Consider the following 122,789-nt stretch of genomic DNA (forward strand, 5'->3'; position numbering starts at 1 on the left):
TTAATGTTACGACTGCTATTGCAGGTTGAGAAAACGAAATCACCGGATTTCAAATTTCCTCTCCCACCTCTTTCATTTCTTTTTTACAGTCTGGTCCAACAGAGGGGGGACGAGATGAATGTTTGTAGTGGTGGAGACTGGGTAAACACAAACACTGAGTCTCATAAGTCAAGAGAAATTGAAAAGCTGCCAATATACCACATATTTCCTCCAGAGGAAAAACTGTTATATGTAATAACCAATTTTCTGTTCACATGCTTCACATGTTGCAGCGTATACTGCAGCACCTGGAAACGGGGAAATGAAACTGAGACTGAAAGGGGGCACAATGAGTCAGTGGGGCATGTGATTCATTTTTTAGTGGACTGTTTCTAAGTCTTCTACACAAAATGGAAATTGCATGGGAACAGGACTGCATTATATATTCAAATATTTCACCATCTTCATGTTTGCAGAGAAATGTTAGTTAAAATGTATCCCAACACTGATGCTATATCTGTTATGGATGTCACTAATCTTCTGCAACGTTAAACCATCATGTTCTGGTCAGGCATTTCCAAGCAATATTGGCTGTGGAGTTACGTTTCTCTTATAAACCTCAGCTCTGTAGCTACAATTGTTTCGTCGACAGCATAAAAAACACCATTTTAAAAACAGATTTTTTGATATTGTTATTAGTATTTTTCAGCTGAAGTGCGTGGTTATGAAAAAGAGGAAGTGAAAATATAATGTTTTGTATTTGAAACTTCCCTTTTGTTCCTTTGATGAAAGTTTTTTTACACTACAATACGTTTTTGTGCAAAACGGCCTTATCTAGCCAAGCATTGCCCAAATTCCAAAACATAAAACGGATACATTTCACACATCGGCAATTTTGGATTATGTGTTTAACTTCTTCGTATTTGTCTGATATTATAGTTTGCTCTTGGTTTGTAAAATGTGCCGCTCTGCTGACAGTAGACTTGTCCATGTTTGCGATTGGTCAGATGCTGCAAATCCTGCCCCTTTCATGTGAACGCGCTCGTAGCCAGATGGAGAAACCCTGGGTTGATTTACTGAGTTAATAACCACCGTCGTAAAGGCTGCTTAGCGGGATCTCGTTTGTTAGGGTTAGTTAAGCCAGATAATGAGAAGATACTCTGGGTATGTTGAACTCGCTTCGTAGTGCAGGCCTCAGATCCCCTCACTGTAAGATGATCAAATAGCATCAAAACACCTCATATCTAATGCTTTTAGACACTGAGTGCTGCTTTGTATCGAGAAAACTATCTTTGTTCAAGTACATCAGAATGTGTTCTACCACGGGAACTAAACAGCTGCATTGTTTCTCTATAATACAACCACTTCTCACCATGAGAACTATTAATCACAAGTTGAAAAGTTGACTTTGCTTCATTTCAATGTGAACATGGAGCGGCCGCAACTGAAAGTGCATGAAATGAGCACCGCAGGGAATTGTTAATCCTCATCTGATGTGCAAACTATTAAAAAAAACAGCAAGGTCATCAGCATCCAAAAACAAAAAACACCATCAAGAGTCTTTCAAGCGAATCTGTGACACACCTGGACTGTTCATCTGTCAGTTCTGGACAACTGCCCAAATTACTAATTTAATTTTGGCTCAGGCTCAAGCCTTTAATTGACCTTTCACTTTCAAATGTTATCTGCACCATTATCTGCCGGGGTCACACTGTTTTTGGAGTTTGTTTGTGTCCACTACTTATGTGAGAAAATGTCTTGATACTTTGGTTTCCTCTGAGAGAAACTGTGTTGGATACCCACCAGGGAAAAAGATCAAGATAAATAAAATTGCTGCACACATCCGGTGTTTTACTGTAGATGGATCAACTGCTGAACTCTGCTACTGTATCTTTTACCAGCTGTCTCCGTGTCCCCAGTGTGCATGTGTGTTTTAAATATCTATTCCATAGACTCACATTCCTGGCATCGCTCCGCCTGGGAAAATACCCCACTATTCCTTTGTGTTGAGTTCGACCATGTTTCCATACAGTCTCCTGGCGTCTGTGCATGTGGTCGTCTTTGAGTTTATGTGTGGGAGTGTGTGTGTGTGTGTGTGTGTGTGTGTGTGGTCAGTGGTTAAGGTCAGCTTGTGAGCCAAGCCTCTCAACTAATGGAATAGTTTGACATTTTGGGAAGTGCACTTCATCTTTGTTGCAGCGAGTTTGATGAGATGATCGATACCACTCTCATGTCTGTCTGTTAGATATAAAGCTACAGCCAACAGCCAGTTAGCTTAGCTTAGTGTAAAGAACATAAACAGTCGGAGTCGATCCGAAAATATCGATACTACCGATACCTACGTCTCATTTTGAGGATCGATTCTGGCGTCAATTAGGATTGATACAAAAAAAGGGATCAGTTTCTCTCTTCTACACACATTTGCATTTCATCAAAAAGTAGAACTGTCTGTGAAAACAATATTCGGTTGTACCGTCTGCTTCTCACTGCTGTTGAGATGTTGTGTGCATTCAAATGACACAAGCGTCACGCACGTGCAGAAACTGACACTTGAAGAAAGAGGAGCATGTTTTGGAGCTACTTCACAGCTGTGAATGATGGTTGAGGGTATAGTTTGTGCTTTTGTTTTGTTATTTGCACTAAAAAAAGTTTTTAAAACATTCATTGTTCTCAACAAATAAATGTTTATTAAAAAAGAACAGTTTCTCATGTTTGCACATTCAATTAACAATAATAAAAAAAATCATATTTTTGTTATTTGCGTTAAAGATGTCCTGTGTTTTAACATGCATGTAATAAGTAATTAATAGTTGAAAGCAACATGAAAGTACATAAGCCGTTTTTAACTTATAAAAGGTATTGGTATCAATGTCAGCGATTCTGGCCCTGTATTACTTGGTATCGGATCGGAACCAAATTATGTGGTATCGCCCACCCCTAATAAACAGCGGTTATATGGGATGTTATATCACTGTAAAACCAAAACTTGATGTTTTTACATTTCGTTTTTAAAATTTGTATGGATTTAACAAACATTTTTTTTCTCTTTGTACAGTCAGGCTAGCTATTTCCCCTGTTTCCAGCCTTTAAACTAAGCTAAGCTCAGCTAAACTAATCACCTGCTGGCTAAAGCTTCATATTTAATGTTCAGATATGAGAGTGGCATCAATCTTCTCATCTAATATAACTCTCGGCAAGAGAGTGAATGAGCATTTTTCCCACAAAAACTATTCCTCTAAAGAGAACAGTATATATATATCAAAGCATATTAAAGTCCATAATTTTATAACTCTATAACTCTTCTTATATGCAATCCCAGTAAACAACAGGCAACACCGCAAGTGCCATTGAAAGCAGCATATAAAATCAGTAACTCTCTAATTCTTCTCACAGAGTTTAAGACTTCACCCCAAATGTATTTCCTGCAGACAAGAGTGATCAAAACCATGTGTTTTTTTGTTCCTTCTCCAGCCGACATTGCTATCATCATTTTGACCTGAGTAAAGATAAAAAGTGATTAAATTGCTCTCATCTTTTCCTACCTGGAATGACCTCGAAGAGAAATTTCCCCGCTTCATCGCCGCTGGTTGGATGCTCTGAAACTTTGTTTCCAGGTAAGAAAATGGCTCCCTGTGGAGAACAAAGAGCAGACTGATCAGATGCAATAATATCCCAAACAGAGTATTTGGGTTAAAACATTTAGGACTAAATGCTGACTCAATGACTGTCTTAGTAAATCTGTGAAGTTAGTAAATAGTAAGGAATATTCAATAAGATTAGTCACTTTTTTTCTTACACATTCACATCACAGTCATGTTAAAATTGCCCCTAGATTAATACCACACAGTCCACATTTGATTCATATAACTGCACATTTGCCATTCTCTTTGCACAACCTTTCCGTCTGTTCTCACAGACCAACACAGGAAAACATATGTTTGAAGCACTGACATGATTATCAGAGGATTTTTTGCATTGTCATGTGTACTATGAGCATCTCTGCCGCCTGACAAGGTGGTGCATATGTCCCCAGGGACGGGTCTGGATGATGGAGCTGAGCTGTTATAAAATGTGTCAAAGCAGCAGCATTATAGTGGATCAACATCTCTCTGCCTCGGCTCTGTCCACAATGATACATCATCTGTGTGACAGTGAAGGCCAGAGATTGTCTGCTTTAAATAGCAGGAGCATCAGCTTTTTCTACAGTCGACCTCTCAGTGACCTTACTGTCGAGACTTCCTGTCTGTTAGAAAGGCTGTGGGGCAGATCTGTGTGTCTAGTCTTCTGTGTCTAGGCAGCGCTGATCAAATATGAATCAATATTATGTTACGTTAATCCCTATTTCTCTCCTCAAATGTTTTCAGAAACATCTTGTCGTGCACTGTTTAGCTGTAAAATGGCAGCCAATGTTGAGATCACTTGAGGAAATACCAAGCACCGCCCACCAGCCGGAGCACAGCCAATAGGAACGCTCACTTTCTGAAATGACCTGTGATTGGTCAAAGTCTCCCGTTTTGCCCAATGATGCCAAATAAATGTTGCCTTCTTAAGCTTTAAAGGGAAGATTTGCCACATTTTATGTGGATGTCCAATCAGAGGTTATAGTAAATTTAGTCATTTGAAGTAATAAATTCCTCAGTGCATGCAATAACGACTGAGAAATCAAAGTTCCTTCTGCTTGCATGTGAGCTTCTGACACCCGGAGGATCCCCGCTGGCCACATTGTCTTGCACTGCTGATGCAGCCACAACCTCTCTCCTCTTTATTTTCTTAAGCCGTATACTCTGGCTCGAATAAATACGGCTGAATATCCAAAGAAGTTCTGTTTTTGAGCGGCGTCTAGAGCACGGAGACTAGAAATCCAAGCTGAAACAGCCTGTAGTTCTCGCATCCAACTACGTCACTGTCACGTCAAATGACGGCGCTGGATGCAGGAAGAACAACAGATTTTTTTTCAGCTTTCTCTGTCAATATAGCAGCACCGAGGAATTCATCGCTTCAATCGACTACATTGACCATCAACTCTGATTGGACATCCACATAAAAGGTGGCAGATTCAACCTTTAAGTACTTTTTCTTCACTCCATTTGAGAAGCAAATTCTCACTCCTCTACATGTTTTTTGACAGCTACAATAGTTAAATAGTCATGAGATACTTTGCTGATTAACATTTTACCCACAAAACATATGACCACCTTATGAAATATGATACATCATTATTGATTAAATTACCCAGCAAGATATAAAGTAGTTCAAATTAGCTCCACATCAACCAGCTGCAGCATTAACATGCTGATTACATGTTAATAAACTGGTACTTTTTACTTTTACTTTTGATCATTTTGCTGATAATACTGCATTTTTATGTAAGTGAAATTATGAATGCCAGACTTTTAATTGTGACGGAGTAAAAGTGTTTTTTTTTTTATTGTGGTATTGCTGCTTTTAACCGGCATAATTGATTAATTAATCATTAAAACGATTAATAGAAATATTAATTCATTTTTAAATGCATTTATTCAAGCAAAAATGCTAAAAACTCTCTGATTCCAACTGCTCAAATGTGAGTATTTGGTTGTTTTCGCAAACTGAAGATTTTTGGGTTTTAGGCTGTTGGTTGGACAAACCAAGCAATTTGAATGTGTCATTTGTTTAATGTTTTCTAACATTTTATGTGCTAAACAATCTATCAATTAGTTGAAATAAAATGATTGTCTGATTGGTCGATAATGAAACTAATCATTAGTTGCAACCCTGTTGAAGTGATGGATCTGAGAGTTAGTGAAAGACAACATATTTTAAACTGGATACGCATCACACGCAGCAATTTGGTAACATTACCAAGTAAATTACCAAATTTAATCCTACGAGAATTACAAAGTAGTTCACTTAGTCTTCCCCTAATAACGGTGACTAAAAAAAGGACACATCCACATCCAGCTGCAGGTTGACCCTTTATGCATTCAAACTGTGACTTTTCACTTGATTAACATCTCAGACATCAGTGCCACAACGCAGCATCTGACAGTCATTAGAGTGCCCTCTATCTGGGGTTCATGTTAACACAGACAAGATGTGCAACGGTGACAGCATCAGTATTAAGGACCCACACACATTAACAGGATCTAAGGGGAGTCAGTTTCCTTCCTGCGGAGAGGGAGAACTCTTTAATGAGCCATAACTGTGACAACCAGGAAGTAGAAACCCTACCTGAGGCCCTTAGATGAAGTGCTTTAAAGGGGGTTATAAAGACGGGACAGACACGCTCCGAATTGGAGGAATGAGGCAGAGAAAGCTCGTTTGATGTGGTTGTCAGACAGCTCGGCTTCGGTATCTCGGGATTAAAAGTGTACACAGATCTTTTTTATCATGTACTGATTCCAGGGAAACAGGAGATGACTTAAATGAATTGTGCGTGGGTGGGAGAGACTTCAAAAATATGGACTGTATGTTTTCTTAAAAAAGAAGAAAGTGTAGTCCCTTCATATTGCAAAAACCACAACACCACTGATATTCCTCCCCTCTGTTTCTAAGCCACAGCCACACTTTCCATACTGACATCCTCCCTGGTGGCCTGTTGTTTGCTGCAGACAAACCCAACCACAGACAGAATAATATTTACCAAGCAAAGAGAACGGTAGCCCGGCCCAACCCCTATTCTCGGGTGTTCTCTGCATTTTTATATTGTCTTTAACAAGGATGAGGTCATTTTTTTTGGAAACGGAGTAATGACACGAACCCACTTATCTTTTGTTCTCCACCAAAAAAGCTCTACACAAACACCCACATATGGGACAGAAGAGGCTCAGAGGAATCTGTGCGAGGGAAAGCGACAGCAGGAGGCTCAGGTTTGTAAGCAGCAGCGCAGCCTGTCAGGGGGGCTGTTTCTGAGGCCGTGTCCAACTCTATGCTCCAAATGAAATCACATTTGGAGTGCTTTCTCAGACTGCAAGCAAATACCAGAATACTGAGTGTGACTCTGTTCAATTAGTTTAGTCTGACCAGCCTGCACACACTGCAGCAATAAATAACAAATGCAACGCCCTTTTTGGTCATAAACCAGACATTTTACGTCCAGTTTGTTTGGAGTATATTGACAGTTACAGGGTGAATGCAATAGTGTGCCTCATTGTTCCCAGCAGCCTTGGATGCTTCATTAATTACCCCTTAGGTCAGATTGGCTTTGTCAATAAAATGGTAGGAAGACACAGTGACATGACATATGCAACCATGTCTCCTACAAAATTACTTTCCCATATACCACTGTTTAGTAAAAAAACATCATGATTAAAATAAGTGAACGTTGACTTTTAGGTTCACACGGGACATGAACAGGAAAATCCCCATCCACCACCCTGACCTCCTCCCTACGGCGCGGTCTGTCATTAGAAACGTATTTGAGATACGTCGAAACCAAACGTAATCCGTGACAAAATATGTTTTCCTTGAAACGTAATTCATAATGCAGTTTGGTTATACATGAATGTAACTTTTAGGAGACAGGGCTGACATGTGATAGGCTATCCGCAGTTAATGTCTGCATCTTTAATGAGTTAATACCATTAACATTGTGTCTTCTGCATGATAAAGAAGATCGGGCTTAAAGTCTCGCGGGAATTAGCAGCTGGTTTGGTCGGCTGACCAGTCGCCCCAAAGAGCTAATCCAGTCAGATACCTTAGCTAATCTATCGGACAACTTCCTGTGTTTACCTTCAGTTGCAGCCAAAGACTTAAGAAGTGGAGGTAGTCACCGTGACGTCACCCATTGGTTTGTGGACTGCCGTTTTGAGCCTAGAGTTCGGCATTTTGGCCAATGGCATCTTAGTTTTTGGCGTCGCCATTTGATTTTTTGCAACCAGAAGTGACACGAGAGGTTGGTAATAAGATTAAAATAAGATACATTTTTCAATGACCAAAATGTTACAATTAACTTTGATGAACTGACAACACAACGGACATCTCCCAGACCGGACAACGTCGTGGTAGCGACCTGTCAATCACAAGGTAGCCCCGCCCTAAAGCATCCCCTGCTTTATGGTCTATTTGACTCTAAATGGGACCATAATTTACTAAATGAACATCATGCTGTATTGAAGAAGACTTGAAACTAGCGATTGTGACCATAAACTCATGTTTACAATGTTTACTGAGGTAATAAATCAAGTGAGAAGTAGGCTCATTATCTCATAGACTTCTATACAATCAGACTACTTTTTACAACCAGAGGAGTCGCCCCCTGCTGGCTATTAGAAAGAATGCAAGTTTAAGGCACTTTTCAGACCCGGAGGTTACCCAAAATTGAAGTTTTGCTCATCCAGCATATATGTAGCAACATCAGTCATTATTATCATTTATTTGGAGTCATGTTTCTGGCCACCTGATGAATGTCCAATATTCACTCTCCTTTAGGCTCTGTTTTTTTGGTCTCCACCAACTCCTGAAGGAAATATCTCGCTTTAGCTGCTAAATGCTACTGTTCATCAGCTAGTTGCTAACTTTGTCTGAACCTTTTGTGCAGAGCAAGTAGTGTACAACGGGTTTTTGAGCTTTAACTCTGAAAACAACAGCCTGCTACACTAGAAAATGACACCACGAGAGCAGTGAGAGTGAACCAAAACAGTAAAATTGTAGCTCAGAAATGCATGAGCTGCAGAATGAGTGATGAAGTTCATCATTATCAGCCATATAGGTAGTCATGTGATCCATTGTTAATATAAAAATATTGATTATAGCCGCTTTGAGAATAAAAATGATTACACCACTGTAATTTTTCATGGAGACGTGAAACAAATGAATCAATATGAAGTTTAAGTTAAAGATAACAATGGTTTGTTAAATAATGATCTGGTTTGATGAATGACTGTATAGGGAACAGGATACATGGCACGATAATGAAATACGGAGCGATATATTGCGGAGCAGAAATTGATTTCAGATTGCAAACAGATAAACGCTCACACTGAAGTCAATTAAGCAGAAGTTATTGGTGTAACAGGTCGTTTAAGTGCTCATTAAACCTTGGCCGGCTGATCAGCGGCCCTTTTATCCAATAATTACTGTTCTCCAGCGTCAGTGACCTCTCAGACACAGGAAGTCAAACTCAGTAGGAGACCTATATTTTTGGCCTGTGTGGACTAGTAAATGTGTAAGTGCATCGGTCTGTCTACATGTTTTATTCTTTTCACTACCTGAATCTCCACCTTTACTCTGTAGGACCTGTCTATTCAAGTGGCAAAGAGTTACTAACGGTTGTTCTGCTCTGACCGCTCGACTGAGTCCATCAATCCAATAAATGTCATCATTATTTCACAGTTATAAAACAGGGGGCTGTGATCTTCAGCTCTGACTGGTTGAGCCTCGTTCAAAAGCCACAGTAAAATATTCAGTAAACCTGCAGCTGCGACTGCACAACATTCACTAAAATATTAATATGCAAGTCAAACGCAATAGGGTGCGAAAAGTAGACGACTTCTCCATTAATTTTTATTTACTTTGTGGATTAACTGTGGGTGAATGATGTGAGAAGTTAGACACGATAAACCAGGAGAAGATGATGATACAGATAAGACTGAAATTAACAAAAGGGGGAATTAAAAAATTGGGAAAATCACAAAACAAGGCTCTAATCATTAAGCAGAGTACGTGAAATGTTTGATAAAAACAGTGAGTGGAAGATATGGCTTTTAAAGCAGTAAGAAAAGAAGAATGGACAGGTAACGGGCATATTACAACTTCGAGTTGAGTCGACTTTATGACGATCACACAATCTCCGTCACTAAAAACAAACACGACACTGGACCTTCTAGCAAATGACTGTGTGTAATGTGCAACAAAATCTAGGACAGAGAGCTATAGAGGCAGACAACAAGGACAACAATGGTCTGCTTCTTTGACTCACACAGCAAATCCATCAAAAACTACAAGATCCCTAAGACAAAAAACAGCAAAAAGCCTACGGTGATTTATGTGCAAGCAGCTGGAAAACCCACGGTATCCTGTCACTTTCTTGCAGGAATACCTGTCACTGCTGCTGCTGCTGCCTGCCTGATGCAGAGACCTTTTATCTTCATCCAGCTCCCATATACAGTATAAAGTTACTTAAAATATCCTCTGCCTAAACTCGTACTGCTATCTGAGCTTTTTCAAATCATGAAATGTAAGGAAAGATACGATAAAGAGAATAAAAATGCCAAAGCAATTACTCTGAAATCTTATAAAAAATAAAGTGATAGACATTTAAGTGTACAGAGTCCTCTGTAAAAAATATAAAACCTTAAGAGAAGAAGAATGTAATAACTTGTAGTTTTCACTACCTTTCTCTGCCCCAATTCATAAAAAACATTAGATGATTTTTGACCTTGTGAGACACTCACGCTCCTATTTTGACATGCTTCAAACTAAAATATTACTACACTGTATGGACAAGTATCAAAAATGTACACTCTAATAATGCACTGACTCTCTCACTAACAAAGGTTCCTCCTCTGCAGTGCAAGAATGTCTCTCAATGTCAATTTAACCTTATTAAATATATACGTGATGTCTTTATTTAACCTTGTTAAATGTATACTATATATAAGTAATGTCTTTATTTAACCTTATTAAAGTCAGAGTGCCCCCTTGACTTTGTGTTTTATCTTCTTCTAAGGCCGATAATAAACAAAACATGTTCAGATACGAAGCGCTGTGTCATTGTAGGGGCATACTGTATCATACTGCATACTGATGGTGATTAGTCTTATGTTGTGCGATAATCTGTGACCAACGTAAGAGGTTTTTGTTTAATCAAAAATACTGTGACATTTAAAGCTTCAGTAGGCAACATGTTTTGCCATCATTAGGCAAAAATTCCATAATAACTTTTCAGCATATTGTAATTCAAGTGTTCAGACAGAAAGCTAGACTTCTGCACCTCCTCATGGCTCAGTTTTCAGGCTTTAAAAAACAACTAAATCGTTATATGATGCTGTAGGGAGAACAAAGAGCAGAAAAATTGCTGGTGAGAAAGCCAAAAATATGAGCCTAAACACAATGAGTCGGGTCGCCTTTCTCATACAAGTTGTCATGTGATCCAGTGTTAAAATAAAAATATTGATTATTAGGGGTGGGGGAAAAAATTGATACAGCATAGTATATCAATAGTCAACCTCAACGTCAACGTCAAGCTTGAACTTTTTATTTTAACAATCTGACGGCCGCTATTCTGTCTTTCAGAGGTTGTAGCGGGCTCAGTCTTAAAGCTAGAGTGAAGGAACCATATGGTATTATATAAAAGTAGAAAACCTAATGAATCCATTGGTACCCACCATGTCATGTTAGCTTGTCGGGAAGGAGGCTAAATAACGCTCCCAAATGTACGCTAAATTTGGGCGAGGAAAAACTGGCATGGCCGTTTTCAAAGGGGTCCCTTGACCTCTGACCACAAGATACTGTATGTGAATGAAAACTCTGAGATGAGCAGAGTAAAAACTGTGTCTTATTAGATAAAACAGATGTTGACAAACTGCATAATTTGCAGTTGAAAAAGGGTAATAAACCGCGATATATCTTATCACAAAATGTTTCAAATCTCAATAAGATCGTATTGTTACTTAAGTATCGTGATAATTTCATATCGTGGGGCCTCTGGTGATTCCCATCCATATTGATTATAGCCACTTGAGTTCAATTTCACAAAACATTAACCGACACTTGGGTTTAACACACGTAGCCATTGGAAAGTGAAGTACTTTAAGTCAGACATGGTCTGCCCGGGGATACCAATTGTTATGTGTGAAGAATTCTGATGCGATTACATAAACAGCTCCTGCACCAGCTGCATACTCACTTCTTGCGAGGAAATGTGCTCCCCCACTTGCACAAATGCCCCTTACACCTGCACATACCTCAAATTTATAGTAGCAGTACCCTGTTACCACCTAAGGTATTGAGGGCAGAGAAAGTGCTCAGAAAACTGTACCTGCAGGAACTTGTTGTGAGTCCAGTGAGAGACTTTTCCATCCATCAATACAAAGCTCATTAGACATGCAGTCACCATACAGGGAATAGTCTCTGTATTTAGTGTGCGCACTAGGAATACTGACAGCCAGAACTGTCTTGATTAATTATATTCTTGCTCTAATGTATTAATCCTGCTGAAGAAAGTGCCTGTGCCCAACTATTATAGTCAAACTAAAGTAATAATGTCAGGAATAAGAGAAGATGCAGTATTTGGCTTTTAGTTTGTCACTCGTGCTGACTTTTGTGACCCAGTCATGCGCATAACTTAATGTAACACTTGTATGTAAAGCCTGTGTTTGGATCTGTAACCAGAAGATGATGTCAGGCGTGCGTTTAATGACGTACACGAGACGGTGTTTGGATGATGTCCACATTATTGTCCACATTCCTCTGACATTCAAGTCAGATTACGCCTGGATGTGATGTGAATCAATGCAATCTTCACACCTCGTAAGTACACATACAAGTATACATGGTACCGTAAAAGTCACAAGTGTAACCGTCGTCTGGGTTCGTCAGTGTCAAAAGTGACTACAGAGCTGCTGCAGCAGCGAAGGTCAGACAAATGGTGCAGTGTTAAAGTTTCGTCAAAACAGCAGCGAGAAGACACGGTCATGCAGTATGAATAATTACAGAACCACAGTGGCATTTTATTTACTCCCGCTAAATGCCAAGGTCAAACGGTTTCCAGCTCAAGCAGGGAAAACAAAGGATTTTCAGTGCATTATTGCACTGTTGCATTATTGATTTAAATGCAATTTCTCATTAAAGTACTTTCCTTCAGATCATTTTGTCTGAGTTCAGACGCGGCCCCCTCGTGCTATGAATGTTAATCCGCTAACTTGTAAGACTTGTTGTGGCTCGAATCCTAATGACCTAATCACATTTTAATGTGTCTTTCATTTCCTCATACATTACAATATCATAAAATTGCTTTAATGTATTCATTCACAATTCTCTCATTCATTCATAATGTTACCTCGCTAACTTCACTGGAATACAGATTCAATGCTAAGTGGTTTAAATTACAATAATCATACCATTTCACCCACTAAATGAATACTGTCTTTGTTTATGGGCTCATCCAGATGAAATCTGAGTGCATGAGTGTGTATGTGTGTGAGAGAGAGAGAGAGAATGTGAGTTAGTACATGCATGCTTGTGCGTGCATACATCTCCGTGGGCGAGTTAGGGCAGGCAGATGGCATGTTGACGCTAAGCCCACACGTGCCGTACCCTACGCATGCTTTTTGGTGACCCTTCACCTCCAGCTGACTCCCATTCTTCACATGCCACGCGTTCTTCAGAGAGGTTTGGCCCGACTGTATGGGACACAACATGGTCCCCTGTATTGACAATAATAATACCCTCTTTCTAATAATGTTATCTACAAACATCAGAATTCCTCTGAGCAGAGAAATCTCATGTTATTTCTGGATAAAGTTGTGAAGTGGTAGTATTGCTTCCTTTATTTTCTGAGGACCAGTGCAGTACAGTATGTTTACTATTGCACATACGATCACACAAAAGGTGGACACAACAACATAATGAACACCAGCAACCCAATATAACCTGTTGTTCTGCTCCCTATTGGCAGGAATTTGGAAGTGCTTCTAAAACAACACAAACGACCATTAGAAAAACAGTTCATATGAGCATTTTCTGGTTAGGTTAAAGCGGCTAAAATCAATATTTTTATAATAACAAAGGATCAAACAGCTAACAACGTTAGTAGTGACAAACCCACAGTTATCACCTGGCTCTCTTAGATACCGTTACTGTCTTGGTTCACTCCTAACCACTCTCATAGCATCGTTTTCGGAGGCAGTAGACAGCCGTTTTCAACAATAAAAGCAATAAAAACCCACTCTATGCTACTTGCCCGACACCAAATGGCAGACAGACAGTTAGCAACTAGCTAGTGAACATAGTCGAGTATTTATCTGCTAAAAAGACGGATATTTCCCTCATGAGTTGGTGGAGACCAAAAACAGAACTAAACCTAGACTTGACTTAAATTCACCAGGTGGCCAGAAACACGGCTCCAGACGAATGCTAATGTTACACTTTATCTGCTGGACGTGTTAATAAACAACTGTATGCTAACATTTTTGCAGAATCAACTTAAAGCTGTCCTTGTATGTCAGTGTTGTGTTTACAACTTGTTTCTTCTGCCCCCAAGTGGCTAAAAACAAATCCGTTATTGCAGGTTTAATGACTTGAAACCACTTGGTTAGGGTTAAGGAAAGATTGTATACGGGGTTAAAAGGAACCAATTTTAAGTGTGGCAAGACCAAAAGAGGTCGCTTGTCAAAAATGTGGCATTGGTGTTTAAATATGCAACGTATTAACTTACAATGGTTCGTATGATAGCTTACGAAAAGTTAATCTTCATGTTTCGTGTTTTCCTATGAATGTCCAGCAACACGTGTCAATTTCCACTCGTTACATGCATACAGTCTTTTCAAAATAAATGTCTTCACAGGAAACAACTTAGTTAAGTTTAGGCAACAAAACTATTTAGTTAGTAGTTTAGAAAAAGATCGTACTTTGGGTTAAAATAACCCTGGAAGTTATGTGTTTTTTGACCCCCCCCCATCCACCCCAACCTCCTCCCTACGCAGCATCTGTCGCTCTTTATATTTCCTGGTTCACGATTACGTGGATTACATATGAATTGATTTTGTGGGATATATACAAATTACAGTGCATTACTTTTCGTAGGTATAACTACAAACTGTGTTTGTGAGAACAGCCTGAAATATGTGACTGTTCATGTATAATCAGTCCAAGCTTCGTTGGCGTCTGTTTCCATAGGCAACAGAGAGAGGCAGATGTTCCTGCTCCCACTGAGGAAGCAGCAATTAGGCTAATGTGACAAGTAACAAATGGAGACTTCACAGAACGTGAGAGAATTAATTAATGGCTGAACTAAATGTGGCTTCACACGCCTGCATTTTGTGGCTCAGGACAGGGAGATTTAACTCCACTGCACACACTCCCAAGTTAAGAGCTGTATCTTGGTCCACTGATCTTGAACGTCAGTGTTAGGAACAACTTCAGCTCTCTCTCCTATTTGCCCTACATGTGTTCTTCCTTTCGGGACGTCGGAAACTCCAGACTTATTAGTATTGTAGTTATCTTGTATTCTGTTAGGTACTGTGTCTTGTTAGGGTGCTGTTTTTGTGCTATATCCATGCTGCTCTGCTTTGGAGGTCACAAAGATTTAAGGACTTTGAACACACTGCTCTGTGCCTGACCTAGTTTTATAGAAATTTCCCATTCTCTGCAAAAAGTAGCAGTTCTAGGTACCTGACATTTGTCTCAGAAGTAGGAAAGAATAGACAAAACATCAGAGAGTAGCTGAAGTTGTAGGAACATTAATGAATAATATTTCTGGGTGAGTAAATATAGATGGCATGACTATTTCAAAAGGGAAACAAATTATTTCCTGTCATTGTCTGTAAATTATTATGACAAACTGCTCCACAGCTTTTTGCATCATTCCCTCAGGATATTCACAGCACACCAAGAACTAAAGCTAAAACTGTTGGTGCTCCTGTTTTAAGAAGCAGAGCTACCCAGAAATAGCAGTGAAGAGTATCTCCTCTCCCTGTATCTGGCCGGTGGCCCACCTTCAGGTCTGGAGCTTTAACCTTCAGAGACTCCTGCTGCTGGTGTGGCTTGGGTTTGGCTGAGCTGAGCGTGCTGGGATATCAGCCAGACAACGATGTGTGGGTAGAGGAGCAGAATGAAGATTTCAATTGTGCTCAAGTTTCCTCTGGAAAAAGAGGATATTGTTTTGGGTGGAATATACCGTATATTAGGAATGGTTGGAGTCCTGAGTTTATTTTTTTGTGCAGACAAAGAACAGAGCTTCTGGTGTGAAACAGCTGGCTTCTACAACTGCAAAAGAGTAACACTCCATGGGAAATAACTGAGTAGTTACTAGTAAATGAGTAAGGGACTAATCAGGACATAATAAAAAGCTAACTATCTGATTTTGAATAACTCTGAATCAGTGGGCAAACTCCGTTTCATAAAAGTGAATCCAATGCGGAAGTGCCTTAAACTTGCATTCTTTCTAATAGCCAGCAGGGGGCGACTCCTCTGGTTGCAAAAAGAAGTCTGATTGTATAGAAGTCTATGAGAAAATGAGCCTATACTTCTCACTTGATTTATTACCTCAGTAAACATTGTAAACATGAGTTTATGGTCTCAATCACTAGTTTCAAGTCTTCTTCAATACAGCATGATGTTCATTTTAATAAATTATGGTGCCATTTAGAGTCAAATACACCATTGCAGGGGATGCTTTAGGGGCGGGGTTACCTTGTGATTGACAGGTCGCTACCACAGCGTTGTCCGGTCTGGGGGTTGTCTGTGTTTTCGTCTTACAACTTTAACCCTTTCACTGTGTGTTTTCAGTTCATGAAAGTTAAATATAAGCTTTTGGGTGCTTAGAAATTGTAATTACTAATTGTTGTACTTAGCTCCACCCTCTCGTCTCACTTCTGGTTGCAAAAAACACGATTGCGACGGCCAAAATGCCGAACTTGAGGCTTCAAAACGGCAGTCCACAAACCAATGGGTGACATCACGGTGACTACGTCCACTTGTTATATTTACAGTCTATGTGTCTGAATCAGAGATTATGTAACTTGTGAGCAGACTCCTAGACATCTGTGAATCTGCGTACTGACCAATCTCATAATCAGCTGTCAGCCCTTATTTTAGCATAAAGACTTGAATTTGGGGAAACAGCTTGCCTGGCTCCATTCTAAGGTAAAAAAAAAAAGAAAAGAAAAGAAGGGAAGCCTAATATTTCTCCTCCTTGTATTCCTTTAATATCACTTGTAATTTGTATTCAGTAGTCCCTGGCTACCTGACACTCAATACCAGCAAACTGATCCCTGTACAGCCCTAAAACAGAAGTAACATAAATCAATGACAGATCCTAATTTCTCTGTATCCCAGTTGTCAGTTCAGCTTCACCACAGACAGTTTGTTACAAACATGCAAAGCCTTATTGAACTAACATTGTAAGATTAATCATTTATCCTTTCTCTTCCACATGTCAGTGTTTTTTTCTTTGTAATGAGAATGAAAAGTCTGTCCGTCTGCCTCTTTGTTCAGTCTAAACATGCTCAGTGAGAGAGGCTGCCTGGTTACAGTAACGTTAGAGACGGCCTTATTGTCTGCATCACTCATTGTCTCCTCTTCTTCTTTGTGTGTTGGCTTCAGGGACAACAAGCTCAAACAGTCAAAACAACTGATTTGAATCAGTCGGATCTTGTTATCTCATTTGGCTGTGAGATGCATCTGCTCTGTGGACCCCATGTGTGTTAATTTCAAGTGATGGGCAAATCAGTTTTTCAACTTTCTCACATAGATTTAAAAAAAAAAAATAAAATCTACACAATATAACATAATTACAGGAACTGAAGCTTTAAATAGAGACAGGTGGTCCTTTGGTTTGCAAAAGTACAGCAGAGTCATTTTTCATTCATAGAAGTAAGTCAGGAAAGTGGGACGTTAGCCAACCACTTGAAGATTAACCGGAATGCATTCTGGGCTTTGGCAAGTGGTTTGAATAAGATACAGTATATAAAACCTTCAAGCTCTGTATTATTTATCTTTAAATAAAAAAAAAAAAAAATTGCACAATAGTTTTTATTTCATTCATATATTTTAGTTTTTAGCCATTTTTCTCATAATAATCACCTTTTGCTAAAATAACTGTATTTCTCTATGTATTTTTTTCTCATGAAATCCAGGATATAGAGATCTGTAATAGGAGGGAGGGACTCTGACTGGATATACAGAGGATTATTCAACCCAGTCGCCAGGAAACATTTTTGGCATTGTACATTTCTGCAAACAAGTGAGTATAACAAGCTGAGAAAGTCCTCTAAGGGCGGGTGGGAGTATGTGGTATACGGATCAACCAAACACTGGACTTTCACCCAGGAGACCATTGTTCATGTCCAGTGGTGAAACCAAAAGTCAAAGTTGACTTTACGCTTGTAACGTAACGTCACGTAAGAAAGTCCGTTAAGGGCGGTTGTTATTTATTGCCGCTGGTTACATTGTTACGGTTGTTACGTTACGTTATTATTTTAACACAACCATGATGTTTTTTTCTAACCTTAACCAAGTAGTTGTGTTGCCTAAACCAAAGCAATAGGCCCCTTCCACAGCAGCCGTTTTGACATGTCATAGCAGGGTAAACACAGATGTAATTGAAAACATTAATCATGGTCTTATTTTATTTTAGTGTGTCACAGCCATTCCAGTGAGCCTGATCCATCACCTCAATGGATCAGGTTCATAATTAATGTTATCAATTACACCTGTGTTTACCATGCAATGTGAAAGGGGTCAATCGCTTCAGAACGGTAACCACGTGGCATTGTGCGTTTCTACCAGCGTGATACGAGGCTGATATGAAACATATTTTTGGTTCAGAAACATCGACATTTAACGTATTCTGTGGTTTGCAGAAACATAAAATTTAGGTTTACTTTACCAGCTAAAAAAGCTAAAATATGTCGGAGTCCAAACTATCTGTCATGAGGCTGAATTGTGATTGATAGCTCATACAGATTATTTTATAGCGTGCAGAGAATGATAAGCGCTGTGACAAGAGCTGTGTGTCCGGATGTGACCTCTTGTGCCTCTTGTGTCTCTGTGTGCCAATGAGCAGGCATGCTTAACTTGTTCCAAATCAATTAACCTGATTAGGAACAGGTGCAGCAGCTGACACAACGAGTGGGAACCAAATAATTCCCAAATATTTCTACCAGCAACGTGCAGCTCCCTGATCTCAGCTGTTCATGGTCAATGTCTGCAAGTTCATCGTCTTTTTACTGAGCTAAGAAGTGAGTCGACTGCTGGAATCACATCCAACTCGCCAGCTTGATCAGCTCAGAAGAGATTAAATTGATTTGTTGATGTAGCTGACAACAGTACATAGTTGTATAGCAGCCAAAACTCAATGATTGGTTTTGGTGTAATTCCATTTACTTAGTTCTGGTATTTGATAATGCACAATGGATTAATGTGAACATTTATAGTACTAATACAAGTTCCTGCATGATTAAAGGGACTTGGCGTCTAATCATTTCTGTCACTAAGAGACACAGCAGTCCATGAAATTTGTGTGATGCCATTATTTCAAAATCAGCCTTACCAGGGCCTTGGTCTCCTCCTCGTCTTTGTAATAGTGGAGCTGGTCCCCTCGCAGAACAAACCAGCGACTGTGCCAAGTCTTGACAAAACCTCCTTGCTTCCTGAGCCACCCGCACCTGATGACAGTCGGCCGTCCCTGCCTCTGGATCTCTGTGCTGGCCTGACCTCCACTGCGCTGGGGACTGCTGTGGGACACACACTGCTCGTCCATTGCAGCAACTCTTATCTGCAAAACAGTTTGAATCTTTTTTAGATTTGCAGAGTTCCAAGTAGGAAAAAAGGTACAAAATAAATACATTCTGCAACATATTACAAACAGATGCTGCAGAAATCATGAATGCAATCTCTTTTCAAACTCGGTACGGGTATTTACAACAGAAAATATGACACAAACTACTCATTCAGTTCATTTAATGAAAAACATTTTCTTCCATTAGAGTAGGTGGATCATACCGACTTTTCAAATGTCATTTTCAGTTCTGACAAAATGCCTCACCTGTCTTTCTCGAAACCTCAGCAAATAACATCTAAACTATCTGCGTGGCTGGATACTACTTGAGGTATAATGTGATTTGGAGGAATGTTAAAGGGTTGTTTAGTGTTGTGTGAGTGCAAGGAGACACGAGCAGAAGGGGATGTGTGGGAGGAGGAATTCATAAACCAGATAACAAGACCACAGGCCAAACCTCTAATCTCTTATTAGATCTCTTATCTTGTGTCGGCCACCTACACATGTTGGCCCGCCAGTCTCTCGTCTCTGTGTAACGTTTTGACTCTCAGTCTCTTTGAAACCTCTATCTTTTTAACTGTTTTTAAGTTTTAATATGACCTAATCCTTTATTATTCAAGTGAATAAATCTGATCTGGAGTCTGTACCACAGGCACAGCTTGTGTTGGTTCAGGGGGCTCACTGAAACCCCAAGTGGCCGTGGCCAATAGACACAGAACTAATGATTTATTGTAAATTTTAATAATATTGAACTTATTGTGTCTTCTTATTGACAGAATAACAAATCAACAATAAGAAGATAGATTTGTGGTCTTTTTATTTACTTATAATAACATCGGACACTCTGAATCTGTTAATTAAATCATTTCTGTTACGTCATGTAAACAAACCACGTACCTATCAGCTTAGCTCCAGATCTGATCAGAGATGTAGTCACTTAAAAGATGGATGATATTTGCTAGCTTCCTACGTTTGTACTTTTTTTAAACAGAAAACACATGTTTTATAATGTGATATTTACTGGAAATGACAAACAATAGAGCAAACAGCAAATAGGAAGCTTTCAGGCGATCTCCAGCCAGCTGCCTCCTTATTTAGGTTTTTGTAGTGCAACGAGGAGGTATCGTATAGATAACTCCTCATTTCAACTTTACCAATCAGCCATCTCCTGGTCCATTGTGGCACTTTCAAAGTGAGCGACAGGAATAATTGTAAACAGATCCTGTGACTCCTGTGACATGTTGACGTGTCATACGAAGAATTTCTTCCCACCTGAAACACATGAATACGATTCCCAGACGCAGAATTTTTTTTTTTTTTTAGCCGCACTTTGCTGCTACCTGGTGTGAATTCGGCGTTAATGTATGAGAGGTTGACCTTGACCCTCTGAAGAAAGGGTGGCTCTTCTGCTTCCCCTAAGTTACTTTATGTTTACATACTCATATACAGTCAAATGTGACAAATGTCCTCTGCTGGACCTAAAACGTTCACACACGTCAATACATATAGCCTATATAAAAAAACAACACCACACATGCAATAAATCACTCTACACATATTGTTTCCATGAGTATAATAATAATTTAAACTTGTGACATACTGTATGCTACGACTGCTAAAGACTGCTGCTGTCAGCTTTAAGCATTGCCGTGTTGTCAGTGGCTCTGGCTGGGCTTGCCTTGGTGGAAGTCCAAACAGCCCACAGGTCCAGATGTGGCCCAGATGCAGCCCAGCAGTGGAGCAAGTGCAGCAGGGCTGCTGTTGTGATTTCAAAACTTTCTCTGGTCCCATGCATGCAGTAAGCATGTCCAGTATGCATTTGCATGCACAAACACGCTCACTACTCTGCTCTATGAGAAAATACCAGTTTTCCACTTGTTTTACATCGTGGGGGCCACAACCTACTTATTATGTTTTGTCCATCTCTACTTCATCTTTGCTCCACTTTCATGATGGATCTATGTGGGGGGAAAAAAAGTGGGCAGTGCTCTCGTTTCAACAGCGGTGAAAGCTATCATCTGAGCTATGGAAAATTCTTCACTTTGTGGGAACAGCTAATATTGGAGGGAATAATCTCTGTATCCCTGCTGCTTCCTGCACACTTGATTCTCTTAGCTTAAACAATCTGTAAGGGCGCACACACAACAGCATAAATCACAGTCTATGGTTGATACACCCATCTGTTGATGGAGTCACCTGCTGGTTTGCCAGTCTGGTGCCACAGCCCCTTTATACAATTTCATGCCTCTTGCACAGGGCCTAGTTAACAGCACTGCTGGGACTGGCCTGTGCTGCTACGAAGTGAAATGGTAAATAACTCAGGGGTTTCTTAATGTGAATGACTGGAAACACTATTTAATATTTACATTACACTGTGGTCTAGTCCGGTGGTAATAAATTGCCACATAAATCTAAATCTATAAATCAACAGACAAATGGAAAAAGATGAAAAGTTAGTGGTTATTTGGCCCACGCAGGAACAGCATGATGAATTGTGACCTTTAGAAAATTATTTTTTATGTTCCCACTAAAAGCCAGTTTGTGGGTTCAAGCAGACATACAGACAACAGAATCATGAGGAAATGATGTGTTAACAGCAGCCATAAAGTAATGAATCCTATATTTTATGAACAATAGGAATGAACTGTGGTGTAATAAGCAACTGCTTTCAATCAGGCTTTGGAAGATGACAAACAGGAGGAGACGTATGGTACTTTTTTAGTTTCAATATTGGTCTTTTAACCACACAAGTGGTGTGAGTCGGTCGGTCCATCACTTTGGTCCAAGCTGAAATGGCTTGATACACATATTCATGTTCCCCAGAGGATGAACCCTAATATCTAGAGATTCCTTAACTTGTCCTCTAGCGCCACCATAAGGTTACAGCATAACAATTATAACAGTTTTCAGCCTGAAGTCTGGTGATCAAATGAAACAGCCTGAAAGGCAATATCATTTATCAAACCACTTTGCAAATGCATACCAGTAATATGGATTCCAAAGCTTGTTTTTTTAGATTCAGCAGCCAAAATCGTTAAAAAATGTGGTGAAATACAGAATTGACAGTCATGGATTCTCAGCAACCGCTACCTGAAAAGCTGTTGATCTGATCAAACTACACGGAAGCACCAAAACCGCAAAGTTATATCTAGTGAAGCCCGTCTTGCAAAACAGTGTTGGCCACGGTCGGAGGATGCGGGGGAGACCAGGGCCGGAGTCTCTGCTGTACTCTGCTCCTCTGCCTGCTTGCCTTCACTCAGCTCGCTGCACCTCACGTGCATGCGCGCACACTACACACTGCAGAAGACTTCGTAGCTCTGAGAATATCTAGTGAATGTACAGTGGACGTTTGTGCAGAAATAAATGCTGCAGCTCCTCCAGACCAACAGAGGTTTCCCGTGTCTTATGAAGTGACGGTGCTCCGCAGCGAGAAACGTTATCGTCTCCGACCAAAACTCCGGTGGCTCACCCGTTCCTTCCGACCGCGGTCGGGAGGCTGAAGCAGGAAAAGCCAACACTAGGATCAGCAGTGATTCATGGAGAGACCTTCGTCTGGTCAGCTAACATTACTGCAAAGCAGGTGAAATATAGAGTGATAGTGTGGTTTTAGCTGACGTGTGTCGCCTCACTGTTTTGAGCGATGCTCGTTCATGTCGATTTAGAGCGAGCACAAGCCCGACGCTGACTTTCGTTGACTTAAAGGCCACAGGTGTCGCTGTTAACGAGCATTTCTGATTCTTACAAACAGTCCCTTTAATGGTAAAATTCTTGAGTGGAAAATGATCTTAACATTAATGAATAACTTCAAATGTATATATTACATCACTTAATATAATACCATTTGTAATAACATAACAATTTCCGTTACTACCAACTGACGTGTCAGATTCAACACAATGCTGCTCACCTGTTCTTCAGGTAGGAGTAAGGCTGGTTCACTGGTAGTAGGGGGATGGGGATACATGACTGCATTTGTACTTGGGCCTGGCACCAGACAGGGACAGGGACCACTCATTTAGTATGAATGGCTTACTAAAAGTTTGCCTGCATTGATTAAATGTCGGCTAAAAGATGGGCAAAATGTTAACACTCACAATCTTTCTGGCATAAGGCTAACTAGCTAATGTTTGCAAGCTAATTTCCACCACTCACAGACTACAGTACACACACCTTTTTTGTGAAAAATTGGGTCGCCCTTTCTTTTCTTTCTTTTTGTTTTTGGAAACCAGGTTTTTCTTTCAGAAGCTGAGACACTTGAATAGTTTTCCACTGACACTCCTCACTCTGCTAAACTACCTTCACACCTGGTTAGGGCGTTGGACCGAACCATTTCATGTAAATAGAGGGGGGTGGGCAATACAGTGGCTCTCTGGATGTCTACGTTTTTGCCAAAAACTAGAGAAGAAAAAGAAACGTTTAGTTCTATTACTACACTGTAAAATAAATATTCTATTACTGATGATAGGTTAATAATTTTCTGTTGAAAACAGATTCCCTAATGTCACCAATCCACCCTTCCCTCATGAGCCAGCTAGTAAAGAAAAAAGGCTGCATTTGTTTTAAGTTTTTTGGGTTTTTTTGTTTCAAAACTTCCTTTATTTAAAACAGAGAGATACACAACAATTGTTGAACAAAAACATAAATAAAAAACAAAAACAACTACAAGCCAGGGAGTCCAAACTCCATTCATTTTAAGTCCTTTCAAAGTTCAAATAAAATGTGTTTCCTTTAAAATATTGAAAGACTGCAGTTTTTTTGTTCTTAATATTTTCGAGTAACGAAATTGCTTGAGTTCTACAATAAAACGATGAAAGCAGGGTTTGGAGTCAGACCATTTTGATTTGTGGATACATTTGTTTAGGTTAATACAGGCTACCTAATTTGTGTGACGCAACAACCCAACAAGGGCTAAAGGCAAGGTAGTTGATCTGGTTTTCAAACCTGGATTTTATATGTAGCCATTCTTTTTGCAGACACAAAACCTCCAGGTGATGCCAGATGTGGTTGTAAGCACATTTATGTCTCTGCAAGAACACATCACTACCTGACTGTTTTGTCCATTCAGCACATTGTGTGTCCCTGTTAAACACCTGTGTGTGCAGGTGTGTGTACTGTATCTTTGTGTGTGGCAAGAGTGTGAGCTGTCCCTTGAGCCTCAGTCTCCAAAAATAAGCAGTGGAACCAGATATATAATATTTCCCCAACAAGTAACAACGAGGTTGAAAAAGGAACACATAAAATAAAGAAATACTTTACAAGGCAAATGAAAGATTTCTAGTGCAATCTATTTGAAAACAGATTCCTAAAAATCCTAAAAATGTGTACACGTATGTTACAGTTCAAATTAAGCAAGAGTTGCATTCAAATTGCTGGAGGATAACTAATTTTGGAATGAAACTCTTTATAAAAAAAGTAGGGCTGTCAAAGTTAACGTGGTAATAATGAGTTAACGCAAATTTGTTTTAACGCCACTAACTTCTTTAACGCATTAACGCAACTGACAGTTTTAGAGCTAGAGTGAAGTTACTGGCATCATATGAAACTAAGGAATCCATCTAAATAATGTTCCAAAGTTACACTAAATTTTGTCGAGAAAAAACTGGCATGGCGTTTTCAAAGGGGTCCCTTGACCTCTGACCTCAAGGATCTATGGGTATCCACGAGTCTCCTCTTTACAGATTTGAGTTTGTCATGTTATGATTTGAGCATATTTTGTATGCTAGATGCAGTACCTGTGAGAGTTTCTGGACAATATTTATCATTTTTTTCTATTGTTAATTGATTTCCAATAATAACTACATTTGCATAAAGCAAGCATATTTGCCCATATTTGTAGTGTAAAGTGCTTTGAGTGGTTGGAAGGTGCAAGTCCATTTCCATTTACCACTCTCATGTTGATAAGAGCATTAAATACTTGTCAAATCTCCCTTTAAGGTACAGTACATTTTGAACAGATGAAAAATGTGCGATGAATTTGCGATTCATCGTGATTAACTACGGAGAATCATGCGATTAATCGCGATTACATATATAAAAAGTACACATAGTTAGAAATTGACATGAAGCCCAACTTTCTTCTTTAAGTTTGGTGATGACATCAAGTCTGATCTCTTGAATAACGGCAGTATGATGGAGCATTTCATTTCCAAAGCAGCAATTAACACTCTCTGTTACCATCTGCTCGTGCCTAGTAACACTTGATTCTGTGTCTTGAGTTCAAAAGTATCCCAGAATTTTCTCACAGCTTGTCTGAGAAACTTTGACCGTGCTAAGAAGTCAGTGGGAAGAGACACCCTGACCTTCACTATAAAAAAAAACAACAGTTCAGTAAACACACAGCCACACACACACACACACTTACACATACCGCAAACACTCGAAAGGAAAAACACAGAGATAGTCAGGAATCAGCCCCCTAAGGTTTTGTGGCATGCATGCACTGTAATTTCTTAGCAGGATGCAATATATTTGTGGCTCTGTGGCAGACGAATAAAATGAATAAATTTCACAAGTAAAAGAAAAAAATGGATTCTGCAAGTGGCAGGCTTTAGTATTCTCTGTCTGTCTGTGTCCATCAGTAAAATGGATGCAGAGCCATGCAGGCCATCTCAGGATCAGTGTGTCTGTTAGTGCAATCATAAAATACAACTACTGGACGTGTCTTTAATGATGAAAGCTGTTTTTAGAGCAGCCAGGAAGGGACTGAATTGTACAATAAATCATTTTAAATTGCTTTCTGGGACTCATCTGTTTGACATAAACTGATACTTGTGATGATGATGATTCAAAAAATTGACATGATAAACCGGTTAGGATAATTCAGCATGCAGTGATAACAACCTTTACACATCAGTGAAGTATTTTTCCTCATGTGAAAATGATGTCAGAAGCACCATATGTTGGCTACATCATGAATTCTACCCATACACAGAGGAAATAAGGATATCTAGAAGTTTGACGGGATTGTAAAATCTCTGAAATGTGACACTGCAGAGCTTCTTGTCCGTACAGGACTCGTCTCACGCCGTCACGAGGTTGCTCGTTTTCGGTGCTTGCACAGAGTGTTTGTTCCCCATATGGGAAAGTACTGAAGCTAACAGAAAGCCTGAACTGCTGTTTGACACGTCTTTGTTTGAATTGAGCTGCTTTGGAGGAGGAGGATATTAAGTCTGGCTCATCCTTTGGGAAATTAAAGTTGTGCCAGGGAGGATTTTTTTGGGAGGGGGTAAAAATACAACACAGTTACCTAAATCATACATTTTGGGCTGCAAAGAGAAGAGCATTCAATTCCCATAATTGGGACTTTGCAGACTGTTGCCCAAACTGCGAAACGTTTTGGTGATGGGTAGGGACAGTGGCAGGAAATCTTGTGGGACCACAGGAAGTGGCCGGTCACAACAGCCACAGCGGAGCACTCTGTTGAGAGAAAAGTGCAACAAACTTGGATCTGCTGCTATAAATCAGTGGTTCTCAACTAGGGGACCCTCCCAGGGGTCCTTGATGGTGTTCCAGAGGGTCCCCTGGTAAATGGGTAATGGTTTATTTTCACTATTTAATTCACTAAGTGAGCCCAATGTGAGTAAGATTCATAAAAGTGACTCTGATCATAGGTTTCACTTCCTCCACGGTTATTTCCTCCTTAGAATTCTGATCTTAATCATATTTAACAGCCAAAATCTTCTGAGACGGAGGTCCCTGAAGGTCCCCGAAAAGGGTTGAGAACCACTGCTATCTATCTATCTATCTATCTATCTATCTATCTATCTATCTATCTCATTAAGAGTCATGAGTTGGCTGAAAACGCTGTCTCTGACTGACGCACTCGAGCGTCATCACCAGCTTTTTTCTTGTGTTGTAATGTAGAGCTTAGTCCTAGTCTTATATGAATTATATTGTAAGGGTTAGATCTATTTCATTCTAACATAACCTGGCTGCTTAGCTTACATTGTTCGCACCATATGTTTTAATTTTTAACATTACAAGAGACAAAAAATTTTAAGATGAGGACTAACCAACGTGTTTGGTAAACATACTGTTATCTCGGGTTTGGCTGGGGTTGCTAACCTAAACTCTGATAGCATACTTTCACATAGGATGTGCTCTAGTCATGCAATGCATGCAATGCAATCTATTTGGCTTTGGAAAGTAACACTCAGTTACTACTGTAGCTAGTAAGATGGATTGCAGTTTATTTTAAGGGCAGAAAAACACAGTTTAACCCATATCTTATATGTTTCTCTTGATTGGGTTTTTTGGAAAGACTATAAAGTTTTGCTCTACAGCCCCATGCACATGTCTTAAACATGTGGAGAAATCCCAGATTTACAGTTGCTAAGTTATGATTAGACAATAGCGGTTCAGCAACCATTGCCGAGGACTTCAATAAATACATTTTTTTCAAACACGTCATTACTACTCATAGTAGTAATGTGTGTTCATATTAAAGGTTATCAATGATCACAGTGATGCAAATAATGTCCTCCCTGAAGACTTAATGATCCACTGATGAATAGCAGACATTTATTTGTGTCCTTTAACATGTGGCAGACACAGTGCCATCACCATCTGTCTGTCTTCACTCTCCAGTTTTTTGCCTTTTCAGCAGCTGTTCTACTCCACGTTGGCCCCAGTGCTTGCCAGCAAAGCCTGTGCCAATTTTCCTTGGATGATATAAAGGTCAATGGTGCATTAAGCAGAAAAGTCACAATGAAGAGGGTCAAAACAGTGCTACCATTTAGTCTTATCAACTCGGATAAAAAATGTATTTGTCTGTCTGTCAACATAAACTATTTCTCTTTCTGTGTATGAAAAATGAACTTTATCACATGATGTCTCTCTCTTCCAGTACACCGCATCAAAGTAGCCAGTAAGATGTGATATGCCAGATGTACGATAATCATCGTATTAGTACAATAACTTTGCCCTCTGTACGATGTACTATCAACGATGCCAAAAGTGCCATAATGTACGTTAATTTGACCATTTCGTGACGTTTTAGTCTGCGCTGTCTCAGATAGCAAAATATGGATCCTACGTCTGTGTTCACGCATCGCTTCTCACGTGACCTCTTTCCAGACAATCGCTCTTTAGTGTAGGTTATGATGTTGATGAACGTGGCTGGCGAGCACGGCTGTAACTCTCTCTCCCTCCTGTCTTGTAATTTCATTTTTTAATAGTAGGCTATAAAAATTGTCAAACTGATGGACCAACATGTTCTCATCCCACCTTGTCACATACTGATGCTTTGTCAGACCCCTCGGTCGTCACTTTTCAGTTTCTGGTAAACGTAAATGTGCTTAATGGTGTGAATTAAACAAAAATACTTGCTTAGGTTTAGGCAATAAAACCACTGAAGTTAGGTTTAGGAAAAAAAACATTGTTGGGTTTAAAATAACTGCGTTTTTACAGTGAAAATGTGACTTGATGTTGTGAACATGGGACACAAACGAACAGCTGATTGTAAAGTAAAAGTGAAATGTAACACCCAAGTCACGAACAGCGGTCTCACCACTGCACCGTGCAGCCCCATTTAAATATATGTTTTGTAAAATTACACATTTACGCCTATTTGTTCTCATGGTTATGACTTGTGTGCAATCATTTTCCTCAAAATACAATCATTTTAAGCCTCTGGAAAGATAGTTTATCATATCCTATCTGGCAACACCGATGTGATTGGTGGACACACGGGCCGACTTCATTGCAAGCCAGCATGTTTGACAGCTGACTGAATCCACCTGGCAGTTACATAAACCGTCTGTGTTTCCTTAGCAACCATCTCCAAGCTAATTCAGATTTGACAAAGTCCATGTTCACTTACTCTAACAGGAAAAGTGATTCTCATGCGTTTATGTATGTGCACGGTACACTAGATAACATCTAAAAACATGCGAAAGAGGAAACTTGAACTTGTAATTGCCAGTCGATGCTGTCAACCCTTTAAATATCCCTGAGCAGCCTCCCCCTCTTTACAGTCTGCACAGTAGGGCCTCCATGACCCACATGTGTTAAAGACAAATATAACCCTCCGCTACCAAAGCTGCTACCTCGAGAGCGGTCTGGTTCTGTTAGACTCCTGCTGAAAAGTCACAGAGGTGAGAGGAGGGCATGTTTCTTGCTGTGCTGTGGAGAGGATGTGAAAGAGGAAGGGCTTCAGAGCGGTCACAGATGGAAGTACTCATAACACACGTGAAAAAAAAAAAAAACTGATCCGTTGCTGCATCCAACACATGCACAAGTCAGGTCTATCATGATTTACAGTGCCGAAGGGTTTGAAGTGAGGCCGCGATCCTTCATTACGGAGTAGTCCACGATCAGTGTCACACAACCCACTGTGAGTCACAAAGAGAGAGGTGGATGGATGAAAGCAGGAAGACAGGAAGGGAGGTGAAGGTGGGCGATATAATGTATCACAAACATAGAAGGATTTGGTTCTTGTAGATAAATTTTCTTTTTGCTCCCGCTCCATAAATAAACTCCCTGGCTTTCCTGTATGAATCAATGTGATGAGTCAGTGTCTATTTTGTCTACGCACCAATTTAGACACCATGTGTGGACCCCCTTTACAGTCTACAATGCAGCCCTTTTAGTATGATACACTCGCCACCCCATCAACGGCAACGCTGCCCCTCCCTCTCCATTTTCCTCAACGCCATGTGTCACAGCATGTCTGGGAAAGTGAGCTGCGGCCCTGTGGAGGAGCTGAACGTTGACTCATTCTACATGTGTTTGACACACTGCTATAACTGATACTGTTGATGTGGCGATCTTTTGTGAATACAGCAGGGAGGATATTTTCTGAATAAATTAAGACGCAAGATGCTACGGTCACAAAGTGAGAGGGCAAACTGAAAATCATGATCATAGTCATTTTCCCCATTGTTTGCAGTTTGGGGAAAGCTGACTCTGCATTTTCACCTTTGTGAATATCACCTCTGGGTGAGCACCCGATTCAACTGTTATCAGGCCATTAAATAGGCGTTATCAGTCGCTTTAAGCACCATAGATGTGGGTCATTAGCCTACTACGCCCACTACGTTGTAAAGGTGAAAGTGAAACTTTAAAGCAACACGTTCTAACATGTAAACCTGAATGAAACGTCAGGCAACAAAACTACAACTTCTTTAGGTTTAGGCAACAAAACTACAACTTCTTTAGGTTTAGGCAACAAAACTACAACTTCTTTAGGTTTTGGCAATAAAACTACAACTTCTTTAGGTTTAGGCAACAAAACTACAATTTCTTTAGATTTAGGCAAAATACTACAATTTTTTTAGGTTTAGGCAACAAAACTACAACTTATTTAAGTTTAGGTAACAAAACTACAACTTCTTTAAGTTTAGACTACAAAACTACAACTTCTTTAGGTTTAGGCAACAAAACTACAACTTCTTTTAGTTTAGGTAACAAAACTACAACTTCTTTATGTTTAGGCAACAAAACTACAACTTCTTTTAGTTTAGGTAACAAAACTACAACTTCTTTATGTTTAGGCAACAAAACTACAACTTCTTTTAGTTTAGGTAACAAAACTACAACTTCTTTATGTTTAGGCAACAAAACTTCAACTTCTTTAGGTTTAGTAAAAATCCTTTTATAACTTCTTTTGCTGATCTACCATGTGAATAGTTGATATCACCTACTAGTGGGTGTAGTAGGCCCCTAATGACCCACATCTATGGGGCTTGTAGCAACTGATAACGCCTATTTAAAGTTACAGTAAAGGAGCAGTTTGACATTTTCACACTTTTTCACTCTGGTGGAAAGTTAAATGAGAAGATTTCATCTGAGAGTGGTATCAATCTTGTCTGCCAGAAAGCAAATATTTCTCAAAAATGTTAAAATTATTCCTTTCACGAATGCATTCTCTAATTTGATCTCAACTCCAGTTTTGCTGCAGTATTCCTCTCTCTCTCTCAATACACAGATATCACAGAGTTAGACCTGGGAACAGTCGGGTGCAGCAGCTGACACGGGGAACCTGATCCCTAGGCTTTCCAGCAGCACAGCTTGTGCACTGCAGACATTCCTGGCACACGGGGGTCATCATATCTTCCCTACTTCTACCTCAGTCCATGCCCTGTTTGCTTTCACATCTTCCTTTTCCATTAACACACCAGGTGGGGAAAACAAGTTGTCCTCCCTGCCATTTTATCCACCACCTTGTCGTTTCCTTCTCATCCTTTCATTCTTATTATATGAAATCTGTTCTCATTCTGCTTTTCTGCACATTAATCCAGACATAATTGAGTTTTCGTGTCTGTCTGGCCAGCCGACAGCCAGACAGGGGGTCAGTGTTTTGGATGGGACATTCAACGGTCTCACCATCTGTACAGTATGAATACAGCAGAATTAGCAAGCCCTTGCAAAATGCTAGAGTGACAGTACAATAAGTGCACCAAATTGTACCTGAGTAGAGAAAATTGATGTTTTCCAGCTGTCCAACAGTCTTGGTGACTTACAGTGAATTGATGATTCAGTTTGCAGCTTCAGGCTAACAATGAAGTTAATACGCTTTAGATAAAGATTGCAGCATTAAGTCATTTTCACAATATGTGAGATCCCCAGCAGGCCCACCCAGGTGTGACACATCTACTGTATATAGAACTGAAATTTGTGCACTTCTCAATATGTAGGTTATGGCACAGCTGGATGAGTACCTGCAAAAATCAATCCATGCTCTGACCCCACGACACACGTTGAGTGACCGCCCCCCTCATTTGCATAATGAGGCAGAAATACATAAAAAAAATGTAAAAAGAAAAGAAATATATAAAGAAAAGAATACAGAAAGAATAAGTTTGGGGAAATAAATATGGGGTGAAATGCAAAGGGAAAATTGTGCATAAATAAATAAATAAATATACACATTTAAAAACAAATATAAAATAAATAATGAAATAAAATAAATGCAAAAGAAATAATAAATAAATACATAAATATAGAGGAGTAAATAAATAAGGAAATTAATACAAAGATAAATAATAAAGAAGCAAATTAAAACATAAATATCAATTTATGTCACATTTCATCAATTAATTAATGGCTACATCCATCTTCAATATTATTTTTTGAGTCGTTTATGTATTTATTCATTTATTTTTGATTTGGGCAGGTTTTGTCATCCATAGATGAGTTGTGTCACTACTTTAACACGGTGGAAATGCATCACAGTAATGAACCATTAGTGATCAAATCCTTAGAAAAATTGTAATTCTGAAAGTTTGCTTGGAAAAAAGATTGTTCCAAAAAAAAAAAAAGTTCAGTCCAAAAGCACAGATGAGTCTTACCATTGTTCAATAAATTGAAGGCACATGCTGACCTCCTCTGCTTGTGATCTGGGACCATATGTACATGCAAAATACTAAAAAGATCCCCCAAAACACCACCAAATGTCATAGCAACGAGAATGTGGTGTTACTTCTGAAATTGTATACAAAGTTCAGCTCCAGTTTACACCTGCTTAAAATATAAATCACACAAAGTGTAAGTTAAAGTGTAAGTCAACCCCTCCAAGATTGGACCAGTCAGTCAGAGCATTTGCCTGCAGCATCCTCACATCTCTAGTACGTGTCAAAGTGAGTATAGAGATGTCAAGAAAAATGGGGACTTAACAATACCGTAGCAAAAGCATGCTATAAAACTCAAAGAGCAGACTCACCTTTCAAATACACAGCCTTAATGAATCCCTCAGCTCTGACGTGTGGTGATGCACACCTATTGTATCCAACCCAGTGACAGGTAGTCAATCCACATCAACAGAGATCCTGGGCTGAGACTCTGCTGCTGCTGCTGCTGCTGCTGCTGATCCACTGAACAAACTCAGTGTGTGCACAGTGGACTGTGTTAGTTGAGGCTCAGACGAGCTCTTACTAACTTTTCCCCTGGCTGCTCACACACCATCTGCATGCTGAGAAAGTCTCCGCTGTGAACAGGATGGCTGTCGTGGTCAGCACAGTCACACATGGGGCAGCATTACAGCAGGAGTCCGCCCAGACACACTCACACACAAACAAACACACACACACACTCTCCCCTAACACTGCAGCCTAACTCCTCCAGTCATCCTGGCTGGTGAGACGCTCACGCTCAGTCTGAGAGGACTGTGTTGGCTACAGAGAGGAGGAGGGAGGGTGTGTGTGTGTGTGTGTGTGTGTGTGTGTGTGTGTGTGTGTGAGTGAGTGTGAACATGTTTTAGGAAGTCTCAAGATGAGAGCTCTGACTGAGCAGAGCTCCAGTAGTGCAGCTTTCTCTTGTATTTCAGATTACACACAAGCAACTGGCTTGGTTTTTAAACTGTGTTCCTTCTTCCACTCAAAATGTTAACAAAGCAAAACCCAAACTTTTCTATGTTGTTCATAATGTGGAATATATAAATCCTGAGTTCCTTCCCCATATATATCATCTGTGAGTAATTCAGCACACAAACACAGAAAAGCTGCCCCAGTTTCAAGGCGTCTTCAAGATGTCGTATACAAATGACTGCGTGCGTGCAGCTTGACAAACATTTATTCAGGGACACTACTGGCCTCACTTTGGTGCAAGCCCAGCTGTATACACACCAGTGGAAAGTGCATCTTGTTTACCTGCTGGGAGGGGTCTAACATGTCTTCCTGTTCCATAGTGGTTCCTTTCTGAAGAAGAGCATTTTTTATTTTGTGATGCACAGAAACAATGTGTATGATAAATGGAGATAATGGATTCACTAAATTATTACTTTTACAAACTGAGGAATTGTGACATATGCAGGTACATTCCTGAGCTCAATTATGCAGTCATCAAGCTCCTTATGGACTCCCCACAACCAGACAGACTATTGATTTATGACAAGAGAGCAAATCTCTTGAAAAAAAAAGAAATGTTACTCTATCACAGATTCAGACGCATGGTTGTCATGCAAGCTCTGAAAAAGAAAATTAAGTGATTATGTGTAATTATATATGAAAAAAAAGTTTACTGGAGAGAAAAAACTGTTGTAAGACACTTCAATGCAGAGGATGAAGAATGAAGGAAGAATGTTGTTTTATAAAAGATAAAAACAAAGCAAAAACAAGTGTATTAAAAGAATACGAATATTCCCCACCAAAAGAAGTCTATTTTCCGATGTATAAAATACTGAAGCATGCAGGGTACAATTTGTATTATCACCACAAGACAGATGCAGATCCTTAATGTATCGGCCACATCCCCTGCTCCTCCTGGAAAATGTAGTCATTACTAATAAGGGAGGGGAATTCCAATCTATGTAGGAGGGGGCTGAACAATAATTACTTCCTCGAAATCAAATCACCAAGATGGGAATTAGTTCATTTACAAACTCGCGAACAGTACACTATGTGAGCATGGCTGGATTATTGTGATATGATTCAACAGACGTGATCCTGGTTGAGGTTATCGAGGTGTTAGAGGTTCAAGTGTTGGGTCAGGCTGAACTTATTATCTATTGTTCTGTTTGAAATGCATAAATAAATGCATTAATAAATAAATAAATACTACTAAAAATAAATATGAGACAAATAAAGAATAAATGCAAAAATAAATAAATATAAAATAAATGCAAAAATTACGCAAAATAAATCAATACATTTTAAAATTAATGAAAATAAATAAAAGGAACAATTAAACAGAATTTATTTATTTAGTTGTTCTTTATTTATTTTTTTATTTGGGCAGGTTCCGTCCTCCATAGGAGTGAGGTCAACATTACGTTTGGACCAAAGAGTAGTACACTTCTGAATGTACAGACCATGGTCAGATTTTGGCCTGATAAATCTATCTCCATTCCCCCCCCCCCCCCCCCCATGTTTAACGGTTCTCTAGTGCAGGACTACCTGAGATCTTACAGGACATCTTGCATTGATGGCACATTTGCTGCTACAGCGATCATTTTTGTACTTTTCTGTTACAGCACAATCTTTCTCGCTATCTAGACCAGTGGTTCCCAAACTTTTTGGCGTCTGATCCCTCAAAAAACAAATCCGTGTCTTGCGAGACCTCATCACAGTTGATGGTGATGTGTGGATGTGTGTTGTGAACAGTTCAAAAGAGTAATTAAACCCTCTGTAATTGTTATATTTTAAGCATTTTTAGAGGCCTGAAGTATCAAGAATTTCATATGAAAAATTAACAAATTAGCAAAAAGTCAGAAAAAATAAATACAATTTTGTGCAAGAGAAATATATATATTTTTCTATCTTATTTGTATTAAACATCCTGAGGCCTGTCAGATTTATCTTGGGACCCTTTGGGGGGTCCTGACCCTTAGGTTTGGAACAAATGATGTAGACAATCCTGGCACTAACTCGGATCAATGCTCCATTTTCCACACTGGTTTTGCTGTGACCCATGCTCTCTCATGCACAGTAACCTTTAAGCGTACTTAGAAGACTTATAGCTCCTCTTTGTTACTTTTTATTACCCTATATATGTATATATAAAAAGTCGTTATGAAATGTAATGTCATGTCATTAAAAGAGTAAAACTTTTGAGTATTACTTTTTATATGCAGCTGTGCAAAGATATTTATAACAGTGAGAATATAAAATCTCATCTCCACAGAGAAGATGAGTTTTCTAGGTGTTATGAAAAGCCTCATTAGATGAAACGAAGATGAAATGAAATGTTGAGCACAAACAACAGTAGGCTTTGAGCCATCTGTCCTCAGCCATCCTTCGGCATGTGTTATTACATTTGAAGGACGAGGAATGCTGAACATGAAACACTGTGACCTTGTGACGTGAGAAGTGGCCATCCGTAAACAAACCGGGGCTGCATCTACTCCCATGAGATACTCTGGAGGATCTGATCCGATAGGAGATAACTCTTCAGATTAGAATGGATGAATCTTCACAGAGGAAGCCTCTGGGAATTGACATATTCTCAGTGGGTCTGCTGTTCTCATGGCCTCGCAGTCAGAGGTTTTGGACAGTTGGTGACTTCTGGGAAGATAATGAAAATCTTTGGAGGCCAGACAGACAGGAGGCCGTTCCCACTGGACCGGGATGACACTAGAACTAATTTACTGTGATTTTAGGGCTTCTAATATTGCTGTATTTAGTATATGGTACTCACTTTTGTCCCCTGTACTTACAGCTCTAGGTAAATATTTTATATATTGCCCAGTTCTAGTGTGTGGCATGGCATTAATAGTCAATGGATCACATGACTCAGCCGATTAGACTGTTGTCAGGCTATTATACTATTATATTAACTTTGTCTCTAGGTGTAGGCTTCAGATAAGCCCAGTCGGTTTTTTGTCTCTTCCTGCACTGTATATGATTCATTTATTTTTTTTGTTATGTTATGTATTCTTAAATTGTGCAAAATAAATAAACAAATAAACAAATAAAAACAAATCAAATAGGTAGTTTTAGTTGCTATAAGCCCCATAGATGTGGGTCAATAGGGGGCTGCTACACCCACTAGTAGGTTTTATCATCTATTCACATGGTAGATCACCGAAAGAAGGTATGAAAGGACGTATCATGAAAAACTCACTTTTTCAGTGCTTGTGCACATACATTTGGGTATCTTGAGAGCCTAACAACCTGCAAACTGTGAAATAAGACAACCCAGTCAGTTTTTTGTGGGATGTCTAGATCAGAAAACATGTGATTCAACACGCCATTCAGATTTGTCTTCCCTTTTTATGTCACATGCAGCCTCATTAGAATATTCTGCCCACAGCTTGAGAACTACCTTTGCAAAGGTGCACCATATTTTTCTCTCAAGCCAATCAGACCAGACTGGGCTTTTTCGGGAGGGGCTCTTAAAGAGACAGGCGCTAAAATGGAGCGTTTCAGACGAGGGTGAATACTCATATATATTCAGACAAACAGTATGAGAACAATAATGTATTTTTTGACCATTAAAGCAAGTAAACATGTTCTAGTAGAAACCCAAAATACAAGTTTGAACTTGGAAATGAGCATGATATATCCCCTTTAAATTAGATGATAATGTGTCAATGTAGTGTTTACAGCTAGTTTCTGATGCCCCCGAGTGGCCAAATCAGTTATTACAGGTTTAACATCCAAAAGGTGACAGTGAAATTAAAGCTTTTAGTTACAAGACCATCAGCACAACTCAAAGTTGTGAATAAAAACGTTGGAGGAACACTGGTGGCCTACAGGGGTTTGATTCAATTTGAGTGTGAGTGGGAACCATATGTTTCTCTAACCATAACACTCCTATTTCCTGTCAGCTTTCTACTGTCGACTCTCTAATCTCTAAAAGCATAAAATGTAAAAAAAAAAAAAAAAAAAAGGATTGTGAAATCATCTCTAAACCAGCTATAAAGTTTGAGGTCAGAAGTGAGAGGTCCTCATCATCCATGAGTGAGATTGTTAATGGTAAGAGTTTACGTGAGGGAGTACACTATGTTGTTGTTTGTCGAGGTCAAGGTCACCCCCTACATTGTTTTTGTACGCGTCGCTGCTTGTTTCATTTTGTCTCCTGACCTCAATGGAGACAGGGTAATCTAGTAGGAAGGTTGTATCTCCTTCTCTTAACTTGCTGACAGTTGTTTTGAAAGGTCAGTGCAAACACACAGCCCTTCCTCCTTCCTCCTGTCTGCATTAGATTGAAAAATCCAGTTGACCTCCATAAACTGTTAACATGTCTCAACCTTTACATATGCCAATACAACAGTATATGAATTATCTATTAACAGCTACTGTATATGTCAGCATGGTAATGTTTCTTTCTTTTCAGTCCTTGGTTGTTTTATTTTGCTCTTATATAAAGTTGATTATTTACTACTGCAATCGTCTCATTTTCCATCAGAGATTGATGAAGCTGATCTTTTCTTCAGAGACAGTAGTTTATAGGTTTTTCTCCACACCAAAGATCACATCTCCTTCTTTTTCTTTGTGCAACGTTGCTCTCTGGTGGTGACTTCTAAAACTTTTGGATTAGGAACTTAAACAAGTTTATTTATAACTGTTTCTCTTTATCTTTAATGTTCTGCACACATTAATACTCTTAACTCTAATATTGTATTTGAGGAAATTGCTTTTATTAGTATTATGACAGTAGCCTATAATTAACATTAGGTCATTGCTGTAAAATCATTATCCTCATCAGATTTGTTATAAATAAACAGACAAAAACCCAAATTAAGACAATCAAAGTAAAAACTCTTATTGAAGCATTTGTCAGAGCTTCAAGACAAACTGGCAAATACATGCAAAATAACTGGATGATACAATACCATCAAGGAGCCACCAGAGGTCCATGTGTCACAGCACAAAGGGCACTCAATAATGATTCTCACAAGCGTTACAAAAGCCAGTTCTGGACTAAATCACTGTGTCACTAATTTCACAGCTCTGAAAGGACATTTTTTTTATTGTATCATGTATATGTAATTTATTTAGTTTGCAAGTCCTAAAAAAAAGTGTTATAATTGTGCAACCTTAAAGTATATACCAAATATACAAATTGAAAAAAACTTGATTTATATTTATACATTCAAATCAGTTTTAAGTAACCTCAGCAGCTACATCACGAATGCTACCTGCCTCTGCTGCCTCACACCTTCTTCAATAAAACTGCCTGGAATATGCAGATGTATTAGTCGATTACTGATCAAACACAACAATACCCCACTGTGACTTACTGAGATCATGCAGAGTGATATGATGAGTCTATTGCCTGTCAAGTTCTTGTTTTCTGGGTCACGTATGACACCGTAGAGTTTAGGGCTGTCCTCCACCAAAGAATTTCTTAGTCGACTAACACTCAATTGGATTTTGTCAACTAATTGATAAGTCGTTCTAATCGACAGATCTGTAAAACTGAGTTTCTCCACAAAGAATCACACCAAAGCACATAAAAACACGACTAATCGACCAAAGAAATCTTAGTCAACTAAGACCAAAACAACCTTTTAGCTGACTACTTGACTGAGAGGGGGCTGCACTACAGTTTTTGACATGACCGTCCTCTTTATATTAAATGTATTTGGATATTAAATGATTCTGGTCTGAATTTAACTTCAATTTTATGTGGCATGAAATATATAATAAATCAATATTTACTGTAATTAAAGCTTTTTAAGTGTCAAGTTTACGATTCATATTTTTAATTAATTTAAATCTATTTTAATTTTAATCCAAGTAAGGGCTAACACATTTACTATCGCATATATCTAAATGTACTGTATTTATTTTAATTCTGTTGTTTTGATCACCCAATAATACATATCTATCTATCTATCTATCTATCTATCTATCTATCTATCTATCTATCTATAACTCTCTCTCTATATATACAGTATATGTGTACCAGTATATGTCTTGTTTATACCTACTGCTTTTGCCATATACATAATGTCTATATGCCATTATTTTTATATGTAACATATGGTTAAAAACAACTTAGTTGTACATGTTTATCTTCTGTTTACATTGGAAAAATACCAATAAAATGTTGCCCCCACAAAAAAAGTACTGTATTTCATCATTCACAAATTTACAAAATTGAGCAATCAACCCCTTATAACACCTTTTGCCAAATACTTACTTGACACTACTTTCTAAAAACATCCTATCATCATGAGCTCAGTAGTCAGAAATTATAATTTGGTATGTGTGGATGTGATTACATGACGTGATATTGTACACTCAAACAGATTCTTATTGACTCAGTATTCTCTCTGTACGTAGTGCAAATAGTAGGATGTGGTGGTTAAATGAAAGTATTCATTCTATTAATGACAAAGAAAAAAGGACAACATTTTTAAGCTCCAACTAATGGTGATCAAAATGTAACTCCACCAGTCATTTAACTGGAAACCAACGCTTAAAGTAGTACTATTACATGAAAAGACTACCTGGCCACCTATATTAACATTGTAACTCTCCGTAATACTGGTGTGTGATAATAAACCTGTTGGGAAATGTTCCTCCTCACGTCACATTGACAAGAAACAGGACAATCCCTCCGGGGTCAGTAACCTGTCAGGTCGCTGAGGTCAAGGCTCCACACTCTTGTTTTGTCTTTTTACTGCAAGATGTCCCTGAGAACTGTTTAAAAAAGAACCCCCTGAACCCACGATCCCGACTGACTTAACTGTCTTTCAGAGGCTCTAGTAGGTTCAGTTTTAGGGTCACACTGAAAACACAGATATCATATGAAACTACAAAACGTAAGGAAACCGTCACATGCTACCATGTCGGGAAGGAGGCTAAATAACGCTCCAAAGTTGGGCTAAATTTTAGCGAGGAAAAATTGGCATGGCCATTTTCAAAGGGGTCCATTGACCTCTGACCTCAAGATATGTGAATGAAAATGGGTTATATGGGTACCCACGAGTCTCCCCTTTACAGACATGACCACTTTATGATAATCACATGCAGTTTGGGGCAGGTTTCCAGCTTTCAGATGATGTACACCACTTCTATGTGACATATACTGTTGACCTCCTATTTCTCCCTAAAGACCCCCTTAACCCCCCTAAAAAAGACAAAAACGGGTCTATTGTGGGTCTCAGAGGGTTAAAGGGCTTCTTGTTCCTTTTCATGACCCTCATTTTAGGTATCTGCTATCAACGTAATCAATCTCGCCGCTTCATTTCCTCGTTCACAGTGTTTACGTGTTGTCTCCCTTGAGCCATGTCATTCTGCAGCTACAATAAACAACCTGTTGAGGGAGGGAACAAACTGTAAATACCAGAACATCTATTTGCAGTAAATCAGTGTTATTTACTACTCCATTCACGCACCTTTGTTTCTGCAGAGGCGGCAGTGACGTGTTCAGGGAGTCAGATAAAGGGTATTTCTCACCAACGCTTTCCTGTTATTTTCCAGGGTCCTTTGTTTGGTTGCGAGGCCTCGGCCTGTCCGTTCTCAGGGGAACGAGAGGAACATTCGAGCCCCGAGCACTTGTGAACACTCCTGGCCTCGTACACAGATTGCTCCCATACCTGTCTGCATCACTGTGTGTGTGTGTGTGTGTGTGTGTGTGTGTGTGTGTGTGTGTGTGCGTGCGTGTGTCACCTTGTCCTTGGATTAAGGAAATACATCCCTGAAGTGAATTCATGTCTGTTTCAGACAACTTTATATGCTTTTAATTCCACTATACATTCACACACAATCATGTTTTGATTCATAATCATTGAACTTAAACGTCAAAATGAGAAAAAAGAAATGACCTGCATTGATTTAAAGTTTGATGCCGCAGCTGCAACGAACAGATTTTATAGTTTTAAAGCAAAAGGTGTGTTTTCTTTTTTAAATTTGTATCTCTAATTCTTCATTTTCCACTTTTTTTTTTACTGAGGAGATGATTTAAAAATATAACGTGGATCATAGTTATAGAATAACACTTTGTCATAGTACATTAAAATTTAAAATTTGTCTCCAGGAGCTTGTTTGCTGGGTGTTTATTTATTTATTTATTTATTTATTTATTTATTTATTTATGTATTTATGTATTTATTTATTTATTTATTTATTTATTTATTTATTTATTTATTTATTTTGATAAAATAAAGTTAGTTTGATTCCCATTAGCTAGTCTTCCTGGGGTCCGAAATCCAGTACATCATATTTATCATATACATACTTTATACAACATCACATCTGTGTAACGTTATGTTCATCTCATATTCACCTCTAACTGCGTTATATTTAGAAAGTGCTCATTCAAATGTCCCCAACATTCATTAATTTCACATTAATTTACATCATCTATAATTAATTAGCCTCAAGGGCCATTATCAGGAAAAAAAGAAGTACATTATCATATACATACTTTATACAACATCACATTTGTGTTAGGATATGTTCAACTCATATTCACCTCTAACTGCGTTATATAAAGAAAGTAAAGTGGTCATTCAAATTTCCCCAACATTCATTCATTTTACATTAACTTACATCATCTATAATTATGTATTTATACTTGTTTAGGTGTCAAGCTTTCATTTTAATATGAATTGATTTAAGTGGATGGGAAGCGTCCTGTTGTGTGTCACTTATAAATTCCAGGCTTTTTCAAGAGTGTCTCTTGACAAAAAGAGAGAAAAAAAAATCCTTGCTTTTAAATTCCTGTCCTGTGCAGACACAACAACAACAGGAAGAAGGGCCATTTTCACAGGTGTCAGGAAGCACAGGAAATAAACAAGCTCGGATACTGGAAAACATTTGTGTCAGAGTCAGAGGTGAGGCTAATAAGAGATATTTATAGCTGGGACGGGATTATTGTGCAGCTCCAGGCCAAAATGTTTGACATGATTTTGATTTCCATTAGATGTTTAATCAAGGGATCAAGGGTCACCTCTCATGTTTGAGGTTTCATTCTAACCATTAAAAAAGTCAAAACCACAAAGACAATGCATATTTGATTGAATCATTGTGGTGACCTAATTTACTGCATTTCTCACAGACCAGTTTATGTGAACATATTTAATTTTTTAAATGTAGGAACACCACAATATAACTTTGTTGAGTCAATTCACAAAATGCATTATAAACTGTGTGTGATAATGTATCACTGTGATCAAGATATTTATCGAAATACAATATGATTTCCTAATTAACACGCTAAATAATTAAAGGATTTGAGACTTTGATGTATTTAAAGCTTTGTCATGATGTTAATCTCTATAGTAGCCATTTCATTGTAGTGAGACCACTTTTTGAAACTAAACCTCACTGTATAAAATGACCTGTGGTGACCTCTAGGATAATCACAGACTCATGAAACTTTACAGCCACAAACTACAGACCTAGGGCATTCAGAAGATCGATGGCTTTCATAGTTAGATTTCACAATAATGGGGTTTCTGAGCAGTTTACGCAACAGAAGTGCTCGCCATCCAGTCGCTGCAAAAATGCAATTCTTGCAGAAATCTCCAAAAGTCAAAAGTTTTTGAAACCAAATCACAGCATGGCTTTTTCTATGGTGTTCCCCAAGGTCTTGGTGTCTTAATTTCAATTCTCGAGTGGTACATTTCTTTTAAATTTAGCATCGAATCTGTGTAACAAATGATATCAACCCAAAAATTGCTGCAACAACTTATAAGACATAATAGAGCATGGGAATGTAAAACATATACTTCTATCATAATGTTCTAAGCCCTTATACACTTTGACAATTCATTTTAAACAATTAAATAATTCCTAATTCATGTTTATTTCTGTACAACTTGACACACAGTGCTGAGCAGCATCTCAAATTAATCCTCAGGTTTCCAGCTTTCAGATGGTATACACCACTTCTATGTGACATCTACTGTTGACCTGCTATCCCCCCCAAAAAACTGGTCTATTGTGGGTCTCAGAGGGTTGAGCAATATCTCAAAATTATTTTTTTCCCACGCTAACAAATGTAAGTGCTGTCTGCTATGGTTGTATTTTAGTACAGCTATATAGGCAAAGCTGAGTTGCTTCCCCAAATTCTCTCCCGTCTGTGATTCATAAAGCTAGTAAACCCGTCCTTGCTCTTCACTTCTTCTCATGCTATTAGTGGTGAAAGTATTTTTCTTCCACATGGGAACAGACAATATTTCACCATTTGTGGAAGTTGAGAAAGTAGGGCGTTCCAAGACTTAAGAGTCAAGGAAGCCTGAAAAATTCTCAGCGCTTTCTGCTCTTGAGTTTGGATGTGCCACTGACTTCATATCATCATGGGAAACAAGAGCTCCTTCTACTCAGAAGACATATTTCTATCCAGACTTCTTAGCATTTTTATACTGTTCAGAGAAGCTTTTTTTCTCCGCCTCCCATAAATAGATCCCTCTAATGTCATCCTTGAGAATATCAACGTCTCCTCCTCTTTTTTCACAGAACTCATATTCAGAATTTAATTTGTTTCAGTTTCTGGGCAAATTATTTTACTCTGCAACATGTGGACATGTCAAATTCTTCTAGAAATAGTGTATTAAGTCTACACACAAGTTCTTAAGTGCACACATCTGAGATCCTATTCTGTATTCTCACTCAAAGTCAGCCAGCATTTGATTCCAGTTGACTTATCCAATCCATGAGATAACATGTTTAAGTGAGAACATTAAAGCTTCGGTAGGCAGTATATTTTTGGCATCATTGGGCAAATATTCCATAATAACCTTTCAGCATATTGTAATTCAAGTGTTCTGAGAGAAAACTAGACTTCTGCACATCCTCATCGCTCTGTTTTCAAGCCTTAAAAAATCTACTTATGACCAACCACAGGTCATTTCAGAGAGAGAGAGAGAGCGTTCCTATTGGCTGTGCTCCGGCTAAGGGGCGATGCTTGGTATTTCCTCAGCAGATCTCAACATGGCTGCCGGGTCACAAACTCTCATTTTACAGCTAAACAGTACACTACCAGATGTTTCTGAAAACATTTTATGAGAGAAATAAGCATTACAGTAACAGAATATTGATTCATATTTGATCAGCGCTGCCCAGTTTGACTGTTTGATTGTAGTTTTTGAGTGATTGACAGCTGCTCATCGACGGCAAGGCTCCACCTCGGCTCTGATTGGTTGTTTTCCTCCGGTCTGTGAAATCATACAGATGCCATTAGGAGCACCGGAGCACACGGAGGCACATGTTTCTTTCAGATCATATTTGCTCCATTTCTACCCACTACAGCTTTAATTCCAACAGCCACAAAATGTGCAACTTAAAATATGTTAGCATGACATATAATAAATACTTTTTCTGTTTTCAACCTTCTCTCACCTGGTGTATGAATTCAATTCTCCAGTGCCAGTACTGGGGTTGTAATGAATGTAATAATGAAGTTAATGAAGAGAGAATCTGTCTGATAGATATCAGTTGATCAGTCTCTGCATCATTCGTGCAACTAGGTCTTTACAGTATAGAGCAAAGCAATATGAAAGTACTAAAAATACTCAAAACAACAGGAAAAATGTTCTCTTGGCTCCAATTCCAGCGTTTTATCTGATGAAATCCAGCTAACTGCTCATCACCTGGATTATACTGAAGAAGGATGCAAAGAGAAAAGAACAAAGAGATCCCTGAAGAAACTCCAGCAAGGACACAACTGCAGAGTGTTGTTCAGACTTTTACAGTAACAATAAATGACAATAAACTGAAGTATGCAGCCGAGACAATGCTGCTACTAGTCTCTAAATGACTTCTTTAATTTACTCACTTTTGCAGTTTCAATTGACTTTATACTTTTTCCATAACTGGTCGTTTTGATCATTATTTCTTTCCCCTCGTGTGATTGTGTGATACGCGTCTTTTATTTTAAAGCATTTTTATTTGTTTTGCAGCACAGACGTGTGTAAGTCACACTACAGTTAATTGAATGGCATATATGGATAGAGTCTAGGGCTACAACAAAGTATTTTTTTTTTTAGTCAACTAATCTGTCAATATTTTCTCAATTCATCGATTAGTTGTTTGGTTTATTAAATGTCAGAAAATGGTGAAAAATGGTGGATCAGTGTTTCCCAAAGCCCAAGATGACGTCCTCAAATGTCTTGTTTTGTCCTCAACTCAAAGATATTCAGTTTACTGTCATAGAGGAGTAAAGAAACAAGAAAATATTCACATTTAACAAGCTGGAATCAGAGACTTTTTTCTTAAAAAAATGACTCAAACTGATTAATCAAAATAGTTGGTGATTAATTTGATAGTTGACAGCGAATCAATTAATCCTAGCAGCTCTAGATGAGTTTACTGTGTATTCCACTTATTTAGATGCCATTAACCTTCGCGTGAAATATAAATCTGCAATGGCCTAGTTTATCATTATTGATTACTGCACAATTCAGGGTTTTTAGATAATACAATAACTGTATCCAGTGATGCATCACTAATCAAGTTAAATGAAATCAAGTGACAAGAGTCAGTGATAACTTTGGTTTAATTGTAAGAGCATTCTTTACATCGGCTGGTGTCATATACATGATATCTTCCATGTCTGCATTTCATATATACAGTACAAATAATACATCATTGTGGAAAACCTCAAAATGTTTCGTGGACAACAATGAATCAATGACAAATATTGCTGTGTCCAGTTTGAAAATAAATGTCTTTGTCTTGTGACATTAACTCTCATTTTCTCAACAAGAATGTATGAAGGCACACTAAATGAGACAGTGAAGCTCATGGGAAAACAGATGACAGGATCATCTTGACAAACAATAACAGAGAAATAGAGAATGACATAATCTGCATATTTCATTAGAAAAGATGCTTTGTGTCAAACGAGGACCCAACAAACCAAATAAAAGCTTCCGACTGCTGTAAAAAAGTTTTGTTCATCGTTTAACATAATAAAATATATCTTTCAGTTCATTTATAAGTTAATGCTACATTTACACTGAATAGATTCAGTCTTGTCAGCACTTGTCAGCGAGGCCGCCTTGGAGTCGTGTGTTGATCTGTGCTCTGGGCAGAGCTGACCTCTCCTGAGCCCACCTCGACCCCTGGAAACACAAGAAAAAGATTCATCTTTCAATTCAGAGCTTAATTTAGTCCATTTGTCAAGACATTTGACTGCTGAGGATTTACACTTTTTCTTTTTTTTTTTTTTTTAAAAGAAGCATCTTTAGTCTAAGAAGTGTCACTCTTTACCTTCTGGAGTCTCAGTCTTGAGCTTGCCAGCGATTTTGGCAAAGAATTTGAGGGTGAGACAAGCTCCTGTCTCCCTGTCACAGATGCCATCTTTGCAGTTGCATGTCTTGCGACACTCAAGCCCATAGGTCCCATACAGGCAGTCTGCAAAGAAACAACACATTATTCTATATAGTAGTCATGCTTTGTCTTGTAGAAAAAAGGTCCTGACTGGATCTGATATGGGGCCATATTCTGTAGTGTTGCATGGAGACCTTTATTCACAGTCAAAATCAGTGTTAATAGTCATATTAATATCATTGTGTATTTGTGTTTTATATTTTGATAAGATAAGATAAGATAAGATAAGATAAGATAAGATAAGATAAGATAAACCTTTATCAATCCCCGGAGGGAAATTCAGATGTCAAAGCAGCAACATCAGCAAACAGAGTGAAACACAGGAGAGGTACAGGTACACAAAAATTATAAAAACAATAATAGAGATATAAAAGATATAGAGTGAATGGGTGAACATAGTGTGTGCAGTCCGTCAATAAATAAATGTAGTATGTGCAATAAATAAATGATTTAGCAACATTGTTTTTTTGTTTTTTTAAACTTTCATGCCAATGAAGCCACTTTGAATTGAAATTGATAAAGAGAAATGAGCCATAGACAAAAAAAAAACTGCAAGTGTTGCATGGAGCATTGCTGTTTGAATAGCTCAACTCCAAACCTCTAATGTGGCTAAAATACCAAGTTAAATACCCAAAATTGTATTTGAAGAAATCATGCACAAGTCTGCACATGTGCCTCTATAACCATTAATTGTCTGGCTGGCAATGGTGCTATTCATTGTGCATATTCAACAAATAGAGCCTAAATAACATAATGGGATTTGCATTTGTGTTTTATATTTTGATGCTTTGGCAACATTGTTTTTCTTTTAAACTTTCATGCCAATGAAGCCACTTTGAATTGAAATTGATAAAGAGAAATGAGCCATAGACACAAAAAAAAACTGCAAGTGTTGCATGAGCATTGATGTTTGAATGTCTCAACTCCAAACCTCTAATGGGAGTAATAATAATAAATAATACATAAAAATAATAAATAATAATAATACCAAGTTAAATGCCCAAAATTGTATTTGAAGAAATCATGCACAAGTCTGCACATATGCCTCTATAACCATAGGTTGTATGGCAATGGTGCTATTGTGAATATTCAATAAATAGAGCCTAAATAACATAATGGGATACTGCATTTGGTGCAGCAGGGCATCACATATAGGTTTTTGAAAACGCAGCAGAAATAACACTAGACACATTAAGATGTTGACTATGAATGTATACCTTTGCATATCCCATATTCGTCTCCATAGTCGTCCTCATCCTTGTAGAACTCGCAGAATAATCCCGGTCCGCACTTCACCCCGTGCATCCCGGACACGGTGCGGTAGCAGTGCTCCCCTCTGCCGGCTGCACACACCTGGCAACAGCCGCAGTCATCCAGGACGCTCCGTGCGCAGCGCTGCGTGCCACCACCACCACCACCACCAGCACCTCCACCACACCGCTCTATGTTGCATCGGTCCGGGCAGTTCACCGCGTACTTGACATTGGCGCTCCACGCCTCGGCATCCCGCACTATGAGTGAGGACAACACTGTGGTGATGAGGAGGAGGAGAGACATGACTGTGCAGCAGAGAGAGAGAGCTCCTCAGGCTGCTGGTCTTGTGGATGCCTGGAGACAGATGCAGCACCTCTGTGAGCGTGAGAGTGACCTCTGGCTCATCAGGTTGGATGGTTATCAGCGATGAACAACTTTGTTTTGCAGCTTTGCTCTCGTCAATTTCCTCATTCCGGTGTTGTCGTCCCTTTTTGTCAGTCAGCCCCCCTTTTTTTTTTTAGAGATCCGGCTTGGAAGTGCAGGATTAACTCTGGACCGCCATCCAGGAATTGAAATGCGTGTGACCTGATGTCATAAGTTATCTTTGGGTTTGTTGTTTTTGTGTGTTTGTGTGACTGACCCCCAAAAACTCCTGACTGGCTGGCTCTGGCTTTGAAGAATCACATTTTGATGTTAGGATGTTTTTTTTTAGTCACAACATCCCCATGATTGGAAATCATATTGACAATGTTTAACAAGAGAAATCATCTTGTAAAGGCTCACAGAATAGTTAATGAGGCTGTGTCTAAAGTTTAAAAGTGAAAATTAAATGTAAAAATAGCCTGTTTTATAACTGTTTTTTTAAAGCATATTATTATCCTTATTTTTTAATAGGCATTCTGTAACAGTAAGAAGGAACTGACTAAAAATAAAACATGCAGATGTAACATGTAACAGCAGTTGAAACCAATATTGTCGGTCTTCCTAGTGTGTTGATTTTGTTTTTGATTTTTCTTCCTTTTTTAAAAGTTGTTACTTTTAAAATGGTAAATAGTTTGTTCTCATGTCATGCCATGTCATACTAGCATGTCAAGAAGGAGGCTAAATAACGCTCCAAAGTTTGACTAAATTTTGGTGAGGAAAAACGGTCCCTTGACCTCTGACCTCAAGGACATTATGCATTTTTTTTTCACAGGCCGAGTAATAAACCTTATGACAAGTAAACTATGTGTAAAATAAGCGGATTGCTCCTTTAAAGGTGCTATTGATAGCACTGATAACATCCAGTCATTAGATGTCACATTCTCCCTCCTCTGTTCCACTGCATTCACTTCACAACAAGTCGTTGCCAGGCACTTACTGTCAATCTCAGCCATTTATCCGTTTTTTTCCACACTAACTGACGACCCAGAGATACAGTATCACAAGATACCAATGTTGTTTTACTAGTGGCTCACAAGCATTGTTAGAAGTGGGAACCAAATGTCAAATATCTTCCACAGAGATAAACAAAACATTCATTTTGGACCCACCAAATTTTAAAATGATTAATTCACAATCATAATTATTTTTTAAAAATAAAAATAGCCATTAATGCATGTGTTTACAAATTGATTTATTAATCTATGAATAAATTGACTAAATTACAAAGTAATTCATTATTTGACACTTTAATTGGCAATAAAAGGAGGAATTATAAAAATAATTTACAAATGAAATATTAATCCATCAATAAATAGTTAAAATTAAAAAGGATTTACAAAAAAAAAACATAAAACAGTCAGTGAGTACATCAATGGCTATTTTTTATTGTACAATTAGTTATTAATAAATTAAATGCATTATTACTATTTATGTGACTATTGTGGTCCTCCATAGATGCCTGTCTATTAAAATCAATCAAAGAGCAGCTTCTTTTTTATTGATATAAATATTAAAGCCTATTCTTAACTGGATACATTTAAAAAAAAGAAAAGAAAAAAAAGAAGATATTTAAAGGACTTATTGATAACATTTTATGTATATGAATCTTTAAAAATAATAGTAATAATAAATTATTATTATTATTATTATTATTATTATCATTATTATTATTATTATTATTATCATTAATAATAATAATAATGATAATGATAATAATAATAATAATAATACATCCACAGAGTCTTTATCAATATGCGGAATAAAAGTATGGCTTTTCCATAAATAAATAATTATGACTGTGTATTAATCTTTTTTAAAGTTTTGGCATTTCCAAAACAAATGTTTTGTTTATCTCTGTGGAAGATATCTGACATTCGATACAAAAAACACCATAAAACAGTCAATAAGTACATCAATGGCTAAGGCTGTATTTATTTTACAATAGTTATTAATCAATTAAATGCATTATTACTATTTATGTGACTCTTGTGGTCCTCCATAGCATCCAATCTGGATTAAAAATAGAAGAAATGTATATATTATTTTTGATTTATTGATTATTATTTTCAATTTACTTATCTTTTTTTTTAAATCTTTTTTTGTCCTTTCCTTTTTAAATTTTTTTACAAATTAAATATTAATCCTTCAATAAATAGTTCAAATTAAAAAGGATTTACAAAAAACACCACAAAACAGTCAATAAGTACATCAATGGCTACAATGGCTATTTTTATTGTACAATTAGTTATTAATCAATTAAATGCATTATTACTATTTATGTGACTCTTGTGGTCCTCCATAGCATCCAATCTGGATTAAAAATAGAAGAAATGTATATATTATTATTTATTTATTTATTATTATTTTCAATTTACTTATCTTTTTTTTTTTAATCTTTTTTTGTCCTTTCCTTTTAAATTTTTTTTACAAATGAAATATTAATCCTTCAATAAATAGTTCAAATTAAAAAGGATTTACAAAAAACACCACAAAACAGTCAATAAGTACATCAATGGCTATTTTTATTGTACAATTAGTTATTAATCAATTAAATGCATTATTATTATTATTATTGTGGTCCTCCATAATGTCCAATCTTGCTTAGAAAATAGAAGAAAAATAAATGATATAGATGAATAAAAACATGATGGTGTTGATGATGTCACTCCGAGACACAAGATGGCGCCCATACATCACTAGTTGCACACACCAGTGGTTTAAAATTGAAGCCCACGAAGAAGAAGAGGAAAGAGGAGAAGGTTGATATGATATTCACGTCCAAGGGAGACCTCACCGGGACGGGACAGGTAACGCATTAAACCATTTATATGACCTTTTTTAGTCAAGGTAACTTACATGTGTATTTTATTTATTACATGTTAATATTATATATATATAATAGTGTTTTTGCTGAGAGCTGTCAGCCAACCAGCGGAGGGGCTTGGTCGGTGTTTGACAGTTATGGAGGAGCAGACTAGCAACTGCACTGCAGCCAGCCGTTAGTCAGCTTCACCGTTAGTCAGCTTCAGCTGTCACCGAGCAGATGCGGTAATAACCGTTAACCGGTGTTTGGCAACGACAGAGTGCGTTTCACATTCGTCTCTTTATATTTGGTGGAGCGAATAGCTAAAGGTTTAATGTTACACTAAGCTAACCATGTATAAGCTAGAGAAGGTAGAGACGTTATGTAGCTCTTGTTTTGTGGTGAATACATCTATCTAGTGCTAACATTAGTTAGCCATTGGATAGATGCTTATTGTGGTCAGGGTTGTTGTCGTGGCAACAGAGCAGCACAAACGTTCTTTTGGCTCAGCAACTTCCTCCAGCTGATTCTGGATGACTTTCAAAAGCCCTGGATGATCACCTCTTGGCTCAGCCACTTCCATCAAAGTGAAGCAGGATGAATGGTAGAGGTCCCTCCCAAATAGCTCTTGTAGATTGAGGCCAGCTATCCTGCAAATAAAATGTAATCTTGGCCACATTATATTCCCATTATTACATTATAAGATAAGATAAGATAAGATGAACCTTTATTAATCCCCTGCAGCTGTCAGACTCCACAACCAACCCTGTTTTTTGCACTATCCCCTTTGCTGCTGTACACTGCAAATTTCCCCACTGTGGGACTAATAAAGGAATATCTTATCTTATCTTATTTTATCTTATCCAATGCTAACATTAGTTAGCCATTGGATAGATGCTTATTGTGGTCAGGGTTGTTATCATGGCAACAGAGAGCACAGCAACTTCCTCCAGCTGATTCCTGGATGACTTTCAAAGGCCCTGGATGATCACCTCTTGGCTCTGCCACTTCCATCAAAGTGAAGCAGGATGGATGGATGGTAGAGGTCCTCCCAAACAGCTCTTGTAGATTGAGTCCAGCTAACCTGCAAAAAAAAAATGTAATCTTGGCCACATCCAGGTTAGGGTTAGGACTTTTCAGAGCTTTTCTTTGTTTAGTTTCAGTGTGAATTTAATATCTACCATCCATCTACCAGGATAGATGGTAGAGGTCCTCCCAAATAGCTCTTGTAGATTGAGGCCAGCTAACCTGCAAAAAAAATTTAATCTTGGCCACATTATATTCCCATTATTACATTATAAGATAAGATAAGATAAGATAAGATTTTTTCACTTTATAGACTGCACATACATACATATTGCATTTATTTATTGTACATACTACATTTATTTATTGACGGACTGTACACACTACGTTCCCCCATTCAATCTTCATCTTTTATATCTCTATTATTGTTTTCATAATTTTTGTATACCTTTACCTCTCCTGTGTTTCACTCTGTTTGCTGATGTTTGCTGATGTTGCTGCTTTGACACCTGAATTTCCCTGCGGGGATTAATAAAGGTTCATCTTATCTTATCTTATCTTATCTTAAGATGAACCTTTATTAATACCCTGCAGCTGTCAGGCTCCACAACCAGCCCTGCTCCTAGTAGACTACTTACACACCAAAAAACTGACAATAACCTGATATTTTCAGGTGGAATTTCATTCATTCATTCATTCTCACTGTGCAATATCATTTTCCACTTGTGCAATTTTGTTAATAGTCTATTTATTGCCAATACTGTATATACTGCTTCTATTTTTTATACATCCTTCTATTTAAATGGTTCATATTTTGTTACACTTTGTTTAGCTCTTTTTTTTTTACTGTGTTAGCTGATGCATCTTGTTTTTTGCACTATCCCCTTTGCTGCTGTACACTGCAAATTTCCCCACTGCGGGACTAATAGAGGAATATCTTATCTTATCTTATCTTATTTTATCTTATCTTATCCAATGCTAACATTAGTTAGCCATTGGATAGATGCTTAATGTGGTCAGGATTGTTGTCGTGGCAACAGAGCAGCACAAACGTCCTTTTGGCTCAGCAACGTCCTCCAGCTGATTCTGGATGACTTTCAGAAGCCCTGGATGATCACCTCTTGGCTCAGCCACTTCCATCAAAGTGAAGAAGGATGGATGGTATAGAGGTCCCTCCCCAAATAGCTCTTGTAGATTGAGGCCAGCTAATCTGCAAAAAAAATGTAATCTTGGCCACATTAATATAAGATAAGATAAGATATTCCTTTATTAGTCCCGCAGTGGGGAAATGTGCAGTGTACAGCAGCAAAGGGGATAGTGCAAAAAACAACATGCATCAGCTAACACAGTAAAAAAAAGAGCTAAACACAGTGTAACAAAATATGAACCATTTAAATAGAATGAATTATAACAATAAGAGCAGTACATACAGTATTGACAATAAACAGGCTATTAACAAACTTGCCCAAGTGGAAAATGATATTGCACAGTGAGAATGAATGAGTCAATGAATGAATGAAATTCCGCCTGCAAATATCAGGTTATTGTCAGTTTTTTTGGAGTGTAAGTGGTCTACTGGGAGCAGTGCTGGTTGTGGAGTCTGACAGCTGCAGGAAGGAAGGACCTGCAATAGCGCTCCTTATTATATTCCCATTATTACATTATAAGATAAGATAAGATAAGATAAGATAAGATGAACCTTTATTCCCGGGGGGGAAATTCAGGTGTCAAAGCAGCATAGCGCAGATACAGAGGTACAGGTGTACAAAAATATTATAAAACAATAAATAGAAATAGAGAATATACATAGGCAAGATTAATAAATAAGGAAAATAGTTGCGAGAGCATGTGTAACTTCAGCTGATCAGTATTGTGACAACTTTTTGGAGAAACAAGACTCTTAAAATATGTGTGAATAAGTTCAGAAACATGTTGACATATAGCTTTGTGTACTGTAAAATGCCTCCCCTAGTAACTCAGACCAATTAATCAATTATCACAATAGTTGTCAACTATTTTGATAAAGGATCAATTGGTCTGAGTAATTTTTAAAAATGTTGAACCTTGAGTGGTTTAATTGTGTCGTAATCAATAATGATAAATTATGCCATTGCAGATTTATATTTCAGACAAGAGTTAATAGCGTCTAAATAAGTGAAATATACTGTAAAGTCTGTTAGAGCTGCTATGATTAATTGATTTGTTGTCAACTATTACATTTATTGCCAACTATGTTGATAATTGATTAATCAGTCTGAGTAGTAAAGAAGAAAAAAAAGTCTAAATTCTCTGATTCCAGTTTCTTAAATGTGAATATTTTCTGGTTCCTTTTCTCCTCTATGACAGTAAACTGAATATCTTTGAGTTGTGGACAAAACAACAACATTTGAGGACGTCATCTTTTGCTTTGGGAAACACTGATCAACATTTTTCACCATTTTCTGACATTTAATAGACCAAACAACTAATCCATTAATTGAGAAAATAATCAATAGATTAATTGACAATGAAAACAATTATTAGTTGCAGCCCTACTAATATCACTGACATTTACTTTTCCTCTGATCATACAGTACATGGTGCTGCCTGCATCCAAACACTGATATTGATTTTTAATGTATGAATGGTTTTATCATTAGCCTATAGGCCCACACATGAGCCATTTATGTTATTATTCAATTTTTATTGCTTACTGGCAAGTTGCTGGGATATCTGGCTCAATTTTTAAATCTGTAATTTATAAGAAGTAATACTATATGTTTTTGTGTGTATTATTGTAAATACTCCAGACGGACTGACATCGGTGAGCTGTATATGCTTGATAAAATCTGAATCCTGGCTGAGAGGGAAAAACTCAAGAGGTGTCCTTAACGTTTGTGTCCTAAAATCAGGCTCCAGATAGTTTGTAATAATCAGTGATGGTTGCGTCTTACATTGCTGCTTGTTGTCTGACCCGAGGAGCCCGTTGCTATATCAATGCTTGCTGTTATTTTTGGCCAGAGTGGAAACCATATAGCCCTGCAGGCCTCAGGCAAGGCAAGAGAGAGGACTGTGGACTGCGGTGGCATGCTCACATGTTCAGCTGCATGTAAATGCTGTCTCTCATGGGTACTTTCACGTTTTAACCTCCATTATGGATTGCATCAGGTCTGCAACTAACGATTATTTTCATTGTCGATTAATCTGTTGATTATTTTCTCGATTAATCGATTAGTTGTTTGGTCTATAAAATTTCAGAAAATGGTGAAGGGTGTTGATCAGTGTTTCCCAAAGCCCAAGATGATGTCGTCAAATGTCTTGTTTTGTCCATAACTCAAAGATATTCAGTTTACTGTCTTAGAGGAGTAAAGAAACCAGAAAATATTCACATTTAAGAAACTGGAATCAGAGAATTTGTACTTTTCTTTTTCTTAAAATAATTACTCAAACTGATTAATCGATTATCAAAATCGTTGCCGAATAATTTAAAAGTTGACAACTAATGGATTAATCGTTGCAGCTCTAGATTGCATGGTTTTCAAGGGTTGAGTCCACTTATCATATGATTAACTAAAATGCAAGTTGGGAAAACACAAATCTGTATTTTTTTTGTTCCAGGAACGCTGTTCCTGTGAATATGTACGATTCCCACTCCACAGCAACAACAGACTTGCTCTTTATTTGTTTAGAAAGCAGACACAAAAATGCAGACGGACAGGCTGGGAGTTAGGTGAAGTCCAATGGTCTTTGCATGGGATTGTATTTCAAAGCGCCGGGTGACCAATTTGGAGACGATGACAATGAGAATATGAATGAATTAGATGGGGGATTAGATTATCATCACCCGTGTGCCTAATCTCTCAAAGCAGGTTTAATTCTTTGATTGGCCATGTTATATTATGTAATAATACTTCTAAATGTTAATAAACCAAAAACATCCTTTTGTATTGTGTAGCATATCAGCTTGTGAGACAAAAGACTCCTCATTAGTGTGGGTGTGTTGGTTAGCCGTTATCATACGGTGAGCTGGCCTATTTCAGTGATACCCACTGGGCCTATGCCACTAGCCTGGATGTACTGTATGTTGGACAAGCTCCATCACGAAGGAGAAACCTGACACCTCTGAATTTACTTGGCAGGAAAACACATTAGATCATTGGCTTGCAGCTGCAAATGTTGCCTGTAAATTTATGATGGCTATATAAAAAAAAAAGAGCCATTTGATTATGTAGATCAAGTGTGTGGGACTGATACGTGTGAATATTATAAATCTGCCAATAGACAGCCCTCGTTAGCTCTTTTAATCATATTCCCCTCTCTGATTTTCAGGTATACATCAGAGTACAGATAATGCTCAGACATGGTGCCTTGTCAGACCCATGTGTTGCTGAAGTGGCAAGAGCACTTCAATAGCTCCTGGGCAGCAGAGGACAGCGTGCAGACGGCCAGGAGGCATGGAGCTTCCGCGCTCTACAATAAGCTGCTTCACAACAAGGAAGTGGTGACTCTGGCCCAACCCGTTCAAGAGCTCGTCGGCCCACGCCTGCCAGACTTTGAGTGCGAGTCCAGTGCCTCGGCGGAGAAAGAAGAGTACCTGTCATCCCTGCTTCACAGCCAGCGATGGCTGGCTCACCGGATGCTGACGCAAACCTCCTACACCTTGGGCCTCCACCACAGGCTGGTAGTTCTCCAGAGGATCTACTACGCGCTTCACAGCAAATACCATGACAAATTCCGCGTGCAGCTGCCCTCCCAGTCCACAGACAGCGGCGCCGAATGTGGGCAACTCGAGCTGGCCTCAGAGCCCTGCCTGCCAGGGGGAGCATCCAAAATCAAGTCGGGTACAGATGTTCTGATAGAGATGGGCGTGAGGACAGGTTTGAGTCTGCTCTTCTCGTTACTGCAGCAGAACTGGAGATACGCAGCCTCCGTGCATCCGGAGTCGGTGCTTTGCAATGACGTGCTTGCCACCGCGTCTTCTGTGCTGACCTCGCTGCCACCGCTCTCTCTGGCCAATGAGAATAAGATCCCGTCAGTCGGGCTGGACTGCCTGGCACAGGTGGCAGACTTCCTGAAGAAGACATCGGTGAGCAGCGGGACTGGCGGGGCGGACCCAACCGGTCGGAGGCTTGCGCTGGAGCTGCTGCTGGGCCTGGCCATGCAGAGAGGCTCTCTAAAGTTTCTGCTGGAGTGGGTGGAGGTAGCCTTGGCTGCTTCTATGTCCTCTTCCACCTCTACGCTGTCTTCCTCCTCCTCACTGAGCTCCCAGCACTCAGCTGGCGTAGGCTTTGATGTCGTCCATCAAACGCTTCTCCAAATGAAGCAATATTCGGTACGTTTTCAAGTTTGGACCTTTGTTTTTTTGTCGGTTTGTCTTTTCTGGTGTTTTTGGAGTAATCTTCCTTTTACTGATTGTTGGCAGCATTTATCAAGCTACCTGTGAACTCATTTTAAATTCCTTTATCCTGGCATCACATGATTATTTGGATTTATTCGTTTTTGGAAGTTTGACATTTCCAGATCATAACATAAGAGTAATCAATCACGCCAGTTCTGATTGTATGGGAAATTTCAACTTTTAGATATTAAAGTACCAATATGTAAAAGATTTACAGTAATAAATCATAAAATGACGATGTTATGTCATCAGAGGTTAAGGAAACATGCTGAATTGAAATACTGGCTTGTCCGACAACAATGATACAGCCAGTAGGTTCTCCTTTAAAATTTCCATCCCGGTTCTGGAACGTCTGTTTTTGTTTTGGCCGTTGTGATCCTGTCCACTGCCCATTTCGACACCCTCTGTAGTGACAGCTTGCTATAAACCATCCTCGCCACTTCTAGCAGGATGTAAAGGTTTCTGACTCACGTAGACTACCATGTCCAACTTCCACTTACCTTCTGAAGGCACTCACTCCTTGGTCAGCTTCAAAGATGAGGCTCGTATTGTCAGTGAAAAGTAGTTTATTCCACGAAAATTAAAATAAACAAAAATATATCCATATGACCAATCTTGGACTATCCAAAACGGATCAATTCTTCTGGAAATAACTGAAATAGAGTCTACAATCTGTGATCTGCAATCTGTGATCTGTGGTCAGAAAAATTGTTGCTCCCCATCCTGCTCCACTGAAGCCTAACTCACACTAATCACACTTAAGGGACACACCCAAATTGTCCAATAGCAGGACGACTAGAGGAGCACATCTTAACAGGGCAAAACATACATCATAGAGTCTAAATGGATCAAAGCCCATTCTACAACATGACTATTATCGGCATAAAAAACAGCCTTCTGCAGCCACGGAAGCAAGCAAACGAACTGGATCGGCAGAGATAACATAACATTAGATTCTACCCGACTTGAAAAGCATCGGCACATCTCTCTGTGGTCCGTGTGCAGCTGGGTTATTAAGGCACCAAGTATTTCAGACACACAGCTGGTGAAGTGATTCTGCTGTGATGCCAACACACGTTAACTGCTATCATGTAAGTTCTACATATTGCTCCTTTAAAACAGCTAATATAGATGCATTATAAAGAAACACAAACAATAGCCTGTGGAAGGAATTCAGACGTGTTGATAACTCAATATGTGTGGTTGTTCTCTGCCTCTTGGAAGTTGTCCATGTGGTTGTCCTGCTTTGCCTTGATATATCACTTGATTTCATTTAATGCATTGTGGTTAGTTCACAAATAATAGGAGGTAACTTACATGCACATTTAATAACATACTGATAAAGCAGGAAAATGGCTCTTCACTGCCATATCCACCCCTGCTGTAGGCTGTTTGAACAGTCTCATTTGAAGCTTGGAGTGATGCATTAGTGTGCAGATAAGGATTAAGATCGAGCCAGTCTTCCTGCCCTCCCTCGGTACAGTATGTGTATTGAGTCATCCTTTAGCAGGCTAATCAGCTTTGCAATATTTCTGGACAAATGACAACAAGGGGTGGGTACTGCCAACAACCTTATGATTGATTTAGTCCGTTCTACACATAATTTAGAGCTCTGTTAAAGAAAGACTTACACAACCTAAAAAACACACTTAAGATCTGCATCTAAGGACTGGGATCTAAATTTGTCTTCTTGTGCGATTTCGCCTTCTGCCTGGTCATGCAGTAACTTGTCGCTGTTTTGGGGAAGTACCGTATGTGATTGATGCTTCTTGTTAAGAAAGAATGTGCACAGAAAAATTGCAAGTTACTGTAAGAATTATGACGGCATTAATTTCTTTAATGCATTAACACAACTTGTGATTTTTAGGTTGTAGCGGGCTCAGTTTTAAAGGTAGAGTGAAGATACTGGTATCATATGAAACTAGAAAACCTATGAAATCCGTTTGTCCAACCATGTCATACTAGCTTGTCTTGAAGGAGGTTAAATAACACTCCAAACTTACATTAAGGCCTGACGAGGAAAAACTGGCATGGCCATTTTCAAAGGGGTCCCTTGACCTCTGACCTCAAGATATGTGAATGAAAATGGGTTCTATGGGTACCCACGAGTCTCCCCTTTGCATACATGCCCACTTTATGATAATCACATGCAGTTTTGGGCAAGTCATAGTCAAGTCAGCACACTGACAGCTGTTGTTGCCTGTTTGTCACGTTATGATTTGAGTATATTTTTTCTGGACAATATTTGTCATTGTTTTGTGTTGTTAATTGAGTTCCAATAATAAATATATACATACATTTGCATAAAGCAAGCATATTTGCCCACTCCCATGTTGATAAGTATTGATAGTATAATGATAAGAGTATCAAATACTTGATGAATCTCCCTTTTAAGGTGCATTTTGAACAGATAAAATATGTGCGATTAATTTGCGATTAATCATGATTAACTATGGACAATCATGTGATTAATCATGACTAAAAATTTTAATCGATTGACAGCTCTAGTAGGAATGTGATGAAACTGATTTATCGACATCTTAACCAACATAATATTTACACAGAGGTCACAGGTTAAAGTAAAATCAGACACTTTGTTGAAGTCTAAACATAAATCTTTTTTTCCCCCAGGGTTTCCGTGGGGACTCCGTCAATACTCAGGTGCTGAAGAAGGACGCAGATGGACTTTGTCGACTCTCCCAGGCCGCTCTCTGCCTGTTTGAGGAGGTAAAATAGATTTTAGTTACATACTCTCTAACACTGTTAAGAACTCTTATACTTTCCAGTAACTGACTTTATGGACCTTCACCCTCCTCCCTTTTGGCAGATTTGTAACCTAGCATCCTACTGCCTGTGCTCCTGCAGCACTGATGCAGCTGCTCCTGGTTCAGAGAGTGACACAGTCATGGTGTATGTGTGGGGCAGCAACAGCAGCCACCAGCTAGCAGAGGGAACTCTGGAGAAAATTCTGCTGCCAAAGCTGACACAGGGCTTCAGTGATGCCCAAATGGTATGGCTGCCCATAAGGAACATTTTTCCATCTTAAAATAATAATAATTATAATAATCCATAATATTATTCTGCCGCTTTACATCTCATCCTTTCATGATCCTTACTTTTTTGTCCTTCTCTTAGATCGAGGCAGGCCAGTACTGTACCTTCTCAGTATCTGCAGATGGTTCAGTGAAAGCTTGCGGAAAAGGCAGCTATGGCCGCCTGGGCCTAGGGGACTCCAACAACCAGTCCATGCCCAAGAAACTTGTGCTGGAGCCACACAGGAACATGAAGAAGGTGTCCTCCTCTAAGGGCTCTGACGGTCACACTTTGGCCATCACTGTAGAGGGAGAGGTAACAAATTCAAATGACTACTGATACATATTTTACAGGTCTACAAGCTGTTGACAGTTAACATTTTTGTGTGTGATAAATACACGTGTAAGCTATTTTGTTGAGTTGTCTCTTGCTCCGAGTGAATTTTAGATTTCAATTTTCTTCACCTTCTTTGTAATGAATTATAAAATGTTCAACATATTTCTCTCAGGTGTTCAGCTGGGGTGATGGAGAATATGGGAAACTGGGCCATGGCAACAGTGCTACACAGAAATACCCCAAAATCATACAAGGGCCGCTGTTTGGCAAAGTAAGCACACAGAAAATGCTGCTTGTTGGGGGTAAAGATGGATGGGGAATTTAGACCCTTTACATTTATTCATATATATTTATTTGTAAGTGATTTAACATAATTCTCCATACATTGTGGTATCTCTGCCAGGTTGTTGTTTGTGTGTCTGCTGGCTACAGACACAGTGCTGCTGTAACTAACGATGGAGAGCTTTATACCTGGGGAGAAGGCGACTTTGGCAGACTTGGTACACAACCTTCTTTCTCAAATTTGCTTGTGCTCATTTGTCTCAACAATTTCAGTGAAATATCCTCCTCTGGTATGTTAGCAACAACTTCTGTTTTTGCTCCTGAGCAGGTCACAGTGACAGTCAGAGTCGGAACGTGCCGACGCTAGTGAAGGACATCAGCGGCGTCGGGCAGGTGGCCTGTGGCAGCTCCCACACCGTCGCTGTGGCGCAGGATGGACGCACTGTGTGGTCCTTCGGGGGAGGGGACAATGGTATGTTGACAGATGATTTAACAGCTTGATTTAAGCCCACAATGCAGTGTCTATGTGAGTTGAAATCACACTTTGAGTGGAGGAGTTTAATTTCTGTACAAAATATAAACATAACACAACTATATCGTTTTGTACTGAAAGGACAGTACCATAGTCGCATCATAGGAGGTTTATCTCAACAGAAATGTCTTAAACTATTATGAACTAATGCTGGTACACGGAAATGGCTCACCCTTGCAGGTAAACTAGGTCATGGAGACACCAATCGTGTGTATCGCCCCAAGGTCATAGAGGCCCTGCATGGATTCATCATCAGGAAAGTGTGTGCTGGCAGCCAGTCATCTCTGGCCCTTACCTCTGCGGGACAGGTGAGATGCAGCATCGTGGGTCAACTTTCGACTAACCTTAGCTAAGATAACTCAGCTCTTTCTACATTCCCCGTGTGGAAAGCTTTTATTCTGAAGGAGCATCTTTTTTAATTATAATTTTCAATACAAACAATGACGTGACCGCAATAATTCACAACATAACGCAATGAATACATAACTTAACGTACAAAGACTAATAAGGAGACGCAGAAAGGAAATTTATGTTTATTTTTCTTTTCATTTAGGTGTTTGCATGGGGCTGTGGCTCATGTTTAGGATGTGGCTCCTCTGAGACAACCTCTCTGAGACCCAGGTTCATAGAAGACCTGAGCATCACCAAGATCATTGATATCTCGTGTGGAGACAGCCACTGTCTGGCTCTGACACACGGTAAGACACGTTCAACACGTTGATATTAAAATTGTGAATATGCTCTGACTGCAATGTTCTCCTTTCATCAGAGAATGAAGTGTATGCATGGGGGAACAACACCATGGGCCAGTGTGGGCAAGGCCACACTTCCACACCAATTACCAAACCCAAGAAAGTGCTTGGTCTAGAGGGGGTGTCCATCCAGCAGATCACTGCCGGCACTTCTCACAGCCTGGCTTGGACCGCGGTTCCAACCGACAGGTAAGGCCTCATCACGTCATCTTGTCTCAGACATCTTGTCTGAATGTGTAATGGGTGTTTCTTGGTATTGTGGAAGATCTGTTCCACTACATTGTAAACACATCATGTGATCTCACCAAATAGATCAGAGTGGCATCTCTGCTGTGTCGCAACATTTCCATTGAGTGCATTGTTTATACTGCCGAACTGTTGTTTTCTCATCCCCTGTCAAATCTGTGGTGTTATCTTATCAGTTCTGACACGTTTGTGCTTGCACAGCTCTTTATAAAGCTACTCGGTCTCTTCCAGGCAACTGGTGGCGTGGCACAGGCCCTTCTGTGTCGACTTGGAGGAGAGTACATTCACCTACCTACGCAACTTCCTGGAGAGCTACTGTGACGGCATCGCGAATGACACCCCCCCCGCCCCATTCTTATCTAAAAGGTATGACAATTAATGGTGCCTTCAAATGGGGTCGTGTTTACCGTGTTCTCGAGAGGAGTCCATATGAACGCCCCCCTCTTGTGGTATTCACAATCTCGTAAGTGGAAAGTTTCTGAAAGCTCAGAGCTCACGAGTTGTGACGTGTTTGTTGATGTTGTCAGGAGTTTCATTTGAAGGCACCGTAAATCAATAACCTGCTACAGAACAATGTATTTTATCAATTCTGTTTGAGGCTTTATTCAGTAAAGAATGACCTGCAGAAATGTTGTTGTGCTGTTGTGAAAAAATCCTTCTTTGTGGCCTGTTGAGCTCTCAGTTCAAATCTTCTGTTTACATCCATTACACCACTACCAACAGGAAGACACATGGGCTCCAACACTTTCATGTTCCCTCCTATCCACTTAACCAACACTCTAATGCAAACTAATGCTCTCTGTATGTATTCCTCAGGGACCACCATCAGTTTCTTTTGCTGTGCATGAAGCTGCTGTCCATCCACTTGTCCTTGGCCCACGCTGGGGGCACTGGCGCCATGGTACTGGGGGCTCAGGGCAGGCCCCTCAGAAACCTGCTCTTCCGGCTCATAGATACCAATATGCCAGACTCAATACAACAGGTAAACTAACAGTCTGTTTCTCACTAGATTATTTGAAAGTATGCTTATGCTGACATATGGCAGGAGGAATTGTTGTTGTTGTCTGCAGGTGTGAGAACCGAGATAATAAGAACTGTTTTGTGTCTAAATTAAAGTGTGAAGTGGCTTGTTAGTGCCTATACAATATATGCTAATTTTTATTTTTTTATTTATCGCTCGCAGCAATTGCTAAACATTGATTTCCAAGTGTCTTTTCATACTGTGTTGACATTGCTGTCCATCCTCAGGCAGTTCTTAACACGCTGTCCATTGGTGCATCCCTGCTGCTTCCTCCACTGAGGGAAAGAACGGAGCTGCTCCTCTCCCTCCTTCCTCAGGGCCCCCAAAGCTTGAATGTCCTCTCCAAAGGACAGGTATGTAGAGCTCTTTTGTGCCATTTTAAACATTGCCTATGTGCGGCTATAGTAGTGCTGGTTATCATGCAAAATGTGTATTTTTTTATAGAAGATGTTGGTGTAAATACAGAACACACTTAAGCAGTTACATTTAAACTGCTTTAAAAAAAGACATGTATTCTTCCTTTGCTGCATGGCTTGGTCATTTTAACTATAACTCTGATCCACATCGTTGCTTATAAAATGGATGGATGGATGGATGAAGCTAGCAAACAGTGTGTTTGTCGAAATCACAGCACCAACTTGGAGCGTTGCTAAGCAATGTGTCTTGAAGACTGCTTGAATGTTGTGAAAATGTGTTGCTGTAAAAAAAAAAGAAAGATGACTTCTTCTCTGCAGAGATGTTTTTGCTGATTTCACATTTAAATGATCAAGATAATTCTCTCCTTTTCTTTCTTTCTATGTATCTTTCAAAGCGTCTGCAGTTGGACATGGTCCTCAGCAGCCTTCAGGATCAGAGCCATGTAGCTTCTCTACTAGGTTACAGCAATTTTGGGGAGGTGACGGCCCTGGGACCTCCTCTGACCCCCGCTCTGTCCGTCCGGCCTCCCTCCTCATGCAGCTCTGCTGAGGCATATAACCCTCTGCACTTAGCGGAGGTGCTGCTCAGAACTCTGCTCCTCAGCATAGGCTTTTACACGGTATGGAAAAGATGACCCTGTGTGCAACTTTGTGTCTTATGTGTGTTAAATTGGGGAGAGATTAACGCTTTAACTTTTGGGCAAATATAGTGCATTTTTTTCTTAGTCAAATCTTGTTGCCTGGTTTCACAATTGTTCCTATATTGTTACTGTTTAATTATATAAATTAAATAATGAATAGTAAATATGAAATCAATTTGTGTGGGTTCATACAGGAACGGGCATTTGGGGAATTGGAGAAAAACAGTGACAAGCAGCTATCAGGTGATAGCCAGGGACAGACTGATCCTCCCTGTCACTTCCACCAGCTGCTTTCTGGACTTCACAAACACCTGCTCGCCCATTGCTTCATCCATCCCAGCCCTGAGGTACACTTATATTCATGTATACTATTTCAACCTAATATTTTACCCCGAGCATTGTAGTCATATAGTTGCTGTTGTGTAGGATGACAGCAGTGTAACGCTGCTACGTGAGCATCTTCACCTGCTGCTTCCCTGTGCTGCTGAGACACTCAGGAGATCCACCAAACTGTTGAAGGATAGTTCCCTGGATAAACAAATAATCAAGAAGCTGCACGGTAAGAATAATGGCTTTTAACAATTGTGCGTCATTATAACCTAGTTACTCTACGGTCCGTCCCACATATTTTTAGTCGTTATGTGAGCACAGATTGCTTTTATTCACGAATTATAACTAGACTGAATACCTGTGTGTGTGCATTTCGTAAAAGATGTGATAAGATTAGTTTACGCTAAAATGATTTGGACGGACTTGACGAACTTTATGACATAACTACCGCATGTAATGTGAGGTAATGTAATTTGTTGGATACTGACACAATGTAGACAAAGGTGTAATGTGATGATAATGTTTTCTTTTTTTTTTTTTTATTATTTAATGACCATTGGAAGGCCAGTTTCAAACATTTATACAATACAGAAAATATATGTATTATAATAATAAATAATATAATGTATAAATATAATATCATATGTACTGTATTTTAAAATCCATGCTTTAATCTTCTACTTTGCTTCTATATCTGTTTTCTATCTGTTAATTTTATCAGTCACTCTAATCCCCCTCTCTTGTCTCAACCCTTGTCTCAGTGGTGTTGTACAACTCAGTGGCTGGCAGCCTGCTGTGCCAAGTAATGTACTCCTTGCTGCTGCTGCCCCTGAGCACGGTTCAACCACTCCTCAGCCATTTACTGGCCTTGTTGGAACAACTCAATGGTTTCAACAGGTTGCTACCAGAGACAGGCCTCCTGGAGGAACAAGAACTGGGGATGGAGGCTCAGAAAGCTTCTTTAGGTCAGTGGGATTGACTCATAGATTTATCCTTGATTACTGTTGTTATTAGTGGCAACAGCAGTGTCACAGGTATAGTTTTTAAAAAAAGGATGGCACATTTTTCTTCCCTTACAGGATAAAATATAGACAAGTTTAACAAGGTGATCTACTTTACAGATAAAAGTGAAGAAAACACATGCCTGGGACAGCAGCAACAGGAGGAGGAGGAGGAGTGCAAGTGGGCTTGGCTGTTGGATCTGGAACGGTCCGTAGCGTTGACAGTCGGCCGTTGCCTTGGTGGTATGCTGCAAGGCCCGCCGCCCTCACTTCAGGAGAAAACATCAGAGTTCTGGCTATCAAATGTCCTCCTGAGGAACGGGCTGGAGATGGACTTTGAACAGCTGGGTAGGAATACACACTGCTTGCTCTCCATGCTTTCATATGAGCCAATGTTTTGACAAATAGATACCAACTGCATGCGGTGTTGATCCCCAGATTAATGTTGCACCAGCGTGTACTCACTCTGTTTTGGAACCACTAATAATAAATGGGCAAAGAGGATGTTACAGAGACTACTAATGAGTTAAGAGTAAGGTTTAAGATTTTGTGTTGTGGATTACAAACAATGAAGTTATCTAGTTTACCTTATATTGTATACATCTTAGACCATGAGACCACAGTCCTGGTTTATTTAGAATCTTTGGAGTGAAAAACAATGAAATTGTGCTTAAAGTCTAGCAGTCTGAAGTCTTTGATTGCATCTGAAATTCGATACTAACATGTTATTTAGTACGCTAAAACAGTATGTGAGATGTTTTAGTATGTCTGAAACCTTAGTATGAAACCAATAGTACACAAAGTGCATTCTATTTCCGGTGAAATATTACAGTATGCAAAAACACTGGACACGACGGCGGCATAAATATCCAACAATGCTATGCGGTAATGATGACAATCAAAAAAAGTCATTTTTTGACTTTTCGACTGCAGCCCAAGACTTTGAGGGGGGTGAGACCAAGTCACAACCAAGACCAAGACTAGTGCCAGTCCCATTACTGCTGTGCGTTTTTAGGTATAGACAAACTTTATTACTAAGGATTTGATGTCCTCCCAGACAGCCACAGCTTCTTCTCCTGTCTCCTACGTTCACTTTCTTGGAGTACATATGAAGGGGAGGGGTGACAGCCATTAACAGTAAATGAGAAGAAATGAGTGAAGTTATTGGTTGCATTTAAAGCAGGAAGTTTTACATCCAAATACAGTAATGATTTCAACAAATAAATCAGACAATAAACTGTCCATTTAGTGATATCCTGGCAGTTGTGGTCTTGACCGGTCTTGAAATACAATCCAGAGTCCTCTTTGTCTGAGACCAAGTAAAAAATGCGGTTGATTTGAGACGAAACCGAGACCTTCAAAAAGTGGTCTTGAGACCGATCTCATGTACTTCAACACTGGTGGGTAGTTTTCCTATGTTCACTTGTCCTATGTCCCCTGTGACTGTTTGTCCTGCAGACTCTAGCATGGCGTGGCTGACTGAGGTGGTGCTGCTGGGCAGCAGTGATGCCAGGCTAACAGAGCTCAGTCTGAATGAGGAAACCAGGACTTTACTTGAACTGGCGCTGGGATCCTCTAGAGGAACTGCAGGTGGCCTGTGGCGGAATATGGAGGAATATGCTCACAGCAAAGGTACTTTCACTTGCATGTTTCTGTGTATGAGTGCATGTTTGAAAGTCTATAATGTAAATATCCAGGTGACAATTGACAAACTATCTTGCTTAAAAGAGAAATGATAAATATTGTGTACCTGTATTGATGCACAGGTTCTGATGATTGCTGGACAATACAGGTTGTTAGGTTGCGTCTTTTTTCCGGTTTGTGACTTAGTTGTAATTGAGTTGTGTTGTTTTGCTGTGAGACAGAATGGGAGAGTGGAGGCTCTTCAGGCAACTGTTTGTTGCAGACGGTCTGTCGCTGCAGTCTGGCTGCTCTTCTGAAACACACTGGACTGCAGAATGAGGCCTGTTGGCAGGACAGGTCAGGAACACAACCCCTTGTTATCGTGCATTTTATTTAATCAAAATTGTGTAAGACCCATGCTGCAATGCAGAACAATGGTAATAATGTACTTTATTTATCCACTTGAGACAGATATGAGCCCTGTGAGATGCTGTTGGACGTCTATGAAACGGTTTATAAAATCAGAAGCACTCTGTTGGCCCATAAAAACTCTCCAAGGATGTCACAGGTGCAGACTGCTGTCAAACAGGTACCATTCCTACAATAACTTCGCTTTATGTCATCACCAAATATTATGCAATGTGGCTAAGTTAAAAGATTATAGAATAAAACTGAGTGATTTATAAACAATATTTAATTTAATATTTGTGTCTAGGGTTGGTCGATATGTTAAAATTTCTTGAAATAAAATGACAAACACTGCTGGAAAAATTGCCCCAAAAAAATTACCGGCGATGAACTCAGCCAATTGATCAAAAATCAAAATAGTCTTTTGCTTTTTACACTATATTGAAAAGGACTCAGACATAATCTTGATTAAAAATGAGAGAAAACACAGGTTAAAACATTTCTTGTATTGCAGACCACCCAACCTCCCCAAAGTGCCGATGCTGACAGGCAAGAGCCGGTAAGCTCAGAGGAGCAGGTGGGGAAGGATCACGAGCAGCAGTCAGGAGGTCACTGCAGCCGGGAGGTGCAGGTGCCCCCAACCCCCACAGCGAACCACAACCAGGAAGAGGTTGCAGAGGAGGACGCGTTTGGCAACAGTCGCATGTACCTGTCAGGTTAGAAATTAAATCTGTATTTCCGACAGAAACACACACACAAACATGTACACAAGTCATCATCATCTGATCCTCACATCTTTCCCGTCTCTGCAGAAGTCTTAGAATCATTCATGGCCACCCGGGAGGCCATGCAGGTACAGCAGAATGTGACGGTGTACGAATCCTTTGGCACTTCCACCCTCCCCAGCAGCATGGAAAGCCCAGTCAGCCCAGAGAGGGAGCTGGATCCCAAGCAGCAGTGGGACAAGCAGAGGGAATCGGAGGAAAACTTGGGTTTCCCTGCCGCCTGCCATCTGGTGGTGTCCCGCTGTCTCTTCCTCCTGCTGGGGGTCAGGCCTGCTTGTGTGGAGCCCAGCGAAAGGGAGAACAGTCAGGCTATGAACACTGGAGCAAGGTAGAGTTTATGTTAGGCAGCGTATGTTTGTTTGTTTGTTTTAGTGCAGTTGTGTTTTCTGTGAGCTGTTTCTGCACTAACTGTCCGCATCATCCATCTCTTAGGAAATCAGCAACAGAATTCTTAATGATGGCTGCTGATGGGCGAAAGCAGGTGAGTCTGGTACTGTCCCAACATTTGGCCCCACACCTCCTTATCAGTGCTAATGTATTGTCTTTGTCTTACTTAGTCTGACCAATCCAAAAACTCATTGGGATCTTCCAAGAATAAAATGGGTAGGTGGATCATGTTTACTCCTAAATATCTGTTCAATCAATGCATTTTTTAAGATAAGTCTTACCTACAGTCATGTATCAAAGGAATAGTGTCGCAGAGAATTCGATGAGAAGATCAATACCACTCTCATGTGTCTCCGCTAAATGTAATGCTTCAGTCAGCAACCTATTAGCTTAGCTTAGCATAAGGACTGGAAACTGGGAGAAACAGCTATGGCCTGGCTGAATAAACATATTTCCAAAAATGTCCAGCTATTACTAATATGTCATTCTAATTTGGATACTGTACATTTTTGTATCTTCTTATTGTGTAATGATTTTAGAGTTGTCCTTTTGGGCCAGCAAAGATTGTTGCACGTCAAGCCTGCATTATGTCCAGGGGAACATATTTTAGCGTGACAGAAAGAGTACATCTAGATGAACATTTTTCAATTAGTCTCTTTTTTAGGAATGTCAGGAGAACCGATACTTCAGTACCAAGTTGATGCCATATTTTTGAAAACATGACAGTACTCGTTTTTCTACAGTACCGCTAGTACCGGGGATCAGGGCTTGAACGCAGCCGTGACCTTCAAGTTTTCAGAATTATGTGCATACTTCCAACTTGTGTGTCTATACAAAAAAGGTTGTGGTACTGGCCTTTATTCTTCTGGTGTGTCTGTTCCAGGTTTACCTCTTTGTTCTCTGGGCATCATGAAAGACGCCTGGGATCGCCTGCGGCAGTGTATCAGCCCGTCCACCTCTATGTCCCACTACGGCAACAACACTTTGCCTATTCTCAACCAGGTGTTCCACTTTGTCTGTGGAAGCCTGAGCCACTTGTCATCCTCCTCGCCAACACTGCCTGGTGCACAGACTTGTAGTCAGGCAGACCCAAAGGCCATTACTTTTGCTATACTGCAGCAGCAACAGAGGGCTGAGGTAATACGATGTTTCTCTTTTACATGATAGTTAATTATTACTGCTGAGGATTTAGAACTCTGTAACACCTGCAGCTATTTGTTCATTTGATGGTTTCATCATGTTTTTGGTGTCTTTAAGTCTCATTAAATGGATAGTTTGGATTTTTTGAAGTGGGGTTGTATGAGGTACTTATCAATTGTCGGTGTATTACCTACAGTAGATGGCGGTTGGCACGCCCCCAGTTTGGAAGAAGCAGACAGGAGGTATCGCACGGAACAAAAGCAATGTACTGCTGTGGACGGGGCCGGCAGCAAAACGTATTTTAGCCACCTAAAAGAAAAATATCCGTTTAAGTGTACGCTGTATTTACAATATTTTCACTATTTTACCTTGCCGTCAGATAGCACTTTCCGACAGAACTCAAGCTGTTCTATACATCTATGCCTTCGCCAGACTCCATTGAAAAAACCTGTAATTGTACCTCGCAGAATACGTGAATTGCTGGTAAACCGCTGCCTCTATCGGTTACTTTATTTGCGCTATTGTTTGACTTCGGTGAATCCGAACTAATCAAAGTCACACAATAACACAAACAAACAAACATACAAATACAAACAAACTAACCGATCGAGGCAGCGGTAGACCAGCAACTCCCCTGTTCTGCGAGCTACAATTACTATTTTTTTCAATGGAGTCTGGTGGCTTTGGCGAGAGCATAGATGGATACAACGGCTTCAGTTCCCCGTCGGAAAGGGCTGTCTGACGGCGAGGTAAAGCGTTGAAAATATTCTAAATATAGCGTACACTTAAACTGTTAATGATTTTTTTAGATGGGCCTTTCTTTTAGGTGGCTAAAACACGTTTTTCTGCCGGCCCCGTCCACAGAAGTACATTGCTTTGCTTCCGTGTAGTAACTCCCCACTTCAAACCTCCCAAACTATCCCTTTAATATAATATCAGAGGTAATAAGCCACATAGGCTCAAGTATAGGTGGAAATTATTGAAAATCTGCAAAAACAATTGCAAAATGCAGTGCTGGGAATTATTTGGTACACATCTGGGCGTTCTGTGAATGCATTTAAAGGTCTCAACTTCCTACTAACTATTTACTATACTCTTTGTTGTGATCAGTTGCGTCTGGAGGCCTTGTGTCAGATGTCATCCTTCCTGTCTAAGATGGAGGAGAAGAGCAGTGGGTTTGCTGCTTCCCCTCAGTTTCCTGCATTGTTGCAGTCCGTGCAGCTTCAGTTCCTCTCTGGATGCTTTGCTCTGGGAACACAGATCATTGGCTCTCACTCTGGAGCTAATTACGAGATGCAGCATTACATGGTACATCTAGTAATCACGCTATCACAATGTTTGTGTAGATGTTTTACGAAAGCTGGGAAGAAAGAACGAATGAATATTTAATTCGAGCCAGATGGAGAGAGAGGAGAATGAATTTGATATGTTTGTTCTACATTAACATTTTGTTGTATAAATTACTTTCCAATCCCTTTTATCTTAATCCAGTCTGGTACGCATTCAGCTTCTTTGGATACGCAAAGAGAGCTACAATCTGCAGCCCACACCTTCTACCAGCAGGTGGTGCGGGTCCTCAAACAGAGGGTCCTTTTGGAAAGAGAACATCCAGGTTTGTTCATTATTGATTCACTATGAGCATTCAGGGCGAGTGTCGAGGTTATGCATGATGCTTGAAGATACATTTTTAAGCAATCTCCTGGTTTTTCTTTCTTAACGTTGTACTAAAAGCTCAAAAGATTTCATATTTCAATGACAGACATGGTCATACTACCATACAGGTGAAACACAGTCATATAGTAGCTCCTGCACCCAGAACTTGTACAAAGCAGAGAAAAGGTTTTGTACAGAGCTACCACTCAATGGAATATTTTACTTAACCTTTATTTAGACAGGTAATCTCATTGAGACAGAGGGTCACATTCTCAAGAGAGACCTGCTACCATGTTTGCTAAAAACATCTGTTTGTAAAGCTTATTAAAAAAAAAAAAACACCTAAAAAAGTTTATTCTTTTAAGATAAGTAAAGACATATTTTTTTGTTTGTTTAAGAATGACGTGTCAGCGGTTCGTCTAGTGTATGGCTGTATGTAGGGCTGGGCATTATGACAATATATATTGTCAAAATGATGTAAAAATGTCTATCGTATATATTTTTCTATATCGTGATTTGTGTCTATCGTGATGTAGAGTAGGCCTCTATTTCCTTTTTCTCTATATAATTTCACTTAAAACTTTTATGTAAATTTTGTACTCAAGTTCTTAAAATGAGAAAATACTCAGTACTCACACAGGAGTATATAAAAATAAGCTTTACCATGTGGTTATTTATTTTTTATATAGACAATTCATTTATTGAATTACCAGAAAACATGATATATCGTGATATATATCCTTATTGAGATATGAAATTACCTATATTGTGATAGAAGATTTTGGCCATACTGCCCAGCCCTATCTGTATGTCTTTTGGTCTTGTTGTTGTCTTGGTATGAACCTTCCCAGGGATCTTGTTTCGTTTTGTTTAGTCTGCTTTGTTCTGTTTGTTTTATTTTGAGCCACTGAGTGCCTTCCTTCCGGGTGGAAACAGTTTTGTTTCATTTTATTTCATTTTGTTTGCTCTGTTTCTTGTTAGAGTTATTATCATTGTTGTTGTTGTGAATTTCCGTTTGACGTTGAGAGGGTTCTGTGTGGGTATGGAGGGATGTAGGGGGTGATGTGTGGTTGGGGAGACGTATGTGGATTGTTTTAAACTTTATTTTTTGATTTAATAATGACATGACAATCAGACATATGACACACACATATCACAGCAAAACAGACAACAACAGTATCATCTCTGGCAGTTACAATAATTCTTAGTTGGTGTAATTAATTATAACAATAATTCCGATAAGGAGATGGCGTAGCAGAGGAAAAGTAATAATAAAAGTAGGTAAAAACAACGCTTAAGGTGCTGTTTTTTCGGGAAGAAAAGTGAATTGCATGTTGTTGAGATTTTGTCTCTATCACACCCAGGTTCCTGCCAGCACCTTCTTCTAGCCACAATGTATGCACTGAACTTCTGCTACCAACCAGTGGACCTGGTGCTGGTCATCAAATGTGGTATCCTGGAAATCCTCTCCATGCTGACCAACAACAGCTGTGCACTGATGAACCAGGGCTGGTTTGCAGCCTCTTCATCTGGATCCATGCTGCTAAGTGGGGCTGTTAGACTAGCTTGCGCCCGCCTGCTGCAGATATTGACTGTGGCTGCAAGGTGAGAATGAAAACAACTGCAACAAAGCGTGCATTTGATTCATTAAAACACCTTACATTTGCATAACAAATCATTCTGTGCTCTCAGCTCCTGTGAGGATTTGCTGCCCATGGAAGTATCCCATGCTCTAATGGAAGTGATGTGTGAGCAGCTCCAAACTCTCCTGTATACTTTCCACCAGCAGCAGACAGCAGAGCGAGGAACAGCTGAGAGAACAGATCTGGACTCCAATAGCAAGAGCACAAATCTAATTGGTGTTGTATATTTAACTATTTTAAACTTCACTGAAATATGTTTTACAAAGAACACAAAGATATTAATTTTAAGGACATATGTTGCCATAGTAAAAGTTTTTTTTGTTACAGTTTTTGAGTATAGTTTTCCTTGTGCTTTTGTTGTTTTAGGAGTGGAAAGCAGCAGCAAAGTGGTTGAATCTCAGCTTGCAGATTTCTTGGTGTTTTTGAGGCGTGTTCTGTCGTTAAGAGTAATGAAAAGACTTTCTACTTTTGTCAAATGGATTGATCCACTCATGGCCATAATTTCACACAAGTGCTCTTCAGGTAAGACAATTTAAAGTAATCATTACAAACAGTGTTGACAGAGCCGTTTACTTCGGTTACTTTTACCTCCACCATCCTCTTTTTCAGGATCCCCGTGCTTCCAGAACCTTCGCACTAAGCTTTTGGCCTTCCATGTTTTAGAAAGACTGTTACCTGCTTGTTCTGAACCTGCTCAAATTCAACAGGTACGATGTCAAAATGTAAATGCCGCATGCAAGTGAAGTAGCTCAGGAAGACATTCATGCATTTGTGAATGTGATAATGAAGGCATTATCCATGACGTGTTTCGCTTTTCTCTGTCTTCTTGTAGATTGTTAAACAGCTCTTTCAGCTTGTGTCTATTTATATGTGGAAGGAACCGCTAGCTGAGAAGAACCACGAGGAGATGGCTGTAAAAGAAAAGGGGGTAATACATCATTGATTCCCTGATATCAACACTCACTGTTCTCTGTCAACTTTCTTTCAATAATAATACTATGTACTTATGTACTTCTTACTATAATATACCTTTTACTATATAATACTGCTATATAAGCAGTATACTTCTTAAGGCAGCGTATTGCTGCCACGCTAGAAAAGAAAACAGAAAATGTGAAAAGTTTATTGTTATAACAAGTTGTTTTTTCCACGTTATAACAAGATATTTTCACGTTATTACAACACGCAAACTTATCACGTTATGACAAGAAACTTTTCTTGTTATAACAATATGCTATTTATTTTGTTATAACATGAAACTTTTCATGTTAAATCCTGTTAAAACGCGATAACTTAACGTTTCACGTTATAACGTGATCATCATTTATATTGTTATAATGTGAAACATTTCACTTTAAAACAATAACAATTTTTCTTGTGTGGCAGCAATACGTAACTTCCAGTGTCTTTCTATTTAAAACAAACTGTCATTGCAGTTCCATGGCTCGTCTTACCTAGTGTATATGAAAAATAGGGCAGTCATTCTCCTTTTTCATGCATTATCGGATTAACAAACTATTTATAGCTAACATTTTAAAGGTTTGAGTTATCCCAGCTCTACTGTAGCCTGCACAGGATGCTCCTGCAAACCCTCCAACTTAAGTTATGTGTTCTTATTTACTCATCCTGTTTTCTTGATTTGCAGAAATTAGTGCAGTACCCATTCAAAATGTGCCTGTTCAGAACGGGCCGATTGCATTTAAATGGTATAAATGACTTGCTACACATCTCAGTTTATTCACAATTTGATCAAAATGTTTCCAAATAACCACCCTCATCATAACCCTCATAACAGTATCAGAAAAGGTGTTGATGTTTTTTGACAGTTTTGACAGAAGGAATGCATTAATCCTCAGAAGACCGAGACTAAATGCTGTGTTTAGGAAGAAGTGAAATTCACTCCTGGCAGTAATGAAATTGAAAACAGCACGGCTGCTTGGTAGAACAGATGGGCCTGTTCTCAATGGTGGGGGTGGGATGAGAGGAAGTGGGAGAGGACAGAAAAATAACAACAAATTAGATTAGTGTCAGATTACAAAGAGCACGAGTATAAAACCCTGCAGTGTGATATGATAATTATTACTTCAAAATGTGATTTGCTCATCACTGATAATTGATCTACAGTAGAACTCTGTCAGCTAGTTAGTTTTAATACATTTTTCTTTTCCTTTTCTTGTGATTTTCAGGATTTTTACATTTTAATGGCATTTGTTATTTTAAAATTAAAGTTTTTTCTCACTCATCATGTTTTGCAGAACCCTGGCAGCTATGATGAATGTATTCCCATCGGAGATTTTTCCTTTGACCCACACAAGCTAATCTGCTGTTCTCTGGAGAGCGGGAACATCCTCTCCCACGGCTCAGGCGGGAAAGGTTACGGCCTGGCAACCACTGCCATCACATCTGGCTGTTTCATTTGGAAGGTAAGGACTGGTGTAAAGAATTAAACACTCTACACAGTTAATCTTTCTTTATTAGTTTTAGATGAAATGTGCTGTTTAACAAACCGACCAAAACGTCTCCCCTCAGTTCTACATCACCAAGGAGAACAGAGGCAATGAGGGCACATGTATCGGCGTTTCCCGCTGGCCAGTCAGAGATCACAACCACCACACCACCACTGACATGTGGCTGTATCGTGCCTACAGTGGCAACCTGTACCATGGAGGGGAACTGGTCCGCACACTTCCTTCCTTTACCCAGGGCGACACCATCACCTGCATCCTGGACATGGAGGCTCACACCATCTCATTTGCTAAGAATGACAAGGTCTGACCAAATATTCCGTCTTTATTCAGGGCTTTTACTCTTATTGACTGTCGTGTTTTTCTGCAATCTCTGTGTGTTTATGTTTTTCTGCTAGGAGCCAAAGTTGGCATTTGAAGGTGTGGTTGCCTCTGAACTCTACCCCTGTGTGCTGTTCTACAGCAGTAATCCTGGAGAGAAGGTACTTGATATACTATTATAGGCACTTACTCCCAGTGGTGGATGAAGTACGTGAAAGCCACACTTGAGTAAAAGTACAGATATCTAACCAGAAAATGACTTTTGTAGAAGTTACAGCTGTTTAGGAAATGTAGTGCACTGAAAGTGAACAGAAGTATAAAAACTCAACTAAAGTACAGATACTCCCAAAAAATACTTAAGTACTGTAACAAAGTTGTATTACTTCATTAGGTTACACCACTGCTTACCCCCCATCTTTGAATCCTGTGTAGGCATAAGTTTTTATCGAGAACACAACAAAATAGTGTTTATAATGTATTTGTTCCAGGTGGCACTGCGTGACCTCCAGATGCGAGGCATGCCCAGTAACCTGCTCCCCGGGGAGCCTCTCTGCAGCCCTCGGACCACGGTGCTGCTGGAGTCAACGGTGCAGCTCCTCCGTAGGCTCCACCAGTGTGACCAGTGGGCCTCCCACATCAACCAGTACATCCACAGCCACCTGGAGCTCATCGGTCCCCTGCTCAAAGACGATGACGGCTTCAATCCAGGTCAAGATACTGCTTCGGCAGTGGTCACTTTAAATAGACCTTGATTTAGTTTCATTTTATAACACTTTGCTAGCACAGGAAACCTTTATATCTTCATCTATTTTCAAATAAGGTAAAAAAAAGAAACAGACCAATAGTGAAGAAAGGGATCAATTTTGTCACTCATTAGTTTCTGAATCCTTTTGTATGATATCTTACTAAAAGTTATTCCTCATTGTTTTTGCGTTTTCCTGTCCAGCAATAGAGTATGCCATGGTATATCTTCACTCTAGCTTTAAAACTGAGCCCGCTACAACCTAAAAAAACGCAAGTTGTGTTAATGCGTTAAAGGAATTAGTTGCATTTAACACATTTGTCGTGTTGACTTTGTCGTGTTGACTTTGTCCCTACTGTTCTCACATTCTCCTGCAGGCCTCGGTCCCACGCACTATGAGAAGGAAGAGAATGAAAAAGGCCGAGACGTAGCCGGTGACGATGCAGGGGAATTGTTGGCACACCGTCGGTTCCTGTCAGAGGCCAAGCTGGCTGCTCTTTGCACTGAAGTGTGGCCGGTACTGGCCCTGATCGGAGGGGTGGACAGCGGTCTCCGGGCTGGAGGCCTGTGCCTGCATAAGCCAAGCGGGCGCAGGGCCATTCTGCTGGGAGTCCTGAAGGAAGGAAGCTCCCTGGCCAAGCTTCAGTGGGAGGAGGCGGACCTCTCTGTCAGGTATTACAAATATATATTTATGATATGTGTCTTTGCATATAAATTATGATTCTCATTAACTTCCATTAAACAATTCTTATATTTTCCTTGTCTTGGTCCTTTCAGCATGTTCTATTACTCTGTATAATTCCTTTTTGTTAGTGTTTAATTTCCCTCGTCTGTAATCTGTCTAGCATCTTACTTTATTTTTCATCACCTGATCTTACTTTCTTCTTGCTTCCTCCTCTCCATTCTTAAATCCATTAACCCCTGTTGAATCCGTCCTGGTGTCACTCCATGCTGTATCTGTGGGTTCTTCCCATCCTTTCCAATAACTAAGCTCCATGAATTCTTGGTCACCCAGCGACACGCCGATCACCTCATTGGAGCCCTGCGACGTGTCCTGCTGCGATGTCACCCCGCTCGGAGGCCTCAAACCAACGGTGTTGTTAGACCTGATTTATTTGATGGGGCTGCTGGAGGAGCAGGGATGGCAGGGGGCTTATCCAGCCTCCAAAAGGAAACACTCAGAGGAGAACATGAAGGAGAGTGAGATGGCCGAGGCAGACCCCTTCCCATCGCCGTCCTCAACCAAAGATGCCACAAAGACCGTTGACCATCCGGAGTTGACGTGTCTACCCCAAACGTCCCAAACCTCCAGAGTGGACGCCTTTGCACATGAACTGAGAGCGATAAGAGTCTCATACCTTCTCGTTGGAGCTTTGAAATCCCTGACTGTCATTTTTAGCTGTGAGAAGCTATCAGATTTGCTCCAAGTGCCTAAACATGACCCTCCCAACTCCTCAGTGAGTCCTCTCTCCAGCCCAAATCCTGAGCAGGCCAAGGCCGGCAGCAAACAGTGGGATGAGAGTGCTGAGCTGAGATCGGTGCTGCAGTATGTGGTGCAGAGCATGGTGAAGTGGGCTGTCAGGCCTTGTCCCATCAAACAGAGCGTGACTCTTGTCGACCTGGAGAGGGCTCAGGTCATGATCTACAAAGGAGCCCTTAGCAGACTGCAGGAGGACAAAGAACACAAAGGTATCAGATTTATGGATCCCATTGAAGATGCTTTGGTAGTTATTTTAGTTAGTTATACTGTGTTGCAGATATCGCTGCCCCCTCTTAGTCGATTAGTTGACTTATCGATCGTTTGGTCTTATTCAACTCAAATTTCTTTAGTCAGTTAGTCGCATTTTATGCTTTTTTTCAGGCTGAATGACTTATTCCAAGAAACGTATGAGCACATCTCTGGTAAACACAAGATTTAAAGTGGAGAAACTTTACAGATCTCCACATACTAAGGATTTCTTTGGTCAAGGACAGCCCTAGTTGCAGAGCTGTTGACTTGAAACTTGGACTTTTGTCAGACATAGATCACAAAGATGAGGACTTAGGACTTGACTTGGACTTGTCAAGTGTCAAGTCTCAAGTCTGGAAACAATTAAGCAATAAACAAGATAGTGACATGAAGGCATTGTTAAGCCACACAGCATGATTATAATATTTAATCATGTAGCGTTTGCAATGAAAGGATAGGGCTGCAACTAACAATTGTTTTCATTACTGTTTAACCTGCTGATTTTCTCGATTAATCCCCAGAGACCCGCGATCCCAGCTGACTTTACCATCTTTCAGAGGCTCTAGTAGGTTCAGTTTTAGGGCTAGAGAGAAGACACAGATATCATATGAAACTAGAAAACCATCATGCATTACATTCTCACATTGGCGAAGCTGGAACAAGAGTTAGTTTTCAGTCGATCAACTAATCGTTGTAGCTCTAGCCGGTATGTAAAAATCACCATCAACACAGCTTTAAAATGGAAATGTTGAAATTAAACTCTAATAATCAATATTCAGACCTGAAAGACATCCTGACATGCAATTTTCTTATGAAGACTTGTGACCAGACTTGTCCTGAAGGAGTTGGACTGACAGACTAACAAACCGCTTTATTTTGTTGTATTCAGGGTCAAAATTAAACCTTTAGTATAATAATAAGTGTTGGTTGTGATCTGACCTTCCTCTCCTCCTTGTCCTTGCAGAATCTGGCCACCACTCGTCCTCTCAGCCCATTTCCAAGTCCTCCAGCTCTGTATCCTTGTACAGCGCGGGTTCAGAAGGCACTGCCATCTTCGGCCAATCAAACAGAGCCTCTGCCTCGTCCTCTAACACCGACCTGGCGTCCTCTCTGCCAACAAACCTGCAGGCGGATGGCCTTGATAACTTCAACCCTTTCTTTCCCATCAGCCTCCTCCAGTGAGTATAACATTAATTTGATTTAACTGTAGGTTGAGTAATTCATACTAAACATGTTGAATGGACACAAACACAATAACTAGAGTTATATCTTCAATTCTAATGTTGTCACTGATCGCTACAGACCTGTATCTTTTGGCAGCACCACCTTTTCTGAAGTCCAGGGAATGGGTGAGTTAGGATGTATATGAACAAAGAGAGTGAGGATTCTGCCTGCACTGTCTTTAACCTCAGCTGCAGCTCTGCCTGCTTGTTCTTCTCCTAACCCAGCCAGCTGATCCCAGTGTCAGTGTTGTTCCTGCTTTCAGGAGGCAAACAAACAAACAGCCTCAGTGCTATATAATCAAACAGGAAATACAATCAAAGCCCTGCAGAGAGGAGAGTTTTGACAGGAATAGTACTAAGCTCTTTGCCAAAGACTCTCACAGTACAAAGCACATATTGTACCACACCAACCAAAACAGGGATTGAGCATTTAAAGAGGACCTATTATGCTTATTTTCAGGTGCATACTTGTATTTTGGGTTTCTACCAGGACATGTTTACATGCTCTAATGTTCAAAAAAACGCTTTCTTTTCCTCATACCAGCTGTGCTGCAGCACCCTCTCTGTCTGAAACACTTTGTTTGAGCTCCATTCTCCGGGAGCTGCGTCCGTTCTCTTCCCGGCGAGCTGCAACCACACACTTTACGGCCTCAACGACGTGGGTTCTGTTGTCACCATAACAACTAACAACAATCGCCATTTCCTTTTGTACTGGTCAAATTACCACAGCAAACAGTTCAATGACCCTTCTGCTCCCATTTTATTTCTAAGGTTACACCCTTGGGCGTGGACTTTGGGCTTTGTAACTTTGCAGACATTTACAAGCACAAAAAAACAATATAACACACTAAACGAAAGGGAAAAAGCACAAAGCATAATAGGTCCTCTTGAAATTACTGACATATAAGCAGGGTCTGCAATTAACTTTTTTCACTTCCTGCCACTGTGGCAGGTAAGTCTTTTTTTTTGTCTGCCACTCGGAAATTTGATCTGCCACTTTTGAAATCTGTACACTTAATGAAGCAATAACATTTTAGATGTGATGTCATTCAATATTAGATATATTTTACACAAAAAACATTATATACATGGTAAATTACAGAGTTCAAATTACACCGTAGCTTTCGTGGGAGCCCTATCAGGGGTGGGAGGGTACTGTACACAGTACTGTACTGTACTGTACTCTACTTTTTCAATTGTCATCTATAGTGGTTGTTTGCATAAAACACAATTCAAATTATTAGGAAATAAATGATTTTCTTTTTACTGAAATATTTGCCTTGATTAAAAAAATCTTGGCATCAGTGGTTTTAATTATGTATCATAATTCCCCCTCTATTATCTATTTTATATTGCTGTGAAAACATCTCCTACAAACAACTGGATTAATTCAAGTTTCTTGCCAAAAACTAAATTTTACGAGATTGCATTTGAACACATCATAGTGCCATGCTTCTCTCAACTGTGGCTCTGGTCCCATACAAACTGAAACATGATACAGCATGCGTATGTGTCATTGTGCACGCGCGACTGTTGGAAAGCATCAATAAAAGGAATCGATAGTCACAGAGGCATGAGATGCCAAGGAATCAGACAACTAGGAGCACCGATTGATGATTTCACCAGTGCTAATTTCAGACCCTGCATATAAGGATACATGCTTGGCTTATTGTGTTTTTTAGACATCTCCAGTTGGAGTGTTAAATCAGGTTAAATAAAACTCACCTTATTCCTTCAGATATGTTACATTTCAAATGTTTATACAAGACTGAACACTGGCAGTATTATATAGCACCACTTGCACTGTGTTATTACTGTCTATGCTGTATCTTCACTCCCTCCAGGCACATGGTCTTAACTCGGTTCCCCACGCTTACCGGCCTGGTTAGCGCTCCCCCCGCGCTGCACCCTTGCTTCAGCCTGGCCAGCTCTGCTTCTTGTGACGCCTTCACAGAGCAGCAGACTAGCTTCATGGAACCAGGTCCCTGCAGCACGCAGGCCAGAAGCAGCCTGGGTAAGAACAAGCGCAGAGGCCTTAATGGGGGAAAAGCTGTCGGGACATCAATACATAGACAAGAAAAGCGTCTAATTTAAATGTCTCTCCTAATTTAAAATTAGTGACAAATGACACACTGTTAAAAAAGAGTAGCTCTGCTAAGCGTTGCAGTCCTGCAGGTCAGTTCATTTCTAAACAAACCTTTTCCCCATGCTGGCTTCATAATCAAACACGCTACTAATATAATGTGAAAATGAAGTTGTTGTAAAAGGAGTAGATTTATGATTACTCTGTGGGAACTGTCTGTCTCTTGCATGGTCTTATATGTTCAGCTATTTGTCTCAAAACAGCATGTGTTTTGCTAAGATATTTAAACTATCAAATGCACGCATGACACAGTTTGTGCCCTCACATGCTTGAATGGCACCATTTATGTTCATCATCAGTTATGTTGGTGTTATTTTTTGTGCTTTTTGTAGTGTGTAAACTACTAAAGAAGGGAAAATAGAGCAAAATGTTAAAAATTATTTATTATTCTGACAAATTTCACTACAGTCTACACGTATTAATGAACATTTCATGGAGCCGTGGGCTTTGTTTTTGTTTTCTGTTTTTTGTGTACTTTTCCTTTTCTCCTCAACCACCAGAACGGACACAAATGTTTGTCACCAGTCGGTTGCTAGAAATGGGATTCTCTATGAGACATATCTACTGGGCCATGGAGGCAGCAGGTACTGCTTTGTGGAGTGTCTGATATCACTCAATGTTTTGCTTCATGTGCTTTCTATTTGAAACATAATGTCCTTCACTGTGTGCTGCAGCCTTTTAAGAAGTATAGTTTTTGAATGGAAAACGGCATCATATTTCTTAGATAGAAGACTCTTAAAGTATTAGTTTAGGGATCAAAATGATGCAGTCACTCATGGTGGAAATAAATTGAGTCTTTCTTGTTGTTATTTTGTTGTTTTAATGCAAAAAGTTCCAATTATCATATATTTGATATATACTGTATATATATTATGATTAATAGGGTGTTAAAAAAACAAAACTGTCTGTACCTCCAATGCAATGTTATTTGTTGAATAGTTGTTAGATTTTACCCACTTCTCATGGGAAAAAGGAACAAATGCAAAACCAATTTTCACTAAAATGTCACTCACAGAATGTATCTGCTTCTAAGACTACAATTTCACCACATTGTTAAGGTGAACAAATTCAGATTCTTTGCTCACGCATGGCACCTATCAGTATATGTGTTATTGGCCCAATCCCAATGTCCACACTCACAGACTTTCGCGTTCCCACAAAGTCTGCGAGGGTTTAGGGCTGTTCCACTGTCAGATCATCAAGTCCTTGAGGGCTCTCTCACAGACATTTTTAGCCCTTTATAAACACTTTCCGTAAGTCTGCATATCTGTAGACTTTGCCTGAGAGAATTACCCACAATTCATAGCGTTGTGACGTTAAAACAGGGTTACCACGGTTACCAGGGGAAGCCAGGATGCATAAAAAAACAAAAACAAAGAGGACAGCACACGGGTGTTCAGCCAGGCATATTGAAATTTGCACAGAAACATTAAGGATTTAAGTTAGACAAAAACAATTCAATGTTTTTTTTTGACAGTTACCTCTATTCTCATAAGGCAAGAGCTTGAAGACGGTCAAATAGGAAGTAAAATAAAAACAATAACGTGATATGTCGCCGCACAGTGCTGTCCCATTCATATTTATACCATTTCAAGCCCTTGCAGCCTCTCACATTCAACCATTTGCCAGGTGACGTCAGTCAAGTCCCTGGGGGTTCAGGGTTTAAGGTGTTAGGGGGGACATTGGGATTGGGCCTGCTTTAATCACAAACTTTAGACCTCCCCTCACTTATCATTTCACACCTTAACTCTTGTGACACACTCTGTATAGTCAGAGCAGATGTGCTGGTCTGACCTCAAACAGCACACAGACGCGTGATCATCTGGTGGTGATGTCCAACACGAATTAGAAATGCAACACTCTGTGATCCATCTTTTCTTTTTGAACTCTGACAGTTCAACTTCCCTGTGGTCCCTCCCAGATGTAGCAGGTGACTTGGACTCTCAAACCATCGAGGTGTTGGCCAGCTGGATGCTAGAGCACCCCCTGACGGAGGAGCAGCAGGCAGCTGAGTCAGCTAGACCGGAGGGTGCTCCTGACACCCCGTCGCCAGATGGGCCAGAGACGGTACAATGTCCCGAGCGCCCCACCAGTCAACCCAATGAAAGGTCAGGGATTTGAGGAACATGTTGACATTTTTTAACTTGGTACGAGCATTATGGTATTATTAATAACCAGTAGAATGATGGACTGTGTGTTGTTTTGTTTATAGTCTATTGCCTGGGCTGGACTGGATAGAGAGGGAGAACTTCTTGGATGTCCACCTCACTAGGAACAGACCTCCTCCAGCACGGCGACGACGCTCTGGCCCGAGTCAGAGGACCTCTTTTCGAAGGGCAGGTCAGAGTCACAGCTTTGTAACAGAAATTAAATGTGCACATCAAAGCTCATGTGTTTTAAAAGCAGACATTGGTTGCATCCGAAATTCCATACTAACATGCTATTTAGTACGCTAAAACAGTGAAGAAGATTTTTTAGTATTTATTAAGTTGTTAAATTTTGGTGAGGAAAAACTGTCATGGCCATTTTCAAAGGGGTCCCTTGACTTCTGACCTCAGGACATGTGAATGAAAATGAGTTCTATGGGTACCCAGGAGTCTCCCCTTTACAAATGTCTACATGCTGGTTTCGAGCTTCCATTACCTGATTAAAATATTGTGATCAACCTGTGCTGTGACTCACAATAACAGTCTTACTATGCATTTTTACTGTTCACTTCAATTTGAAGCAAACACCATCTTTTCAGACTTGCCATCACCCAACCCCCTCCCGCAGCTGTACCAACAGCACACGTCGGTCAGCGATTGGCCGGAGCAGGTGGAGTTTCATCCCTACTCTTCTGAGGAGTCCGAGTTGGGCTACATGGATGACCCATACCATGAAGAAACGTATGAGGACCTGCTCACCCCTTCGTTCTTCAGCTTGGAGAGAGACACGCTCCAGATAGTAGAGGTGACACACACACTGTCATCACCAAGGCTGCACAACATAAACAAAACAAAAATATACAATTTGTGATTACTTTGAATATGCAAGTCATAATTCCAAAATCAAAACGACAAACATTGTTCACATGGTGATTTCTTTTTGTTTCATAATCTGTTTGAAACATAAATACAGTGCATAATTGTCAGGCTGTTCTACAGTATTCTCTCATTGTCCTTATTACTAGAAATATCACGATCCATCGTATCACCCTTTTCTTTTAGGCCGGAGAGGAACACAGTCAGATGGTGAAGTGTGAGCTGTGCAACACCCTTACCCTGCAGTTTAACAATCACATAAAGCGGCGTCACCCAGGTTGCGGTCAGAGTGCTGCGCGTAAGGGTTACGACAGCACCGGGGCCTACGTGGACGTCTGGTTCAAAGGGGAGTGTGGCTCCAACTTCCCCTTCTACCTCCTCTGCAGCTCCTGCAGGGAAAAGTATCTGGCTGCAAACCTCAGCGACCCAACTTCTAAATATGAAAGGTATAGTACATAATACAGGGAAATGAGAGATGCATGCAACACAATACACATAGCAACCATTAATGATGCCTTTAGACTGTTTCATGTTCTCATGCTTTTATTCAGATTGAACTAAACTGGTTATGTAGCCTGTTATTTATCATCATTGTCTTCCTTTTGCTTCAGGATCAAAGGCCTGACATCTGATTTGATTGGCCAGTTGGACAGCACTTCTGATGGTAGGAAAGGTCACTTTCACTCTGAAATGAGAAGTTGTACAGAACAATTTGACCCTTTTAAAATTATTTTTATTCAAATAATTTTATTTACGAATGGTGCTTGTGTTTGCTCAGATGATTGGGAAATGAGCCACCAAGATGAGTGTGACACAGACAAGCTAACAGGACTGGAGGACTTTGGGCTTCTGCTGAGACCTCTGGGTCTGACTGAAAAGAAGCTGGTGCCAGACCCCATTGCCTTCTCTGAGCCAGATCCCCTTGGAGCCCTGGTTTACAGCTCAGCTGACCCTGCAAGAGCAGCAGCTCCTAAAGGTATTATGTTTTTTTATAGAAAGACCAAAGTCCTGTCATTTGCTTGATGCATCTTAGTCACTTTGAGTTCAAAAGTGTCTCAAAATATTTAATTCAGAAAAGTGTTTGTTTTAACTCCGATCAAACGGTCAAACTAGACAGCGCTGATCAAATATGAATCAGTATTCTGTTACTGAAATAGACTGTAATGACATTTCTTAGATATGAGAAAACATGTTAAATCCACGTTCATGGTGAAAATCAACGTTATATTGACGTGGACGGGAGAAAATATAAAGATTGGAATGAGCAATGTGGGGAAAAATAGCTTTCTGCAACACAAAACCCACATCTTTACATCAGTCGGCATTGCCTCTGCATGATTTTCAGTCACTTTTTCTGCAGGTCTACCCTGAGTCAAGGACAGTCTGACACTAAACCAACCACAATTAAAATTCTGTTATCCACACGCCTCTGAATCTGAAATAGCTGGCCATATATGGAGCAGTTACTCCGTAGCAAACTGTCCTCTTGTTCACGTTTCTGTAACTTTCTCTCTGCTCAAAGATTTAGCCCACTTGTTGTAACACCCACCCACAACCCCTCTGTGCTTGTTGGCAGCAGGAGAATCCAACCTCAGTCAAACTTGCTGCTGCATAGTGACTCATCACTTATTTATCAGAGCTGCCCGGGCATCTGATGCACATAGCAAAGTACTCCCAGTTGTCCCAGTGTTGTTTTTTTTGCATGCCCACACAAGATGGTGTGTAAAAATGAGAGTTTAGCCAGATGTATCCGGGATTTGTCCAATGATTTACTTTGCCTTTTGATATGTGTTTTTGCTCACCAGGGACTGCCCTTGTTGAGCAGAAGACCTCTCTGAGCCTCGGGCAGCAGGCGGTATCACTGAGGGACTCTCATGATCGACTAAAAGCTTTAAGAAGAGTCACCTCCACAGCCCAGATTCTGCTGGCTTACAGCATGGTGATGAGAGCTCTGTCTCAGACCGCCTCCAGGTACGTTTGACCAGAATATAATAGCCTCTATGAGATATATTGTTTCCAACAATTCAATGTGGTTTCAAGAGTCTTCCTTTATCTTCCTCTCCAGTGCATCAGTGTGCAGCCACTCTAACGGACTGGAGTCCTTGGGTCTGGCAGATATCCGTATCCTGGTTCGTTTAATGACACTAGCAGCAGGGGGCAGGGCTCACACCTGTGTGGACAGACAGGCAGGTGTGAAGGGGCCGGCGACGGAGCGCAACAACTCCTCCTGCCTCAGCTTTCTTACCTCAGCCATCGGCAGCGTGGTGTCCCACAGCCCTGCGGCTTACAGGCAGCTAGTGGAGATATGCACTCAGGTCAGCTGTCTTCAGTTAATCCACTAATCATAAATACAGTATAAACACTATGGATGGGAGATCTAAAATAGTGGTTCCCAAACTTTTTCCTTGCGGGACTCCTTTTCTATCATTGAGTAAACTGACGACCCCAGATTAAGTGGCATTATTTTATGGCTATTTCATATTATATTCAATGCATAACATTAACAGTACAGAACAACTGATAAACTGTACAATCAACCCAAGTAGTGAACGCAATAACTGCAGGAAGTTTGTGTAAAACGAGCAGATTATTTCCTGTGAATATTGCATCAGAGATGAGTTTTCCTGTTATTTTTAGGAACTTTTAATACAATTCTTTGTCTGTATTACATATTTTTTGGTAGTTTTTAACAATCATACATACTTAGTACCTTTTTTTTCTTTAAGGATGAAATTATGACCCATTTAAACATGTAATTATCCTGGCTTTCAAGGATTATTGAATTGTGAACAATAATAACTGTTAGCAAATGAATGGGAATTCTGAAATATCTTTTTACTATTCCTGCCTGTACTGTAGGACCTGATGGCCGCAGCTACAGGGGTGAACATTGGGGCCATCAGCGACCCACAGCAGCAGATAGGTTGTCTGAACTCCAGTCTAACAGCTGCAACCCAGGGAGCCCAGCAGCAGAAGCACTACAGCGAGCAGACGCCCCCTACGTTCCTGGTCACACAAAATCTGGTGTCCCTGCTCACGGAGAAGGGAGTTCACTGCTACGGCCCAGACAAGGCAGAGCACGAGGCCAACGGTGAGAGGAAGTAGTTTATTTATTACAGTGTTTGAAATCTTGTGATGGTGTTCTTCATAGTAGCCCTCCTCTGCATATGTGACCTAGATACAGGAAACCAAGGGGTGTCTTCCTCGTCCTTGCCTCCTTCCCCTTTACCCCACCTGAGTGCCAGAGTGGGCCCTCTGGAGCTGGCTAATGCGTTGGCAGCATGCGTCCTGTCTGCCAGGCTGACCAGTAAACACCGCCAGTGGGCCGCACAGCAGCTGGTGCAGGCTTTGGCCGCCACAGGAAGAGACACTCCTAATCGGCCCCAAACGTACAGCGACCTGGCTGGCGACTTGCGCAAAAGTCCTCTCAAGAGGCTGGAAGGACATTACAACAAGGTGAGGGACTCACAATGTCATCTGCATTATAACTTTTTTTCCCCCCTTTAGGGGGAGATAGGAGGTCAACAGTAGATGTAACATAGAAGTGGTGTACATCATCTAAAAGCTGGGAACCTGCTGAGATGCTGCTCAGCACTATGTGTCAAGTTGTTCTAGACATAAATCAGAAATAAACATGATTAATGAATTCATTGCTTAGAATAAATTGTGAAAGTGTATAAGGGTTTAGAACATTATGATCAAAGTATATGATGGCCAATCCCATGCTCTATTATGCATCATATGTAAGCAACCCCTTTGAAAATGGCCATGCCAGTTTTTCACCGCTAAAATTTAGTCCAACTTTAGAGCGTTATTTAGCTTCCTTCCCGACATGGTAGCAAGACATCATACCAATGGATTCCTTAGGTTTTCTAGTTTCATATGATATCTGTATCTTTACTCTAGCCCTAAAACTGAACCTACTAGAGCCTCTGAAAGACATTAAAGTCAGTCGGGATAGCCTGTGGGGGTTAAGTTCCAGTGAAATGAGCTTATTGGTGTAGAGCTTAATGGTGTACCATTAAAAAAGGGATTTAAATGAAATCCTTTGCATTTGAAGCTTTCCATTATTTCTGTTCTGTTCAGGTGACCAGCTGTTCTTGGAACAGTGACCAGAGTTTGCTAGCTACATGCTCTCAGGACAAGGTGGTGCAATTGTGGAGCATGAGCCAGAACACTGTGGAGCTACAGACCACCTTCTCCTGCATTACCAGGTTCTGTCTGCTTGTTTCACTTGTGTTTTGTCCAGTTTCATGCTAATTTTAAAAGAATATCCATTCATATTTATACAGGTGAATGTAAGGTCACTTTACGGACTGACCTTTATGTGTGTTGGGTACTTAAACTTGATATTGCTTTTGGCTATCATGCCTGCTGTGCTGTAGCTTATAATAACTGATTTGAAATGTAAGTAGGGATGCACCGATCCGACTATTTTAGTCCTGATACCGATAGCAATACCTGGGCTTTGGGTATCGGCCGATACCGAGTACCGATCTGATACCAGTGTTTAATTAGTAAGCTGTATGCCTCACTGTGTGGAAGTGACTGGGATCATTCTTTAATGTGTAAGGCAACATCAGGCTTGATTTAAACATTGCTTTCCTAACTTTTCCTTCCTCTGACTCTCTCTGTCTCTCCAGTAAGACGGACAGATCGAGCAGCGAGAGGGCCGGTAGATGTCATCACATGTCTCCTGTGTACTGGAGTACAGGGGGAAACTTTTTGGCCGCCCCAGAGAACAAACTCATCAACATCATGAACATCAGGGGTAAGTTTTGTCTCTTTACTGGTGCAGTGTATTTCTAATTCCATCACTAGTATCAAGGCGGTTTCCTGCTTGGGTTTGTAATGAAACTGTTTTCAGTTGCTTTCGATTATAACTTGAAATGTTGCGGCATAACTACTTACTAAGCATTGTAATATATTCCTAATAACAATTTGAATGTTTCTGTTACATCACAGGATCTCATTGTCATGTGGAGGCTCAGTTGTCTCGGGTCACAGCGCTCTGCTGGGCTCAGACCTTCAGCTTGTGGGTTCTGGACCAGCCGGCGGCCTGTAAGAACAGACCAGCTGAGAGCCTGCTGGTGGGACGGCTGGACGGTTCCCTCTGCTGGCTGCAGGTCACAATGCAGCAGATAGAGCTGCATGTAAAGAGCACCGAACTCACCCATTGCCACAGGAAAGAGGGTGAGGAGACCGTTACACACACACGTCAACCTACCAACACCTCTCACTAACTAACATGTGATATTTTGTTTAATAATATGTACACAAATAGAAATGTAAAACCAACAAGTTGCAGGTTTGCAGGGAGCTACATGCTGGAACTATTTCTTGGTTGGACACAGTGTGACTTCCTGGAGTTTTTTCTTTTAGGTTCGTTTGGATAGAGCGAGGCTAGCTGATTCCCTCTACTTTCAGTCTGTCTCTTTTCAGTATGCTAAGCTAAGATAACTACCTACTTGCTGTATCTTAAGAGTGTACTAGCGTAAAGACAGGGCTGCTAAATTTTCAATTTAGTTTGGAGTCAGATTTAGTGTCTGTGAAGTCGTTGCATTTTATGAGTAGGCCTTCTGTGACATTACCCACCGCAGGGGTCAACTGTTTGGCACGCTCTCGACGCACTTGGCAAGGCGCACTTGACTGCGATCTGGCCGCACCGCTGGTTTCACAAGCCCGCGGTGTCTTCTTGTGCGCACAGAACAGCAATTAACATCGACTTGTGGAGGTAAAGAGATCAAGACAAACATTCTGTGCAGAGAAAGTAGCTACTGACGGGATGGACATCTGAAACATCATCAAGCATCATTGATAATGATGGTTGAATAAAACACCATCATACAGTGAGTGTTAATCAGCCCGTTGTTCTTTTTCAGTTTTGCCATTTGGACCGAGTCAGCAGCAGCTGACCTTGATTCAGGTTTAAATACCCTTGATCACATGTTATCAGTTATTTGTTTTTCTCTGCGTGAGAAAATGGACGTGTGGCGTGTGAAAAGTGTCATTTGCGTGAGTCTCACGGTCAGTGTGTGAGAGTTGGCAGCCCTGCGTACAGACATGAGAGTGGTATTGATCTTCTCATCTAACTCTCGGCTAGAAAGCGACCAAGTGTATGTTTTCAAAATGTCAAATTGATCTTCTCCTCTGATCTCTCCTAGCTCCCCAGTGTGTCGCCTGGCACAGTGAGGACAAGCCTTTTGCAGTGGGCTACCCCAATGGAAAGATACTTTTGGCCACAACTGAGATCTATGAGAATGAGCAGCCTGCAGTGCTGTCTGTCTTCCAGGTTTGTCTGAAAAATCCACTCCAGAGCACAACAAAAAAATACTTAATTGTATGTACTTCACACCAATAAGTGATTTGCACATTCTGACACGAGATGCACCCTTCACTCTACAGGACAGTGTGAGTTCTCTAAAATGGGACCCGACAGGACACTTGCTGCTCTGTTTGGGGCGGTCCGAAGTCGTGAAGATACTGGGGCGCTCTGGGGGCACCTGGATGACCCTCCACTCCCTTGTTCACACCAGCACCGCTAACATCGCCGAATGGTGCCCGCTCGCTGGCAGAGCACCTGATCCCAGGCTCATGGTGGCTGCGTGAGTTTACAGAACTTATTCTTCTTTGTTGAATGTTCTGCCTCTTTCTTAAAAATGGTAACAATGCTACAGTACAAATAAATGAAAATAATTAGGAAAAATCTATATTATCTTCTCATTTAATTCTCTCCATGTTTCTGTAGAGGTTGTCAGAATGGCTCTGTGCATGTCTGGACTCTGCCACAGGGGGGCACTTTTGTATCTTTGCCCAACATGTTGAACAGCTCCCAGGGCCAGGATAAAAGCACTGAAGTCAAGGTCAGTTTGAATCTGCTGTTTGTAGCTCCTTTTTGCAGCCCTGGTTCTATCAGGATTTTATATTCCTTTAGTTTGATTTTGACTGATGGTGTTTGTGACAGTGGCCTCTGATTTTTTTTTAGTGCATGTAATCATCCAGTTTTGTTTCTTTTTACAGCAGGAGATTGCAAAGAGTGTGTTTGTACTTCATGGCCACATCACAGCAGTGAAGTCCCTTTCATTTTGCTCCAGTGGAATGGCTCTGGTCTCTGGAGGGATAGGGGGACTGCTTAACATCTGGTCCTTACAGGTCAGAAAACAGAGCAAAGACCGCTCACTTAAAGAGGACCTATTATGCTTATTTTCAGGTGCATACTTGTATTTGTATTGTATGTATTTGAAAAGCCCAGTCTGCTCTGATTGGTCAGCTGGCCCACTCTTGTGATTGGTCAACCGAACCAATACCTAGGCAGGTATTATGCAAATGTGTTACTTGGTGACATCACCACGTTATGGAAGAAAAGGCGGGATTTCAAGCGAGGCGTTTCAGGCAGTTCAGGAGCAGTGTTTCTTTGGGGGAGAGTAACTCCCATAGAAATAGAATATAGGAGTAGAGCGCACATTCCTATCCAAATCAGCGTAGCAGGATGGTTAGAGCGTCTGACATTTTTATGTGTACCGTTGCTATAGCGATAATTGTAGCGGGCTATCTTCCACTTCCACATAGTCGACTTGTGGCAAGTCGTGGACTCACTGAGGTGAGGTTTTGGAGTAACGACGAAATGAGCAGTGCAGTAGTAACATTACGAGGCACATAGAAAATAGAAAAAGCCCCTAGCAGGTATTATGCAAATGTGTTACTTGGTGACATCACCAGGTTATGGAAGAAAAGGCTTCAAGCAAGGTGTTTCAGGCGTGGATTTGGGCGTTGTAACTTTGCAGACCTTTTACATGCACAAAAAGCTATATAACACACTAAAGGAAATGGAAAAAGCACAAGAAGCACAATAGGTCCCCTTTAACAATCAATATTAGCGGAGAAATAAACTATTATTGTGTATTATTCTAATATAAATCTGTCAAGGTCTCATTTCAGAGTTTTAATCCTCCTGCTTCTCTGTGCATCTTGCAGGATGGTTCAGTCTTGCAGACTGTTACAGGTTTGGGTTCAGTCGTCAGTACTACTTGGATACCAAACTTGGGTGTAGCCGCCTGCTTTGGGAGGTCGAAGGTAATTTGGATCACTCATACATTCAATTTCCAAGACTTGTTTCCAGTTTTTATGGCTTTAACTTCATATATAGCATACAGACATGAGTGGTATCAATCTTCTCATCTAACCTTTGACAAGAAAGCAAATAAGCATATTTCCCAAAATGTTGAACCACTCCTTTAGGGAAGTTAGAATATCACATTTTTGCAGATGCAACATTTTCTCTTGCCTGTGTTGCTTTACAGTTCTGTTCCATCGTTGCTTTTCTTCCAGGATGTTTTGTTGATCTGCTGCACCCCTGACTGGATGAGTCAGAATCACGTGCTAGCTTCCTGTCGTATGGTCCTCAGGAGCCAGAACATCCTGGGTCTAAATCGGGCGCCCTGTTTGGCCGTCTTCCTGGAGAGGCTGCCCTTGCTGTTGCAGGAGCAGTACAGCTATGAGCGGGTCATTACTGAAACTATGCTTTAAGTTGTTGTTTGTGTTGTTTTGTGTGCCTCAGCTGAGACATGCTTTTGTTTCTCAATGCAGACACATGTGGCAGCCGGTGAGCAGCTGGTCCACAGTGCCTTCCTGCAGAGCCTGGCTTCACTGACTGTTGGATTGTCCTTAGAGAAACACCTCTGCCGTTATCCTCGCCCTCCACACCACACCAGCCCTGATGCCCACTCTTGCCCATCAGAGTGGAGCTGGCTCGCCACTTACGCCACTACTGTCCGCAGCGCTGAGGCCATCGCCAGCGGTACCGCCTTCCCAGAATCCTTCAAGCTTCCAGAGTTTCAGGAGGTGGATGTCACTGAAATCACCAAGGCACTAGTGAGTGGTGACAATCACCTTTGTGTAGGAAATTGTTCAGGAATCGACTGCAATATACACAAATTTCCCCAATATAGGCATCCAGTGAGACACTTCTCTGTCTTTTAGGACAACAGTAAGTGGAGCTTCAGGATGGATGAACAGCTGATGTCATGGGCCACCACCAGACCAGAGGTAACAGCTCAGTCATCTTGAAACAGTACACACAGACCTGTTTTTGTCTTTAGTGGGAGATAGCAGGTCAGCAGTAGTGTACATCATCTGAAAGCTGGGAACATGAAGATTAATTTGAGATGCAGCTCAGCACTGTGTGTCAAGTTGTTCTAGTCATAAATTAGAAATAAAAAAAATATTGATTAATTAATTAAAATGTTGAAAGTGTATATAAGGGCTTAGAACATTATGATAATAGTATATGATGGTCATTCCCATGCTTTGTTATGTCTCATAAGTTGTTGCAGAAATTTTTGGGTTGATACCATTTGATTTGGTGCTAAATTTAACCATTTTTTACCACTCGAGAATTGATAAAAATTAGCAATAATCTCTCCAAAATACAACATTAATACACCAAGACCTTGAGGAACACCATAGAAAAAGCCATGCTGTGATTTGGGATCAAAACCTTTTGAGATTTCTGCTGAAATTGCATTTTTGCTGAAACACCCTTATTGTCAATCTACCTAGGAAAGCTATCCATCCTCTGAATGCCCTAGGTCTCTAGTTTTTGCTGTAATAATTTCTTTTTCACCCGCTGTGTTTCTTAGGACTGGCAACTAGGGGGGAAGAGCGAGGTGTACTTGTGGGGGAACGGACGTTACGGACAGTTGGCAGGAATGGGAACCAACCTCATGATGCCTACTCTCGCACCCTCTCTGTTACAGACACAACAGGTAGCACCTTTTTTCACTCAGGACACAGACTTTGCCCTTTGATTTCTACTGTTTTTCTAATTGTTCTCTCCCTTTGTGGGTGTTTTCATTGTCTTTCAGGTTGTGTGTGGACAGAACTGTTCCTTCCTGGTCCAGTCCAACGGGACAGTACTGGCTGTAGGAGAAGGACAATATGGTCGACTGGGCCAGGGGAACTCTGATGATCTCTATATCCCCACTGTCATCTCTGCCTTTCAAGGTACAGCATTCATCCAGGACTTAAGAACTCAAGTCAGAGCTGTTCTGCTTTTAGATGTTGTGATGAATTTTCATTCTTGCCTCAAACAATGTTTTTTATCCACAACAGAAAGGGGAAAAGTAATCATGTTTTTTTGCAGAATTGTAATTTAATGTGGTAGCTTCTATTTAATTAGTTTACTTCTTACTCTCAGTTTTCTAAGTTGAGCTTGACTGACTGTCTGATCTGTGGGCAGGGTATGTGGTGACTCAGCTGGTGACGTCCTGTGGATCCGATGGACACTCCATGGCCCTGACTGAGACGGGGGAGGTGTTCAGTTGGGGAGATGGAGATTTCGGAAAACTGGGCCACGGCAACAGTGAAAGGCAGAGGAGACCCAAACAGATAGAGGCCTTACAAGGAGAAGAGGTCGTTCAGGTAGACATAAATCTGCTTTGAAGTCCTATGGGATGGGAAAAAATAGTTCCAAAAGAACTCAAATTTAAGTGTTAGACATAAACAAATCACTTCAACCCTTCGTTTTCTGAAACTTTCATGTGGCTTTTCTTTCTTGTCCCAGCTTGCTTGTGGTTTCCGGCACTCAGCTGTGGTAACAGCAGACGGGAAACTGTTCACCTTCGGCAGTGGTGAATCTGGTCGTCTGGGTCAAAGGTCGACGTCCAACAAGATGCTGCCTGAAAGGGTGGCTGCCCTGGAGGGATATCACGTGGGACAGGTAAGAAAGGGACCGTTTTAATTGAACTCAGGTGGTGATACAGTCTCCACAGTGAAATAAAAATATTCAAATGTAACACAACAACTTGGTTACCTTCCTCAGGTGTCATGTGGGCTCAACCACACACTAGTGCTATCCCTTGATGGGACGGTTGTGTGGGCATTTGGAGATGGTGATTATGGCAAATTGGGAACAGGTTCCTCTACAGCGAAATACTACCCTCAGGTAAGTTAACGGCGACAAAGGCTCAGATTCAGGACAAAACACAGGTTCACATTTATCTTATGTACCTGGTTAAGGGGAATACCAAAGTCATGCTTATTATTCCTATAGTACTTTTATATAATATAGATGAAATATTGTTTTTGGCTGTTCTTATTTTCAGAAAGTGGATCAGCTTTGCAACAAGGGAATTAAAAAGGTCAGCTGTGGAACTCAGTTCTCTGTGGCGTTGGCCTGTGATGGACATGTTTACACATTTGGACAAGGTACGTTTTATTGTGAAAACATTGTTGTTGTACTGTGTCTTCATTAAGGTTTCGATACACACACAGTGTTTCTTACTTATATGTCATAACTATGCTGCAATCGGAAATTCTTAAATTGACCCTTTAAAAAAACGCAAACACATGAAGATTTAATCTAATTTGTATTTACAGCTAAAACGTGTAAAATAGTTTGTACTTATTGTGTTGCTCTCTGCCAAAGTGTCTTTGTGTTTTTGATGCTATGATTTAGTCACCTCAGGAAGTGAATGATCTCTTCAAATTCTTTCTAAATCAATTCACCACCTGAACAAGGAACAATGAAAGCTGCATGCAGGAAAAATGTACAATTTTCTTAGTTTATTTTTTGCGCACACTTACTTGAATACTTGGCTTCCTTCTGTTGATCTCTCAGAGCGTCTGATCGGCCTGCCGGACTCCATGCTGAAGAATAAGTCCTGCCCCCAGGTGGTGCCGTCTCTTGAGGGGCTGTTCATCGAAGACATCGCTGTGGGCTGTGAACATGTGCTCGCTCTGTCCTCCACTGGAGACGTCTATGCCTGGGGCTGCAACAGCGAGGGACAGGTATTCAGCACCCTCTATTCTAAAACTATACACTTTGACAGTCTGCTTTCATTTCACATCAGAAGCACTGTTGTTGTCTTATATGTGTGTGTGTGTGTGTTGCAGCTTGGCCTTGGACACGCCAACCCGGTGAAGGAGCCCACGCTCATCACAACCCTCCAGGGGAAAAACATCAGGCAGATCTCCGCTGGCCGCTGCCACAGCTCAGCATGGACCACCCCATCTACCTCCATGAAAAACTCAGGTACACGCTCAGTCTTACAGTACGCACAAATACTCTTTGTACCTATGATCCATGAAAGGGAATGCACTCAGGACTCCATTTGTCACCTTCATCTCCAGGTGGCTCTGGAAGAATCCAGCTAGGCCTTCCTCAGTCTGTTCCTCCCCAGTACAACACTCTGAAAGACTGCAGCCCTGATGTCCTCAGCATGCGCCTCAGGGTACTCTACCACTTTTCTGATCTCATGTACAAGTCCTGGAGGCTGCTCAACCTGGACGCCAAGAACCCGGTAATCCTTGATCCCATTCTCTGCCCTTTTTAACATGTTACAGTTTTTCTCGATGAAACAGTCTTAACATTCTCTAAACTGTTTGATGGGACATCACAACTCTATTGGATGTTTGCAAAAGAGTAACTCACCCAAAACACTTCATTCATGTTTCAAAACCTAGTTATTGTGTCAGTAAATTGGCCAATGCCATCAAAATAAAAAGTAGTTTTGTCATTGTGTGAGTCGCACTGGACAAAATGTTTAGGTGATTTTTCACCATCAACCCTGGAAATGTTTCTTATATGCAAATCTCTGTTTTATTCTACTTTTTGTCGACACTGACTGCCTACTGTATGATACAAGAATGTCAGTTCTGTCTAGCTGAATGCTGTTGTGTATCTCACTGAGCTGTTTAGATTCCCATTTCAACAGGAGGTCAAATACTCTGCAATACTGTAATAGTTACACAGAAACAGGATAGGCACATTTGTATGTTTACAGTAAATGTATTTGTGCAGCAATGTGTTACATGTAGTGTAAACAGAAAATTCACTTTTGATCTTTCATATAAAGTCATACTGTATATAATGAACAGAAAATTTGAAATTGTAAAAAACAACAACATCTCTGCAACAATAAAAAAAAACCTGCGGTTGTTCAGTTCAAAAACAACAAATTGTACCTCCTCGTCATAGATATTTATGGAATATACATGCATGTCTTACAGATTTTGATAATTGAATGGATCATTTTGTGAACGACAAACTAATTGTTCAGAGATCTGAGCTTATTGTTTTGAAAAAAATAATTCTCATTCAAGAATTGAGCCACAGCGAATGAGGAAAAACTGTAAAAGAACAAAAAATAATTAAATCCCTGCTAATAACCACCTGCACCTGCTGCTTGTTAGTCTTCTCAGTCATTTTTCATTGTAATTCCTCATTCACTTCCTCCTATTTCATTCCCTGTCCTGCACTCTATCCAGGTGTTTACGTCACGCTATAGTTCAGGGACGACCGCCATCATCCGGGGTGAACTCAGAGGTCTCCTGTCACCCAAGGTCAACACTCTGCCTCTAGTGCGCTCCATTGGCCGGACAATGACCCAGGGCAAAACGTACGGGCCACAGATCACTGTGAGACGCATTTCCACGAGGTAAGTATGACCATGGTGTTCAGTCCGTTGGCAGAATCTGTATGTCTACAGGGTCAGCTGGTGGGAAAAACAGGAGGTGACCAAAATAACTGCTTGTTTGCAACTGACCCTGCTGCTATTTGCATTTCAGGACTTCTGTCTGCTCTTTATTCTGCAGTTTTGTTTTATATCTGATACTTATTTGTTCATCAAAACTTTGATTGACGTCCCCTCCTTTCCACTCCCACAGAGGGCGTTCGAGCAAGCCCATCTTCGTGCAGATCGCCAAGCAAGTGGTGGGCCTGAATCCCCTGGAGCTTCGGCTTCCATCGCGAGCCTGGAAGGTCAAGCTCGTCGGAGAGGGAGCCGACGATGCCGGAGGAGTGTTCGATGACACCATCACTGAGATGTGCCAGGTAGGATGGAAACCACGCAGAGAAAAGGTCGAAGAGCAACAGAGACAGCTTCAAAAGCAGCGTTGAATATTCTCTGCTGTTTGCAAATTGACAAATTATGCTGTGTTTTTCACCAGGAGCTGCAGTCTGGTGTGGTGGATCTTCTGATTCATACTCCCAACAGCTTTGCAGATGTGGGCAGTAACACTGACAGGTGCACATTTTTATATTCCACCAACAGAAACAGTTACCTTTTTTTAAAGCATAAAACATTAAATTTCCAAAAACAATCTTAACCTCTGGCGTTGGCTGTGTCACCCTCACAGGTTCCTGTTGAACCCAGCGGCACTCTCAGAGGATCATATGGTCCAATTTCGCTTCCTGGGCATCCTCATGGCTGTGGCGATCCGCACCAAGAAACCTCTGGACTTGCATCTGGCTCCTTGGGTGTGGAAACAGCTGTGCTCGATGCCATTGGGAGAGCCTGACCTGGAGGAGGTGGACCTGCTCACCTACCGCACCCTCCAAGGCATCCTTCACCTGGAGAACAGTGGAATCACAGAGGATAATTTCCATGTGGTGAGATACTATGAAAATTGTTACTTATTGCAGATTTCACCTACTACCTATTTGATGCTATAAAAAGGGGGTGAGATGTCATGATTGACAGTCGTGAATCTCTCTCGATGACAAACTGCGGCCGTGCTTGGCTCGCGATTGGTTCGGGCGGGTGACCTCGAAGCTCTGGCTTCAAATGACCTTAGAAACCAGTGGGAGGAAGTGGAGACGCGTCGTCCATCTTTATATACAGTCTACGGTCCCAACAATTCACTTCCTATTTCTATACTAACCTTTTTTTCACTCCTGTCACGTCTCCCTCTGAAGATGATCCCGCTGGACTCGTTTATGGCCCACAGTGCAGATGGAAGGCTGGTACCTGTAGTTCCCGGAGGTCAAAACATCTCCCTGACCTTCGCCAACCGGACCGAATATGTGGAGAGAGCTCTGGACTACAGGCTGCATGAAATGGATTCACAGGTTTGAAGGGGTTGAACTGTTGGAGAATGATTTTGAGTATATTTAGTAGACCTGTTAAAAGGGATAGTTCGGGTGTTTGGAAGTGGGGTTGTATGAGGTACTTATCCATAGTAGGTATATTACTTAGAGTAGATGACGGTCCCAGCTTGGTGAAACAGACAAGAGTATCAGAGCAAAGCAACACAGTGCTGTGGACGGGGGAATGCAGAAAAACTTATTTCAGGCACCTAAAAGAAAGGCTCACCTAAAAAAAATGTATGTATTTAGAATATTTTCACCACTTTATCTTGCCGTCAGACAGCACTTTCATTTTCTTTTCCAACAGGGAACTGAACTGAAAGTGAAACTTATCTATACCCTCTTCAAACAGAGCAGGCTCGGATAACGAAACGTTACGTTTCACTTTCAGTTCTGTTCGCCATCGTAAAATATTCTAAATATACACTTAAAGGGATATCACTAGGTGGCTGAAAATACGGTTTTCTGCCGACCCGCACTATATTGCTTTGCTCAGGTATCGGTGCTCCTGTCTGTTTCTTGATACTGGGGGCACGCCAGCTGTCATCTATTGGCTGGTTTAAAAAAAATTACAAATGTCTTTCAACTAAATTCACCAACCCACATAGACCCACATATTATTGTACTCTCTACTGTATCTGAAACTCATCCATTTTAAACAGTCTGCCCACCAGTTTCCATTAGTGCTCACTAGACAGCCTGTGTGTTGCGCTGTTGTTGTTCCCTTTATCTCGTCCTCAGAAGTATCAAAGCTGACGTTGTTCTGTTGTGTCCAGGTGGCAGCAGTCAGAGAGGGCATGTCCACCATCATCCCCGTGCCCCTCCTCTCCCTGCTGACGGCACAGCAGCTGGAGCAGCTGGTCTGTGGCCTGCCAGAGGTCTCTGTAGAGATGCTGAAGAAGCTGGTGCGTTACCGTGACATCACCGAGAGCCACCAGCTCATTGGCTGGTTTTGGCAGAGCTTGGAGGAGTTCACCAATGAGGAGCGAGTGCTTTTCCTACGTTTCGTCTCTGGCCGGTCCAGGTTGCCTTCCAACCCAGCTGATATCACGCAGAAGTTCCAAATCATCAAGGTTGATAGGGTAAGGTCATCACGAACGAAATAACAAGCCTGTTCACAAGGACAAACATATTAATAGTACAAACAATAACCTTTTCCTCTAATCATTTCCTTTAGCCCGTCAACGGCCTCCCTACCGCACAGACCTGCTTCTTCCTGTTTCGCCTGCCCCCGTACACGAGCCAGGCCATCCTCGCCGAGCGTCTGCGTTACTCCATCCACAACTGCCCCTCCATCGACATGGACAACTACATGCTGACCCACAACACCGACCCAGCGGACAGCTCCGACACCGAGGACTGAAGCGGCCAGCTGTGGTCAACCTTGGTGATGAATGTATCTTCTCCCATGCCATGCACATTATGCACTGAACACAGATTTTTATTCGCCAAACCTGTAAGGTAGTGTACTGTTTATATGTTGGTTGACTTCAAGATATGTGTAGTTTTGGTTTTCCAACTGTGCAAGGTGTTGTAATTATTGCAGTGCTTACTCTGAATAAAAACTACAGGGATACAGAATAAGATTTATAAAAAATATGTAGGTGAATAAAGCCACAATAAAGGAGTTAATGTGCCTGTTTGTTTGAAAATATGTAATAATTTAATGACCTGTCCCACACAGACAGTATTATTGTAAAATAAAAGAGTGTTTAAATAAGGAGTTTGGTGTATTGTTTTTTTAAATCTCTGCATCCAATAAGAATTTAATTTTATGTTTTCTGAAAATATATACATCACGAGAAGTACAGACATTCAGATTATGAATTAAAGCTTAATAGGCAAAGATTTTTTGGCATCATTGGGCAAAAATGCCATAATAACTTTTCAGCATACTGTAATTCAAGTGTTCTGAGAGAAAACTAGACTTCTGAACCTCCTCATGGCTCTGTTTTCAGGCTTTAAAAAAATCGAGAGTTCCTATTGGCTGTGCTCCGGCTGGTGGGCGGTGCTTGGTACAACCAAACAGTACACTACAAGATGTTTCTGAAAACATTTGAGGAGAGAAATAGGCATTACAGTAACATAATATTGATTCATATTTGATCAGCGCTGCCTAGTTTGGTCGGAGTTCGCGAGTGATTGACAGCCGGCTTTCATAGACGTCAGCTGGAAGGCAGACTCCAGATCAGCTCTGACTGGTTGTTTTCCTCCTGTCTTTGAAATCACTGGAGGACACAGAGGAACAGGATTTTTTTTTTTCAGATTATCTGTCTCATGCACTACTGTCAGGATATAGTGACGTTTTATAAAAAATAACTTTTTTAAATCATATTTGCTCCCTTTCTACCCACTGCAGATTTAAGTGAATATTATCTTAAGTAAGTGAATGCAAAAGCTTGCTTGTCTTAGCAGTGGATAGGATTTCACATACTGCATATTGGGCATAGACCAACTGAAAACAGGAAGTGGAAATAAGAGTATAAATAAAGCCACACCACCTGCTTTCAGCAGAAAACAAGGGTGGTTTTAGTGGTACAGAGTCATTACAAATGACTGTATAATTCTGCATTAATGCGTGGCATAAAAAATCCTCGGTTGCTGCTGTTATCCATCATTATTCTACAATATTTAGTCCTGGATATGGGATATGCTGATAGGCTGCTGCTCCCCAAGTGCTCCACAGACAGACTCAAGAAATCCTTTGTCCCCCGAGCCATCAAACTGTACAACACCTCTCTAGGGAGGGGGGGTGGACAAAGGAGGACGGTCTGCAGGACAGATAATAATGCACACAGTGGACTTTCATAGACTAAATTACCCTGGACTATACTCATTTTTAACTGTCTCTTCTGTACTATATTCACTTTTTTAATAGTCCTGTATCACAGCTGTTACTCTGCACTATATTCACTTTTAACAGTTTTTCTTCATCTCCTTGTGTTTTTATATCTGGTATATTTTTTTGTACTTTGCAGTTCTAACTTTTTTACTGCCTTTTTACTAACATGTTTTGCACTATGGAACTGTGATGCTGGGAACTTGAATTTCCCTCGGGATCAATAAAGTATCTATCTATCTATCTATTTATCTATCTATCTATCTATCTATCTATCTATTTATCTATCAATCTATCTATTTATCTATCTATCTATCTATCTATCTATCTATCTATCTATCTATCAATCTATCTATCTATCTATCTATCTATCTATTTATCTATCTATCTATCTATCTATCTATTTATCTATCAATCTATCTATTTATCTATCTATCTATCTATCTATCTATTTATCTATCTATCTATCTATTTATCTATCAATCTATCTATTTATCTATCTATTTATTTATCAATCTATCTATCTATCTATTTATCTATCAATCTATCTATTTATCTATCTATCTATCTATTTATCTATCAATCTATCTATTTATCTATCAATCTATCTATCTATCTATCTATCTATTTATCTATCAATCTATCTATCTATCTATTTATCTATCAATCTATCTATTTATCTATCAATCTATCTATCTATCTATTTATCTATCAATCTATCTATTTATCTATCAATCTATCTATCTATTTATCTATCAATCTATCTATTTATCTATCTATCTATCTATCTATCTATCTATCTATTTATCTATCAATCTATCTATCTATCTATCTATCTATTTATCTATCAATCTATCTATTTATCTATCTATCTATCTATTTATCTATCAATCTATCTATTTATCTATCTATCTATCTATCTATCTATTTATCTATCAATCTATCTATCTATCTATCTATCTATTTATCTATCTATCTATCTATTTATCTATCAATCTATCTATTTATCTATCTATCTATCTATCTATCTATCTATTTATCTATCAATCTATCTATCTATCTATCTATCTATTTATCTATCAATCTATCTATCTATCTATCTATCTATTTATCTATCTATCTATCTATCTATCTATTTATCTATCAATCTATCTATCTATCTATCTATCTATTTATCTATCAATCTATCTATCTATCTATCTATCTATCTATCTATCTATTTATCTATCTATCTATCTATCTGCCCAGAATGTGGGAAAACAACAATGCGCATGCGCAAAGTATTGCATTTTGCCCTGCCGCCTTCTGATTGGCTGTTCGCCATGTTGACGTCATTTGTTCGTAGTTGTCAGACATTAGCATAGCAACGTTAGCTTCGGTCACCATAAAAGATACGCAATATCTTCTACAGCAGGACAATGAAAGTCTGCCTTTTGAAGAAAAATGTGAGACTAAACACCTCTCGGTGCTCACCAGCCGCCGGTTATTATTATAAACCAAACTTCTGTTGAAAAAATAAGCAAATGTAATGTGGAGAGGTTCACCATGAAACAGCAGGACAAAGCTGTGAAACGTCTCTCATGTTCATCTCCATGGCAACAAGAAACTGACCTGAGCCTGGAGTGCAGGTATGTGCCCAGTCTGATGATGTAAAAGTGTGTAATTTTCTGGTTTTGCATGTCCAAAGTAGTTGTTGCCCCATCATATCTCCACCTAAGAACGCCACTGCTCATACCCAAGTGAAGATAGCTCTTGCATGAGATTTTTAAGGGCTTTAATTATGAAAATCTTAAGTGAAATTAGGCACTTAGTAGAAACATGGAGGTGCTGAGTGTGAGGTGGTATACTGTAATTTAGAAGTTAGTTCAGTCTTTGGAAATGTATTCTTTAATATTAAGTTTGACTAAGTATTTACACAATTGGAATAATATTTTTCTCTGAACTACATTTTGGAGGTGGTTGTTTTTTCTTTTAAATTCACTCACTAGCAGAAAAGTCAGGGAATCAACAAAGTCAGCAGCATGCATGAATGTCTGTACAAAATTTGGTGCCAATCCTTCAAGTAGATGTATCACTGAATACGTGAAACCTTTGACCTGCTGGTGGTGCTGGTATTTTTCTATAACCTCACTTCTCAGATGAAAAACTGTTGCAGAAAAAAGTGTTAATGTAGAAAACCAGCATTCAGATTAAAGAGGCTAATTGAGGAAATCTGTAAATTTATACATTTACATTTACTGATAGCCTCCAAAATGAAAGGTAAATAGGGCTTAACACACAACGCAATAACTTCCCGTATTGCAAAAAGGGATCTGCACTATATTCACTTTTTTAATAGTCCTGTATCACAGCTGTTACTCTGCACTATATTCACTTTTAACAGTTTTTCTTCATCTCCTTGTATTTTTAGATCTGGTATATTTTTTTATACTTTGCACTACTAACTTTTTTACTGCCTTTTTACTAACATGTTTTGCACTATGGAACTGTGATGCTGGGAACTTGAATTTCCCTCGGGATCAATAAAGTTACTATCTGTCTATCTATCTATCTATCCATCTATCCATCTATCATAGTGGTGCATTAAGGTCAAATATAGCAAACTTTGGTGCCAATCCTTCAAGCAGATGTATCACTGAATACGTGAAAACTTTGACCTGCTGGTGGTGCTGGTATTTTTCTATAACCTCACCTCTCAGATGAAAAACTGTTGCAGAAAATAGTGTTAATGTAGAAAACCAGCATTCAAATTAAAGAGGCTAATTGAGGAAATCTGTAAATTTATACATTTACATTTACTGATAGCCTCCAAAATGAAAGGTAAATAGGGCTTAACACACAATGCAATAACTTCCCGTATTACAAAAAGGGATCTGCACTATATTCACTTTTTTAATAGTCCTGTATCACAGCTGTTACCCTGCACTATATTCACTTTTAACAGTTTTTCTTCATCTCCTTGTATTTTTATATCTGGTATATTTTTTTATACTTTGCAGTTCTAACTTTTTTACTGCCTTTTTACTAACATGTTTTGCACTATGGAACTGTGATGCTGGGAACTTGAATTTCCCTCGGGATCAATAAAGTTACTATCTGTCTATCTATCTATCTATCCATCTATCCATCTATCATAGTGGTGCATTAAGGTCAAATATAGCAAACTTTGGTGCCAATCCTTCAAGTAGATGTATCACTGAATACGTGAAAACTTTGACCTGATGGTGGTGCTGGTATTTTTCTATAACCTCACCTCTCAGATGAAAAACTGTGGCAGAAAATAGTGTTAATGTAGAAATCCAGCATTCAGATTAGAGAGGCTGTTTGAAAAAATAGGTTTTCAGGACCTCTTGTACATTTACATTTGCTGATAGCCTCCAAAGTGAAAGGTAAATAGGGCTTAACACACATCGCAACAACTTCACTTATTACAAAAAGGGATCTTAATTCAATTCCCCTGAGTCTAATGTTGTCCTGAGTCAGCACAGCTGGTGCGTCTGCAATTTGTCTGTGCTACTGAGAGGTGCGTCTGCTGTGACCTTATTACCCATCTGTTTCCCTGTGTGCGCTGTGGCCAGTAAGGCAGAATTCAACCTGCAGTCAGCAGCCCTGCAGCTGAGAGAGGGGGGCTTTTTCATGAGAGCCCTCGCCAGATATAAATATAACATCCATCCATCAACTTAACAAGTACACAACATTTAGAAAGGCCAAGGCAGAAAGAAATGATGCCAAGAATTTGTTTCAAATATTTTGTACAGCTGAATTAAACTGGAGTCGTCCGGTTACTGCAGGTGTGATATTGTAATAAATCGTATTGCGATGGGTGAAGACACAGTGTTTAGTGAGACTGGAGAGGACATTAACACACACTAAGTTGTAATGTATATTAGGGCTGGGATGATACACCTATCTCCCGATTCCATACTATCACGATACTTGGTTGCAGATTCGATATGTATTGCGATTTTAAAGTATTGCAGTTCGAAATTACGATTTACTGCGATTTTTGTTAACTTTTTTAACACTAGACCATGGGAAAAAATTGAATCATACACTTCTAGAGACTTTTACTTTGGACAATATCTAAATTAATACAGTAAGAATATTTGATTTTCAGCATGTATGTAGTCAGAGATGTCCTGATGTCAAATACATCAGTCATTGTCAGGAATTATTTATCAAATTTTTTCCAGCAACCCAAAAGAATAACGACATTTCCCCCTAACGAATATCCAGCCACACAAATACAACCACAAACAAAACAAAAATAACCTGGCTGGAATTACATGTTTGAAAAAAAATTAAAATGAAATCCTTTCTGCATCTGAATTAACATATTCTCTGTCAGTGGTATCATTTTAGATGATTTTTTTCCCATTCAGATTCAATGTGCAAAAACACCGGAAGATTGGAAACCTTCTTATAAATGAGTAGCACTCCATTATTCAAGGCCTGACCATTCATATCTTATATAGACTGGCATAACAATCCTGCAGCTGCAAAGCCTTTACTGTATAGTAATTAGGAGTGGCAGATCAATAGTGTTGACCTCCTGTAAGACTGGCTCTAGCTTTCATTATTAAAGAGGGAACAGACCTGTTATGAATATGTAATACATCCTATTCCCACAGGAGGGCAGTCTGGTTGTTGCACTTAGATGTACCGCTGCACAAAGCAAGTTCAAGACAACATTGAGAATAAGCAGAGATCACACACACACACACGCATACACACACACACACACACACACACACACCCTGTATAGCTGATGATGCATATCACTGTCAGCTAATCTCTGTCACCCTGTTTCTCCCAATCAGCTAATGTGATCCTGTACAAATGGATGACAACATGCTGGATGACAAACAGTATGTGGTCAAAATTACTCCTATATTACACCTTTTTTAAAACAGGAGTACATGACAGCACATACATCTCTTTGGATTGAGATGTTCTAGTTATGGCCAAATGTGTGCAGCTGGCTTTAGTTTTGCCTCATGCAACTTTTTAAAAATAGCAAAGAAATGCTCTCGCGTGTCCCCACTCTAACTAGGCCACCTAGGTTTGTTTCAACCCAGGTGCAATTCACAAAAAAAAGTGTTTTTCAAAGCAGTTTCAAAGAGGCACATGGGTATCTCCGAATTTTCCAGCTTTTTTTTCACACATTAAAAAAATCACAGAAATGTGATTTGTCAAGCCAAGACTGCAGGATGATCCATGACCTGCATCATACAGTAGGGAGCAATCCTTTAGGATGGCATGCTTGTTATTAAGTGGGCTTCATGAATTAAGGCAGCTCTGTGGAGAGAGGGGTGAGGGTGAGACATAATAATTTAGCGCACTGCATGGAAGCAATTCAGCATAACTATTGTGGTAGCAGTGCAGCATGTATTCAGTGAAAGTGAGCTCTGCTTCATGTTAAAAATAAATTTAATTAACGGTCATGCAATTCACGAATCTTCCTTGGTTTGCCATGCAGATATCACATAAGCCTAGATAATTCTACTCTTCATAGGAGTACAGTATGACACTTTGATGCTACCATGTTAAAGGATTAATGGGACATTTTAGGGAATACATGTATTCGATTCCTTGCCAAAAATTAGATGAGAAGATTGTTTCCACTCTCATAATTGTTACATACAGCCAGAAGGCGGGTAGCTTAGCTTATCATAAAGACTGGAAACAGCTAGCCTTCCTCTGTCCATAGTAGGGATGCTAATTTTGAATTTCTTTTCTAACCGATTGTTAACCTATTATTAACCAACAAGATTAGTGCGTTTCATGCAGGAGGGTTGTGGCTTAAGTGCCTAACAAGCTGCCCAGCTCATACGATAAGCCGATGCACAAACAGGTTGAATCCATCATTTATCACCAGCTGCAGACTATGCGCAAAACAGACAACTGAGTCCCTAGTTCACCCGTCCGGGAGAGTTAGCAGCCACGATGCTGTGTGTATTGTCTGCACTGCATCAATAGGTTTAGCTGCAAGGTTGTCAGCTGTTTGTCTGCCTGGCGTAACGTTAGTGAGTGGCAGACAGACCGTGTGTGTGCATGTGCTGCGTTCACAGCCATAACGTTACTGATAACTTCATGCTCACTGTTTCACATACTGTCTGTCAGCCCGGCGTAACGTTAGCGCTTGTCCGACAGACCACGCGTGTGTGTGTGACAACGGTGAGTATGAAGTTATAAGTAACGTTGTACTGTGAAAGTAGCAGTGCAGTGTGTGTACAGTTTATTTGTCAGTGAATAAATGTTACAACTCCTCAAGACCCAAGCCAAGCTCCTATATTTTGTAACGCCAGCTCAGGTTCACTTAAGGTGGGCTGTTAAGGTGGACCAGCTGTTCTTCCTTAAGTGACAAGCCACTCCTCTGAGTTTTGCTTAGCTTTTTATTCAATTTTGAATATTTCTTTTAACCATTTAACTGTTTGAGCATTATTCGGTCAAAATTTCTTAACGGTTAAACGGTTAATTATTAACATCCCTAGTCCAAAGGTTACAAAATCTGCCTACTGCACAGCTAAAGGTCACTAATTAACACGCTATATCTACATTTGTTAAATATGTACAATCAGCGAATTGTAAAAATGCAAAGTTATGGTTTTAAATGGGGTTATGTGCTGCACTATTTCTTGTCTGGGAGCAGTGACTTCCTGGAGTCTCTGCTGGTTTCCTGGAAACGGGGGTGTCTCAAAGGCAACCTGCAAATTGAGAAATCTGGCAAAAACTCTTGCTAGACTCGCTGCCCAACGATATATCCTAACCTTAACCATTCAAGGTCAATGCCTAACCTATTGGAGGCCAATGCCTAACCTTAGTCTTTCAAGGTCAATGCCTAACCTTAATAATTCAAGGTTAATGCCTAACCTATTCAAGGTCAATGCCTAACCTTAACCATTGAAGGTCAATGCCTAACCTTAATGTTTCGAGGTCACTGCCTAACCTTAATTATTCAAGGTCAATGCCTAACCTATTCAAGGTCAATGTCTAACCTATTCAAGGTCAATGCCTAACCTTAAACATTCAAGGTCAATGCTTCAAGCTGAAGTAGGCGAGATTGTGATAAATATGATTTAAAAAAAAATCATATTTTGCCTAACGGCATCTGCAAGATTTCACAGACCTGAGGAAAACATGCAGTAAGAGCTGACCTGAGGTCTGCTGTCCATCTGCTGTCTATGAGAGCCGGCTGTCAATCACTCGCGAACTCCGACCAAACGGTCAAACTAGGCGGCGCTGATCAAATATGTCTCTCTGTCTCTCTCTCTCTCTCGACCACACACACCGTTACTTGCTAACGTTTGTCGCACAACATACGAACTGAGTTTTTCCTTAAAGGATTTTGCTACCTATATAACACAATTTAGTTTAAAAGCATCTGAAAAATTTAGCTGTGGCTTCATATTTAACAGACCGATATGAGAGTGGTATCAACCTTATCTTCTGATTATTTCCCAAAATGTTGAAATATTCCTTTAAATGGCATCAGCAAGGGCTCTGCTAGCAAGCTAACAGCTCACTCGGGGCCCTTAAACAGTAAATGTCATTAATCCCTGGCATGCTCCAGGGCCCCTGTCCATCTGAATAAGGTAGACTTCTTCAATTCATGTAACTGTGGTTTAATCAACTGAGTAATTGCACAGTGTTTCAGCTACTTCAATCTCACGCAAAATAATGTCACACACAGCTTGTACAAGAAATATTGTACAATAACTATAGTGCACAAATGGAATCCTGCCCATCTGTACTATATATTGTAGAATGACTTAACAATGTAATCAACCTAATGATTTATGGTCTTTCTAGGTGTTTGTAATGGGTGCAATAATTTAAATCAAATTTCTTTTTTTTTTTGTTTTGCAACCAGCAGTTTCCCCTCTTTCTCCTGTGTTTTAGTTGTGTTGTGAACAGATTCATGCATTAACACAGTAGAATGTCAACATGTTCACAGTTATCCTCTTCTATTTCATAAACATTTAAAATCTCCAAGTGTTTGCCATGAAAAAATAACCCCAGGCTTAAAAAACTGAATTGAGCTTGCTTCACTGAGCATGTTATTATCTTATCGATGTCCAAATAAAATTACACTGCAAAGTCATTCTTATAAAATAGCCTATTTCAATCTCTCTTTTCTGCCCCCACACACACTCTATTGTTCTTCGGCTCTCATTAGAGGCTGGTTATGGAGAGAGAAGCAGGTAAACAGATCATTTATTTGCATTTTTCTATAGACTCAATAGTCATTTCGACAATGACAAAAAAGTACCAGTTTTGTTATAAAGTCCTTTTAATCAGTGGTGGAAGAAGTACTCAGATCTTTTACTTAAGTAAAAGTAGCAATACCACAGCGGAGAAATACTCTGTTACAAGTAAAAGTCTTGCATTGAAAATCTTACTTCAGTAAAAGTACAAAAGTTTTAATACCAAAAGTATACTTATTATGCAGAGTGGCTCATTTCAGAATGATGTGTATTGTATTATTGCATTATTATTATTGATGCATTCATGTCTTAATCACTTTAATGGAAGTGACTTTAGTGAATGCGATAATAGAAATCATAGTAAAGTCAGCACACTGACACACTGACAGCTGTTGTTGCCTGTTGGGCTTGAGTTTGCCATGTTATGATTTGAGCATATTGTTTTATGCTAATTGCAGTACCTGTGAGGGTTTCTGGACAATATTTGTCATTGTTTTGTGTTGGTAATTGATTTCCAATAATACATATATACATACGTTTGCATGAAGCAAGCATATTTGCCCACTCCCATATTGATAAGAGTATTAAATAATTGACAAATCTCCCTTTAAGGTACATTTTGAACAGATAAAAAATTTGGTTAATTTGCGATTAAGCGTGATTGACCTTTTTAATCAATTGACAGCCCATAGTTTCAGCTGATAAAGGTGGAGCTAGTTGTAATTACTTGATATACTACTGGATAGATTAATCCATAATAATATATCATAATTTATTAGCTGATTTATATTTTGTATTGATAATCAAAATCTGCAAAGTAACTAGTAACTAAAGCTGTCAAATAAATGTAGTGAAGTAAAATGTACAATATTTGCCTCTGAGATGTAGCAAAGTAGAAGTATAAAGTAGCACAAAATGGTAATACTCAAATATAGTACAAGTACCTCCAACTTGTACTTAAGTAAATGTACTTTCCACCACTGTTTTTAACTGTAACAAGGTGGGAAACTAAAGGGGAATACAAGTAGAAGATAACAAAGTGCTTGTACATTAAGTGATTGTTAAGGTAACAGTGGTTTTCTAAACTGAGCTCCACAGTTTGACTAATTTGGTCACCTGTCGTGTTTGGTGTCGTGACCATATAGTTTCAGTTTCATTTTCGCAAAACGATTGAGATTTTGTGTATTATTCTTTGTGAAATATTTTTCATGCCTCCCCGGTGAATGAAGCAGGTCTCTCCATCCTGAATTTTTAATTAGTCAATGGAGGGTGTGACCTACATAGTCTCACCGAGGCAACACAGGAATGCGACTGGTCACCTGATCCCAGCCCCAACCTCCTCCTCCTCGTCCTCGTCCTCCTCCTCCTCCTCCTCCTCCCGCTCCCCTCCAAAATCAGAGGAGCTCATTTCACCTAGACAGTGAATGGATGAGGGCTGCTGTGAAAACAAGGGCACTTGGGCGCGGGTCAGTGGACTGCTGAGGTAACGCGGTGATGTGATGTGTGCCTGGGCTGCTCAGGGCTTGTTTGAATATCCTGGCTGGCACCCTCTCTTCTCTTATTACAGGACAGGACAGGCAGTGTGTGACCCATGTACCTCGGAGACACTTAAGACTCTGGTACAGTTTCAGTCGGTGATGTGATACGGACGTGCTTGCCTGCCCTGCCAAGTGACATTCAGGCTGTTGTGATTGTGTGCCAGATAGACAACAGGAAGGAGTTGAGGACGTGGTGACAGGCTGATTTACGGGTTTGCTATAATGTTAGTTCTTGGAAGTACGAGGATTTACAGTAACAGCCTGCGCAGCTTATGAGAAAACCTTTACAGAATAGTTTGACATTTTGGGAAATACACTTATTAACTTGGCGAGACTTAGAGCAGGTGATCGATACTGCTCCCGTATCCGTCCGTTAATATGAAGCTACAATCAGAAGGCGGTTACTATAACGTTAAAGTATGACAGCAGCCTCACACTCAAGCTAACGTTATCTAGCCATGCAAGTCACTGTCACCAGCATCATTCAGCCATTTACCTCACTGACAGTGAATATTCACGTATCGTATGTGCCTCAAATGTCAGCGTGAAAGCCTCGGTTAACAACAGCTTTTCATCATTTTCCATTTTCTCTCCTGTGACAGCGAGTTTCTTTCCCCCAAAAGGGAGCGCAGCCTCGGAGATGATGCCATGCTGGTCTGGTCTATAGCTTTGAGCCATAAAGCCCCTCTATTAGATCTTTTTTAGGACATGGCAGGGGAACAAATCAGAGATTTGGGATTTATTGTTGGTGCAACCAACTACACAGCAACTCTTCGGCAAAGCGTTATTACTATTACCGGTTTGTTTAAAGTAGAATTTTGGAGACATGCGTCTGACACATCTTTACGCTGTTTACGCAAATCTGCATCTAATCGCTTCTAAAATTCTGAAGTCTGAACACACCCTCCGTCTCTTTCTACATATTTTTTTCTCTATAAAGCACTGTTCGAATCAGATTTATCCTGATTTATCTACTACTCCAGTCTGTTTCTTGTTTAACTGGTTAAGAAAAAGCCCTGAATAAATAGCCTAAATGTATTCCTGTTTTATTATTTTAGTATGACTCAGCAGATGTTGCTGTCGTGATAGCAACCTTTCACCAACCTGCTCTGTAGTTGTACTTCCCCCTCGGATGGCCGTGGAGGTATAAGCTGAGTTGTGGGACTTAAGGAGGATCTAAGTGGCACTAGGTGGGAACCATGGTGAGACTGCTGTGATTAATAATGCAACAGTGTCTGAAGGGGCAACACAATCTCCTCATACAACTGGACCTTTCTGGAATGAATCAAAAGAGGACTCTAAAACACTTGTATCAGGTGCACCTGTTTAATTTATTGGGTTAGGTTTTAAATTGTTTGCTATTTTTAAGTTTTGGTTTAGTGTGGCTCTAGAGATGTGTGTCCATCACTTTGGTCCTGACTGATATCGCAGCAACTGTTGGATGGATTGACATTTGAGGTCTCATGAGGGTAAATTTGAATGACATTCAATGATCATCTGACATTTCCTCTAGCATCAACAGCAGCTCAAAGTTCACACTTTTTCAGTGAAATATCTCAACATCTACTACTACAACATTGTGTACAGACTTTCAAGCTTTCCAGACGATGCATCCTGCATGACTTGGTGATCCCCTGACTTTTCCTCTAGTGCCACAAGCAGGTTGACATTTTTGATTTTATTGAAATATCTCAACTAGTGCTGCAACTAACAATTATTTTCGTTGTTGATTAATCTGTCGATTATTTTCTCAATCAGTTGTTTGGTCTATAGAAAGTCAGAAAATGGCGAAAAATGTCGATTCCCCAAAGCCCAAGATGACGTCCTCAAATGTCTTGTTTTTTTCCACAACCCAAAGATATTCAGTTTACTGTCATAGAGGAGTAAAGAAACCAGAAAATATTCACATTTAAGAAACTGGAATCAGAGAATGTAATCGAAAAAAAAGTCGGATCCCCAGGGCATCCCTAGTGGCAGGCTTTGTGATATTGTAAAATATCATATCATTGTCCCAGCATACTTAATATAATTTCCCATCAGATTTGTATTTCACATTACATGTTACCCATCCAGTTCTCAAGCTACTCGTGTAAGCAAAAGTGAGTCTAGCCAATAAGCAACAATGGTCTCACCATTTTCTAATCAGTGTCAATGAAATCCTGCATGCAGCTGACACAAAAAACCCACTCAGCCTCAGCGTATCCTCTTTTATTCATTTAAATCCACGTTATATGATACATCATCTGCTAAATGTGTATGAAGCCGGAGCTATAGTTGTCTAATATCACGGGGCTTACAAACGTTGCACAGCAGAGTGTCCTTCCATCCTCCGGCTTACAGACAGTTCATCATCAATGGCTGCGGCTTTACCCTCCTGCGACTGGCAATGGGCATCGGCTCAGCTTCATACAGCCAAAGCTGGCCGGCTGCTCCCAGAGGTTGGAAGCCAATACTAAACAACAGAGCTTTAATTTTCAATGAGCTATTACGCAACAGCATCTGGGCAACCTTGCGAGACCAGCCTGTCTTTTTTTTTATAAAGCAGTGGTGATTACATCAATACCAGCTAGCCCCTTCATCTCTCCCCCCTATGGGATCAAAACATGAAGGGTATTCCTATTCGCTTTGTTGATTCAGAGCCAGAGACAGGAATTTCTCTCACCCAGCTCCCCCCTCTCTCTTTCTCTCTCTGTCTCTCTCATTTTTTATTTGCTAATGATGTTGAAATCGGGAATCATTTTGTATTCTCAGTAATCATGAACATCTGGCGCACGCCATCTGGCCATGTTGTTGTCTGATGAGCTTGACCATGATTATTATTAAAAAAAAAAGAGACATATAAATGTACAAGCTGGTTTAGGCTGAGCTATTTTTGCAGGATTAGTGATGTAAAAATATTTCCAAGCACAGGAGGTGGCGTGTTATATGAATGAATACTTTTAGTACTTTTCTTTGGTGGTTTGGACATTTAAAAAAACAGCTCGGCAGCAGAAATAAATGAGGCAATGCTTTGATGTGTCTCTGAATATTATCTGGTTTTAAGACCCTCAGAGATAAATTTTCTGGGACAACACAAGCCCATATATCCACCATAACATACACACAACCTTATACTCTCATACTGTAGGGTCGGGACACAGGAGATGATGACACAGGAGAAAGGGAAGGGCGGGATGCGTTGGTGAGGGACCTAGTTAAGCTCCCTGCGAGCTTAAAATACCAAACAAAGTAGGGCTGTATCATACAGTATAAACCTGACACCTGGGATAATGCATGTGCATGCACAGACCCTCAAACAGTACGCTACACACTAAAACATACATTCACACACATACATCAACTGTCAAGGTGCAGCTGCCAAACTGTGTCTGCAGGGCGATCGCACAGACCAAAATAGCTGCGTGTCAACCTTTCTCATCATTTATATTCCTTTACAATCTGCACCATTCACTTCTCTGTCAAGTTAATCACCTCAAAGACACCGCCCCTCTTGATCCATGATTTTCACATCCTCATACATAAATAAATAAATTAGCAAACATCACTTTATCATGTGTGCAGAGCTCTTTTGAGATGCAAACTGAAAGTATGATTGGTAAAGAGGGACAATCAATACTAGGGCTGTGTAGTGCAAGAATCTGGCAATGCGATACGTATCGTGATTTAGGGATGTGACGTTGAGGAACTTTTCCCACCGGTTAATATAGTATTTTTTTGCTGCATTAAAAAGGTCTACACATGAATTGTATTTTCTGTTAATTTTGAAGACTTTTTAACCAAGTTGTTGGTGTATGATTTGTAATAATACATACAAATTTAATTTGTATTAATAAAATTTTTTTTTTTTATTTATTTGTTATATTTTGCTTTACAAAGTTAGGAAAAGTAACGATTAAATCAAGCCTAATGTTGCCTGTTATTGTTGTTACACATAAAAAAATTGATCCCAGTCACGTCCACACAGCGAGGCATACAGCTTATTAATTAAACACTGGTATTGGATCGGTACTCTGTATTGGCCGATACCCAAAGCCCAGGTGTCTGTATCGGTATCGGGACTTCAAAAGTTGGATCGGTGCATCTCTAGTTTGTAACGTCCGTCGTCTGACTATGTATTGATAACGTGGCGCTGAAACGCGAAAATTAAATAAATGGGATTTATTTCTATAAAAAAAGCAAAACAACGGTGGGAGCGGTGGGCAAGTAATGTAATCAGTGTATACCCGACCACATTAATACACTGGTAACACCGACTACCGCTGTAAGCCTATGGTGGACTGGTTCCGATACAATAAATTGTGATATATTGCGTTACAGTAAGCAAAGCGATATGCAGCGTTTTTTTAAAAATCTAACTTTAGGAAAACTCTAATTGTATAAAGAACACATCACCATATACTGTACATAAAATCTGAGTAAAAAGCAAAGTGGGATCTGCATTTATCACAGACCCTGTAATATCCAACATCATAGCACTACGTTGAGAGGGCACATTTCTTTGCAAATGAAGTAAAATAATGGTAAAAGTATTGACTGAGTTAATCTTTGCATATAAACTATTAATTAAAAATCAATACAGTGTTTTTGAGAATCTTATTTTGTGTATCAATAGGAGCGAAAAGTCTAAAGAAAATAACAAATGAGAGAGTTACCACAGAACATAAAATGAAGGCCTTACTTGAAGTGAATATCAAAAGCTCTGATGGGGAGGAGGCAGTAGAGTGCTGCAATGCAGCCTGTGTACAGTATGTGCATACATACAGTACCTGTATAGTATGTGTGACAAACACACAGAGAGTGGACAGTATACTGCATGAATACATTCGTCACTGCGGCTGAAATTCAGCCTCCTCTCTGCTCTGAAAACACCTCAGCATCTCCGGAGAACCTGTAGAACATGCATGCAGTAAAAAAAAAAAACCTGTTTGCTCTAATTGCAATTAATTCTAAATCCAAATTCAACTAGCTTTGAAGGGTAATTTTAATGTAACCAGAATATACTTTGATGTTAGTGGCAGTGGTGGTCTATGCATTTGAATACTCTTACTACTCAGAGGAAAAACAAAAACAGTCTGCTGGCCTGAATATACTGTTCATTGTTTGCGAAATATATTTGGCTAATGGTTTAATGAAAAGGCTGAAATATACATGTCTCATGCACACAAAGGCTTCTCAGGCAGATGAAAGGGGGTCTTCAGTGAGTGTCGGTGCAGAACGCACAAGTGGCTGCAGCATCGGGGCATTAGCCTGAAGTGCAGGAAAGAGCGGTGATTGCCAAGAGGGCTTGAGATGGGCTGTATATACACTTGAGTGTGCTGTTAATACACCAACCAAACATTACCAGCACTACTGCATACAGACGTAGGCAAAGTTGTTGGTAACGTTCCGTTAAAGAGAGAAAAACCCACAATGGTCACTGAAATAACTTGAAACTGACAAAAGTAATAATAAATAAAAATTCACTGAAAATTAACTAATGAAAATCAGATATTGTTTTTGAATTATGGTCCAGCAGAATCATTTAAAAAAACAAACTAATGAAACTGGCCTAGACAAAAATGATGGTAACATTAACTTAATATTTTGTTGCACAACCTTTTGAGGCAATCACTGCAATCAAGTGATTTCTGTAACTCTCAATGAGACTTCTGCACCTGTTGACAGGTATGTTGGCCCACTCCTTGTGAGCAAACTGCTCCAGCTGTCTCAGGTTTGAAGGGTGCCTTCTCCAGACAGCATGTTTCAGCTCCTTCCACAGATGTTCAATAGGATTTAGATCCGGGCTCATAGAAGGCCACTTCAGAATAGTCCAATGTTTTGTTCTTAGCCATTCTTGGGTGTTTTTAGCTGTGTTTTGGGTCATTATCCTGTTTGAGGACCCATGACCTGCAACTGAGACCAAGCTTTCTGACACTGGGCAGCACATTTCGCTCCAGAATGCCTTGATAGTCTTGAGATTTCATTGCACCCGGCACAGATTCAAGACACCCTGTGCCAGATGCAACAAAGCAGCCCCATAACATAACCGAGCCTCCTCCATGTTTCACATTAGGTACAATGTTCTTTTCTTTGGATGCTTCATCTCTTCGTCTGTGAACATAGAGCTGATGTGACTTGCCAAAAAGCTCCAGTTTTGTCTCATCTGTCCAAAGGACATTCTCCCAGAAACTTTGTGGCTTGTCAATATGCATTTTGGAAAATTCCAGTCTCGCTTTTTTATGATTTGGTATCCTCCTGGGTCGTCTTCCATTAAGTCCACTTTGGCTCAAACAGTGACGGATGGTGCGATCTGACACTGATGTACCTTGACCTTGGAGTTCACCTCTAATCTCTTTGGAAGTTGTTCTGGGCTCTTTGGTTACCATTCGTATTATCCGTCTCTTCGATTTGTCATCAATTTTCCTCTTGCGGCCACGTCCAGGGAGGTTGGCTACAGTCCCATGGACCTTAAACTTCTGAATAATATGTGCAGCTGTAGTCACAGGAACATCAAGCTGCTTGGAGATGGTCTTATAGCCTTTACCTTTAACATGAAGGTCTATAATGTTCTTTCTGATCTCCTGAGACAACTCTCTCCTTAGCTTTCTGTGGTCCATGTTCAGTGTGGTACACACCATGACACCAAACAGCACAGTGACTACTTTTCACCCTTTAAATAGGCAGACTGACTGATTACAAGTTTGAAGACACCTGTGATGCTAATTACAGGACACACCTTAGTTTAATATGTCCCTATGGTCACATTATTTTACATCTTTTCTAGGGCTACCATCATTTTTGTCTAGGCCAGTTTCATCAGTTTGTTTTTTAAAATGATTCTGTTGAACCACAATTCAAAAGCAACAGCTGATTTTCATTAGTTAATTTTCAGTAAATTTTTATTTATTATTACTTTTGTCAGTTTCAAGTTATTTCAGTGAGCATTGTGGGTTTTTCTTTCTTTAACGGAACGTTACCAACAACTTTGCCTACGTCTGTATATGTGTGTGTGTGTGTGTGCATAGAGCGGGCAAGTGCTAGAAAACATGTAGCCTAAGAAGTGAACGTGGGCGGAGCGAGGTTACTGTTGGTACAATAAATGCGATGGCGGCTCTGCATCAGTACTTAAAGGAACAGTGTGTAACATTTCGGAGGATCTATTTGCGCAGACATGGAATATAATATTCATAACTATGTTTTCATTCGTGTATAATCATGTGAAACTAAGAATCATTGTGTTTTCGTTAGCTTTAGAGACCGAACATTTCCCCACCTGTTTACTCTGGTGTTGGAGGAAATAGACCAAATGCAGACTTACTGTATATATTCCAGCCCGCTGAACTACCTATACGGTGCAAAGGTGCACGCAAACCTTGCCTGAGAAATTGGGTTATTTTGTAAGAATACAATTATACAGAGAATATACAATTCCACTTTATTACTCCATATCTGATATTATATTGTATGTAAGATATCCAGGAAAATTCATTTTCTTAACCTGACCTACATAAAAGTCCTTGTATACAGTTGTGCTAACATCAAAGCCTTGAAGATTATATTTTAAGCAGCGCCCGTGATTTATCTTCAGCTTCTTGGTTAACTGCAATATTAATCATACAGTGAAGTGTGCCTCGTGTATGATGTAAAACCTGCAAATGTAACCAACTCTCCCCAAGCCTGTGACGTTCTTGTTTATGTTCAGCAAGACACAGAAAACATACAGTGAAGAATTCTCACATTGCATGATTGGAGATTTGTGTTTACAGTGGATGTTGGTGGAATTGTTCAGTTTTTAAGCATTTGGCCCCATTTAGTCATATAAAACTGTCTTGTCAGTACTGACCAAATATACAGATGTGAGCCGGAGTCTGCACTTCATGGGGCATATAGACAAACACTAGATCAGAGTAAATATAAATGATAGAATATAACCTGATAATCCCAGAGCTTTAGTCTCTCAGCTCAGATGGATTGTCCTTTCTTTGCACTTGAGGTGTCTGTGATCAAATCTTCTCGTGCAGTGCTGGTGTGAGTGTTGTGGGTACTGTTCTAGGGTTACACACAAAGTGTCAGGTGCCCTGGTTGCACTTGTAAACACATCCCATCTCGCAGACAGAGAGAAGTGGCACTGTGAAACTCAAGAGCTTCTGCCCACCTTTCCAGAAGAATCGTGAATGATTCTAGCTCATAGAGTTAGACGGCATGGAACATATCCCTCCAACCATATGGACATTTAGAATGACTCATTTACTATAGACTAGATTTTGTATTGTGCCTATGCTCAGAAATCATCTTTATCCTGTCTTATGGCATGTATTTTAATTTAGAATTGTATGATAGTTAGGGATGCACCGATACCGATACTGGATCAAATAGCTGGATTGGGTATCGGTGAGAATGGGGCCGATCTATTCAATTCAATTCTATGTTTGTATACTATATAAATTAAATACTGGATTTTTAAAAAAAAAATGTTTACACTTATTAGGAATTATAATACCTGGTAATTTAGAATATTTTTTACCAAGTTGCTGGTGTATGATTTATTGTTTTAATAATAAAATCTCAACTCAGTAAATTTATAACTAATAAAAGCTATATTGAAGTCAAGCCTGAGGCATACAGCTGATTAATTAAACACTGGAATCGGATCGATACTCTGTACCTCGATACTCGATACCCAAAGCCCAGGTATCGAATCTGTATCGGGACTGAAAAAGTCAGATCGGTGCATCCCTAATGATTGTTTGTTTTTATAGCCAGTATTTTTTAAAAGTAAACTTCTACATATACATACAGGTACATGCAGTACATGAAATTTGACCTCTGCATTTAACCCATCCTTAGGAGCAGTGGGCTGCTGTGAAGCGTCCGGGGAGCATCTTGGGGTTCAGTGTCTCGCTCAAGGACACTTCGACATGCAGACAGTTGGAGACGGGGATCGGACCTCCAATCTTGCGGTTAAAGGACGACCGCTCTGCACCGGCTGCCCCATTTCACTTATCATGGGTTTATGCAGGTACCTTAAAGTGGCTACAATCCATATTTTTATAATAACAATGCATTTATTGGCAATGAAATTAAAATAATGTGACAATAATAATGTGGGCCCCAAGTGGCCAAATATCATACATAAATCTCTGATCTGATCAGGAACTGTAGCCTGTATGTTGTGTATATATACACATTAGCCTTTAGCTAACCTCCCAGAATGAACTGATGGTGTGTGTGCTCTTAAATGACAGAATATATACTGTATGACCTTACCTTATAATCTTATTATTATGAGGATTCAGTTTCCAGCTACTTTATATGAGACTATATTATGTTTATATAAATACATTAAGTCCCTCTATAAAATCATAGCACCATATAAAATACATATAACTGAATCAGCCTTGTACACTGAAAAAAATGTGGAGTGAAATTTACTTAGAAAAAGCTAGATAACAATTTCCACATTGAAATTCTGAGTAGATTTTACAGATGATATTTCAAGTAAACTCAACTTAGAGTTAAGAAGTGTTTCTAGCAAAGG

The 122,789-nt window shown here is 39.9% G+C and overlaps 3 protein-coding genes across 11 annotated transcripts in view; 1 reads left to right on the forward strand and 2 right to left on the reverse strand.

Annotated features, from left to right (window-relative positions):
- Positions 1-33,482, reverse strand: part of arhgap24 (Rho GTPase activating protein 24) — a 78,180-nt gene extending 44,698 nt beyond the window's left edge. The window contains exons 1-3 of one of the 2 annotated variants that reach the window (XM_037753001.1): positions 33,060-33,482; positions 19,172-19,396; positions 3,522-3,609 (exon numbers count right to left, since the gene is read on the reverse strand). In XM_037753001.1, the coding sequence (XP_037608929.1) occupies positions 3,522-3,609; positions 19,172-19,381 (298 nt within the window). In that variant the 5' untranslated portion in view covers positions 19,382-19,396; positions 33,060-33,482. Of the gene's footprint in view, positions 1-3,521; positions 3,610-19,171; positions 19,397-23,306; positions 23,392-33,059 lie in introns of those variants that run through there. The other variant, XM_037753000.1, reaches the window with a different exon arrangement.
- Positions 33,483-46,210: 12,728 nt separating this feature from the next.
- On the reverse strand, positions 46,211-48,814 carry esm1 (endothelial cell-specific molecule 1). Its single transcript, XM_037751838.1, has 3 exons — positions 48,282-48,814; positions 46,945-47,088; positions 46,211-46,796 (listed from the first exon to the last, which is right to left on the reverse strand). Exons 1-3 carry the CDS (start codon positions 48,619-48,621, stop codon positions 46,720-46,722), a joined length of 561 nt encoding a protein of 186 aa, XP_037607766.1. The 5' UTR covers positions 48,622-48,814; the 3' UTR covers positions 46,211-46,719.
- Positions 48,815-51,422: 2,608 nt separating this feature from the next.
- LOC119478848 (probable E3 ubiquitin-protein ligase HERC1) lies at positions 51,423-102,411 on the forward strand. Of its 8 annotated transcripts, none has more exons than XM_037753867.1 (80): positions 51,423-51,548; positions 56,879-57,881; positions 60,579-60,674; positions 60,775-60,957; positions 61,083-61,295; positions 61,489-61,587; positions 61,720-61,816; positions 61,927-62,070; positions 62,311-62,438; positions 62,684-62,828; positions 62,900-63,071; positions 63,360-63,494; positions 63,945-64,110; positions 64,377-64,502; positions 64,961-65,185; positions 65,401-65,553; positions 65,633-65,765; positions 66,298-66,501; positions 66,658-66,885; positions 67,996-68,169; positions 68,403-68,517; positions 68,632-68,749; positions 69,083-69,284; positions 69,381-69,681; positions 69,786-69,834; positions 69,911-69,956; positions 70,624-70,877; positions 71,991-72,188; positions 72,372-72,492; positions 73,898-74,138; positions 74,226-74,392; positions 74,543-74,698; positions 74,786-74,883; positions 75,009-75,104; positions 76,432-76,599; positions 76,706-76,945; positions 77,040-77,123; positions 77,451-77,670; positions 78,082-78,376; positions 78,696-79,393; positions 80,398-80,611; positions 80,736-80,782; positions 83,300-83,383; positions 84,721-84,907; positions 85,012-85,139; positions 85,528-85,751; positions 86,009-86,268; positions 86,434-86,486; positions 86,601-86,798; positions 87,628-87,793; positions 87,888-88,137; positions 88,682-88,913; positions 89,001-89,278; positions 89,909-90,036; positions 90,466-90,593; positions 90,788-91,015; positions 91,987-92,114; positions 92,228-92,427; positions 92,571-92,685; positions 92,843-92,974; positions 93,797-93,895; positions 94,151-94,324; positions 94,409-94,693; positions 94,802-94,867; positions 95,461-95,586; positions 95,686-95,824; positions 96,060-96,241; positions 96,384-96,539; positions 96,642-96,764; positions 96,925-97,027; positions 97,440-97,609; positions 97,715-97,853; positions 97,952-98,121; positions 99,089-99,258; positions 99,488-99,653; positions 99,770-99,846; positions 99,959-100,211; positions 100,518-100,670; positions 101,465-101,770; positions 101,866-102,411. In XM_037753867.1, exons 2-80 carry the CDS (start codon positions 56,910-56,912, stop codon positions 102,049-102,051), a joined length of 14,283 nt encoding a protein of 4,760 aa, XP_037609795.1. In that variant the 5' UTR covers positions 51,423-51,548; positions 56,879-56,909; the 3' UTR covers positions 102,052-102,411. The 8 variants fall into 8 exon arrangements, with proteins under 8 accessions (XP_037609795.1, XP_037609796.1, XP_037609793.1 ...); XM_037753868.1 differs by having other exon boundaries at positions 80,754-80,782; XM_037753865.1 differs by lacking the exon at positions 80,736-80,782 and adding an exon at positions 82,501-82,670 and having other exon boundaries at positions 78,720-79,393.
- The last annotated feature ends 20,378 nt before the right edge of the window (positions 102,412-122,789 follow it).

Source organism: Sebastes umbrosus, chromosome 19 (assembly GCF_015220745.1).
Source record: "Sebastes umbrosus isolate fSebUmb1 chromosome 19, fSebUmb1.pri, whole genome shotgun sequence".
NCBI classification, from domain to species: domain Eukaryota; kingdom Metazoa; phylum Chordata; class Actinopteri; order Perciformes; family Sebastidae; genus Sebastes; species Sebastes umbrosus.

Coding starts and splice junctions, on each gene's coding strand:
- esm1 (XM_037751838.1), bottom strand. CDS start 48,621: ATGTCTCTCCTCCTCCTCATCACCACAGTGTTGTCCTCACTCATAGTG. Junction 47,089..48,281: donor CGAATATGGGATATGCAAAG/GTATACATTCAT, acceptor GTTTCTTTGCAG/ACTGCCTGTATGGGACCTAT. Junction 46,797..46,944: donor CAAGACTGAGACTCCAGAAG/GTAAAGAGTGAC, acceptor TTGTGTTTCCAG/GGGTCGAGGTGGGCTCAGGA.
- LOC119478848 (XM_037753861.1), top strand. CDS start 56,910: ATGGTGCCTTGTCAGACCCATGTGTTGCTGAAGTGGCAAGAGCACTTC. Junction 97,854..97,951: donor TACCTCCATGAAAAACTCAG/GTACACGCTCAG, acceptor CTTCATCTCCAG/GTGGCTCTGGAAGAATCCAG. Junction 99,847..99,958: donor GTGGGCAGTAACACTGACAG/GTGCACATTTTT, acceptor TCACCCTCACAG/GTTCCTGTTGAACCCAGCGG.